Raw genomic sequence first — 144,179 nt, forward strand, 5'->3', positions numbered from 1 at the left:
TATCTTTTCTTAGCTCTCATTGGGAGATTAACTTCCTCTCACCATCTCTTAAATATTGGTCCTTTGAAAATTGAAGTATAATTGATTTATAATATATTAGTTTTAGATATACAACATAGTGATCCAATATTTTAATATATTGTATTGAACTCCATTTAAAGTTTTTAAAATTTTGGCTGCATTTCCTGGGCAGTATAATATATGCTTATACCTTATTTATTTTATACATAGTAGTTTGTACCTCTTAATCCCCCACCCCTATTTTATCTCTAAGCCCTTCTCCCTTCCTACTGGTAACCACTAGTTTTGTTCTTCATGTCTGTAAGTCATCTGAAGATTTGTTACAGTTATATCCATTTATATGCTTCACTTTTTAGATGCCAACATGTAAATTATAATATGTAGTATTTGCTTTTCTCTGACTTATTTCACAAAGCATAATGCCCCCCATATCCAACCATGTTAAAAATGGCAAAATTTCAATTTTTTTCTGGCTGGGTAATATTCCATTGTTCATATAGACCAGTCTTCTGTATCCATTCATCTGTCAATGGACACTGGGGTGATCCCATATCTTGGCTATTGTCAATATTCCTACAATGAACATTGGGGTGCCTGTGTCATTTAGAATCAGTGCATTACTTTTTTGGATATATATATATATATATATATAGGAATTGAATTGCTGGATTGTATGGTAATTCTATTTTTAGTTTTTTGAGGAACCTCCATGCCATTTTGTACAATGCTGTATGCTAAGTCATTTCAGTCGTGTCTGCGACACTATGGAGTGCAGCCTGCCAGGCTCCTCTGTCCCTGGGATTCTCCAGGCAGGAATACTAGAATGGGTTGCCATGCCTTCCTCCAGGGAATCTTCCTAACCCAGGGATTGAACCCAAGTCTCTTATATCTCCTGCACTGGGAGGCAGGTTCTTTGCCACCAGCTCCTGTACTAGTTTACCTTCCTATCAACAGTGTACTAGGATTGCCTTGTCTCTATGTCCTTACCAGCACTTCTCATTTGTGACCATTCTGATGATAGCCATTCTGACCGGTGTAAGGTGATACCTCTTTGTTTTCTGATTTACATTTCTCTGATGATCGAGCATCTTTTCATGTGCTCATTGGCCATATGTACATCTTGTTTAGACAAATGTCCATTCAGGTCCTCTCCCCATTTTTAAATTAGGTTGTTTTTTTTTTAACATTGAGTTGTATAAGCCATATAAGCCAGACTCCTGGGATGCATCCAGGCTCCGCTTTTCTCCTCACCACACATCAAAGAGTCACAATACTGATAACCTGTGTTTCTTTTACATGTTTCATATACATTGTCTCCTGTCTATGTCTATAGCTACCAGCTTAATTCAGGTACTCCTTACTCTCATGTGATAACACTTCAGGTAGCTTTGCTTCATAGTCCCCATCCTTATTGTTTTAAATAGTTCTCTACACTTAACTAAAAAGTGTAACCATATATTTAACCATGTATTTAGTTTATATCATTCTAATTATTTAAAATGAAGTCCAACATGTTAGGGAAACTTGTCTGTGAGTCCCCTTGCCAATATTACTCTTTTGCTGTGCCCTCCTCACACCCTCAGGTACAGTCTGGCATGCCATATTCATCTTGCATCTTATTGAAGAGGGTTTAAGCCCCTCATTTACCATGAAGCATGTCCCAGCCATCTTTCAGAATAATCTAGCACCACTGTATACTGAGCATACTCCTATCACAGTTCCTTAAATGTTTACTTGCCTGGCTAATTCTATAGGGAGACTACAAGATCCTTGAAGATCAAGGCAATGTCTCACTAATGTTTGAATCTTTAGTGTCAAGGACAGTGGCCGCGTACAGCAGATACTCAGTAAATATAAATTGAATGAGTGAATTATGAATGAATGGCATTTAAGTTACTGTGATTCGTATGAGTAATCATGGATATTAAGTATTCACATACAAATACGATGTGAAAATTAGAAACCATCTATTCAATCCTCCACTTTGGAGTAGTCAATTTCTTTTACCTTGTTAAGTTCTTCAGCTAGTTTCCTAGCCATGCAAACTTCTAAACTTTTCTAATCACTCCTCCAGAGGTTTTAGGACAATTATTCCTTGAGCTTCTTTATTCTACCCATGCAAATGTATGTGCTATGAATCCTTGATTAGGCAACCCAAAACTATAGGCATATTTCCTTCTGTGTCTTCTTAACAGAGAACCACATTGCTCATATGTTAATAATCTACTGGGCTGGCCCAAAAGTTCATTTTATGGAAAAACTTGAATGAACCTTTTAACCAATTAAATACTTCTCTTCTCTTCAGTAAAGAACTAGGTATGTTCTTAAAACAGAATTTTGGCTATTTCTCTCCAAAACTTTGCCCAATAAATAAATGTATATACAAATATACACACTCATACAGACACACATACAAACATACACATATATATATGTAGGCGTGACACACATAAGAGAGACAATAAGAAGAATTTTCAAGAAACCCTCTATTGTTTTATTATGTGACTATAAAGACAACACCTCAGTCCAAGGCATCATTATATCACAAGGTTCACTGAACTTTTGAGTGCATCCCTGCTTATTTAACATATGCATCATGAGAAACACTGGGCTGGGAGAAGCACAAGCTGAAATCAAGATTGCCAGGAGAAATAGCAATAACCTCACATATGCAAATAACACCACCCTTATGGCAGAAAGTGAAGAGGAACCAAAAAGCCTCTTGATGAAAGTGAAAGAGGAGAGTGAAAAAGTTGGCTTAAAGCTCAACATTCAGAAAACGAAGATCATGGCATCTGGTCCCATCACTTCATGGGAAATAGATGGGGAAACAGTGGAAACAGTGTCAGACTTTATTTTTCTGGGCTCCAAAATCACTGCAGATGGTGGTTGCAGCCATGAAATTAAAAGACGCTTACTCCTTGGAAGGAAAGTTATGACCAACCTAGATAGCATATTCAAAAGCAGAGACATTACTTTGCCAACAAAGGTCCATCTAGTCAAGGCTATGGTTTTTCCAGTGGTCATGTATGGATGTGAGAGTTGGACTGTGAAGAAAGCTGAGCACCGAAGAATTGATGCTTTTGAACTGTGGTGTTGGAGAAGACTCTTGAGAGTCCCTTGGACTGCAAGGAGATCCAACCAGTCCATTCTATAGGAGATCAGTCCTGGTTGTTCATTGGAAGGACTGATGCTAAAGCTGAAACTCCAGTACTTTGGCCACCTCATGCGAAGAGTTGACTCATTGGAAAAGACTCTGATGCTGGGAGGGAATAGGGGCAGGAGGAGAAGGGGACAGAGGATGAGATGGCTGGATGGCATCACTGACTCGATGGACATGAGTTTGGGTGAACTCCGGGAGTTGGTGATGGACAGGGAGGTCTGGCGTGCTGCGATTCATGGGGCCGCAAAGAGTCGGACACGACTGAGCGACTGAACTGAACTGAAGCATGTGAATTAGACATTTGTTGTCCTTCTACCAGATGCCTCTTCAAGGCCAGCTCTGCTCTGCTTTCTTTCCTTCCTTTCTCCTAACACCCTATATCACATTTCAGGTACAACCTGTAGAAGACTCAGCATCCTTCTCAGCACAGTGCAGGAAGGTTGCTAGAAGTATTCTTATCTATTAACACTAACTTAGAGTTAGGAGGAAAGGAGAAAGAAATTAATGCCAATTTCAAGTCAGTTTCTCATTAAGAATGATGTTCTGCTTCCTCCCAGCTCCACTAAATCCATCTGGGGCAAGCCTGAGGTCCAGGAACACACCACCATTGAAGTACTTGGGTAGCATGATTTACAACGTGACCCCGGGAGTTTGTTTGTTCTTACTACATGACTTTGATGTGCATGAATGCATCTGGGTATTAAGTCATCACCTGCCAGCTTCTTTTCTCCTGAACATCCATCCCCAGAGTCCAGAGAAATAGAGACAAAGAGTTAAGCAATTTTTGTTCCCCTGCTAGAGATGGCATCTGTATTTTGTATGTCCTAGTCCCCTCCCCCTCAGGGACGCTCAAGGGACAATCTGGGAGGACTTGGGCAGAGATGAGCATAAAGCCTCTACTGCTGGTGCTTATAGTGAGCAGTGATCCAGTCCCTGCATCCGCCTGTGTGAAAAAAGCAAGGATAGCTCCTGCAGCTGCAGACCCCCTCATTCAGAGGCAGCTGAGGGGAGCCAGAGCCTCAGCTTGGATCTTCAGACTCTCTCCTGGCCTCTGTGCTGTTTCCTGTACATATAAACCTATCTCTGGGTTAAGACCAGCCACAGTGAGTAAAGGGCTTTTGGCCAAGTGTGATCATTTAGAGAAGCTGGGATCTGGAGAAAGGAAAGACTCCAGAAATCGGCACACTGAATGGGAAGTTTGGGCCCAGCTTATGGGCAGGCAGATTTCTGGGCTTAAGACAGCCTTGGGATTTGCAAAGCTGGGTCGTAAGCTGCTCATTGAGAATGATCTCGTGTATCATGAACTGTCAGGTAATAGGTGTATACTTCTATGGAACATTTCAGGTTCTCCCTTTCTGTCACCTTGTCACCTTGTTAACCATGGGTGTCCATAAGGTTGATGGAGTGGTAGCCAAAAAATTAAAGGAGAGTCCAAAGACTTGATTAAATTCCAGAATATACTCTGGATGTTATTCCTAAAGTAATGTTTTTTATCCATCTTTTACCATCCATCCATTCATCCATTCAACAAATGCACTGTAAAAATGCAATGGGCCCAGAAATAACATCTCTCTAGAACCCGGGAAGCAGCCCTGCAAGAAGGTGGTAGAGGGCAGGAGTAGGAACAAAACAGAGATCCTTGCCCTGATCATAGGTCATAAACAACTTCTGTGAATGCTGACCAGATTAGTGATGGCACTCTGCTCATGCCTGGCATGGAAAAATCTAGATTTTCCTGCATAGTATCAGGAAGAAAAAACTTGGTGCCAATTTCATTTGCTAAAGCTTTAGACCTAGTGGACGCAGAAGGAAATAGACTCCTTGAAGTTGCATTTGTACATCTCACCCCCCGTTTAATTGGTGTATTTACTTCATGATCATTTATTGAGCAACTGCTGTGTGCAGTGTACTCTGCACAAGCTTTAAAATAAGAGCAAATCAAATGATAAAGTATGAGCAAAATTTGAGAACTGAAGAAATAAGAAAGCAAAATGAGAATGTAACTGTGGGCTTTTCTTAAAAATAAAACCATTCGTCATTATGGAGAACAATTTATTCTGTGGCTGCCATCTTGACAGTATGAGTATAAACTTTGCAATCAGAGTTAAATAAAATTCTGTAGAAACGGAAATAATACATGACACCCTGTGTTCACTGATCCTGTTTATGGGAGCCTTTCTGCTTTACTGTGGATTAAAAGACTTGACATGATGAATCTGAAAACGATTGTTAGCTGAGTCAGCACACAGCGCACACCACAAACTCCGTCTTTCTGTTAATGGCTAATCCAGACCCGCATTTGTTTCTCAGCCCACAGGCACTGCAGCAGCTGTGATCAGCACAGGCACTGTCACCAGGGCATGACAGAAAATCAGACATGGGTCACAGAGTTCATTCTCCTGGGATTTCCACTCAGCCCAAGCATGCAGATGCTCCTCTTTGGGCATTTCTGCCTGTTCTATGTCCTCACCCTGCTGGGGAACGGGGTCATCCTGGGGCTTATCTTACTGGACTCCAGACTGCACACCCCCATGTACTTCTTCCTCTCACACCTGGCCATCGTCGATATTTCGTATGCATCAAACAATGTCCCGAAGATGCTGGTGAACCTTCTAAACAAGAAAAATACTATCTCTTTTGTCCCATGCATAACGCAGACCTTTCTATACATGGCTTTTGCACACACTGAGTGTCTCATCTTGGTGGTGATGTCCCTTGATCGGTACGTGGCCATCTGCCACCCCCTATGTTACTCTGTCGTCATGAGCTGGAGAGCGTGCGCTGTGCAAGCTGTCACTTCCTGGGCATGTGGCTCCCTCCTGGCCCTGGTCCATGTGGGTCTCGTCCTGAGGCTGCCCTTCTGTGGGCCTCATGAAGTCAACCACTTCTTCTGTGAAATCCTGTCTGTCCTCAAGCTGGCTTGTGCTGACACTACGCTCAACCAAGCTGTCATCTTTGCTGCTTCCATGTTTGTCTTAGTCGGGCCCCTCTGCCTGGTGCTGGGCTCCTACGCGCGCATCCTGGCCGCCATCCTGAGGATCCAGTTTGCCGAGGGCCGCAGGAAGGCCTTCTCCACCTGCTCCTCCCACCTCTGCGTGGTCGGGCTCTTCTTTGGCACTGCCATCGTCTTGTACATGGCCCCCAAGTCCCGCCACCCTGAGGAGCAGCAGAAGATCCTTTCCCTGTTTTACAGTCTTTTCAACCCCATGCTGAACCCGCTCATCTACAGCCTGAGGAACAAAGAGGTCAAGGGTGCCTTTAGGAGAGTGCTGTGGAAGGAGAGGCTAATGTGAGGGAAGCCAGGGAGAGTCCTAAGGGTGGAAGGTTTGTTCTCTGTGAGATTTGGGAGAATGGTACTGTACCTGCCTTAAAATCTCATGTCTTCAATCTCTGGCATTAAGAATTTATATTGATCAGATGCTGTTCCTGACTCCTAAACATGGAGTTCTCTGCAGATCACAGACATGAGCAGAAGGTCATGGAGAAGACAGGCCGTGAGAGAAGGATCATGAGGCGGTGAATGCATGGCAGAGAGCCATCAATTCTCAGGGCCAGTTCCCAACACCAAGGTCTAGTTTCTTTTCTTTTGAGGTTTTGTTGTCTCAAATCTCTTCTTAAATTCCACGACAGTTTCCTTCTCCCTTATAAATATAAGCATTTGCTAGTAATGTCATAATAAATGCTGCTACCTCTAACAAGACAGGATAAACACTGACCTTGGTTAAGCAGGATCCTATTGGGAAATGCAGTAAGAACTATAGAAAGAGCCAACTACTTGGTCTGGAACTTAAAATCTAAGGAGGATGCCATGTGTTCTGAAAAATCACCTGAATCTGAGCCTAATGAATTTATTTGTGTGAAAACAAAAGCTAAATTTTGAGAATTTTTTTGATATGGGAGACAAAAAATATGAAGGTCTTCATTTTATTTCATTTAAGTTTGCACCATTTAATTAGAAAGAGTTTGTGTTTAGAATAACACACTCTCATATTTATATGAGAGTTACCTTTATAGGGAGAGTTACCTCTTTCAGAGTTCAGGTTACAAAACTGGGAGTAGGTGACAACAGACCCTTATGAAGAAATATTACAGGGTTTAGATAATATTATAAAAGGAAGTGTCAAGAGAGGCTAATAGCTTGACATAATGTTGTAGGCCCACATTTCTTGATAAAGCCTTGCAGGAACCTCAACACAACTCCAAAGAGCACCTGCTCCATGTGATATAAGTCACATGTTCTGGACCCAGGTGATCAGAATGATAGGGGAAGATTTGTTTCCTTTTAACACAAATTCAGGAACTAAGTGGCCAACACGGTAAGGCAATGGTGATTTGTTGAACACAGAAGGAACGCTACCTTTTGAATTTTCTTCTCTTCTCTTTTCTTGCGGCATCACATGACATTCGAGTGTGTGATATATGATGACGGTATGATTATCTTTCTGTAGATCTATGTTTTCACCCCAATTCTTTCTTGTGTCATTTCCATTGTATATCTTTCTTCTCCTATGAAATTAAAGAATCAAAGAGGAAACTTTTCCCTTCCACTGTTTTCCACTTGGTTCCCAGAAAGCTCACTTACCGACTCTTCTTTTTATTGACTATTCTGTTCATTAATTAATTTGGACAAATCATTTTGTCTCTGGCCATTATCTTGGTCTTCTTACCCCAGCAGTATCAGGAAATTGCCAGCCCCCAGAAATCCACATTTACTCCAGTTCCCTCCCCACCCAAAAAGAATGATGTGAATAAAGAGATAAATATTAGCTCTAAACGTAACTTTTAAAGCACTATGTAATTATTGTGTATCCTCTTTCAAAGGTAGGAAAAAGCAGGTAATGTTTTCATAAAAATGACTTTTTAAGTAAAACTAGAAAAATTATGTTCTCTGAAATGTGTGTGTGAGCGCTCCATCATGTCCTAGTCTTTGCAACCCCATGGACTGTAGCCCACCAGGCTCCTCTGTCCATGGAATTCTCTGGGCAAGAATACCAGCGTGGGTTGCCATGCCCTCCTCCAGGAGATGATCCCAACCCAGATATTGAACCCATGTCTCAAGTCTCCTGCATTGGCAGGTGGGTTCTTTACTACTGGTGCCACCTGGGAAGCCCCCAAATATGTATACCTTATATTAAAAGAAGAGGAAGAGGAAAATATGGGATAATTTGCCTCATACAAAACATAAACCATTGGTTTGAACTCAGAATTTTTCTACAAGGACTCATTAGAAAAATCAAGTGATTGTATTCACTCTTGTGTCAGTTCAAAAATACTTGAGAAAGAATTGACCCAAAAGACCAATGTTGTATGAAGGTAACTGGGGTAGATGAATTATGAAGAAATATCCTGTAACAGGTCTGAGGAGTGGCTCTGACTAAAAAACAAAAAAAAATACAACAAAACTATATTTTGTTAATAAATTGCATAAAACGCTTAAATAGATGAGAGATTACTATGAATTGTTTCAATATTTGTGTTAGAGATTTTAATAAAAAATTATATTTTGTTGTGATCCATCATATATATTTTATTTTAACACTTGCCATAGTTTTGAAAAGGCTGAGGGCAAGAGGAAAAAAGGATACATTTACTTGATGCTTGGGATTCTTCTGGATGTTTCCCAATGTTGTCCTACTCACCTTTCACCCTTAATACTATAAAGTAGATTTAAAAAATTTATTGGAGAATATTTGCTTTACAGTGTTGTCTTAGTTTCTGCTGTGCAGAAAAGTGAATCAGATATACATGTGTATATATATATATATACCCTCTCTTTTGGATGTCCTTCCCGTTTAGGTCACCACAGAAGGCTGAGTACAGTTCCCTGTGTGGCACACTAGGTTCTCATTAGTTCCCTATTTTACACACAGTATCATTAGTGTGTATATGTCAACCTCAGTCTCCCAGTTCATCCCCCCCTCTCATCCCCTTCTCAGCGTCCATGTATTTGTTCTCTAGAAAAATGGCACAGTGAACCTATTTGCAAAGTAGAAATAGAGACACAGACGTGTAAAGAAGTTATTATCTTCTAAAGTTTGGAGTGATTTAGTAACTTTCTCTACACCTCACAGCCAGTAATAGGGCAGAGTTGGGAGTTTAATATCACTGTACTGATTTCAACCCACACTGCTTGTTAGTTATCTTCCTGAAACATCACCGATTTTACCTGAACCTGTCTTAGGCTTGGCATCTGCATGACAGCAGTATGGCAAAGAAATATATTATAAAAAGAGTAGAATGGAAATCTAAGTGATCACACAGTAAGATTATATGCTGGTAAAACTCATGATTTAAAATCTACGTTGTTTTGGAGAAAGTCTCATTCAAATGAGATTGAAGAATAGTGCATAGGAGCCTGGATCTAAAATGGTTTTCATTGTTGTTGTTCAGTTGCCAAGTCATGTCTGACACTTCATGACCCCATAGACTGCAGTACACCAGGCTTCCCTGTCCCTCACCATCTCTCAGAGTTTGCCCAACTTCATGTCCATTGAGTTGATAATGCCATCCAAACATCTCATCCTCTGTGGTCTCCTTCTTCTCCCGCCTTCAATCTTTCCCAGCATCAGGGTCTTTTCAGACGAGTTAGCTCTTCGCATCAGGTGACCAAAGTATTGGAGCTTCAGCTACAGCATCAGTCCTTCCAATGTTAAGGACAGAGGAAGGGTATTCAGAGTTGATTTCCTTAAAGCTTTACTGGTTTGATCACCTTGCTGTCCAAGGGACTCTCAAGAGTCTTCTCCAGCACCACAATTCCAAAACATTAATTCTTCGGTTCTCTGGCTTCTTTATGGTCCAGCTGTCCCATCCGTACATGACTATTGGAAAGACCATAGCTTTGAGTATACAGATCGTTGTCGGCAAAGTGATGTCTTTGCTTTTTAACTGCTGGAAGAAGATGAAACTGTAAGAAGAATTCTACATAGACTGTACACTCTATATGTAGCAGCATTTGCAGAAGGATTCATGAGATAGCATCTAGGATAGGAAATACATACAAAAATCATCTCTCTGTAGTCCGAAGTTTTGTTACATTCACTTCCCTACCCACAACTAAGACTTCTCGCCAACTATATATCTAGAATAGCTCTACTAGGGAGTTTCAAGTTCTACATGTGGAAATATAAATTCATTGTTGTTGTAACTTGCACATTGGTTGAAATTTCAGCACTTTTAGAGGTTTGCTCATTGTATAGCTTTCTCTGTTCTTAAGATTGCCTGCCAAAAATTGTAGTGAGATTAGAAGAAAAATACATAGATGAGCAAATAAACAAATGAACAGATACATTAAAAAAAATACTATCAGTGTTTAGGCTGGAAAAAAGAAATAGAAGAGCTATTTTCAAATGTCCCACAGAATATCCTTTAAGATGTAAAAGTGGTAGTTTATTGCTTCCCTGGTAGCTCAGCTAGTAAAGAATCCACCTGCAATTCAGGAAACCCCAGTTTGATCCCTAATTGGGAAAATCCCCCTAGGAGGGCATGGAAACCCATTCTAGTATTCTTGCCCTGAGAATCCCCATGGACAGAGGTGCCTGGCGGGCTACAGTCCATGGGGTCACAAAGAGTTGGACATAGCTGAGCCACTAAGCACAGAGGGAAAAACTAGAATCAATAAGTAGGTATATAAGGAGATGGAATAAAAATCCATGTGAGAAAATGTTTTCTAGCATTGTAAGTTACCCAGCAATTATATCTTATTAACTGGTGTGCAGTCTTCCTATAAATATACAAGCAGAGGCTGAATGAATATACCTGGATTGAATGGATATTTGGAATATATTCTCTCCAATGCCTCATCTTAAAAAATTTTGTTATTTCATTTTTTTAATTTTAATTTTTAGTTTATTTTACTTTACAATACTGTATTGGTTTTGCCATACATTGACATTATTTCACAATAAGCTTTTTGTGTTATTTCACAATAAGCTTTTTAATTTTATTTTTAATTTTTACTTTTTAATTTAATTTTTTCAAAATTTTTATTTTTACTTTATTTTACTTTACAATACTGTATTGGTTTTGCCATACATTGACATTATTTCACAACAAGCTATTGTGTTATTTCACAATAAGCTTTTTAACTTTATTTTTCACTGTGGGAAAGCTCAAATTGATTTTAAACAACCACTAGAGATTTTTAAATGGTACCAGAATTTTTCCATGTCAAAGTCCAAACTACCTCATTCTTTCAATTATTGAGCCAATTCATCAAAAGAAAATATTGAAGTGGGAAAGAATGGTTGTATAAGCTCCATACTGGTGGTTCTCTTACTTTAAATTTTACACTGCCACCATACTTTATTTCTGAACATAGGTGGCTTCACATTTTAAAATACTAACTCACACTCCAATCATAGTAGCTCAAAGACTTTTACTTCAAACACAGAGCAGCAACAGATAAAGTATGAAAAGAGAAAATTAAAAAGACAAAATCAGCTTGCAAGGCAAGATAGACATCTGTGTGAACCAGAAAGAAAGCATAAATGACCTGTAAGTGATGCTGACACCATGGGTTTGCTGGCTGAGTCTGAAAGCTGTCAGGAGAGGCAATATCTTTTCTCTTAGAAACAAAAGATACTGAAGCACTCCGTGTGATAATGAGGAACTTGGGTCAGGCTCCTTCCTTGAAAAAAAGGTAGAGGAGGGCAGGAGGGACTCCCTTTGTTTGTTAATGGAGCTCAAAAATCTTTTCTTCCAAAAACAGCTTCACAATACAGCCTTAGGAGAATTGCAGGATAACAATGTCAGAACCTCCAGGCATAACACTGCAGCCTGACATGGAACCCAGCCATCCACTCTCTATGCTGGATCTCTGATATACAATCACCTAGGGAAATAATCCTAAACCATTAATAGAGGTTCTAAGTCTGTATATGATGGCTCATAAATTAAGCTAAGACAGTCTGTAATCTTCTATATGAGAGAGACAGAGAGAGGAAGGAAAGGAGGAAGAAAAGGAAGAGGGAAGAAGAGAGGAAGGAAAAAATAAAGGAAGAGAGGAAGAAAGAGAGGAAGAAACTGGTCTGATGAATCTGTTTTCATGACTTGAGGAAATCAGTGCCGAGAAAAACAGTTAAAAACATCAACTGTAACACAAACTCACTTTTGACGATATTTATTTTGTGACATAAGAAATGAGCAGTTTGACAAACACCTTATATTTGTATGTTTCAAATGCATAAACTGACTTTTTAAAGCCATGACAACTGTTTCAAATGACCAGGGAATTAAAAAGATTAGAAAATAACAAGTAGGTTTCAAAAAGAACCATTTAAAAATCTTAGAAATAAAACTATCATCCCTGAAATAGAACACACCAAAAAAAAAAAAAAATCAACAAACAGGATGAATTCTAGACTGAGCACACTAAAAGAAAGAGTTTGTGAAATAGCGGATGTGAAGGGAAAGTATTAGATACTCAGTAACATCCGACTCTTTGTAACCCTGTGGACTGTAGCCTACCAGGCTCTTCTGTCCACGGAATTCTCCAGGCAAAAATACTGTAGTTGGTAACCATTCCCTTCTCCAGGAGATCTTCGCAACCCAGGGACTGAACCTGGGTCTCCTGCATTGCAGGCAGATTCCTTACCATCTGAGCCACCAGGGAAGCCCAAAATAGAGGATACTAGTGAACAATTTACTAAAAATGTAACGTATTATTTTTTAAGAAAATTGAATAAAAATCACATACAAGCTAGACTGAAATGCAATATTCATTTATCTTACAGGAATTCCAGAAGCAAGGACAAAATGGGGCAGAACACTAGTTGAATATATCACTCTTGAGATTTTTTTTTCCTGATTGATGAATGTGTGAATTCTCAAATCAAGAGAGTACTCTGAGTATCAAACAATGGTGAAGAAAAATAAATCCATGTCTAGACATATTATGCACAATTGAAGCTCAGAACATTAAGGAGAAGGAGAAAACTTACAAAAGTTTCAGAGGAAATAATAGCTACAAACAATAACAATTAAATTAATAGCAGACTTCTCCTCAGCAAAACAGATGGCAGAAGAGATTTTTCAAAATTATGAGGGAAATGTCGAATTGTGTGTCAAATGAAACTTGAACAATTGAATAGTGATTTTGATGTCCTTTATTTAAGGGAAAACAACCCATGGATTGGAGGAATGCAGTCCCTCATAAGCAGTGGAGCACTGTTCCCAAAGGATTTTGGACAAGAGCAAATTTTATAAAGTGTTCAGTTCAGTTCAGTCGCTCAGTCGTGTCCGACTCTTTGCGACCCCATGAATTGCAGCATGCCAGGCCTCCCTGTCCATCACCATCTCCTGGAGTTCACTCAGACTCACATCCAAGAGGTCATACAGGAATAGGACTTTTTTTTTTTTTTTTTTTACTTTATTTTACCTTACAATACTGTATTGGTTTTGCCATACATCAACATGAATCCACCATAGGTGTACATCAGTTCCCAATCCTGAACCCCCCTCCCACTTCCCTCCCCATACCATCTCTCTGGGTCATCCCAGTGCACCAACCCCAAGCATCCTGTATCCTGCTTTGAACCTAGACTGGTGATTTGTTTCTTACATGATATTATACATGTTTCAATGCCATTCTCCCAAATCATCCCACCCTCTCCCTCTCCCACAGAGTCCAAAAGTCTGTTCTATACATCTGTGTCTCTTGATTGGCCAGGAGGCTGGGGATTTCTTTATAAAGCTGGCAGGTCCTATTTCCTAGGGTGAGGTATGCCAGCTAAAGCTGAGTTGTAGGACTGTGATTAATGTATGTCTCCTTGACAGGTGCTTCCCATAAGTACAGGCTGAATTAGGTTTATTTTGTGGTGTGTATCAGGCCACTGGGGTAGCCTACATTCTGTGGGTCTTGATACACAAATTAACTTTATCACAGAGTATGGTAGTGAGGGGGCTTCCATGGTGGTTCAGACAGTGAAGAATACACCTGCAATGCAGGAGACCTGGGTTTGATCTCTGGGTCAGGAAGATCCCCTGGAGAAGGGAATGGAAACCCACTCCAGAATTCTTGCTTGGGAAATCCCATAGACGGAGGAGCCTGGTGGGCTACAGTCCTTGGGGTTGCAAAAAGTCAGACATGACTGAGCAACTAACACTTCACTTTCATAGTAGTGAGGAGGTCCAATGGGATGAACCTTATCAAGAAGGCAGAATACAGTTTTGAGGAATTCTACTTTTCTTCTGAAGGCATTAATTCGTGATGGAGGCTTTTGCTTTTCATTAGGGGATTGATTTTGTTGACGATGAGAGCGATGATCATGACAGCATTCATCTCTTATTAACCTGTTAGATATGCAACAAAATCTGTCAGTGTAGCCTATGAACCTACAGAAAATATAGTTAGTGGAAACCAGGTGTTGAAATGAGGATTTCTGAAGAATATAAAAGAAGGCAAAAACTGAGGAAAAGAAAAAGGGAAGAGAATAAAAAATATGAAAGGAATTCTTGCCCTTGGCTGAACTTTGAATCACCTAGAAACTCTGGAAAACCTGTGGGTACCCACAGACTAAATAAATCAGTTTCTGGTGATGAGCCCTAAGTGTCAGTAATTTTAAGGCTCCCCAGGTACAAGATTTTATAACCCTGACTCTAATGAGAATATATATCACATTAAAATCAGTATAAACATTGCAAAAATCAAATGTATTAAAAAACCCTTTAGATTTTCAAAGAATCAACATCACTAGGACTCATTATTTTACCACAATACATTTAAAATTAACAAAGAGATAATACAAATATTTGGAAACCAAAAATATACTTCTGCATAATTTATGTTGTATTGACAATGTTAATGATAACATTTCTGGATAACAAGCAAGATGTATAACTAAAATGGTATTATAAAGTGCAAATTATTTTTAAAAAACACACTTAATAATCAGCTCAGGAATATACAATGACCAAGAATTAAAATAAAGAGAGAGTATAATTTATTTAAGACCAGACAGAAGAGGTGGCAAGAATACATGGAAGCACTTACAAAAAAGATCTTCACGACCCAGATAATCACGATGGTGTGATCACTCACCTAGAGCCAGACCTATTGGCATGTGAAGTCAAGTGGGCCTTAGAAAGCATCACTATGAGCAAAGCTAGTGGAGGTGATGGAATTCCAGTTGAGATGTTTCAAATCCTGAAAGATGATGCTGTGAAAGTGCTGCACTCAATATGCCAGCAAATTTGGAAAACTCAGCAGTGGCCACAGGACTGGAAAAGGTCAGTTTTCATTCCAATTCCAAAGAAAGGCAATGCCAAAGAATGCTCAAACTACCGCACAATTGCACTCATCTCACAGGCTACTAAAGCAGTGCTCAAAATTCTCCAAGCCAGGCTTCAGCAATATGTGAACCATGAACTCCCTGATGTTCAAGCTGATTTTAGAAAAGGCAGAGGGACCAGAGATTAAATTGCCAACATCCGCTGGATCATGGAAAAAGCAAGAGAGTTCCAGAAAAACATCTATTTCTGCTTTATTGACTATGCCAAAGCCTTTGACTGTGTGGATCACAATCAACTGTGGAAAATTCTGAAAGAGATGGGAATACCAGACCACCTGACCTGCCTCTTGAGAAATCTGTATGCAGGTCAGGAAGCAACAGTTAGAACTGGACATGGAACAACAGACTGGTTCCAAATAGGAAAAGGAGGACGTCAAGGCTGTATATTTTCACCCTGCTTATTTAACTTCTATGCAGAGTACATCATGAGAAACGATGGACTGGAAGAAACACAAGCTGGAATCAAGATTGCTGGGAGAAATATCAATAGCCTTGATATGCAGATGACACCACCCTTATGGCAGAAAGTGAAGAGGAGCTAAAAAGCCTCTTGATGAATGTGAAAGAGGAGAGCGAAAAAGTTGGCTTAAAGCTCAACATTCAGAAAACGAAGATCATGGCATCTGGTCCCATCACTTCATGGGAAATAGATGGGGAAACAGTGGAAACAGTGTCAGACTTTATATTTTTGGGCTCCAAAATCACTGCAGATGGTGATTGCAGCCATGAAATTAAAAGACGCTTAGTCCTTGGAAGGAAAGTTATGACCAACCTTGATAGCATGTTGAAAATCAGAGATATTACTTTGCCGACTAAGGTCCATCTAGTCAAGGCTATGGTTTTTCCTGTGGTCGTGTATGGATGTGAGAGTTGGACTGTGAAGAAGGCTGAGCGCTGAGGAATTGATGCTTTTGAACTGTGGTGTTGGAGAAGACTCTTGAGAGTCCCTTGGACTGCAAAGAGATCCAACCAGTCCATTCTGAAGGAGATCAACCCTGGGATTTCTTTGGAAGGAATGATGCTAAAGCTGAAACTCCAGTACTTTGGCCACCTCATGCGAAGAGTTGACTCATTGGAAAAGACTCTGATGCTGGGAGGGATTGGGGGCAGGAGGAGAAGGGGACGACCGAGGATGAGATGGCTAGATGGCATCATGGACTCAATCGACGTGAGTCTGAGTGAACTCCGGGAGATGGTGATGGACAGGGAGGCCTGGCGTGCTGCAATTCATGGGGTCGCAAAGAGTCAGACATGACTGAGCGACTGAACTGAACTGAACTTACTTGTAAAGTAAGGAATTATAAAGATCATTAGAATAAAAACCTAGTTCTTTTTACAAATGCCACTAAAATAGATAAGACTGATGACAAAAGAGGGAAAAGTTCTATATATACAATATTAGTAATAAAATGTAATATGACCTCAAATTAAAAATTTTTAAATGATAATATCAATATAGGGAGCAATTTCTTTCCAGTATGTGAGGGTATAATTTAGACACTTGCCACCAATAAGCCTTCAACCAAACAGATTTGATGAGGAAAATCCTATATTAGAACTATTGCAGGTCATCACTCTCAGAGTAAAAGGTAATTGCCCTATTATTTTCTTAATTTGTTGCTGTGTACACTAAAACAACTCTAATTTAGGACATTATATTCTACCTACTCTATTATTTGAATATAGGAATGGTATTTTTATTGTTCAGTTGCTAAGTCATGTCTGACTCTTTGCCACCCCATGGACTGTAGCTTGCCAGTCTCTTCTGTCCTTGGGATTTTCTAGGCATGAATACTGGAGTGGGTTGCTATTTCCTACTCCAGGGCATCTTTCCTACCCAGGGATCGAACCCAGGTCTCCATTGCAGGTGGATTTTTTTTTACCACTGTGCCACCTGGGTAGCCCATAGTGATGTGAGATTAGTTAATTTCCATTTCAGGAAGAAGATAAAATAATAGTAGTTACAGACCTAGGGGGAACCTTGGTCTTTCTTCCCACAACCCCCTGGGGTCAGAATCTCTGGAAGCTAAAGAACAGGATTTAACAAGTCCCTCTGGGATAGCTTATCCTCTTTCCTGACTCCTCGACATATTCTCTATAGCTTCTGTAGATCCTGCTACCTGGTCTCACTGTGTGAATTGCATTCCTCGTGGTGACGATGGAAAAAATACATGGGATACCTGTTCAGGTGAGGTGTAATATAAAACTCAAACAGTACTAGAGACGATGCGAATAATATATGGGTCTCATGTGCCCTAAATACTACTTAATGTATTTGGTGGGTTAAAGAAGGGGGAAATGTCAGAGTTCTTGAAACCAGAAACAAGTATAGCTTCTCGAGAGCCCCCTTTCCCTCGCAGAAACAGGCAATGTTGTCCAGTGAATCTTTATCCCTCCTGTACATCAAACTCTCAGAAGTTTATTTAAACGTAGTTGAGCTAGAAGAGAATCTTCTCTTTTGAGAGCTATCTTGTTGCCTCTATGGAGACAATTTCTTTTCTCAGATAATCCTTGGAGGAAAAGAATTTCAACACTGATTTACAGATGCTATTTATTATACTTTATGGGTATACTGTCACTTTACCCAATTCACGCTTGTCTTGTCTTCTCATATTTAACTGTGAATTTGAAGTAAGTTTGTTATATCATCTAGCCTTTTTTCATTATACAATTTCAGATAGATTGTAATGAAAAATCACAGTCTTAAATGTAGTTGTTATTATCTGCTAATAGCAAATTTATTCTATTTATGGATAGCTAATAGGAAAATTTTAAAAGTCATCATCTCTTTTAGAAACAACTAATATAGGTTATTACTTTGATGCATTTAGTATTGAATTTCTTATTTAAACCATAGGATAAATAGCTGTTTGAGAGATTTCCTTGCAAACCTTTCTATTACCTCATGCAGTTAAGTAGTGTCTTCATGAAATAATGGGCCAAATTGACTACAAAATAAGTTTGTTACAGAGGCGTGTCCTGAAGGTTTTATTTTTAACATGAACTTTCTTTTGTTGAGTCATTAAATATGAGAAATTTCATCTCTGTGAGTTCTTTTAACAGTCTTATCATTCCAAGCAGGTTGTATACATCAGCAGACAGGGACTGTCTTGTATATACTTAGGTGAAACATGTAGCAAGACACAGAATGTGTTCAGTAAATATCTGTAGATTTTATGTTTTGTATTTTAGCTACTTGCAGATAGGAGGAAGATGAGGTGCCCACTCGGTGATTCTTCTACTTGAGTTTCTTGTGTGCTTTAGTATGTGGCATTTTACAAATAGTATTGCTAACTTAAGTGGCCCCAAGTATTACAAGGAAGTTGAAGTGAAAATGGTTAACACTTTTCTATACATTGAAGGCTGATGAATCCTATAGTTGGAAAATACCTTAGCATAACACAAGGAATCCCATCTTGAATAGATGATTAATCAATCTTTGATTTAAAACATTGGCTGACATAAAGTTGAGTCCTAATACATCAACCAGTTTTCAAGGAGGTGATTATAATTGTTATAAAGTTATTTCTTAATAAGACAAAATCATCATCTCCTAGCAATTTCTACTATGAATTTGATTCTGCCTTTGAAGTAGGGTGAAAGTTTATCAACTTTTGTTTAGGAAGCCTTTCAAATATTAACTTATCAGAAAAATTTAATGGGGACTTACAGAAAAGAACTGAATTAGGAATTTTTTTAGATTGATGTTTTAGTGAAATTCAGATGGATTCTGGACTGATGAAGGCTATAAAGTCAGACAGGCAAGAAAACAGACAGTGGTTTAAAAGTTACAATGGTTCAAACCTACTCTATTATAGAATGATTTTTAAAAATGTGATAAGCCACAACAAACTAAAGATTCATGATAAATAGTAACTCTTACATTAGAGTTGAGAAGATATAAAATATATAAAAGATTCTGTGACAACGACTCAACAGTTAGGGCTTTAGCTCTAATCTTGGATATAAATCAATATTTTTTAAATCCCAGGTGATGACCCATCACGAAATCATTCAGCCAGCATTTTTACTAATGAAATAGAGTGAAATAATATAGAAAAGAAAATACCAAATACACGGCACAGAGTGGGGATTCAAAAAATATATATGTGTGTGTGTATATATATATATATAGAGAGAGAGACATATATATATATTCATGTATATATGTTCCCAGCAGATGTTTTACTGTATGATATAGTAAAACTATTGGGAAAACTCAAGCATAGATAAATATAGATATATGTATGTGTATATATATAAACACACACATATGTATAAACGTATGAATGTGGTAGATATCTCTGTGTATATAAGTGTATATGTGTAAACATACTTAAAGATATAGAGTATCAATATTCACTTAGAATATAAGAGGAGCAACAGGGGTAATGTAATGATCATGAGACAGTGTGATCAGAATACCCATTGTGGGTACAAAAATCAAAAGACAAAGGTCTCTACTTTAAACCTAACTGAAGTTGTAACAAACTGCTTGCCATGCTCTTGAATTAGTTGTGTTATGCTATCAGTAGAGATCACAAGCCCACAAGTAAGTCACTTATGAAAGGCACACATTTGTGAGACAGCCTGATAGATGAATCACTGACGTGTTCCTCATTCTTCTCCTTCCTTCATATATAGATGTAAAGACGGTAGTGGAAATTTACATACATGAATATATGTACACAGCAGCACAGGAGTACACGCGGGCAAACCTCTGATATAATCAGCACAGGCTGAGAAGAACTCCACTGCTATGAAGGCAATTTAAGTATTAATATATTTTGAGCTGTGAGAAAAGTTGGTTTGGGAATAAAGATTTATTGAATACTAGGCCTTCTGAATATTAGCATTTAGCATACCACAGTGAAAATGTTCCTTCTGTCTCATGTGGCATGCATAGTTTTCATTTATTAAATGACTAACAGGACAAAAATATCATTGAAGATGTTTTATTAGGGAATAAACAGTGACTGACAAAGATTCAGCATGTTAAAGCTCTTCTCTTGGACATTCCAATTTGGCAAGATTCATTGTCTCTTTCACAGGGAAATGGAGGGAAATCAGACCTCTGTCACAGAGTTCATCCTACTGGGATTCCCCCTTAACACAAGGACTCAGATGCTCCTCTTTGGGCTCTTCTCCCTGTTCTATGCCCTCACCCTGCTGGGGAACGGGGTCATCCTGGGGCTCATCTCACTGGACCCCAGACTGCACACCCCCATGTACTTCTTCCTCTCACACCTGGCCATCGCTGACATGGCCTACGCCTGCAGCACGGTGCCCCAGATGCTGGTCAACCTTCTGAGTCCAGCCAAGCCCATCCCCTTTGCTGGCTGCATCACACAGACCTTTCTCTTTCTGAGTTTCGCTCACACTGAGTGTCTGCTCCTGGTGGTGATGTCCTATGATCGGTATGTGGCCATCTGCCACCCCCTCCGTTATTCGATCATCATGAGCTGGAGAGTCTGCATCACGCTGACAGTGACATCTTGGGTTTTCGGAGTCCTCCTAGCCCTAGTCCACCTGGTGTTACTCCTACCATTACCCTTCTGTGGGCCGCATCAAATTAATCACTTTTTCTGTGAAATCATAGCTGTTCTCAAGCTGGCCTGTGCAGACACCCACCTTAATGAGACCATGGTTTTGGCTGGGGCGGTGTCTGTGCTGGTGGGACCTTTCTCCTTGATTGTGGTGTCTTATATTCATATTCTATGTGCCATCCTAAAGATCCGGTCAGGAGAAGGGCGCCAGAAAGCCTTCTCCACCTGCTCATCCCACCTCTGTGTTTTTGGGCTCTTTTATGGCACAGCCATTATCATGTATGTTGGGCCCCGATATGGGGACTCTAAGGAAGGGAAAAAATACCTTTTGCTGTTTCATAGCCTTTTCAATCCCATGCTCAACCCCCTGATCTATAGTCTGAGGAATAAAGAGGTCAAAGCTGCTCTGAAGAGAATGCTTGATAAAGAGAGAAGTTGACAAAAAACTTAAAGAATAATAAAGTGACTAAGTTTAAAGGGACCTAAGAGGTCATCTCGTCCAACAACTACACAGATATCAAAACATGATCTACACAGACATCAAACTACAGAGATATCAAAAAGTCCCGAGATTGGGGCCCAACATACATGATAATGGCTGTGCCATAATTTGGTCATCTGATGCAAAGAGCTGACTCATTTGAAAAGACCCTGATGCTGGGAAAGATTGAGGGCAGGAGGAGAAAGGGATGACAGAGGATGAGGTGGTTGGATGGCATCACCGACTCAATGGACATGAGTTTGGGTGGACTCCGGGAGTTGGTGATGGACAGGGAGGCCTGGCGTCTTGTGGTTCATGGGGTCGCAAAGAGCCGGCCGTGACTGAACTTATACTGATAAAAGAGCCCAAAGGATCTCTCCTGAGTAGGCATTTTCTTCATCTTCTTCAAAGTCTCCTAAGGCTGTCTTCCAAGAAAGCCCAGTCCACATTTCTGGCTCTGGTAGTGACGCTAGTGCTGCACAGGAAAATGCAAACAGCTTCCAAATAGCTGCACAGAGTGTATGCTTTTAATGTGGTTATGTGAAATATTCTGAATAAGAAGAAATAAGTGACTATATTTTTTGTTCTGTTATCAGAACGTATACGCAAAAATGTTATGGAATAAAGCAAGGTATTTGTAGAATATTTAAGGTAAAGGAGTTGGGAGAGATTAATAACATAGTAGTTCAATATTTTAAATTCAGCCACTATCGTCTCTTTCAAAAATTGGTTTACACTTGAAATATTTCTTTACATTCCCATGATAGTGATGTTTCCTAAGGCATAACCAGCTTAAATGAGGTAGAGCATGAGCCATGGCTTCAAGGGAAAGAGAATTAAGAATATAACTGTGATGCAATTAACAGCAACCGGAAAACACCAAACGATGTCATGCTAATAAATATGTAGACATGCCAGAGCTTTCTCAGTCAGTTTTTTCTCTACTTGTGGAGTGTGGGTGGCAATCCATGGATTGTGGAGGTGAGAGAAGACAGCAGAATGGAAGTAGCATAGTCCTTCAAAGAACTCTCTTTTTTTCCTCATTGGCTTGATCATGGGAAATGACCAAATGACCTTGTCTCTTATGGGAAATGATCAAAATTTGGAGAAAACACCCTAGCAAATAAGAACACACTGTAATTGTGAAGATTATTTGACCAGGGATACTAGAGCTACAACTTATCAGAAATCATTTGATTTTAAATTGATATTTGAGTAAGTTAAATACGGCAGAAAGTGAAGAGGAACTAAAGAGCCTCTTGATGAAAGTGAAAGTGGAGAGTGAAAAAGTTGGCTTAAAGCTCAACATTCAGAAAATGAAGATCATGGCATCTGGTCCCATCACTTCATGGCAAATAGATGGGGAAACAGTGGAAATAGTGTCAGACTTTAGTTTTCTGGGCTCCAAAATCACTGCAGATGGTGATTGCAGCCATGAAATTAAGACGCTTAGTCTTTGGAAGGAAAGTTATGACCAACCTAGATAGCATGTTGAAAATCAGAGACATTACTTTGCCAACAAAGGTCCGTCTAGTCAAGGCTATGGTTTTTCCAGTGGTCATGTATGGATGTGAGAGTTGGACTGTGAAGAAAGCTGAGCGCTGAAGAACTGATGCTTTCCCTTGGACTGCAAAGAGATTCAACCCGTCCATTCTAAAGGAGATCAGTCCTGGGTGTTCATTGGAAGGACTAGTGCTGAGGCTGAAACTCCAATACGCTGGCCACCTCATGGGAAGAGTTGACTCACTGGAACAGACCCTGATGCTGGGAGGGATTGGGGGCAGGAGGAGAAGGGGACGACAGAGAATGAGATGTCTGGATGGCATCACTGACTCGATGGACATGAGTTTGAGTAAGCTCTGGGAGTTGGTGATGGACAGGGAGGCCTGTGTGCTGTGATTCATGGGGTCACAAAGAGTCAGACACGACTGAGTGACTGAGCTGAACACAATCAAGCATGAAATGCTAACAATTATGAAGTGATAGAAAATAGTTAAGAAGTAATGGAAAAAGATATATACAGAGGCTTTTTTTGTTTTTTACCTCTTTTCTCAAATTACATAATTAAATCTTCTAAATATTTAAACTGTATATAAAGGAATTATTGAAATTTTAAAATGAGATCTGTTGTGAAAAAGTGTTTTTGAAGATGAAAACATATGAACTTCTGTCTTATAAAACAGCCCTTTCTAAGGATATCCATTATGAAGGCATTTTATCCATTGCCAAAAAAAAGGTTTAAAAATATGCATGTTTTGAGTTCAGCTAGAGCTTGGTTTTTACAAAGTTCTTTCAATAGCTATGTGTGCAACTTACCTAAATTCTTTAAAATTTAGTTTTAATATGTGTAAAAATTTCACTGATACTAAGCTCACAGGTTTGTTGTGAAGAGAAAATACCTATATGCAAAATGCTTGCCAGAATCCATGACTCATAGTAAGAGCTCAACAAATGGTATTAATATCACATACAACATAAACTTAGCATATCTTTAAACAACAAGACCTATAACCTATAAATAAGACAGTAGCAAATTAGATTTCCCACTGTACTAGAAATAACCAGGAATATTATAAAATTTAGCCTTTTACCTGATGCAAAATAATTTATGAAGTCCATGACTCATAATGTCTTTACTTTGCAATCTTAATTTTCTAAAGAGATAATGAATAGTTAAAAATACATGAATAAATACAAGTCAAAGTTGCTAAAATTCATTCACATGTATGTACACTCACACACTCATTTTGTGCTGTTAGGTCTGGAAATGAAAAAATGAAAAGGATACATTTTCTACTATGACTTTATTCACTCTCTAGCGGGAATAACAGCAGATGAATAAATGAAATTGACCTTGCCACACACCAAGTTAATTACTGAGCTCTGCAGAAGGTAGTGCTAATATAGCTCAGGAAAGTATAACTCACTTAGAGTGAGAGTGGCTAAGAAAGACTTTCAGGAGAAGATCATCTTAAAGGATGAGTGAGAGTTAACCAGAAGTATGAGGTGGCGTGGCAGAACTATGTATTCCGTCTAATCAGTGGAAGGAGCAAAAGCCCAAAGGGAGTAAGCGACATGTATGGGGTGGGGGGAAACTACAAAGCTCAGGGTTTTTTGACAGAAAAACACGAAGCAAGGATTAATGAGAAGCAAGGTTGGAGAGAAAGCAGCATGGAAACACTCATATTCCAAGCTACTGGTCCAGATAGATGTCCTGTGTGAAATGTGAAGCCATTTAAGGGTTGTAAGTATGAAAATATCAAGTAGACAGACCTTAATTTAGGCTGGTTCTAGGGCTGTGTGGAGCAAGGATTTGAAGTATCCAGGCCGGTATCAGAGAAATCAACTTAAAAGCTACTACCAGTCCAGGCAAGAATTGCTGGCTAGATGATGGCCTGGAGAAATACACATAGGTTAGAGCGGTAGTGATGGACCTGAGAGATAAGAAGGGAAAATGTTGTTCAGTTGCTCAGTCATGTCCAACTCTCTGCAACCACATGAACTGCAGCACACCAGGCTTCCCTGTCCTTCACTATCTCCTGGGGTTTGCTCACACTCATGTCCATTGAACTGATGATGCCATCCAGCCATCTCATGCTCTCTCACTGCCTTCTCCTCGTGCCTTCAATCTTTCCCAGCAGCAGGGTCTTTTCCATTAAGTCAGCTCTTCGCATCAGGTGGCCAAAAATATGGGAGCTTCAGTTCCAGCATCAGTCCTTCCAATCAATATTCATGGCTGATTTCCTTTGGATTGACTGGTTTGATCTCCTTGCTGTCCAAGGGACTCTTCAGAGTCTTCTCCAGCACCAGAATTCAAAAGCATTAATTCTTAGGTACTCAGCTTTCTTTATGGTCCAACTCTCACATCCAGACATGACTACTGGAAAAACCATAGCTTTGACTAGATGGACCTTTGTCAGCAAAGCAGACTTTTTCTGCTTTTTAATATGATGCCTAGGTTGGTCATAGCTTTTCTTCCAAAGAGCAAGCGTCTTTTAATTTCATGGCTGCAGTGATTTTGGAGCCATTTTGGTCTGCCACTGTTTCCATTGTTTCCCCATCTATTTGCCATGAAGTGATGGGACTAGATGCCATGATCTTTGTTTTTTGAATGTTGAGTTTTAAGCCAGCAGTTTTACTCTCCTCTTTCACTTTCATCAAGAGATTCTTCAGTTCCTCTTCGCGTTCTGCCCTAAGGTTGGTGTCATCTGCATATCTGAGGTTACTGATGTTTCTTCCAGCAATCTTCATCCAGTTTGTGCTCTAGCCAGTCCAGCATTTCACATGATGTACTCTGCATATAGGTTAAAAAAGCAGGGTGACAAAATGAAGTCTTGACGTACTCCTTTCCCAATCTGGAACCAGTCTGTTGTTCCATGTCTAGTTCTAACTTGCTTCTTGACCTGCATACAGATTTCTCAGGAAGCAGGTAGGATTATTTAAGTCCCTGCCAGAGGCAGCAAGGGTCCAGGAGAGCTGTCTCACTGCTCCTGGATCCAGACACAACAGTTCTTGAGTGCTTATCTCTCCTTGCTCAACCTTATGTGATGTTTTTATGCAGTTGCTTTGCACATTGTTCTCCAGCCAGAGGTACTAATGGGAAATGTTAGGGAAATTCATATATTTTGAGATTTATTCTCATTGTATCCAACAGTCCCCTGTCTGTGATTTCAAGCCAGAACAGGAAACTCAGTATATATATGCATCTGACCAACAATGTTTTCTTACTTGTCTTCCTTTTTCTATTTCAATGGGACCAGAAGAACAGAGTTTCTGCCTCTCTGAAAACAGAGAATACCCCTACATCTTAGGCTGGATTCTCTCTGCCACTAGATTTTTGCAACTTCAGTGGCTCCATTATCCTGAAAGTGAAAGTGAGGTTGCTCAGTCCTCTTTGTGACCCCATGGACTGTAACTTATCAGGCTCATCTGTCCATGGGATTTTCCAGGCAATAGTACTGGAGTGGATTGCTGTTTCCTTCTCCAGCAGATCTTCCCGACCCAGGGATCAAACCCAGGTCTCCCACATTTTAGACAGATGCTTTACCGTCACTCAGTCATTTCCCACTCTGTGACCCCATGGACTGTAGCCCACCAGGCTCCTCTGTCCGTGGAATTCTCCAGGCAAGAATACTTCAGTGAATAGCCATCCCCCCTTCTCCATGAGATCTTCCCGACCCAGGGATCAAACCCAGGTCTCCACATTGCAGACAGATTCCTTACAGCTGAGCCACCAGGCAAGCACCAACATTTAATGATAAATAAGGAAAAAGAGGAGTGAGACAAAAGAGTTGGGAGAGGAAGTTCAAGGGTGCTTTACTGATGCTGGCATTACTTCTTGGCTTATAAACAACTAAACGTCCTACTCCATGGGATTGTCTTATGAGAAGTCTTATGAAATATGTCTCCTGGAACAGTCCATCCAAGAATAGATAAGCGAATAATTTAATTGCTTGATTCTCTCACTGATAAATGAGTGAGAGAATACCCCACTCCATGGGGTATTACTTTACCTTATAGCCTACCTTATAGGTTATATGCACATCATGGCCGCCAGGGAGTCCAGTGTGACTTTCTCCAGGGGTAAAGGAAACCTTGGCCCAGGAAGCAAGAGGCATGCAGAGTTACATGAGATGAGGTGCTATTGTGTTTTACTCAGTGAAGCCAACCAGGTTAACCAGAGTTAGTCACATGGATGGCTGAGATGGGATAAGATCTTCATCTGGGATGAAGATTCCAGATAGCTCAGACTGAGAGATGTGAGGAAGTGAGAGAGTGGTATCTGCCACAAGGGTTAAGTCCCAGGGAACTAAGTCTTGATTTATCCATGAAACACAATGAATTTAGACAGAGTCTACTATGCTTTCTGACTTTTCTATTGGTATGGACTTTTTTTTGACTACTTTTTTGGCTATTTTTTTTTTATGATTGCTATATTGGTATGGATTCAAAACCTTTATTCTAGCTGTCAAAATAAGAATATGGAATGATTGAGAATGTGACTGAGACTTGTCCATTATAGTTTGTATAGAATGTACTTGTGTGTTTAAATATTAAGTTACAATAAGTTAATAAAAACTACATTGATGAATTTATCAATTTAGAGCTTTTTGGAGGAATTTGTGTTCATTTTTGTGAATCAGTAGTCCAAACACAGCATCACAATTATCTAGCAGCAAAGAAATTCAGTAAAACTACATGATAATGTATTTACAATGGTAAGAAAAAGAAAGAAAAAGAAGGAAGGTTAGAAAACTTTCTTATAAAGCAAACTGCCTTTCAGTTAAATTTCCGTATTCATTATCAAGCTTTCAGTTTTTAACTGTCTCTGTTATAAATAAATAAAGCTTTTTAGCAACTAAGTTAAAGCTGTTTAACAGCTAAGTCTTTGAAATGTTTCAAGAGTTTGAAGTAGAAAAACAAAAACTTGAATAGAACACAAAATTTAAGCTGTTCTTTAAGCATTTTCAGAACACTTTAAAATTAATTTCCCCAATTATCATCATTCATATGAAAATATAAATAATAAATAAATGTTGAAGTTAAAAAGAGATACAATTATTTGTAATTAATATTGATGACTTTTTCAATTTTATTCTCTCTTTATGGCAAGGCCTTAAGAAAATAAGTAATACTATTGTGTGTTCATAGGAGCCTAAAGCTCTGTATCTTTCTTCGGGGAAATTTGATACAAAGAGATGAATACTGTTAGTTTCAATCCAGTAATTCCAATTTAAAGAATTTATCTGAAGATATAATTATGCGAGCAAAGATGCCTCATTGTTGTGGTACTTATAGTAGCTAAAAGGTTGGAAACATCCAAGGTTTCTACTATTAGAAGATAGATAAAATATGTACTTGTATGGAACATGCATTCAAAAGAATATATTCTTAAAAATCAACCTTTATCATATATGTATTGACTTGTAATATTTTTATTAAATTCATATTAAATGAAAAAGATCACTAATGCCATTCATATAATATGCATTTTTGAGAGTAAATTCACATAAAGAAAATATTTTCTTACTCTGAATTTTTAAGTCTAAGAATTGCCTGGAGAATCCCAGGGATGGGGGAGCCTGGTGGGCTGCCATCTATGGGGTCACGCAGAGTCTGACACAACTGAAGTGACTTAGCAGCAGCATGATGAGCATATATTAACTATATAATGAAGAAATAGAAAGTTTTTGAAAGTGTAGTTTTAAAAATAGAAAACCTATAATATGAAACAGTTAAATTAAGGTTTATAAACAATCTGATCACGTAGAGGCAAGAAAAATTATGGGCTGGAAAAATTGGGGAATACAGGAATCTGATGGGTAAATGAAAGAAGCTGGGAAAAGGAAATGGTGAAAATACCATGAAATAATACTTAAGTGGAGAAATTGGAATATAGAATCAGCAATTCTCAGAAATAATATCTTCAAAATTTTTTTATTCCTATTTTATCTTTTTCAGTAGTATATATTCGAATTTTTACCATATTCCCATGTGTCTTTCAGACTCAGCTCCATTTTTCATTACTTTTAATGCTATTGCTTGTTAGTTTATTATTAATCTTCAGATAAGTTCATTGGTCCTGCTTGTTGTTGGGGGCAGTCATCTGTTAAATCTATCCAATGTTTTCTTAATTTAAGATGATACATGTTGCTGTTTCAGAATAGATATTTGATTCTTTTTGCAGACTCTAATACTTTGTGAAATATTGTATTTTTCATTTTTGCTATCTTTGTTTCCCATTTCTTCAATATAAATTTTAGTTATCTGGTAACTTTATTTGTAACCACTATCTGTATTATGTCTGGGACCTCTACTGTCGACTGATGTATCTCTTGAGCATTGATCATTTCTTCCTGATTTTCAATGGCTAAATGATACATTGTAGAAGCTATCAATTATATTATACTTCCATGAAAGTGAAAGTGAAGTCACTCAGTCATGTCCGACTCTTTGCGACCCATAAACTATAGCCCACCAGGCTCCTCCACCCATGGAATTTTCCAGGCAAGACTACTGGAATGGGTTGCCATTTCCTTCTCCATGGAATCTTCCCGACCCAGGGATGGAACCTATGTCTCCCACGTTGCAGGCAGACACTTTACCGTCTGAGCCACCAGGGAAGCCCTTATACTTCTATAGAGATTATTTATTTTTTGTGCTTTTCCCCTGAACAATTACATTTGTTGGAGATCACCTTGTTTCTCTTTGGCCTTGATTTTAGGTTTGTTAATATGGGTCTATTTTATTGTTACTCTTACTCCCCGGATGTCATTTTTGCAGCTAGATCAAAATCTTTATGAAGATCTCTCCAGGTTGGCTAGATTATAACTCCAACTTCTTCTAGACATTTTGCAACGTCTGAAATATCTGTTCAGTTATGCTCAGCTCTTCTCACCTCTCAGTCCCTCAACAACTGTTCCCTGTTAGGTTTTAACATTCATGTGCTTTAGGATTAAGAAATACCTCACAAAAACTCTTGCACAGATTTTGGGGGCTTCTTATCTACAGATCTTTCCTTTTCCAAATACCTCCACAACTCAACTCCTAACCCTCTTATACTCCGTATCTCCGTTTTCAAATACTTCCTTCCAACAAGACTGTAGCTTTCTGCTCAGATTCCATTTTTATGGTCATCGTTTAGAAAATGCCTCTAGGAACTAGGCCTCTGGGAAAGTGAACTCAACTGGCATGTCCTTTTTTCTCAAGGATCACAGGTTATACTATTGACTCATTTGAAGCCTAAGTTCACCAACAATTATCTTGATAACTTGTTCAAATAATCATTAAATATTATTAAAGAATTTTTCGAAGAATTAATCTTCAGCATGTAACAAATTTTCATTAAATTCATTAATGATTAAGGCGGCCTGAAACCCCTTGGAAAGGGTTTGGCAAGGGTATTTATACATAGTTTATGCAAATGCCAATCTGCTCCAGTTAATGTTTTTATTCTTATAATGAGGTCTTTATTAGTAGGAAGGTAAAAACTGGGGCAACACAATCCTGAGCCATATTCCAAAAGAGATGATAATTCCTAAATGTCAGGTCACATACCTAAAAGCCAATATTCAGCAAGCTGACTTGTAGCTGTTAATCATGCCCGCCATGTGGTAACATTTCATTGTCTGAAGAGTGAATAATTAGCTACTTTATACTGAGTTGTGTCCCTTCAAAGTTAACATATAGAAACCAGGGCCCTGGAGTACACATAAATGTGACTTTTCAGAGATAAGATTTATGGAGGTAGTTATATTAATGTGAGGTATTTATAGTGGCCCTAATTCGAAGTGACCAATGTCCTTGAAAGGAGAGAGAATATAGACATAAACAGAGGGAAGACCTTGTGAAGACATAGGGAGAAGACAGTCACCCAGAAATCAGGAAGAGTGGCCTCAGAAGAACCAAACCTGTCAACACCTTTGTCTTTGCCTACAAAACCCTAGGATTGTGAGAAAATAAACTTCTATTATTTATGTGGGGGTTAGGTTTTGGAAATCCTAGAAAACTAGGCCATTAGCTCAGAGTTACAAGACTCAAATGAATGTTAGCAGAGAACCTAAGGACATCCTACTGTTGGCTTTAAATCATCTCTAGATTACTTATAACATCTACTTGCAAGATTGTGTTTGACCTGGCTCACCCCTCTCATTGTGTATTCATAGAATAGAGTGTTTCTGGAAAATAGTGAGAGGCACTTATTAAGCATCACAGCTGTCGGAGGTACTGATAATAGGCATTACACATGAAGATATGGTACCAAACTGCCTGACCAAAAAACTTCAGAGGAAGAGCTGAGCAATGAGATGGATACAGGTGGCTCTGAAAGGGTGCAGCATCTTCCTGGGACTATAGAGGACCATGCACATGCGTAGGGATGCCTGCATGTCCAGGACTCGGATAACTACAAGGAAAAAGCGAGAAGGTTCTGAACTCACCCTCTACCTGACTTTAGGGGTCTGTACAAGTACAAGAAGTGAAGACTTGTGTGGAGAGATGAACTGCCTGCCTGAGCACTGATTTTGCTCTCCTGGTGGCCCTTCTACTTTCCTGGTTGCTCCTGCTCATTTCCCTTATCTAAAAACACTGGCATTTTTCAGGGTTGATTCTTCATATCTATTTTCTATCTACTTTCTGTGGACCTCATCTGTCTCAGTGATTACAATACATTATATACGCTTGTGCTGTTGCGCTTTGTCGCTCAGTTGTGTCCAATTCTTTGCGACCCCATGGACTGTATGTAGCCTGCCAGGCTCCTCTGTCCATGATTCTCCAGGCAAGAATATTGAAGTGGGTTGCCGTGCCCTCCCCCAGGGGATCTTCCCAAGTCAGGGATCAAACCTAGGTCTTCTGCATTGCAGGTGATTTCTTTACTGTCTGAGCCACCAGGGAAGCCCATTACATATGCTGCTAACCCATAAATTAATATCTCAATCCAGTTCTCTTCCCCAAATGTGGTGGTCCAGAACAGATGTTTGCCTGCTGCACGCTGGCCTGAAACAGTAGTGCCTGATGACTTTCTATCTCAAGAGAGTAAGTCCAGTATTCTTAAAGTCACAAACTTGGCTTAACTATAAGAGAATAGAGTTCAATCTTCATGAGTTTCTGAGTAAAAACAATTATTTGTAATGGAAGATTTTGGTAGTTCATTTCATAATAACACTTTTCAGCAGACAAAGATCGTACACTCTCCAGGGAGGATTTGGTCCTTTGAGGTGCTGTCTTAACAAGCTCCATGGGGTCCACAAATATCACATCATGACATTTAAATCATTCCAAAAGAGGGTATGGAAGAAGGCATGACTTGAAGATCAAGTACATAATAAGTGTAATTACTTGGAGATTGTTCTATGTGACATAATCCATAATATATGACTTAGACTTGTTAAATTTTCATACCAAGATCCCTCTGAGTAGGATTACCCCAGCCATTCTCCTGAGTTCTTATTTCTCTGCTTAAGTAGTTATACACACACACACACACACACACACACTCATGGATGGCAAACCTGGAGAGCAAAGCGGGGAGGGGTAGGTTTTGCTCTATTCTGTAGGGAAGACATAGAATAGTGAGAAGACGCTTAGTAATTTGTTCCCTGGGCTCGACAGGAATGTCTCTGGGGAATGGGCTGGTTTTAGGTGATCAGACTCTAAAACCCTCACACCTCAAAGCTCCTGAGCACCCTGAGTCCTATCCTTCCATCAGGACAGAAAAGGTGTCTGGGACTCCCCATCCACTGCACTCACTCCAGGGAGCAGATGACTCAGCTCCAGCCATTCCCATCTCTGTGAGTTTTCCTCTACATTCAAGCCCAAGTTGAGGAAAAGATCAGAGGTAGTACCAGTCCACAGTTGCACAAATCATTATTTATATACTAGTCAATGGTTTGATCCTGGGTCGGGAAGATTCCCCTGGAGAAGGCAATGGTAACCCACTCCAGTACTCTTGCCTGGAGAATCCCATGGACGGAGAAGCCTGGTAGGCTACAGTCCACGGGGTCGCAAAGAGTTGGACATGACTGAGCGACTTCACTTTCACTTTTCACTTTCAATGGCTTACAGATGAGGACAGAAGGCTGGCAGAAATCATCAGGTTTAGGAAGACAAAAATGGCGCTTTTGTGAAGACCCCTTTCTTGCTCTGTGCTGGGGTCTCAGAGTCACATCTGATACCCACACTGTCTAACCATAGGTTCCTCATTCCTCTGACTAGTCCCTCCCAGGTCATAGGGTTCCAGCCGTATTCTCCAGGGGTGGTGGTTCCGATCCCAGGGAAACCCTTAATCAGATCCTAGAGTGGGATTATGTGGCTCCACTGTCACTTATGTTTAGAGGAAAGTATTTGCTGCTGGAAATATGGTAGAACATTCTGCTATGAAAGCTGTTTCTCCATTTCACCTCTGTTCTGTATCTGGCGTCATGTTCAGTAAAAACATTTGCTTTATAAAAACTTTAAAAATTTAAATGCCTTCTTTCTCTCTTTTTCTTAATCACTTTTAAGAAATGGTTGTTAAAAGTATTAACCTAAGTGAAAATGTGTTCTTAAATTTAGAAATCCAAGAAGGAAAGGAAATCCAGTTAGAATGTATACTATTGATATGAGACAATCTTCTTTTGGATTCTGTTTAAGAAATATTGCTACTCTTAGATCCTCTAATTTTATTCTGGAAGATTTGCTTGTATCTTTTATGCTTAGTTCTAAAACCTACCTGGAATTTATTTTCTGTATTATATATGGTAAGGTTCATGTCTTAGTTTTCTTCCTCATGGGTAGCCACCCTACCCAGCACTGTTTATTGAAAATACCAGTGCCACCTTTCTCTTAGATCAAGCGTGTATGTGTGTGTGCTTATGTGCATGTATTTCTGAATTTCTGAGTTAACCAAGCTGTTTCATTGGCTTATTTGTTCACCCTTGCCTCAATACCACTTTGACTAATAGTTGTAGTTTTATAGTACATGATTATAATCAATAAATTCCTTTTATTTCATTTTTTATTCTCAGATATTTTGGCTATCCTTGATCTTTGACATTTTTGTATACAAAATTTAGAATAAGATTATTAATTTCCACAAATAAAGAAAATTTCCTAGAATTCTGATTTTGATTTCATTGAAAGTATGAAAATTTCATTGGAAAAGTTTAGAATCTGTACAAATTTTCCAATTTTTAAACATCTATGTATTTTCATTTTTTGCATTGACTTTTAATCCAATATTTATAACTACACTTAATTTCAACAGTTCATCTATAGTTTTTTTCTTCATATACAATTGGTATTTTGTATTTTCCATTTTAATGTGCCCTTTATTTTTCTTTTTGCCTGTTGCTGACTAGTTATGAGTCAATGTTAAATAGAAGTGTTTTCAGTGAAGCATATTAGATTTATTTTCTAACTCATAAGAAAAGCTTTTATAATTTTACCATTAAATATAATTTTTCTGTGAGTTTTGGAGATATTTTTCTCAGATTAAAGATGTTTCTTCCTATCTGATGTTTGCTAAGTCTTTGTAGGGAATAGATTCTGAATTTTATCCTTTTCATTATTATTCTGTAGTAGTTCCTGTGTGTCTTAAATGCTTTGAAGTTATCTCAGTATTGCAACTACCAGACTCTATCAGGCTCAAACATGTTTTTCCATTATTTGAGCTTTAACCTTGGTCTGTGTGTGAGAGAGACAGAGAGAGACGGAGACAAGGACAGTGACAGAGAGTTTGTATGTTTGTATTTACGTATAGGTAGTTTAGGTATGACTCTTGAAAGGATTTTGTGACTGGATTTTATTTTCTCCTTTTATTATGATTAACTATATCTTTTAATGGAGAAGGAAATGGCAACCTACTCCAGTATTCTTGCCTGTAAAATCTCATGGATGGAGGAGCCTGGCAGGCTACAGTCCATGAGGTCATAAGGAGTCAGACACGACTGGGTGACTTCACCTTCATCTATCTTTTAATGTCTTCCATTTATGCATAATGTTTTATTTACATACATAGATTTATTAATATCAGCTTAAACTGTGTTTTCTGTTCATTATAAATTTATTTGTTCCTTTATTTCTCCTTTTCTTCCTTCTGCCTGCTGTGGATTCATAATGCTTTTACTTTCTTTTCATTTGTCTTGTAATTTGGGGATCCATAGATTTTATGTAATACCTTTTAAAAATGATTTCCATTAATTGATAGTATCTAAATTTAGTCAAGTACTCTAACAAATTTCAAGTGATTCAAGATTCAATTCTTATCAAGAATAGTAATATTAACTTTCTCTATCTAATGTCCCTTTCTCTGTTTACTCATTTTCAAAAATGTAATGTCCCCTTTTAAAATGCCAAATAATCATTTTATAATCTATAGGTTACAAAACTAATCAATATCATTTTTTGAAATTATAAATGCTTTGAAAAAAATAGGTAGAGGGGATAGATGGTAACCTGGCATCTTTCATAGAATAAATGTGCAATTGAATTATAGTTATAAAATGTATAAAACATGATGATAAGAGTAAAAAGAAATCTAAGAGGATAATTAAGACTCTTGAGATAGGTTGATAGACTACAACATTGATTGAATAGGAATTCCAGAAGGTCAATACACAGTGAAACGTAGAGCATGAAGAAAGGACAACAGTCAAAGAGATGATTGTTAAGAATTTACATTTTTTGAGAATTTATTTTTTATTTATCCTATTCTGTTCTCTGAGGACATTTTTTCTAAAGATTATATCACCTTCAGTTATGAAAATGCTTGAGTGTACATTTATGTTTATGTATTGCAATCATTAAGTATAATAAATATTTGCAGTTTAAGGACTTAGGTCTATTTTTAATGCTGGAATGTTTATGGTGAAATCTCTTCACATACTATTTCTTCACCATTTTCTTCATTCTTTTCTGCTCTGGAAACTTTATCTTTTCTAAGTGCAGCCTGTCATCTATTATTCATGTCTCTAAACTCCACTTTCAAAGTATTACCCCTCTTTCTGTATTCAAGTCTGAGTGGATTCTTAATGTGACCTCGCAAGACTCTATTTTCCTCCTTAACATTAGGTTTGGAAATCATTTTCTTTATTGATTTTTAAAAATTATATGGCTATATTTCTTATTTCAGAGGTCCATAGTTGATCTGTTTTTACACACTGATTGTGTTTTCCTGCCTTCCTTATTTATTTTTAACTTATTAAACATTTGAATAAATAGCATAACCTTTATTAATGTACTGGAACATCTTAACCATCCTTAATTATATCAGAGTTTTATGAAGATTCTTCTATAAAGTTAGTTTCATCTTGAATAAATCAAATTTCAGTCATTTGCCTTGTTTTCCTCTTTAGCATGAAATTTTTTGGTATGCCTTTTAGGCACATATTTTGAGTGAAAGTCTTTTTGTTTTTGCCAGTATTTTTATTTTGATTTGGTCTTTCCACCTTTTCTTTCTTCCTCTCTTGTGGTTTTATGCTTTTTTTGCTCTTCAGATGACTTCATGGGCCCTTTACATAGAATCAGGTCCTATATAATAGTGTCTCAGGCGCTAATGATCTAGTGCCAGAGCCAGCAAGCATACTGGCTTCCTTGTAATCACTGTATCTAGCAGCCCAACAGCAGTGTGTTTTGTTTTGCTTTGTTTTTATCTCATTTTATGGGCCCAACCCAAGCCTGTAGTTTCAATCAACCATATTCATACCCCATATCCCAAAACCTGTCCTGACCACATACCAGCTGAGTTCCAGGTATGATTCTCTGATTTCATAGTTGGACCATATCGTGTTTCTGATTAATTTGTTTGAAGAATTGTCTCGCTTTACACTCTGGTTGTGTATTTGGGGGGTTTCATTTTATTTTTTATTTCTATGTGTTTGAAGTACAGGAGAACCTAAGAACTCATCTTGAGGATGAATATTTACTTTCTCCTTAATAAAATATAAATCAATAGTTTAAGTATACTGATAAAATTGTTCAGCATCATTAAACTTCATTTTCTGTGAGAAAATAGAGATTAGTGAAAATAGTGGTAAATGAAACAATTTGCCACTATCTTCTCATTAGCTTCAGCTAACGAATTTTAAGAAATGACAAATATTTTATTTTTTGAAAAGAAGACAGAGATCCCAATTTTTATGCAAAATCTACTAATTTTAAAAATTGATCAATAACTAAAATTTTTAAAATGTCAATAAAAAGCAAAGTATCTAATCAATATCACAGGACTTTGGGCTGATTGGATCCAGGAATTACTGATTTGTGACCTCTGGTATAAATTCTCACTTTGTATGAGCATATCAACTTTTTTCCTTCTCTGCCCCTCAGCTCTAAAATTTCTGTCCCAAGTGCAGCATTTTATTTATCTGCCAAAAGAGCATGGGAAGCAATCAGACATGGATCTCAGAAGTCATCCTGCTGGGATTCCAAGTTGACCCAGAACTTGAAGTTTTCCTCTTTGGCCTCTTCTTGTTATTCTACAGCCTCACGCTGCTGGGGAACGCGGTCATCCTGGGGCTCATCTGCCTGGACCCCAGACTGCACACCCCCATGTACTTCTTCCTGTCACACCTGGCCATCGCCGACATGGCCTATGCCTCAAGCACTGTCCCTAAGATGCTGGCGAATCTTATAATGCAGAAGAAGACCATCTCTTTTGCTCCATGCATACTTCAGACGTTTCTGTATCTGGCATTTGCCGTCACAGAGTGTCTGATTCTGGTGGCGATGTCCTGCGATCGGCACGTGGCCGTCTGCCACCCCCTGTGCTACTCGGTCATCACCAGCCGGAGAGTGTGCACAGCCCTGGCTGCCACGTGCTGGGTTTCCAGCTTCCTCTTGGCTCTGGTCCATATTTCCCTCATTCTGAGGCTACCCTTCTGTGGGCCACAAAAAAATAAACCACTTTTTCTGTCAGATCATATCAGTATTCAGATTGGCCTGTGCCGACACCAGGCTCAACCACATCGTCCTCTCTCTCGGCTCGGTGTTTGTCTTAGTCGGGCCCCTCTGCCTGGTGCTGGGCTCCCACGCGCGCATCCTGGCCGCCGTCCTGAGGATCCAGCCCGCTGAGGGCCGCAGGAAGGCCTTCTCCGCCTGCTCCTCCCGCCTCTGCGTGGTCGGGCTCTTCTTCGGCACTGCCATCCTCATGTACTTGGCGCCCAAGTCCAGCCATTCTCAGGAACAAAGGAAGATTCTGTCGCTGTTGTACAGCCTTTTCAACCCTATGCTGAATCCTTTAATCTACAGTTCGAGGAATGCAGAGGTGAAGGGTGCCCTGAGGAGATTTCTGGAGAAGAAGAGATCGTTGTGAGAGACGATTTGAAGTGTGGTGTGTGAGCCTGTCTTCATGACTCTGAAACCTTGAATGTCTTTTTGAGTCCTTTAATTTAACAAACCCTGTACTCTTTATCTTTGGAATTCTTATAAAATGAGAAAATAAATACCTTTACTGTTTAAGCTCTTGATAGTAGCTCTGAGTTAAACATTACAAAATAGAAAACACAGTCTAACCCTATTCATGAATACAAATGCAAATATCTTAAAATATTAGTAAAACAAGTCCATAAAAGTAAAAGTAAATTATGATAAAGTTTTTATCCTGAAACGTCAATAACTGTTTAACTTTCAAACAATGAAAAAAAAATTGTCATGTTAACAAAATATACAATGAAGAAATTGTTTGAAAAAATTTAACATCAATTAATGGTAAGACTCCTTTCAACCTAAAGAAGATTTACTTCCAAAATGTAAATAAAACAATAAGAATAATAAATTAACTTCTTAATATAATCCATAATTAAAATGAAATTTTATAAAACGTCACCATAAATAACAAATTTGAAATGCTTAGAAATAAATCTAACAAAGGATGTACAAAACTATAAAGAGACAATTAGAAAAATTACTGAGGCACTATGGTAACTAAATAAACATATATATGATATGAGATATATCAGGCTCTTGAATTGAGAGACATAATATTGCAAATATTTAGTATCTCCAAATTGATGAATATATTAAGTGTAATTCTAATAACTATCTTACAATATCTCAGAAATGTGTGGGTATCTGCAGAACTTGAAAAGCTGATTCTAAAATATGAAGAGCAACAGCTAGACCAAGCACCATTAAAAAGGATGAAGTACAAGGTGAGAGAATTTTACAAAATGTACTATAAAGTGCAAAGAAGTAAAACAGTGTAGTCTTTATCCAGGGATTCACCAATAAACAAACTGAAAAAAAAAAAAAAAGTAAGCAAGCTGACTCATGACTTTATAAACAGTTGCTATATGAGTCCATATATGGCATGGAAGATCACTGGGGAAAGGAAGGGCTTTGCAGGAAATACTTTTGGTACTATTGAGTAACCATGTAGATACTCAAGCATGCTAAAAAACCATTCCTAGCATTTTCAAGTCCTAAGTGTCAAAGGCAAAACTATAAAGCTTTTGAAAGTATGAAAGGGAAGGATTTTTAAACCAATGTGCAAATGAGCCACCAGAGAAAACACTGATAAATTTGACTAGGTGGGAATTAAAAATATCTATTAACCAACAAAGAGCTTAAAAAGACTGAGAAGACAAGACAGAGATTCCTATTTTACTGGATCTTCTAATTTATCAGGTCTCAAACATCATAGACTTCAAATTTCTTCCTCAAAGACCAGCATATTTCAGAGCCCCGCTTGTCAGAACTAAGTGAGTTTCTATCACATATCTCTGAAATGTCTCTTTGTCATGACATTTTAAACTATCTGAAGTTTTCCTCCTTTGTATTTGCTCATAGGTTTATTTACAGTTTACAATCTCTAACTAACAAAATCACTATCACCAGAAGTATCCACTTTGTCTTCCTCATAGCTGTGTCTGTAGTAACTAGAGCAGAACAAGACACAGAGAAAGCCCTCCTTAAATCTCTGTAGACAAACTGACCAAAAGGCATCCCCAAGTTTTCTTCTTGAAACCAAGGAGCACTCAAGTTAGGGTAGAGACAGATACATTTTTATTTTATACTTTTTTAAAAAATTAAATTTATTATTTATTATTATTCTTTTTTTTTACTTTACAATATTGTATTGGTTTTGCCATACATTGACATGAATCTGCCACGGGTGTACACGTGTTCCCTGTTCTGAACCCCCCTCCCACCTCCCTCCCCGTACCATCCCTCTGGGTCGTCCCAGTGCACCAGCCCCAAGCATCCTGTATCCTGCCTCAAACCTGGACTGGCGATTCGTTTCTTATATGATACTGTACATGTTTCAATGCCCTTCTCCCAAATCATCCCACCCTCTCCCTCTCCCACAGAGTCCACAAGACTGTTCTATACATCTGTGTCTCTTTTGCTGTCTCGCATACAGGGTTATCATTACCATCTTTCTAAATTCCATAAATATGTATTAGTATACTGTATTGGTGTTTTTCTTTCTGGCTTACTTCACTCTGTATAATCGGCTCCAGTTTCATCCACTTCATTAGAACTGATTCAAATGTATTCTTTTTAATGGCTGAGTAATACTCCATTGTGTATATGTACCACAGCTTTCTTATCCATTTGTCTGCTGATGGACATCTAGGTTGCTTCCATGTCCTGGCTATTATAAACAGTGCTGCGATGAACACTGGGGAACACGTGTCTCTTTCAATTCTGGTTTCCTTGGTGTGTATGCCCAACAGTGGGATTGCTGGGTCATAAGGCAGTTCTATTTGCAGTTTTTAAGGAATCTCCACACTGTTTTCCATAGTGGCTGTTATTTTATACTTTTAATTCTCAGTTTTTAAACATTAGAAGACCAAGCAATAGAGAGGCTGAGTAATTTGACTCAGAGAGTCAACAATTTGACCCAGAGTCATTGTTGAGGTAGCATATGAAAAAGTTGGTGCTAATGTTGTAGCCACGTGTTCTGGGAAATAAACTCACTCAGAAGGACAGAGCAGATAGTGGAGTGCAGTTTATTACACCGGCGGGCAAGGCAGAGTCTTCTCTTAGCCAAGGACCCTGACCAACTTTTGTGAAAACCTTAAGCGTACTGCTCAAGCCCACATTCCCAAATTCCTTGAACCTAGCCTGGAAAGTGTTAAAGGGAGATACAATCAGGTTACAGCCACGATTCATAATCAGAAGGGTCAGCTGGTTATACAGTGTAGCATACAGCAATGGGTGCCATAAAGATTACAAAGGTGACTGACTACATAGGGGATTATTAGATTCTTTTTGGTGACGGGAAATCTCGGTATGGAAGCTGGTGTTTATCTGTCTGGGAGTCCAGTTTGGCCGTAGGTATGTTATCCCCATGGCTACCAGGCACATGGTCCAAAGCTCACTGAAAGTGCAAGATGGAGTTTCCTTCTTTTTCAAGATGGAATCAGCTCAGCCTGTTTCTTTCCTCCCTCATTCCCCACCCTCTTGATGCTCTCAACTTCCAGTGTGAGCATCACTCATCAGGATGTACTGCATTTTAGGTTTCCTGGTATATATTTGGGTAAATGAATTTACCCTCTGTGATAGAGTTAACGACATGTTGGAGAATACAAGGTCCACATAACAGAATCAACAGAACAACTATAACAATGGTTAATATAGTTTTCACCAATCACCCTTTACCCATGATAGAATAGAAGTCCAAAAAGGGAGATTATCATCAGACATAGCTTTCACCTGACCTTTCATGTTATCTATTTACCATTGCCAGATAAATCAGGAATATATACACAACATTCAACTTTAATTATAGCACAGGTCCCTCCTTGTGCTGACGCTATCGTCAGTCTCAAGATGATACCAGCAAGTCCTTGTAGCAGCAGTTGCTTGTAGAGCTTCATCTCTGTTTCTTCTTTAAGATGATCTTGGTTTCTTGGGGATCAGTGGGGTCCTTTTGTGTAGTCCACTTGGTGTCCTCTGGGTCTGTGTGGTATGCTCTCTTCAGCCTTGTGTGGTGGATCCAGGGAGTGACACCTGCAACTTTAACTGCAGTAGAAGGGGTCAAAACAACAGAATATGGACCCTTCCAATGTGGGGCCAAGGAGTCGTGTTTCCAGCCCTTGACCCACACCAGATTCCTGGGCACAAATTCATGAATCTGTTCCCCAAGGGGAACAGCACCCTTTCTTGTACAAACTTTGTTACCTGACTTATTACCTTACCCAGTTGTTCCATCTGCTGTGAAATCTCATCTCCCCTTACCCGAGGCAAATTGGTGACACCTGTTTTACAATGGGAAAGTGAAAGAAAGTGAAAGTGAAGTCGCTCAGTCTGTGTCTGACTCTTTGTGACCCCATGGACTGCAGCCTACCAGGCTCCTTCGTCCGTGGGATTCTCCAGGCAAGAGTACTGGAGTGGGTTACTGTTTCCTTCTCCAGGAGATCTTCCCAACCCAGGGATCAAACCTGGGTCTCCCACATTGCAGGCAAACGCTTTACCATCTGAGTCACCAGGGAAGCTTTTACAATGGGAGGGGGCCTCCAATACACAATTTCGTATGGAGAATAGCCATGGGACCATAGAGTCATCCTGAGTCTGAGCAGAGCCTTTGGAAGGAAGTCCACCCAGGAGCAGTCAGTCTCTATGATCCACTTGGAGAGGGTCTCTTTTAAGTGTCCAGTTGGTTCATTCCACCATCTCAGAACTCTGGGGCCTATATGCTGTATATAATTTCCACTTGATATTTAGAGCTTTACATACCTGTTCAATTAAGTCGACTACAAAGACAGGGCCATTGTCTGATCCTATACTGGTTGGAAACCCAAGCTGGGGATTATTTCTCAAAGCAGACAGCGAGCCACTTCATTTGCTCTTTTCTTTTTTTTTTTTTAATTTTTATTTTTACTTTATTTTACTTTACAATACTGTATTGGCTTTGCCATACATTGACATGAATCCACCACGGGTGTACATGCGATCCCAAACATGAACCCCACCCTCCCACCTCCCTCCCCACAACATCCCTCTGGGTCATCCCCATGCACCAGCCCCAAGCATCCTGTATCCTGCATCGGACATAGACTGGCGATTCGATTCTTACATGATAGTATACAAGTTTCAATGCCATTCTCCCAAATCATCCCACCCTCTCCCTCTCCCTCTGAGTCCAAAAGTCTGCTATACACATCTGTGTCTTTTTTGCTGTCTTGCATACAGGGTCATCATTACCATCTTTCTAAATTCCATATATATGCGTTAGTATACTGTATTGGTGTTTTTCTTTCTGGCTTACTTCACTCTGTATAATCGGCTCCAGTTTCATCCATCTCATCAGAACTGATTCAAATGTATTCTTTTTAACAGCTGAGTAATACTCCATTGTGTATATGTACCACAGCTTTCTTATCCATTCATCTGCTGATGGACATCTAGGTTGTTTCCATGTCCTGGCTATTATAAACAGTGCTGCGATGAACATTGGGGTACATGTCTTTCAATTCTGGTTTCCTCAGTGTGTATGCCCAGCAGTGGGATTGCTGGGTCATATGGCAGTTCTATTTGCAATTTTTTAAGGAATCTCCACACTATTCTCCATAGTGGCTGTACTAGTTTGCATTCCTACCAACAGTGTAGGAGGGTTCCCTTTTCTCCACACCCTCTCCAGCATTTATTGCGTGCAGATTTTTGGATGGCAGCCATTCTAACTGGTGTGAAGTGGTACCTCATTGTGGTTTTGATTTGCATTTCTCTAATAATGAGTGATGTTGAGCATCTTTTCATGTGTTTGTTAGCCATCCGTATGTCTTCTTTGGAGAAATGTCTATTTAGTTCTTTGGCCCACTTTTTGATTGGGTCGTTAATTTTTCTGGAATTGAGCTGCATAAGTTGCTTGTATATTTTTGAGATTAGTTGTTTGTCAGTTGCTTCATTTGCTATTATTTTCTCCCATTCAGAAGGCTGTCTTTTCACCTTGCTTATATTTTCCTTTGTTGTGCAGAAGCTTTTAATTTTAATTAGATCCCATTTGTTTATTTTTGCTTTTATTTCCAGAATTCTGGGAGGTGGATCATAGAGGATCCTGCTGTGATTTATGTCGGAGAGTGTTTTGCCTATGTTCTCCTCTAGGGGTTTTATAGTTTCTGGTCTTACATTTAGATCTTTAATCCATTTTGAGTTTACTTTTGTGTGCGGTGTTAGAAAGTGATCTAGTTTCATTCTTTTACAAGTGGTTGACCAGTTTTCCCAGCACCACTTGTTAAAGAGATTGTCTTTAGTCCATTGTATATTCTTGCCTCCTTTGTCAAAGATAAGGTGTCCATATGTGTGTGGATTTATCTCTGGGCTTTCTATTTTGTTCCATTGATCTATATTTCTGTCTTTGTGCCAGTACCATACTGTCTTGATGACTGTGGCTTTGTAGTAGAGTCTGAAGTCAGGCAAGTTGATTCCTCCAGTTCCATTCTTCTTTCTCAAGATTGCTTTGGCTATTCGAGGTTTTTTGTATTTCAGTTGGGGTTGGGAAGGCCTCCACCCATCCTGAGAAGGTACATACCATGAGTGTCAGCAGGGTTTAAAGTCCACTTAGAGTGCCTTTTATCTGTATTCCTGGAGGTTTTTGTTTATGTCCAGGGGCAGCATTGCCCTTTTTCATTTTTGGTGGCCCTTTCTGCTTCAGCCAGCTGGTCTTGGGCCAGGGTATACTGTGGGAGAGTTAAAGTTAACTCAGGCATATTTGAGAGTACACAGGTTCTGATAGATCCCCCACCAGCTGGCCCACATTTCTCAGCCACATGTTTTGAGGCTTTATCTGCTAGTTGGTTTCCCCATGTTTGTGGGGTGTCTTCCTTTTGGTGACCCCAAAAATGCATCACTGCTACCTTTTCAGGTTCCCATATAGCAACTAATAGAGTGGAGATTTCTTGTTTTTAATATCCTTCTGTTGGCTGTCAGAAGACCTCGCTCTTTATATAAAGCCCAGTGTACATGTAAAGTAGCAAAAGCATACCTGGAGTCTGTGTAAATGTTTGTCTTCTTGCCTTTTGAGAGCTGGAGGGCCCGGATGAGAGCACATAGTTCGGCCCGTCGAGCAGACCAGTGTGAGGGCAGAGAGCTGGCCTCAGCGATGGCTTCTTCCGTGACGACTGCGCATCCCGACAGTCGTTGTCCTTGTTTCGCCAGGCTGGTGCCTTTGTGTACAGGCCCCACTCTGGGTCTGTGATTGGCTGGTCTCTCAAGTCAGGTCTGCTGGCATAAACTTCTTCTAGGATTTCCTTGCAATCGTGTGAGGGCCCACCTTCTCCCACAGGAAGGAGAGTGGCCGGATGCAGGGCCTGACAAGGCTCAATAGTAACCTGGGGATTCTCACATAACAGTCCCTGATATTGAGTAATCCGGGATGTCGACAGCCATTTATAGGGGTCCCCTCACAGGAGAGTGTTGACCTCATGCGGGACTTTTACTATCAAATCTTGGCCCAAAGTCAGCTTGGTTGCCTCCTGGACCAGTAAGGCAACCTCAGCAACTGTCCGTAAGCATCCCAGCCACCCAGGGGCAACATTGTCCAGCCGATTTGAGAGATAAGTCATGGGTCTGTCCCATGTCCCCGTATTCTGGGACAACACTCCCATATCCACCTTGTCCTTTTCAGTTACGTAAAGAGTCAACGGCTTAGCAAGGTCTGGCAGGCCCAAGGCGGGTGCGGATGTCATTGTACCGGGTTTGAGTTCTATTACCAGTGAGACTTGTTTTGCAAGCCTGGGGGGGTTCTGCCCAGACCTCAGGGAAGTGTTGAGTTACCTCTCTCTCTTGACTGTTTAGCCTGTTCGGTTTCCTTTCTGGGATATCGTGCAATCTCCATTCATCTTGAGGGGTTACTGAGAGGAAGAGTAAATAGGTGGTTGAGCCCACTTGAAGAGTGGGTCTTTCGTGGGAGGAAAGGTCACTCGTGTCCCCCATTTAGACAGTAAGTCTCTTCCAAACTAAGGTACTGGGCATTCAGGGATATATAAACATTCATGAATCCCTTGGTGCCCCCCATCTGACATTTTCAGGGTAGGCTAGAGACACAAAGGCTGCATTTATCACCATCTGAGACCCAGCAGCCTCAGGATCTATGAAGTCTATTGGTCTCGCACAGTCTTTTGTAGAACTCAGAGGGTGATTCACTTTCCCTTTGAATCACTTCAGAGGGTTTTGCCATACTCATAGGTTTTCAGGCCTCGCTCTTGAGACCTTGTAAAATAGCCACCCAATACCTCTCCAGGTGGCCCCTCCCTTCCTCCATGTTACAGTCCCCACCGGGCCTCTCATCGGGGTGGCTGATTCTGCCCACGGCTGTGGGTGTGCAGTACCCTCAAGTGCCATTTCTCTTAACCATTTTCTGGCCTCTGTTAGGAGCCTGTATCTTTCCTCAGTGCTGAAAAGGGAGACTAGTAGTTGGATTATGTCATCCCATGTAGGGCAGTGGGCTTGAAAAATAGTCTCCATTAGGCTAATCATGGCTTGTGGCTCCCCCGAGTACAGTGGAGTGTGTCTCTGCCAGTTTAATATATCTGTACAGGAAAATGGCTGGTAATAATAGGCTACAGGGGGCTGATGGTAGTGCCCCATGCGTCCTGAACCAGAGGCTGTTGTAGCTCTCTGAGGGGCACCTGTAGTGGGGTTCTTTCCCCCTGTTCCCTGGTGGAGCGCAGCCTCTAATTCCTGTGTTTTCTTCCCCCTTCCCATCAGTACTCTCCAGGAGGGGTGGATACAATCTAGGTGATCCGGCTGAGGTGAATCCTGGGGGCATTGACCAGAAGTGTCCATCGCTGAGATTGGAGCCTGCCGAAACTGTGGCTCTACGATCTCCGGGAGAGCTGGCGGAGGAGCAGCGGCTGTTGCAGGAACTTCACCTGGCCCTGGATCGGTCAGTAAGGCGGCCTCCAGTCCTGGTGGTGCACTGGGCTGTGGGCATGTAATCGTCCAGTATGGGGGAGATCATCCCCATCCAAATGCTCTAGAATTTCTTTTTTATCATCAGTCAGTTTTTATGCCATTAATATTTTTCCCTTTCCCTTCTGGATACAAAACCTTGTCCAAGTGGGAGGGTCTTGAGCTAACCCTAGGCATGAGTCAATATGTGGATATTGATCCAGGTGTCCCAGCTCTTCTCTGACTACTGTATAGACTGCTTCCACTATTTTTAAGTTCACAGTGTCTTCTGGCAGCCATCCTACAGCCATAGGGGGCCATTTGACCTCACAGAGTATGTGGAGGCAGTTAAGCATCATATTCACCCCATAGTCTCCTCCAAATTCCTTATTAAAATTTTTAATCATGCACTCCAGTACAGTTGCCTTAGATTGATTTCCTCCCATCTTGCTTACCTTCTCGGACCTTCTTCTACTTTTCCTTCTCTTTCTGTCTACGAAGTTCTCTGTACCCTATGCACTTCTGATATTTCCACTCAATGAAACACTTAAATTGCCATATCACCTCTTTCCTAATTGGGGTAAGAAGAGCCTTACCTGCCAGATCCCAGAGAGAGAAGGGGGATCAGCATGTCTTCATCTGCCTGTTGGCATGGTCAAACCAGAACACCACGTGATCCAAGACTGTTTCTCCCTTAACTTTTAAAGTCCGTTCTGACTTGGTGGTCTTGATCAGGTGCAGATGAAAACACAGATGGGTTAAATAGCCCACGTCCCAGGCTGTCTCCAGAAAAGCCAATTTATACCCACTTATATATTCCCCTCCCCTCCTTCTAGCCTGACAATTCTGAGGGGCTCAGGAATTTCATGGCAGATGGGACACTTCCTAGGGGATGGCAGAAGACCAAGTTTCTTCTAACAAACCCCTGGCGATTGCTTGGTAATAATTGTCCCCAAGATGGCATGGACACCACCTCCTAAATGACATTCACAAATTTCCTTCTTAAGCCCTAACACACTCGTCAACCTGTGTACCAAGCAATTGCTGCCACCTGCCTATTCCAGTCTCCTGCAGGTCCGTGCCCCTTTTAGTCCCTTCCATGGGGGTGATCAGGCCCCTTCTTCCACCCTGCTGGGTGGGTTCCTCCTCACCTGAGTGGTTAGTTCCCCTGCTGTCGTCCACTAACTGCTAACGTGAAAGGTCTGGGCGTTGAGAAGCAGAATCCTTCCAGAAGGGCTAGGTGCCTTCCCCCCTCCAGAAGATTCGAGTCGCAAGGCCTCAGAGTAGTCCCAAATGGGACTTGTCTCCTCAAAGTGAGGAGTTTTCTAGTCAATGCACCAAATGTTGTAGCCACGTGTTCCAGGCGACAAATTCACTCAGAGGGACAATGTAGATAGCGGAGTGCAGCTTATTACACTGGTGGGCCCAAGGCGGAGTCTCCTCTTAGCCAAGGACCCCGACCGACTTTTGTGAAAACCTTATGTACCTTAAGTGTACTGCTTATGCCCACATCCCCAAATTCCTTAAACCTAGGGAGATACAATCAGGTTACAGCCACGATTCATAATCAGAAGGGTCAGCTGGCTATACACTGTAGCATACACCAATGGGTGCCATAAAGATTACAAAGGTGACTGACTACATAGGGGATTATTGCATTCTTTTTGGTGACGGGAAATCTTGGTATGGCGTCTGGTTTTTATCAGTCTGGGAGGCCAGTTTGGCTGTAGGTATATTATCCCCATGGCTACCAGGCACATGGTCCAAAGCTCACTGAAAGTGCAAGATGGAGTTTCCTTCTTTTTCAAGATGGAGTCAGCTCAGCCTGTTCCTTTCCTCCCTCACTAAAACATGGGTAATCTAGATCCAGAGCCTGTATTCTTAATCGAATTATATATGCAGGTGTAGTTTATACCAAGAATCCAATGATTCCACACAATACCTAGATATTTCTCTCCTCTGTCCCAAGGAGAAAAAGTTAGCAAAAATTACCAAAGGAGAATAAAGATAAGACAAAAGTAGAAAGAAAAATGAGATATTTAATTCCCAAAACAATCTTCAAGAAAGAAAGCAGTATGAATATTTGTTTAGGGGAACAATATGGTTGATAAACTATTTTCAGATGTTTTGGTGGTAGAACTTTTCTGGCATAACGATATTTAAAATTTATAAAGAAGCAAAGAGAAACAAAGAAATAGAGGAAAACAGTAGAATGGGAAAGACTAGAGATCTCCTCAAGAAAGTTAGAGATATCAAGGGAATATTTCATGCAAAGATGGGCACAATAAAGGACATAAATGGCATGGAACTAGAAGAAGCAGAAAATATTAAGAAGAGGTGGCAAGAATACACAGAAGAACAATACAAAAAACATCTTCATGACTCAGATAACCATGATGATGTGATCACTCACCTAGAGCCAGACATACTGGAATGTAAAGTCAAGTGGGCCTTAGGAAGCATGACCATAAAGTTAGTGGAGCTGATGGAATTCCAGTTGAGGTATTTCAAATGCCCAAAGATGATGCTGTTAAAGTGCTGCACTCAATATGCCAGCAAATCTGGAAAACTCAGCAGTGGCCACAGGACTGGAAAAGGTCAGTTTTCATTCCAATCCCAAAGAAAAGCAATGCCAAAGAATGTTCAAACTACTATACAACTAAACTCATCTCACACACTAACAAAGTAATGCTCAAAATTCTCCAAGCCAGGCGTCTACAGTGCATGAACTGTTAACTTTCAGATGTTCAATCTGGATTTATAAACTGCAGAGGAAGCAGAGATCAAATTGCCAACATCTGCTGGATCATCAAAAAAGCAAGAGAGTTCCAAGAAAACATCTACGTTTGCTTTATTGACTACACCAAAATCTTTGACTGTGTGGATCACAACAAACTGTGGAAAATTCTGAAAGAGATGGGAATACCAGACCACCTGACCTGCCTCCTGAGAAAACTGCATGCAGGTCAAGAAGCAACAGTTAGAACCAGACATGGAACACGACTGGTTCCAAATTGGGAAAGGAGTATATCAAGGCTGTATATTGTCACCCTGCTTATTTAACTTCTATGCAGAGTACACCATGTGAAATGCTAGGCTGGATGAAGCACAAGCTGAAATCAAGATTGCCAGGGGAAATATTAATAACTTCAGATATGCAAATGACACTACCCTTGTGATAGAAAGTGCAGAGGGAATGAAGAGCCTCTTGATGAAAGTAAAAGAGGAGAGTGGAAAACCTAGCTTAAAACTCAGCATTCAGAAAACTATGATCATGGCATCTGGTCCCATCAGTTCATGGCAAATAGAGGGGGAAACAATGGAAACAGTGACAGACTATTTTGGGGGGCTCCAAAATCACTGCAAATGGTGACTGCAGCCATGAAATTAAAAGATACTTGCTCCTTGGAAGAAAACCTATGACCAACCTAGGCATTATATTTAAAAGAAGAGACATCACTTGGCCGACGAAGGTCTGTCTGGTCAAAGCAATGGTTTTTCCAGTAGTCATGTATGGATGTGAGAGTTGGACTATAAAGAAAGGTGAGCGCCAAAGAATTGATGCTTTTGAACTGTGGTATTGGAGAAGACTCTTGAGAGTCCCTTGGACTGCAAGGAGATCCAACCAGTCCATCCTAAAGGAAATCAGTCCTGAACATTCATTGGAAGAACTGATGTTGAAGCTGAAGCTCCAGTACTTTGGCCACCTGAGGTGAGAAACTGACTCCTTGGAAAAGACCCTGATGCTGGAAAAGATTGAATGTAGAAGGAAAAGGGAATGACAGAGGATGAGATGGTTGAATGGCATCAGCAACTCGATAGACATGAGTCTGAGCAAGCTCCGGGAGTTGGTGATGGATAGGGAAGCCTGGCATGCTGCAGTCCATGGGGTTGCAAAGAGTCAGACACAACTGAGTGACTGAACTGAATTGAAAGAGAAAGTCTTTTTGTATGCCTTTCTCTTCTCATCAGGAAAGAATTTGCCAGAACTATTTCTTCTCAGCAGATTTTTCATTGTATTCCACTGGCCAAGTTGGGTCAAATAGCTATCTCTAAACAAATCGCCGAAAAAGAGGATGAAATTGAGAGCTTAATTTAGATCAGTTCCCTGTGACTCAGGGGTTTCCTTGGCTCAGATGGTAAAAAATCCACCTGCAATGCAGGAGACCTGGCTTCAATCACTGGGTCGGGAAGCTCCCCTGGAGAAGGAAATGGCAACCCACTCCAGTATTCTTGCCTGGAGAATCCCATGGACAGAGGGAGCTTGGTGGGCTACACGCAGTGTCAGACAGGACTTAACGACTAAACACAGGCAGGCTTGTGACTCACTGAGGCCCCTTTCTCTGATAATTTCACCATCGAATACCTGAGGAAGATCATTGCTAGGACAGCAAAAGGGGATAATTGCCATAGGGCAGACAACTGGCAGTAGCTGCTAACCAGTTTCAGTTCTGAAGCAAACTTTCTTAAATCTTGAGTAGAAAATTGAAATGTGCTAATGATCTCATCTTTCAGTTTTAGAGATCCAGTTGATACTCTCAAAATAAGGCAGTGTGGTTAGAGACCTAACGGCTACAATCTGAGTACAATGAAGAATTATATTTATATCAAGAAGATTGAGTTAAGAATTTTTGTAGTTAAAGGATTCTTAAGTAAATTAAGCATTTTAGTTTCATAATAGATATTTTTCCTTCTGCTATATTAAAAATATATATACATACATATATATTAAAAAAGGATGAGGAACATGAACCAATTTTTATAAAAATATTTCTCATTATCTGTTTACCTTTTTCTGTTTATATTTTTCTAAGAGCAAAAGAAATGTAGCATTCTAGTAACCCAATGTGTGAGTGATACGGTTGTAATTCTCTGAATTGCTTATTTTCATATTGGGAAAATATTCCCTTTACACATAGAAATGTCAAATTACTGTTCTAAAATATCCTATGATTACATGGTGTTAAATTATTCATCCATCTGTCCTATTAGCCTGGATCTGTACATATTCATGAAGAAATCACTGAGATACCGAGCTGTTAATCATAATGGCTAGTTTAGGTGATCTGATATGGAACACTTTTAGATTTTTCCTTAGAATTTTTCAGAATTGCTTTATTTTGTATTATGGAGCTTATGTCCTTTTTACAATAAAAACACTACATTTTTTTCCCCTAAAAGTGGGTGGAGAGAGAGAAAGGTAAAGAATGGTGGCGAATTTAAAGAAAGAAGGCAACGTGAATGCAGCTTTCCTCTTTACTCCTAGGATGTGCTGCTGCTGCTGCTGCTGCTGCTGCGCCGCTTCAGTCGTGTCTGACTCTGTGCGACCCCATAGACGGCAGCCCACCAGGCTCCCCTGTCCCTGGGATTCTCCAGGCAAGAACACTGGAGTGGGTTGCCATTTCCTTCTCCAATGCATGAAAGTGAAAAGTGAAAGTGAAGTCGCTCAGTCCTGTCCGACTCCTCGCGACCCCATGGCCTGTAGCCTATGGGATTTTCCAGGCAAGAGTATGGAGTGGGGTGCCACCGCCTTCTCCCCTAGGATGTGAGTCAGAGGAATGCAGGTTTTGGCTCTCTGGATCAGTGATGTCCCTTAATGCCTTAACCTAAAGGGTGCCTGATGTTAATGGCACATGATAAACACTTGATAAGGGTTAGCACCAATTCTTCAGCTTCTGAGTAAAGTGCAACACAGTGTGTGTTCCCATTAATCAGCCCAATGAAGGAGGAGAAATCCCTGAAGACATCCATGGTTGTTAGAGTGGGAAGCAGCACCCCCACTTGAAGCCCATTTGCCCACAGCACATCAGCCATGACAGCAAGTTTGAATAGAAAACCTTTTATTAGCAATATTTTCTGTCACATGATTTTCTAAGCAAGAAGTACGGAGGGATTAAAGGCTTACAGCTGCAAGTAATAAAGGTGATGTTAACCAGTTCCCTACTTTTTGCCCCTCTGCTTGGATTGTTTGTGCCAATGGCTAAGACTTTCTACACTTTACAAACCTCCTCAGCCACCTCTGATGATATACCCATCTCTGCAGAGATTCCATTTCCCTTCTGTCTGGATTGGATGCTTTCTAGGCACTTCATCTGCCTTTACTATGTGTTGTACGCCTTAGTATTTTAATCTCATATATTTCTCTTTCCTGGTTTATTCCTTTGTTTTGGCGAAACACACCCTAGAATAGCTTCCTCTAGTTAAAAAGGTGTTGCATGATAGAAGTTATGGTAAAAAAGAGTTATCAACACTTATAATTTCTCATCATTTCTTATAACATTTATCTTTTTTCAAATACCCCATTGAAACAGTACATGCTAAAAGGACTTAAAAAAATAAGAAAGAACTCAATCCTGTGTAGGGAGAATTTCTGTCTCAGAGATAGCAAAACAATAAAATGATATTTAGGTGCAGCTGTAGATATGTATTTAACTGTAATCTGAAAACACTTATATCTCTGAATTGACTTTCATTTAATAGATGTCCATTAATGATTGAGCCAATTATGCCTTATAATATTTATTCTTACTAAAATATAAAATATTGATGAACATAAATACTAAATAAATACATGAAGTCTAAGACTTTTCAGAATAAATATTTTTGCCCTAGCCAATTCAAACATTAAAAGTCAAAAAAAAAAAAAAAAGGAGACAGATGGTTATACCTTTTGAATCCACAAAGCTACAATGCCTGTCACCATGCTATCTTCATGAAAATAAACAACATTATAATTGTGCTCAAAGTCCAACTTTTTGCAATCCAATGGACTGTAGCCCGCCAGGCTCCTCTTGTCCATGTTATTTTTCAGGCAAGAATACTGGAGCAGGTTGCCATTTCCCTCCTCCAGGGGATCTTCCCAACCTGTGGATCAAACTTATCATTGTCTCCTGTATTGGCAGGCAGATTCTAAACCACTAGTGCCACCTGGGAGGCCCTAAATTCAGAGGCTCTATCTGACTGTTTCTTCTGGCGAAGAAAATTGATTTTTCTGTAATAATCTGGCTTCACTTATAAAATATAGGAAAGATAGTAAAATTACTAAAATGTAAAAAGAAATTAAACACAACCTTAAAGGATGCAATCAGTGTTTTTAGTAGACCAGAAGAAGGGAGTCCAATTTGGTCTGAGATACTTGAAGAGGCTCCATGAGTGTTTTGAAGGATTAGTATTGTGTTTGGAGTCAAGTGGGTAATACAAAGATAAAATTGACTTGAAACAAGGAATAAGAATTCGAGAGAAGTACTGGGGAATTTCCTGGGGCTTCCTTGGTAGCTCAGATAGTAAAGAATCTGCCTGCAATGCAGAAGACTGGGGTTCAGTTCCTGGGTCAGGAAGATCCCCTGGAGTAGGAGATGGCAACCCATTTTTGTATTCTTGCTGGAGAATCCATGGACAGAGGAACCTGGAAGCCTACAGACCATGGGTTCACAAAGAGTCAGACACGACTGAGTGACTAACACTTTCACTTTCACTGGGGAGTAGTGCTTGAATGAATAGAGTGTGCATTAGAGAATAAGGAAGTAAGTAGACTGAGGCTCTACTGGACACACAAGAGTACCAGAAGAAAAAAAAAACCAATTTACCTCCTCTTAAATATTTTTTGTCTGCTCTGTATTACATTAAATACATATCTTCTATGTTAAAGTGCCTTCCAACTCAGTTTAAGAACTAAGACACTCTAGAAAACTAAATTAAGATCAAAACCTAGAAAGTCTGAACTATAAGGGCTTTGTAATCATCAAACAGTATCACTTAGTGCGTCAGAAGGAGGACAATTGAAAGAGACAGAGATTAAAAGAAAGGTGTAAATTTCAACTGTGTGGCCTTAATCTGCAATGAAGAAATAAAAATGTAGCTCTGAAATCTAGAGATGTTTGGAAAGGAGGGCCAACTAAAGAAGGTTAAGGAGAGGTATAGCTAAACTGCCAAGTCAGAAATATTTGAAAGTGATAAAGTGCAGTGATTACTTGGCAATATTTTCTACATTGGGGGTGCCTGTCTCCCTGAGATGATGTCTTAACAGGGTCCATAGCACTCCTCCCATGAGAGATCAAGAAATCACAGCTTCTCTTTTACGAACAAGAGGAGTTAGAAGTAGAAGAACTTTGAGTCTAATAACATAAGCATTGAGACAAATTAATTTATGACATGATCTTGATTTCTTTTTTTTTTTTTAGTTTTCTGAGCCGAGTCTAACATAGTAGAGTAACAGCCTCACTCAATCTCAGGAAAATACAAATACACACAAACAAATCCCAAACAAATGCCTATAGTAATTCCAATGGCATACTGAAAGAACTAAATGAATAAACATGGGAAATGCATTCACTGGCTCACTCACTAATGGGAAAGCAGCAGACACTTTAATTCTCTTTGGGGAGGACATGAGTAGAGCTGAAACACAGGCTTCTGTCCCCTGATCATTTTTCATGTCTTTAGGGAGGGGGTTGGGTCCAAATGATAGAAAAAGCCTTCACTCTATCATAGAATTCTGTGTCTGGGCTTCACCCCTCTATGAGGCCTCTGTGAGGAGAATCAATTGTAACCCGCCCTCCGTGTGAAGTTTCCTCTCAACCAGAGGCCACTTTGAAAAGGACAGTACAGATTCCACACGGTAAGAGGGTTCATTAGTCCTGAGAAAGCTTGGCAGGTGGAAACAGGAAAGGGGGAGTGAATAAAACCACTGCCTTCAGGTGTTAGAGACTCAAAGCCTTCCCTGCGTCCTAAGCCTAACTTTAGACTGTGGTCCTGAGGGTATTTCTAGGGACCCCTACCTAGCGCCATTGCGCTTCCTTTGTGCTTAGCTGGTAAAGAATCTGCCCACAATGCAGGGACCTGGGTTCAATCCCTGGGTTGGGAAGATGCCCTGGAGAAGGGAAAGGCTCCCCACTCCAGTATTCTGGCCTGGAGAATTCTATGGACTGTACAATCCACAGGGTCTCAAAGACTTGGACACGACTGAGCGACTTTCACTTTCGCTTCACTTTACCTAGCACCGTGCTGTGGCCTTGATGCCTCTGACCTCCCAGGACTCCTGTCCATGTCCCTTTCATCATCCTTCTGAGGCCGCTCTTGGGTTTGTCACGACTGTGTCAGACAAGAGGGGTAAGCTCCATGTAGGACAGGATCTGGCTAAAGGGCTACAGAGAACATCAGAGGACACATGGCCCATGCACCTCTTCTCCACAGAAAAATTCCTGAAGGCAGAGGCCCGTGGTCTGCTTACCCAGTGTCTCCTGGCATATAGATTCTGTTCTTATTTTAGCAGAGAAATGTTATGACCTCTAACCTGCCTCTTTATGAAATTAGATCCAGAATTTGCTCTCCAGTATTGACTTCCACTCCTTATAGTAAATATTTAAATTCTAAGGTGGCTTATGTGAGTTAACTCATTTAACTTTTCAAACATCCTATGAGTTAAGGTTTATCCACCTCAATTTGCAGCTGCAGAAATGAAAGGACAGAGAGGAACAAAGAGATCACCAGCCTAGCCTACAACAAAGCCAGGACTTGAACCCATGCAGTCAGGACTGGAGACCATGTCTGCTTTTTTTTTTTTTTTTTTTAATTAGCTACTCATGAAGATTAAGCTGTGTTGAAGCTACTAACAGAGAGAATAACTAAATCTGAGTAATTGTGAAAATTGGACAGATCTGTACTTCCTCAGTGCTTCGGCTTTGACAACCCCGTATTCCGAGAGTGATCTACAGAAACATTTAATTGGAGTCAGTGTGGTATTCTAAATTATGCCCCGTTTTCTTTCATAAGATTTACTTTTCTCACATTGGTATTTTGGCATAGCAGAATTGCAATATGACTATTAAAACCTGCATTTTCTTCTTTAATCCAGAAGTGAGGTTACTTTCCAGGATTCTTTTATTTTTTAAAATTCTATTCTAAGTTTAATTATAAAAATCATAATATAAAAAATTAATAGAAATGAGAATAAAGTGGTGTGTTTTCTATTTAAAATAAAAAATAACCAAAACAAAACAAGGTAAGTATGAAAGAATGTACATACCATAATTTTGTTGCCTCTTTATAATTGATTTATATTCCCAGTGATTTATATTCTCTTGGAACTGTGGTCCCTTTAATACAATTAGTAAAAGCTAACATTTATTTCTGGCTTCCCTGGTGACTCAGTGGGTAAGAATCCACCTGCAATGCAGGAGACACAGGTTTGATCCCTGGGTCGAAGGGAAGATCCCCTGGAGAAGGAAACAGTAACCCACTCCAGTATTCTTGCATGGCAAATCCCAAGGACAAGGGAGCCTGGTCAGCTACAGTCCTTGGGGTCACAAAAGAATCAGACATGACTTAACAACTAAACCAACATCACCCAACATTTATTTAACTCCTACTGTGTACCTGTTTAATGGTATTTTTTTTCTTATATTAGTCCCTTAGACCTTGCTGTCACCATCTTCCAGATGAAAACAATGATGCTGAGAATCAGTGGCTCAGGGTCACTGGTCCCCCTGCAGAGAGGGCAGTGGTGGGCTGCTGGCAGTGCTGCTGGCCCTGCTCTTTTCACCCCTTTGCAGGGATTTTGCTCTTTTCAGTTCCTGCTGATTTTCATGCTATGGAAGAACAGAGCAATGTATCCATGAGACATTTTGCATCATTCTGTGCATTGAAGACTTTTCCTTCAGGGCAGCAAGATGGACCCTTAGAGGCATCTTCATTTCAGGTATTTGTATCTCTATTGTATCTGTCACAGCCTTTCTCTCATAGGAAAAAAACTCTAGCTTCTTGAACTGTGAAATTCAAAATGCAAAACCATACCAATATTTAAAGGGAAAAAAATCAATTTCACCTTACGCTACATTTTTGTACTTTTCTTGTCCTGACAAATGAGTTGGTCCACAGCTATTGTGTATAGACAGCCACCATGGTAGAGCTGTCGCCTTAGGACTTTCCTATAAAACCGTGAGAAGTGCACTTGACATCAGTGGTTTGTCTGAATTTCACACCTGATGAGAAATGTTGTGTCATAATTCGTTCTGCTGCTGCTGCTGCTGCTAAGTCGCTTCAGTCGTGTCCGACTCTGTGCGACCCCAGAGACGGCAGCCCACTAGGCTCCCCCATCCCTGGGATTTGTCTCCTTATTTGTTGCTGCCTCTTGAATATACGTTTCTCCTAAGATAATAGTTTCTTTAAAATTTTTCTTGCCAAAAATATTGCATGTAAAACTATAATTTCAGATCGTTTGAATGACCAACTTGGATTTGCCCAACAGTTCTATCATTTGGGAAGCGGAGGCTAATGACTTGCCTACCCCTGTGCCTGCTCCCCTGGGTCCCTGGTCTGGGTACAGTAGGAGCACAGATGCTCACAACACGGCTGAGCCCACTGGGCTTTTCCCTTGTTGCTCTCCCAGGAGCCAGCTCAGGCCCACACAGGCTTCCTGGCCCAAATCCTGACTTAGCCTCTCTGTCCTTCAGGTTCTTACTCAACACTTCCCCTGCCGGAGGTCTCCTATGACTCATTCAAACACTCTCCTTGGAAAGAAATACACAGTTTCCTGTGTATATATTAGCCCTAATACCTGAATATGAGACTATTTCTGAAGTTATTTTAAAAATTTTGGTTATTACTTTTGTTCTTTCTTATTAAAAATGAACTTAAAAAAAAAATCACAAGAAGTTCATCCTGTAGGTGTCCCAGAGATTAAGAGCTCTGAAACCCTCCTATTAAGCTTGAATCAGTGAGAGCAATCCACACAGTACTTGGTGTCTCCCCAAAGTGCCATATTTCATCCTGTCATTAAATTTGTATTGTTCAGGGACTTCCCTGGCAGTCCAGTGGTTAAGACTCTGCATTTCTACTGCAGGGGCCCCAGGTTCAATCCCTAGTCAGGGAACTAAGATACCACATCCTGCAAGGCTGCACAGAGCAGTCCAAAGATTTTTAAAATTTGTATTGTCCTGGAAATTGGCAGTTTCCCATTTCATATTTTCTAATGGGACTAATTCAACTAGGATATATACCCTTTAATGATGCTCTGTATGTGTGAATTTTAAAATAAATCAGTTAAGAAGAAGCCAAACAATTTCTATCAGCTCAAATAAGATAACAGTTCAGTGACTGGGTAAGATATTTTATTGACCATAATTTGCTGCTATTTGGGAAACTCTAGTGAAGTGAATACTCATAACTTTGGAAATTAGTGAAAGAGAAACACCAAATCCGTGTAGGCGTAGACACAGAAGTTCACATGCAGGAGGGTAAATGTCTCTGAAATTTGCAGTTTCATGGCACTCTGATCAAATGTGTCTTCTAGTGAGCATATTGGTCAATCCCAGGAATATAAATAAGAGGCGTTCACAGAGGCAAACACTGGACTGTGTCATTCGAGTGCTATGCAGGGAAAGTGGAGGCTTTCATGAGTCCATCTTAGATACATGGTCCCTCTAGGAAGCAGTTTGATACTAAGTGACTTTTTCTAAGTAATTGATATAAAAATTCTTGGACTAGAGGACTGCTAAATTCCCTGTAACTTCTCATTCTGAATTTACATGTATTGGTTTTATTATTGTTTTCAGTGTTCTGGTTTTTAAATCTGAAATCCCCAGAAGCTACCTTACAGATAAAAAGAGCATTGAAATGTACTTTGCATGACAAAGGTCACTTTCTTTGATCTGTGCAACAGCAAAACTTAGCTTTGTCTGTGCTCCTCCTCACAATGTGGTTGATGTTGCAATCATTTTCAAGCTGATTTATAATCTATTTCTCCTTTTATTCAATAGAAGATCTTGATCTTTTTCTGTTTGGACAATTCAGGAAAAAAATGTCTCTAAAGAAAAATGAGACTGAGGTTTTCAATTTCCCCTCTCTTGCCAAAAGTTCACTATATCATAATGTCATGACTTATTCCTCCCATTTGAAGCTCTAAGAAAATCAACTCAAACTTGAGATTTTGGTTATACTTGGTATTAGTTGTTTTCAGCAGGAATATAATGCCTTATATTGTTATTGTTGTTGCTCAGTCGCTGTCATGTCTGACTCTTTGTGACCCCATGGACTACAGCACGCCGGCTCCTCTGTGTTCATTATCTTCCAGAGTTGGCTCAAATTCATGTCCGTTGCATCGGTGATGCTATCTATCTCATCCTCTTCTGCCTTCTCCTTTTCCTTCAAACTTTCTCAGCATCAGGATCTTTTCCAACGAGTAAGTTCTTCACATCAGGTGGCCAAAGTGTTAGAGCTTCAGCTTCAGCATCAGTTCTTCCAAAGACTATTCAGGGTTGATTTCCTTTAGGATGGACTGGTTTGATTCCCTTGCTGTCCAAGGGACTCTCAAGAGTCTTCTCCAGCACCACAGTTCAAAAGCATCCATTCTTCAGTACTCAGCCTTCTTTTTGATCCAAATCTCACATTCATACATGACTACTGGAAAAACCATAGCTTTGACTATACCAATCTATATTTGCAAAGTGATATATTTGTTTTTTAATACATTGTCTAAATTTGTCATAGCTTTCCTTCCAAGGAGCAATCAATCGTCCTTTAACTTCATGGCTGCAGTCACCATCTGCAGAGATTTTGGAACCCAAGAAGAGAAAATCTGTCACTGCTTCCACTTTTTTCCCTTCGACTTGCCATAAAGTGATGAGACCAGATGTCTTGATCTTAGTTTTTTGAGTGTTGAGCTTTAAGCCAGCTTTTTCACTCTCCTGATTTACCCTCATAAAGAGGCTTTTTAGTTTCTCTTCACTTTCTGTTTTTAGAGTGATATCATCTGCATATCTGAACTTGTTGATATTTCTCCCAGCAATCTTGATTCCAGCTTGTGAGTCATCCAGCCTGGCATTTCACCTGATGTATTCCTCATAGATGTTAAATAAGCAAGACAGCAATATATAGCCTTGATGTACTCCTTTCCCAATTTTGAACCAGTCAGTTGATTCATGTAAGGTTCTAACTGTTGCTTCTTGACCCGCATACAGGTTAATCAGGAGACAGGTAAGATCGTCTGGTATTCTCATTTCTTTAAGAACTTTCCACAGTTTGTTGTGATCCAGATAGTCAAAGGCATTATGTTAGTCAATGAAGCAGAAGTAGATGTTTTTGTGAAATTCCCTTGCTTTTTCTATGATCGGGCAAATGTTGGCAATTTGATATCTGGTTCTTCTGCCTTTTCTAAATCCAGCTTGTATATCTGGAATTTCTCAGTTCACATATTGCTGAAGCCTAGTTTGAAGGATTTTGAGCATAACCTTGCTAGCATGTGAAATGAGTGCAACTGTTTGGTAATGGGAACATTCTCTGGCATTGCCCTTTGGGATTGGAATGAAAACTGACGTGTTCTAGTCCTGTGGCCACTGCTGAATTTTCCAAATTTGCTGACCTATTAAGTGCATCATTTCAACAGTATCATCTTTTAGGATATGAAATAGTTCAACTGGAATTCCATTACTTTGTTCGTAGTGATGCTTCTTAAGGCCCACTTGACTTCACATTCTAGGATGTCTGGCTTTAGGTTAGTGACTACACCATCATGGTTTTCCAGGTCATTAAGACCTTTTTAGTATAGTTTGTGTATTCTTGCCACCTCTTCTTAATATCTTCTGCTTCTGTAAGTCTTTACGGCTTCTGTCCTTTATCTTGCCCATCCTTGCATGAACTGTTCCCTTGATATCTCCAATTTTCTTGAAGAGATCTCTAGCCATTCCTATTCTATTGTTTTCCTCTATTTTTTTTGCATTGTCCATTTAAGAAGGTCTTCACACCTCTCTCTGCTATGCTCTGGAACTGTGCATTCACTTAAGTAGATCTTTCTCTTTTTCCCTTGCTTTTCACTTCTTTTCTCAGCTATTTGTAAAGCTTCATCAGACAACCATGTATAAGCATAAGGGATTTGATTTAGGTCATACCTGAATGGTCTAGTGGTTTTCCCTACTTTCTTCAATTTAAACCTGAATTTTGCAATAAGGAGCTCATGGTCTGAGCCTCAATCAGCTCCAGTTATTATTTTTGCTGACTGTATAGAGCTTCTCCATGTTAGGCTGCAAATAATATAATCAATCTGATTTCAGTATTGACCTTTTGGTGATATCCATGTGTAGAGTCCTCTCTTGAGTTGTTGGAAAAGGGTGTTTACTATGATCAGAGTGTTCTGTTGACAAAACTCTGTTAGCCTTTGCCCTGCTTCATTTTGTACTCCAAGGCCAAACTTGCCTGTTACTCCAGGTTTCCCCTGACTTCCGACTTTTGTATTCTAACCCCCTATGATGAAAAGGATGTCTTTTTGGTGTTAGTTCTAGAAGATCTTGTAGGTCTTCTTAGAACCAGTCAACTGGTATTAAATACTAGATTTTTAAAAATGAATGTCTTATTTTATCCTGTGATAATGCACAGGTTTATTAAAAAACAAACAAAACTACAGTAAACAAACAATACATATAAAATGTAAGACCCTCCATAATGCTATTCTCTAGAGTTATCAATTGAGATTTCATGTATAACTTAAAGAATCTTCCTACATATATATAAATAGGCCCTAAAGACATATTCGGAGAAGGCAATGGCAACCCACTCCAGTACTCTTTCCTGGAAAATCCCATGGTCAGAGGAGCCCGGTAGGCTGCAGTCCATGGGGTCACGAAGAGTTGGACATGACTGAGTGACTTCACTTTCACTTTTCACTTTCATGCATTGGAGAAGGAAATGGCAACCCACTCCAGTGTTCTTGCCTGGAGAATCCCAGAGATGGGGGAGCCTGGTGGGCTGCCGTCTATGGGGCTGTGCAGAGTTGGACACGACTGAAGCAACTTAGCAACAAAGACATATTGTGTATAGATATGTTAGTATTTTAAAATATAATCATATTACGTATACATCCTTTGACTCTATGTGAAAAAATTTTTCTTCCACCCTATAAAGCTCTGTATTATCCTTTTTAATGACTGCACAGGAAGATGAAATTGTTGGATAGCATCACCAATTCAGTGGACTTGAACTTGGGCAAACTCTGGGAAATAGTAAGGGACAGAAAAGCCTGGCATGCTGCAGCCCATGAGGTAGCAAAGAGTCAGATATGCATGACTTAGTGACTGAAAAACAACAGTGGTATTATATATAATATATAACATATATTACAATATATCATAAATAATATATAATAAAAATATACAATGGTATTATATATTATAAAATGGTTTTATATATTATAAAATTAGCCAAAATTTCAGTTCATCTCCAGCTTTCAAATTTTAAGTCAATTCTAAATTTTCAAAACTGTAAACTGGATAACAGTGAATAATTCCAACCTCTTGGTCTCTATGTTTCGTGCACATTAGACTTTTTTCTGTTCCCGTTACTCACCAAGCCCTTCCTGCCCAAGACTCTGCCGTTACTCTTCCCTGTGCAGGAAGCAGTCCACTTGGGCTGTTGTCAGGTGGCACTCCCTTTATCACTTAGATGCCACCCATGTGTCTCCTCTATAAGACTTCTCCTGACAATCCCAGCTAAAGGAGCCTCTCCAAACCTAGCCACTTTCTATTATTTTTCCCTGTTCTTTTTCCGTCATAATGCTTTTCCATCAACACCTATTTTATGTTTTTTTGTGCTTTTGGTGTTTTATGGGTGGTAATTAACCACGACATCTCTTTGCTTCATGTTAGGTTGTCTCTGGAAAAAAATGTGAGGAAATTTAAAGAGACAGCACCTGGTTACAAGACTTCTCATTGTGATGTTGCCATCCATCCCTTTCATGACCACTCTCCTATGGATAGACCTAGGCACTGCCCAGGACAAGCTCCCTAGAGAGAACTAACCAATGGATGCTCCAGCTGACCCTACTCCCTGTGACTGACTCAGAATCCAACAGAACAGCAGTAGGTGGTCAGCATGGTAACAGATGATGAGGAAGGGATTCAGGAGATATGATGGCAATGATAGTTGCCATAACTGGGAAGATACTGCAACAACTAAAGATTCTTTTCACGACAGATTCTCAAATTTGCCTCTGTATTATGTTATAAAGGAAAAAGAGAAAAGAGGTGAATAAAATGTAATTGAAAGGCAAGGGTCATCTTTAAATACACCCACAGAGAATGTAAATTCATTTTCACGTTTTGAATTGCATACTTTAAAAGGGTGCAGAAATGTTGCCTTGTTTAACTGAATTTAAGACAATATGTGTGCCTGTGTTCATCTACTCTAATAATTTTTCACTTAGGCTTAAATTTCAGGATCAGGTGCTGACAAAAAAGTAAATAAGACAATAAAAATAAAATTGCGAACTCTGGAGATGGGAAAGAAATGGCAGAAGATGCTTCTGTAGAATATTAGTCCACTGTTGAGAGGAGTCTTATGCGAAGTTTGAAATACTACAAAATCGAGAGGTTATTTAATAAGGGAATTCAAATCTGAAATAAGTGGATAGAAAAGCATATGAGAAGGTAAGTGGAAAAATAAGCAACATGTAAATAACAAAGTATCATAAACATTTTATTTCTTGAACCAAGAAGATAAGCAAGATTAGGAAATGAAACTACCTCTTACTACATATGGCCTGTCAGGATTGTCTCTCTTCTAAGCACATTAATAATCAACACTCGCACCTTTGAAGGGAAGCCAGGATACTTGAATTTTACAAAACAGTGCATGTCTGTATTTGTATGTATGCTATTACACAGAGTATATAATAATGCATTTATCCTGTTATCATGTATTTTATTATCTATAATACATTTTACATACCTTATTATCCATTGATACAAGGGGAATTTGTTTCTGACTTGTATGATCACACCAAGTTTGTGTATACAGTATATCTAAAAATAAGTTATAGAAAACCCACTCAAAGTAATACATTTCCAAATGCTCACTTTGTTACACTTAGAAGGTATTTTGTGTCTTGATTTCCCTACAGCTCTGACCTTCTATTGAAGCTTGGGGCTTCTCTGTCTCTGCTCAGGAGCATGGGAGGCAACCAGACACGGATCAGAGAAGTCACCCTCCTGGGATTCCAGGTCGATTCAGCACTGGAGTTTCTCCTCTTTGGTCTTTTCTCTCTCTTCTACACCCTCACCCTTCTGGGGAATGCAGTCATCCTGGGGCTTATCTACTTAGACTCAAGACTGCACACCCCCATGTACTTCTTCCTCTCACACTTGGCCATCATCGACATGTCCTATGCCTCCAACAATGTCCCCAAGATGCTGGCAAATCTTGTGAGTCAGAAAAGAACCATCTCCTTTGTTCCTTGCATTATGCAGACATTTTTGTATCTGGCTTTTGCAGCTTCAGAGTGCCTGATTTTGGTGGTGATGTCCTATGACAGGTATGTGGCCATCTGCCACCCCCTCCATTACACTTTCACCATGAGCTGGAGTGTGCACTGTCCTGGCCAGCGCTTCCTGGGCATTTAGCTTTCTCTGCGATCTTGTCCACTTAGTTCTCATCCTGAAGCTGCCCTTCTGTGGGCCTCATGAAATCAACCACTTCTTCTGTGAAATCCTGTCTGTCCTCAAGTTGGCTTGTGCAGATACTTGGCTGAACCAAGTCATCATCGTTGCATCCTGTGTTTGCATTTTAGTCGGGCCCCTCTGCCTGGTGCTGGGCTCCTACGCGCGCACCCTGGCCGCCGTCCTGAGGATCCAGCCCGCTGAGGGCCGCAGGAAGGCCTTCTCCACCTGCTCCTCCCACCTCTGCGTGGTCTGGCTCTTCTTTGGCACTGCCATTGTCTTGTACATGGCCCCCAGATCCAGCCATTCTCAGGAACAAAGGAAGATTCTATCGCTGTTTTACAGCCTTTTCAACCCTATGCTGAATCCCTTAATCTATAGTTTGAGAAACACAGAGGTGAAGGGTGCCCTGAGGAAAATTCTAGGGAAGAAGAGGTCAGTGTGAGGGATGGTTTGGAGTGTCCTATGTAAGCCTGTCTTCATCACTCTGGACCTTTGAATGCTCTTTTGAAACCATTAATTTAACAAATTAGCACCCTTTATCTTCAAAATTTTAAAAAACTGAGAAAATAAATACTCTTATATTTAGTCATTGATAGCAAACCTGACAATAGCACCCCACTCCAGTACTCTTGCCTGGAAAATCCCATGGGTGGAGGAGCCTGGTAGGCTGCAGTCCATGGGGTCGCTAAGAGTTGGACACGACTGAGCGACTTCACTTTCACTTCAGTTTCATGCATTGGAGAAGGAAATGGCAACCCACTCCAGTGTTCTTGCCTGGAGAATCCCAGGGACGGGGGAGCCTGGTGGGCTACTGTCTATGGGGTCGCACAGAGTTGGACACGACTGAAGCGACTTAGCAGCAGCAGCAGCAGCAAACCTGAAATAAACATCATAAATAAGAAAATTATAATCTAATCCTATTCTTTAACACAGGTGCAAATATCTTAAAATATTAGTAAATCAAGTAATAAAAAATACTAAATTATGATAAAGTTTTTATCTCTAAAATACAAAAATTGTGTAACTTTCAAAGAATGAAAAAAATTGGCCCATTAACAAATTAAAGTATTAACTTTGCCTTCCTCATTGCTGTGTTCATCATATCTAGAGCAAAACTAAGTACAGACAAGGCCCTCAGGAAATCTTTGCTGACTAACTTTGTCTCCTATATTTTTTATTTTTTTAAAAAATATTTTATATTGAAGTGTAGTTTTTAAAAATTTATTTTTTTTTAATTGAAGGATAATTGCTTTACATATTGTGTTGGTTTCTACCAAACATCAACATGAATCAGCCATAGGTTTACCCATGGAGTATAGCTGATTAACAATGTTGGGTTAGCTTCAGGTGTGCAGCAAAGTGATTCAGTTACACATACACCTGTGTTGTTGTTGTTGCTGTTCACTAAATCCTGACCAACTCTTTGGCACACCAAGGCCTGAAGCTCCTTAGGCTACCCTGTCCTTCACTGTCTGCCAGCGTTTGTTCAAATTCATGTTCCTTAAGTCAGTGATGCTATGTAACTATCTCATCTTCTGCCACCCTTTTCTCCTTTTGCCTTCAGTCTTTCCCAGCATCAGGATCTTTTCCAGAGTCAGCTCTATGAATCAGGTGTCCAAAATATTGGAGCTTAAGCTTCAGCATCAGTCCTTCCAATCAGTATTGAGGGATGATTTCCTTTAGGATTGATTGCTTTGAACTCCTTGCTATCCAAGGGACTCTCAAGAGTCTTCTCTGGCACCACAATTCAAAAGCATCAATTCTTTGGAGCTCAGCCTGCTTTATGGTCCAACTCTCACATTCATCTATGACTACTGTAGAACCAGAGCTTTGACTATATGGACCTTTGCCAGCAAAGTGATGTCTCTGCTTTTTAACATGCTGTCTAGGTTTGGCATAGCTTTTCTTTCAAGGAGCAACTGTCTTTTAATTTTGTGGTTACAGCCATTGTCCACAGTTACTTTGGAGCCCAAGAAAATAAAATCTGTCAGTGTTTTCACTTTTTCCCCATCTATTTACCATGAAGTGATGGGACAGGATGCCATGATCTTAGTTTTTTGAATGTTGAGTTTTAAGCCAGCTTTTTCACTCTCTTCTTTCACCTTCATCAAGAACCTTTTTAGTTCCTCTTCACTTTTTGCCATTAGAGTGGTATTGAAAGAAATCAATTTATAACATGAAATTGAATCTTCTAGTTTCTTTGCCAGAGTGTTATACAGTTCAGAGAAATCGTGACTCACCCAGTCCCAAACACAAACATGCACAAATCCCAAGCAATTGGACACAACAATTCCCATGGTATCCTGAAAGAACTTAATGAGTAAACATGGGAAATGCATTCCTTGGTTCACCTGCAGATAGGAAAACCACGCTTCACCCTCTGAGCCACCAGGGAAGCGCCGATAGGAAAACAACAAACACTAAAATCTCCAGGGAGAGGATCGGTCCAGGTGATACACACAGTTCTGTACCCTGATCGTGATTTATGTCTGCAGGAGGAAGGTTGGATTCAAATGAAGGCAAAAGCCCTGACTTGCAAAAGCAAGTCTATCATAAACCTCTGCTGAGAGCTGTGTGTCTGGGCTTCACCTCCTGATGAGGTCCCTGTGGAAGAGAATCTATCCTAGTCCTCCAAGGCCATGCTGAAGAGAAGAACACAGATTCCACTTCTAAGTTCTAGAGAGTTCTAGACTAGAGAGTTCATTGGTCGTGAAAAGCATTTTCAGGTGGAAAAGACTGGTCCAGGTATAAGGGTCTGAATGCCTTATCTGTACCCAAAGCCCCTTTTTACAAGATCCCCTGGGCATTTCTAAGGACCCCTACCTGTCCCCATGGTGTGGCCTTGAGTCCTCTGACCTGCAAGACCCATGTCTGTGTCCCCTTCACCTCCCTGCTGTTGTGTCTCTTGGTTTTCCTCATGACTGTTTCAGAGAAGAGGGGTCAGCTAATCATCCATGCAGTGCATGATCCGGCTCAAGGGCTACAATGAACTTCACAGACCTGTGAGTCAAATACCTTTTCTACAAATAAAACAATCCTGAAGGGAGAGGTAAGTGGTTTGCTGGCCAGTAGCTTGATCTTCCTTTCCCATGTGTTGACTGCCTGCCCTTGTGGACTTTCAAAAATATTTTTTGACCAAACAGGTCTCATTTCTCATGTATTCAGGCAAGAGATGACATTTCTTACTGGAAAAATCCAGTATCTGTTGCTGGACACACTCTCTGTTCCTTATTTTAGTAGGATATTAATGTTTCATTATGATGACTGGATCCAAAAGTTATTCTCCAATAATGGCTTTCAAACCTCTCTTAATATATGTTTCAGTTCAGTTCAGTCGCTCAGTTGTGTCCGACTCTTTGCAACCCCATGAATCGCAGCACGCCAGGCCTCCCTGTCCATCACCATCTCCCAGAGTTCACTCAGACTCACGTCCATCGAGTCCGTGATGCCATCCAGCCATCTCATCCTGGGTTGTCCCCTTCTCCTCCTGCCCCCAATTCCTTCCAGCATCAGAGTCTTTTCCAATGAGTCAACTCTTCGCATGAGGTGGCCAAAGTACTGGAGCTTCAGCTTTAGCATCATTCCTTCCAAAGAAATCCCAGGGTATTAAGTGTCTTGTTTGAGTTAACTAATTGAAATTTTCAACTCTCCTATGAGATGGGGGAATTGAGGAACGGAGAGATACAGAGGGGTACAAGATTTGCCTGCCAAAGTTTTGAGTAGGTCCCAGATAGTCAGGCCAAGAATCCAAGTTTGTTTTTTACATTATGCTATTCATGAGGATCAAGCTGAGGGGTGAAGTAAATGGTAAGTAATTTCTGAGTAAGTCAGAAGATTGCATAATCTGTTCTGCCCCAGAACTTTGACTTCCTCAGCCCCAGGGCACTCACTCTGAGAGAGTGATCAATAAAAACTTTTACTACAGGTCAGTGCAAAATATCCTAAACATGGCCTCCTTTCACTTCATAAGGTTTACTCTCTTTCTCGCGTTGGTATATTTGGTATAGCTGAGCTGCATTTTGAGTTTTAAAACCTGTATTTTCTCCTTCATTCCAAGAGTGAGGCTACTTTAAAGATTCTTATATTTCTTTAAAATCCTTTTTAACTTAAAAATCAGCATATAAAACATCAATACAAATGGAATTAAAATCATATGTTTTCTTACTTAAACATAACCAAAAAGGAAACCAAGTGTGGAGGACTTTACAATATCATAATTGATATTATTAATTACCAATCCCAATAATTTAGATTCTCCTTGAGTTTTGTGCTGTCTTTAATACTGTTAGTATCTGCTGACATCTGGTAAACTCCTACTGTGTACCAGCTAATGCTGTTTATTCTTCACATCAGCCCTTTAGACCCTGCTCTCACCAGCTTCCAGATGAAAACAATGAGGCTGAGAATCAGTGACTCAGGGCCACCTGGTTCCCCTGCAGAGTGGAGATGGGCGCGATGGTCTGCCTTCATCCTTATTTAGGGACCCTGGTCTTCTCAGTCCCTGCTGATTTTCCTGCTATGGGAGAACAAAGTGATGTATCCATGAAATGTTTTCCCTCATTCTGTGCAGGACAGCGCACTTTCCTTAAGGTGCAGCAGGGTGGACACTTAAAGGCATCTTCATTTCAGGTGTCTCTTTTATCTGCCACAGGAGTTTTCTCGGAGGAAAGAAAAATCTGACTTCTTGAACTCTCATTTTAAAAATGCAAGAAATCATTGCATATTTAAAGGGGAGAAAATTGCTTTCTTTATTCTGTTTTTTCTATCTTGTTCTCACAAAGGTCCCGATCATTAGTAGTTTGAGCAGACAGCCACCACTGTAGAGCTGTCTCCTCATGACCTTTCTACAAAAGTGTAGAGTGCAGTTGACACCCAGTGTTGCATATGGTTTGTCTGGAGTTCATACATGATGAAAGAAGTATTTCCACTAAGAAATTTTTGCCTTCTTAATTATTGCTGACATTTGAAAATAATTCTTTTTCTAGGCTACTGGTTTCATTCAAAAATATTTTACCAAAATATTATATGTAAAACTCTATAATTGCAGACTATTTGAATTATGAACTCAAACAATTCTAATCACTTGGGAAAAGGAGGCTAGTGACTTGCATATCTGATACTGAAGCATCCCTATGCCTGCCTCTCGAGGCCCCTTTTAGGTGCAGCAGGAACCCAGACATCACACCACAGCTGAGCCCACTCATCTGCCTTGGTTGCTCCCCTAGGATCCATCTCAGGCCCTGACTCAGCCCGCTCTTCCTTCCTCTTCAAGCTCTTACCTACTTTCCCTTTCTGGAGATCTCCCATAACTCCTTTAAACATTCTTTTTGGAAAGAAATTTAGTTTTTCCAGCTTTCTGTGTTGTTATCAGCTCTCGTTGTTAAGTTGCGTAGGACTCTTTGCAACCCCTTGCACTGAAGCACACCAGGCTTCCCTGTCCTTCACCATCTCCTGGAGCTTGCTCAGACTCACGTCCGTTGAGTCCGTGATGCCATCCCACCATTTCATCCTCTATCACCCTGTTCTCTTCTCCTGCCATCAGTCTTTCACAGCATCTGGGTCTTTTCCAATGGACCAGTTCTTTGCATCAGGGGCCACAGTAAACACAAGCCCATGAGACTTTTTCTAAAGTTCGTTGTATCATTTTCTGTTACTGCTTTTGTTCCTTGCTTTCCGTGATGACAGACATTGCTTACTCAAAAAGAGTCTTAAAAATTTATAAAATATCCATAATTCTGGAATTCTCAGGTAGTAAGAGCTCCCTGAGCCTTCCTATTTAGCCTGAGTCATAGGCCTATTAATATAATATTGGATATGTCCCTAAAGTGCCAAATTCCATTCTGTCATTAAATTTGTATCATCCGGAAAATTAGACAGTTTCCCATTTTGTATCTGCTGATTAGAAGTTCGATATATATCCTTTAACTGTGCCCTTTTTGCGTGAATTTTAAAATAAATCAATTAATAAAAGCTAAAAATATATCAGCTAAAAATTAGTTAATAACATTTGAGTGACGTGGTGAGATACTTACTGACCATAATTTCCTACCATTTCTTTGGCGATCCAGTAAAGTGTTGACCCTAGACTTTGGAATTAGTGTAATAGACCACCTCCTTCTAAAAGAAACACCAGATCTATGCGGGATGAGACACAGAACTCACAGGCAGAGGGCAAATGTCTCTGGAATTTGCAATTTCATGGCAATGATCAATTATGTCAATATTTTTCTCCTGAGCAACTTCAAAGCAGTTCTTTTCTTGTGCTCCTCTTCACATTTAGGTGGATGTTGCAGTGATTTTCAACTTGATTTGAAATCTTTTTCTACTTTGACTCATTGGAAGACCATGCTATTGATCAGGACAATTCAGAAAAAATATCTCGGTAAACAAAAATGAGATTGAAATTTTCATTTCCTCTTTCCTGTCGTATGGTAACTATTTTTCAGTTAACGTAATATGGTGACTCATTTCCCCCATTTGAAACTCTAAGAATCGGCTCAGGTTTGACATTCCTGTTACAACTTCCTGAGTGCTACTCTCGAATAAACAAGAAAAATGTGCAACTTTGCTTTTATATTACACAATAGAATTTTTAAATGTCTTTTTTTTGGGGTAATGCACATTTATTAAAAAACAAACAGTAACCATATAATATATTCAAAAGGTAAGTTCCCATATAATCCTACTCTCCAGAGATAATCAATGTACAGAGTTTCATGTTTAAATTACAGAGTTTTCCTGCATATATAAAAATAGACCCCAAAGACATTTTTGTATAAATATGTTAAATTTTGAAATATAAATCAAATCGTGTACACATGCTTTGACTTTATGTGGAAAATTTTTCATCGCCATATAAAATTCTATATTATCCTTTTAAATGGCTATATAATATTCTATTATCGGAGAAGGAAATGGCAACCCACTCCAGTGTTCTTGCCTGGAGAATCCGAGGGACAGAGAAGCCCAGTGGGCTGCTGTCTATGGGGTCGCATAGAGTCGGACATGACTGCAGTGACTTAGCAGCAATATTCTATTATAGAAATAACAAAATATTTAAATCCATTCCAACTTACAAATTTTATGTCAGTTCCAAATTGTTTAAAATATCAGTAAGAAAACAATGAATATTTACAACCTCTTTGTCACTATGGTTCAGGAACATTGGACTTTTTTTTTTTCCTGTTCCTAGAACTCAACAAATCCTTTTTGCTCAGAATTTTGCCTTTACTTATTCCTCTGCAAGGAACAATTTGCTTTAAGAAGTTATCAAATATTTCTAAGAACTTCAAATCTGAAATCAGTGGATAGAAAAGCAAGTGAGAAGGTAAAGGGATATGTAACCAAAAGCAACATGTAAAGAACAGGGGATCCTAATAACTTCATAACTTGGACCAAGAAGACAAGCAAGCCTTGAAAATAAAACTATCTCTTTTTAGAGATGGTTTGTCAGGGTTCTCTTTCTTCTAACTGCATTAATAATCAAGACTCATAGAGACTCATAGCCTTGAAGGGAAGCCAGAAAACTTGAGTTCTCCCAAACTTTGTATGTGTGCATGCAAATGTGCATTAGGTAGAGTATATAATAATGTATCCTAATACATTTTATTGTCTATAATAAATGTTACATATATATGCTATTATTTCTTTGATAGAAGGATAACTTTTTCTGATAAATATGAGCACACAGAATTAGTTTTAACCATATATCTAACAATAAATTGTAGGAAATCCATCCAAAGTAATACATTTCCAAATGCTCACTTTGTTACACTTAGAAGGTATTTTGTGTCTTGATTTCCCTGCAGCTCTGACCTTCCTGTCCCAGAGGGTGGCTTCTCTGTCTCTACCCAGGAGCATGGGAGGCAACCAGACACGGATCAGAGAAGTCACCCTCCTGGGATTCCAGGTCGATTCGGCACTGGAGTTTTTCCTCTTTGGTCTTTTCTCTCTCTTCTACACCCTCACCCTTCTGGGGAATGCAGTCATCCTGGGGCTTATCTGCTTAGACTCAAGACTGCACACCCCCATGTACTTCTTCCTCTCACACTTGGCCATCATCGACATGTCCTATGCCTCCAACAGTGTCCCCAAGATGCTGGCAAATCTTGTGAGTCAGAAAAGAACCATCTCCTTTGTTCCCTGCATTATGCAGACATTCCTATATCTAGCTTTTGCTCACACAGAGTGCTTGATTTTGGTGGTGATGTCCTATGACAGGTATGTGGCCATCTGCCACCCCCTCCGTTACGTTACCACCATGAGCTGGAGAGTGTGCACTGTCCTGGCCAGCGCTTCCTGGGTGTTAAGCTTCCTCCTGGCCCTGGTCCACTTAGTTCTCTTTCTGAGGCTGCCCTTCTGTGGGCCTCATGAAATCAACCACTTCTTCTGTGAAATCCTGTCTGTCCTCAAGCTGGCCTGTGCTGACACCTGGCTCAACCAAGTTGTCATCTTTTTGGCCTGTGTTTTTATCTTACTGGGGCCCCTCTGCCTGGTGCTGGGCTCCTATGCGCGCATCCTGGCCTCCATCCTGAGGATCCAGTCCACTGAGGGCCACAGGAAGGCCTTCTCCACCTGCTCCTCCCACCTCTGCGTGGTCGGGCTCTTCTTTGGCACTGCCATCGTCTTGTACATGGCCCCCAAGTCCCGCCACCCTGAGGAGCAGCAGAAGATCCTTTCCCTGTTTTACAGTCTTTTCAACCCCATGCTGAACCCGCTCATCTACAGCCTGAGGAACAAAGAGGTCAAGGGTGCCTTTAGGAGAGTGCTGTGGAAGGACAGGCTAATGTGAAGAATATCAAAGGGAAACACGCAGGAGGAACTTTGTTCCTTCTGAAATATGGTGAATGCATGCTAAGTTGCTTCAGTTGTGTCTGACTCTAATCAACCCTATGGACAATAGCCCACCAGACTCCTCTGTCCATGAGATTCTCCAGGCAAGAATACTGGAATGGGTTGCAATGACTTCCTTCAGGGGATCTTCCCAATTCAGGGATCAAACCCAAGTCTCTTATGTCTCCTGCATTGGCAAGTGGGTTCTTTACCACTAGCACCACCTGTTAAGCCCCTGAAATATGGTAGGGGGCATTTTTTGCCTTTAGCTGTAATGCTACAATATTATAGCATATTATAGACCTAACTGGACTTTCCTTGTGGCTCAGCTGGTAAATATGCCTGCAGTGTGGAAGACCTGGGTTTGATCCCTGGGTTGGGAGGATCTCCTGGAGAAGGGATACCCTACCCACTCCAATATTCTGGCCTGGAGAAATCCATGAACTATACAGTCCATGGGGTTGCAAAGAGTCAGACATGACTTTCACTTACTTACTTACTCATAGACCTAATTGGTGCTTCTGAATTGTGGTGCTAGAGAAGACTCTTGAGAGTCCCCTGGACAGCAAGGAGATCAAATCAGTCAATTCTAAAGAAATCAACTGTGAATATTCATTGGGAGGACTGGTGCTGAAGCTGAAGCTCCAATACTCTGGCCACCTGATGTGAAGAGCTGACTCACTAGAAAAGACCCTGATGCTGGGAAAGATTGAAGGCAGGAGGAGGAGGGGTTACAGAGGATGAGATGGTTGGATGGCATGATCGACTCAATGGACATGACTTTGAGCAAGCTCTGGGAGTTGGTGATGGACAGGGAAGCCTGGTGTGCTGCAGTTCATGAGTTTACATAGAGTCAGACATGACTTAGCCACTGAAAAACAACAACAGACCTAAACATATAATCAGCAACTATATAGACCTTAGAAAATAAAATAGATAACTATTCATGACCCTGGACAGGCATAGGTTCTTAGAGATGATCCAAAAAGTACAAGACATAAAATTTGAAAAATTGGTAAATATTGGTATTTTTGAATATTAACTATTCTGCTTGTCAAAATTATGATTTAAAAAAAATAAATGCAAATCACAGACCATGTACTTTTTGAAAATGTTAGTCTGATCACAGGAGGGGACAAAGGAAAGGCTTAGAAAAAAGCAAGGTTTATTATACACGTAGGCCAGGGACAGGAGGCATGGCCCACCATGCAGGGTCACATGGGGGACACAGCTGGGTGGTCAGGAGGCAGAAGACAGCATAAGGAGGAAGGTTAAACTACTGCCTGTATTGGCATTTCTGCAGGAAACTCTGAATTAAGCAGTTTATATGAATAAGTTGGAGTTCTTATAATAGATAAATCTTTACCATGTAAAGATGGAAATCACAGGAGAATTCTCAAGGCAAGAATTCTCTAATATTTCGAACCCAAGCTACCTTACTTTTAGTAATCTCATTTTCAGTCTTTCTGGCCTCTCTTCTTTCTTGAAATAACAAGTGCTATATAATAGGATGCTGTATTGTTTTCTTGTTGCTTTCTTGGTTTTCCTCATTTTGAAAATCAACATCCCCATTTCTGAACTGCATACAACTAAGTGCAGTTTTTCTCTCAGTTGTTAACAATTCCCTGGTATTAAAATATTCCACTGACAAATTGATCTGCAGTTTGATTTGAAATATCTTTTTGCTATCTTCTCAGAAAAAGAATTGGACATTTCTGACTTGCATTTTTCTTACTTAAAAACATGTATTAAAGAAGAAATATATGAAGTAATCTGAAAAAAGAAAGAATAGTTTTCAGTTATAAACTTCATGCTCATGAAATGATGAATCTATGATCTATAAGGCAAAATTTAAAAAAATAAATTTTACCCCAAAGAAAACATTTTACGTTAATGACTTTAGTGCTTTTCTTTACCTAAGAAGATGCAAGAGTCTGGGCTCATTGTAATCATTCCTTGGTTTTGCATCTTAACTGTCTAGAGCCAGTATCTTGTTTTTCTCCACCCTGAGTTCCCCTCAGGGTGCACCACCAGCTGCAGAGCTTGTGGCTAGTTGATGACAACATTTTTGGAGTTGCCTGACAGGCTGCCTTCCTGAGGCTATAGTCCTCAGAAATGTCCCCACATAAAACAGAACGTGCACCTTTTATGTTGTATGTTTTTTAAAAGAGAGGCTCACACTGGACGGTGATGTTGTCTCTTAACACAATTATGCCAGATGCACAAAAATGGGAAGTCATATGTTTGCCAACACCAACCCTGCATTTGGAATTTAGCAAGGTCAAATGGAAGCACGCAATCCTGAGTGCCATTGTACTGGCTGGTCTTATGACTTGAGATAAAATGTTGGTCTTGTGGTATGATGATAAACTGGATCCATTGTTGGTGGCTGAATGGAACTCTAGTTGTGTGGCAGTAACTTTTTATTCTCATTCTTCAGGTTGCTTCTACTAGAAAAGATTTCACTGGGAAGAAAGTTTCTGAGAACCACTCTCCATGTGGCCGTTAGACCATGTAATACAATTTTCAGCTGATTGATCACTGTGTTAACTATAAACCTTGATGATCAAATGCTTAGAAAGGTCCTTGGTTATAGTGGGCAAAGTATATCTTTTTCATTCCTAGCAGACCACAGTATACTATGCACAGATACTCATCACCTCCATTTTTGTGGATGGAAAACTGTTAAAACAGAAGAGGAGGGACAATGGGTTTCTCACAGGAATAAATTATAGACTTCACATGGCAGGTGTGAATTTCTTGAGAAATAGCCCCACCCTGAAAGGAGGAAAATTTTAGAAGGCCTTGCAGCATATTCAGACTAAATTACATTTAGGTAGGCTAGCAAGCCCTATATGGAGGACCCAATATTTTGGGGTAGCAAGACATACTCGTAACTGCACTCAAGTTATTAGAACACAGTGATAACCACAGCATGGTGGATTGTCCCACAAAACCAAAGAATGGCTTTGAAAGAGAAAGGTGGCCATCTAGGCATCACTGAACACGCTGAATTCACTTTTAATGAGGTGTGGCAGCCAGTTGAAAAAAAAATATTTTCTTAACTAGAATGAGAAGATTAGAGGGAATTCTCTTCTAGGAAAAAAGTAAGGGATAAGAGTCAGCCTGGAAGTAGAATGAGACCTTAGTGAAATGGATCAGACAGACTTAGCAAATAAAGCTGGATACTGCTAGCACTCAGCCTTTACTCAAGTCCTCTTGACTGTTTTGATCCAGATGAAGACTAAAGTAACCATGAGACAGAGCCCTTCCATTCTAGCTGCTGGAGCCCAAGGAACACAGTCATGGGGATCTTACAGACCTCGGAACTTAGTTTCTCTGGCAGTGTTTGTAATTTTCACTGAAGCATAATGAGTGCATGCTCAACTGTGAACAGCAGATCAGAAGAAGACATACCTGTAGTACAGTTAGTCTGGATATCACTGCGTCCTCCCCCTCATGGTGGGGCAGGCAGAGAAGCAGGCCCCACTATGTAACAGCCCACAAAAGAAGCTAGCTTTAGTACAAGCCTCTAAACTGAGACAGGGTAGCTGGCTTTGTCCCCTACTGACTTGGAACCCAGAAATAAGTGAGTCATGGCTAACTGTAATGACACTTGTCCATAATGCTAATCTGGTATATGGACAAGCACCAGATCTGTTGGAGAGGCAAAGACCTCTGATTCTTACTGATGGGTTCTGAAATGAAAACTGAATTGTACCGTGACAGTAATATGGTTTAACATTGGGTGGTAACTAAGATTCAAATATATATATGCTCAGATACTCAACGGAGAAGGCAATGGCACCCCACTCCAGTACTCTTGCCTGGAAAATCCCATGGATGGAGGAGCCTGGTAGGCTGCAGTCCATGGGGTCGCTAAGGGCTGGACACGACTGAGCGACTTCACTTTCACTTTTCACTTTCATGCATTGGAGAAGGAAACGGCAAGAACCCCAGGGACAGGGGAGCCTGGTGAGCTGCCGTCTATGGGGTCACACAGAGTCAGACACAACCGAAGCAACTTAGCAGCAACAGCAGCAGATACTCAGACGTGTCTGGCTGTTTGTGTCCCCATGGACTGTAGCCCACCAGGCTCCTCTGTCCATGGGATTTTTCAAGCAAGAATACTGGAGTGGGTTGCTATTTCCTTCTCCAGGGGATATTCCCCACCCAGGGATCAAACCTGGGTCTTATGCATTGCAGGGAGATTCTTTACCAGCTGAGCCACCAGGGAAATTGTAAAGATTTGACTACCTTATATAAATAAGGTAGGCATTGATATTGATACTGATGATCAAATGTATTGGGAGGTTAGGTTAAAGCCACCTCAGAATCTAATACCAATGGAAAATGGCTGGCCTGAAGAAGAACTTTATTTAGCTGACCATCAGCTCAATTCTATGCCAAATAATTTTGCATAAAGTTATAAGCTCAAAGGGGGAAAAATAGTCAAAATAGTACAAAAATGTGAAAATGTGCATCATGACTTTATAGGATATGCATGTTCCTTTGAGGTTACTCTTATCCTACATTCATTCCTCCAAATGTTTGGCATTGTGAAATGAAGTATTTCCTGCCATATTGGTAAACAAGAACGTCACAGCCATCAGCGATTTTGGGCCTCCAAATGTGAGTTTCTGAGCCCAGAGAGGAAACCCAAAAGGAAGAACAACACCTGCTTTATAACAGCCATCAGACTGTAGCCACTCCCTACAGTGACCCTGACGAAAGGAAGCTCAGGATGTGAAAACAGAATAGTGGCCCCAGATAGATTAGGTGCATATGAAAGAAATGATTTCAGTAAGCCCAGCTTCCATCTTCCCATACGCAGAAAAGCACTAAATTCCTTGAGATATCTGGTTTTCCTTGATTAACAATCAAGCACTAATCTGGGTACTGCTGTGAAGGGATTTTACAAATCGATTGATGTGAAGCATGGAGGCTATCTTTTAGCACTGATAGTCAGATGCAACTTAGTGACTAAACAACAAAAAATGGAAGTTATCCTGGGGACTACCCCAATCAGGCAAAAAGTGAAGAAGAACTTATGGCAGAAAGCAAAGAACTAAAGAGCCTCTTGATGAAAGTGAAAGAGGAGAGTGAAAAATTGGCTTAAAATTCAACATTCAGAAAACTAAGATCATGGCATCTGGTCCCATCACTTCATAGTGAATAGATGGGGAAACAATGGAAACAGTGGCATTTTATTTTAGGGGGCTCCAAAATCACTGCAGATGGTGAGTGCAGCCATAAAATTAAAACATGCTTGCTCCTTGAAAGAGAAGTTATGACCAACCTAGACAGCATGTTAAAAAGCAGAGACATTACTTTGCCAACAAAGGTCCGTCTAGTCAAGGCTATGGTTTTTCTAGTGGTCATGTATGGATGTGAGAGTTGGACCATAAAGAAAGCTGAGTGCCAAAGAATTGATGCTTTTGAACTGTAGTGTTAGAGAAGACTCTTGAGAGTCCCTTGGACTGCAAGGAGATCAAACCAGTCAATCCTAAAGGAAATCAGTCTTGAATATTCATTGGAAGGACTGATGTTGAAGCTGTAACTCCAATACTTTGGCCACCTGGTGTGAAGAACTGACTCATTGGAAAAGACCCTCATGCTAGGAAAGATTGAAGGCAGAAGGAGAAGGGGATGACTGAAGATGAGATGGTTGGATGGCATCACCAACTCAATGGGCATGAGTTTGAGTAGGCTCCAGGAGTTGGTGATGGACAGGGAAGCCTGGTGTGCTACAGGCCATGGGGTCACAAAGAGTCGGACATGACTGGGTGACTGAACTGAACTGAACTGACCCAATCAGGTGAGCCTTCTAACCCTCATAGCTTAGTTGGTAAAGAATCCGCCTGCAATGCAGGAGACCTGGATTCAATCCCTGGGTTGGGAAGATCCTCTGGAGAAGAAAAGGCTACCCACTCCAGTATTCTGGCCTGGAGAATTCCATGGACTATATAATCCATGGGGTCACAAAGAGATGGACAAGACTGAGCGACTTTCACTTCATTTCCAACAGCAGAGAGTTTTCTACAACTTGCAGCAGTGGAGGAAGTCAGGGAGCTCTGGTGTGAAGGTGAATCTCACCTCATGCAAGGACCTCACATGAGGATTCCAGATCCAGCCACACCCTCGATTTCAGCCTGTGCAGAGAATCCACCTGAGCAGGACCAGGATGGCTGACCAATGGAAACAGTGAGACGATAGGTATATTATTTTAAGCCATTAAACCTGTGTTAATTTGTTGCAGTAGGAATAGAAAACAAAAACATTTTGGTATCAGATAAAATTCTTTATTTTCCAACTCTGGCCATTGCTGGATTGGTAGTCTATCATTTAGTTCAATCTTTTTGACTGGGCATCAGAAAAGTTTGGGCATAAAACTTCTTGGTTGGGACCCCTTTGAACTCTTAAAAATTACTGATACAAACATTTAAGTGGCTATCTTTGTTGATATATGTCATAATAGAAACTGAGAATTTGTTAAATATTTACTTTTAATTCATTAGAACTATTCCCATTATATGTTAATATACTGTATTTTTATGAAAAATATCTCTTACAAGACAAAAAAAGAGAACAGTAGCTATGTTTTACATTTTTGAAACATGTCTAAATGTTTGGCTTAACAGAGAAGACAGCTAGATGTTATATCATCTTCTACATTCTGTGTATTGCACTATTTTATGTCATGATGCTTCTGGGAAACTCTACTAACTGAGAGTGAAAAAGGCAAGTGTCTAAATATTATTATTAAAATATTTTTGATCCCACAGACCCTTGGAAAAGTTCTCAGAGATTCCCACTTAAAGAATCAAAAACTTTATCTTTTAAATAATTTATTTATCCATCAGTAACCTCAGATATGCAGATGACACCACCCTTATGTCAGAAAGTGGAGAGGAGAGTGAAAAGTTGGCTTAAATCTCAACATTCAGAAAACGAAGATCATGGCATCTGGTCCCATCACTTCATGGGAAATAGATGGGGGAACAGTGGAAACAGTGTCAGACTTTATTTTTTGGGGCTCCAAAATCACTGCAGATGGTGACTGCAGCCATGAAATTAAAAGATGCTTATTCCTTGGAAGAAAAGTTATGACCAACCTAGATAGTATATTCAAAAGCAGAGACATTACTTTGCCGACTAAGGTCCGTCTAGTCAAGGCTATGATTTTTCCTGTGGTCATGTATGGATGTGAGAGTTGGACTGTGAAGAAGGCTGAGTGCTGAAGAACTGATGCGTTTGAACTGTGGTGTTGGAGAAGACTCATGAGGGTCCCTTGGACTGCAAGGAGATCCAACCAGTCCATTCTGAAGGAGATCAACCGTGGGATTTCTTTGGAAGGAATGATGCTAAAGCTGAAGCTCCAGTACTTTGGCCACCTCAGGCGAAGGGTTGACTCATTGGAAAAGACTCATGCTGGGAGGGATTGGGGGCAGGAGGAGAAGGGGACAGCCGAGGATGAGATGGCTGGATGGCATCACGGACTCGATGGACGTGAGTCTGAGTGAACTCTGGCAGATGGTGATGGACAGGGAGGCCTGGCGTGCTGCGATTCATGGGTTCGCAAAGAGTCAGACACGACTGAGTGACTGAACTGAACTGAACTGATATAGTATATATTTATTATATATTAATATATGCAATTATATTGATAATTTATATGTCTATATATTACAATTGAACTTACATTTATATTTAAACTTCAGTCTCCGCATCAGTAAAAAGATAATGATGATATTAAACTATGTAGTCCCAGGTGGCACTAGAGGTCAAGAATCTGTCTGCCAACGCAGGAGATGCAAGAGATGCAGGTTCAATCCCTGGGTCAAGAAGATCGCCTGGAGTAGGGAATGGTAACCCACTCCAGTAGTCTAGCCTGGAAAATCACATGGACAGAAGAGCCTGCCAGACTATACTCCATGAGGTTGCAAAGAATACACAGTCTGATATAAAGCATGGCACATTTTCTTAAAACATAAGAAGGTTTTCATAATTATTGCTTTTGGCTGTTTCCTTCATTAATATCTACTCACCATTATTGCAGGCAGAGACACACCTTGGCATGGAGGATCTGTTCTGTCTCAGGGCTGTCTATAACAGACTCCATGGGAAGTCATCTCTCAACCATCTAAATGTATACCTTTATGGGGATTGTAGAGAAGCATACGTTCTTAAAACCATCACTTGAAGGGAGGGGGCAATGTAATTTATGATATCTGTCTCAGGTTTATAATCCTAGACATATTGAAAATGTGTGTAGAGACAGTATGCTGCTAGTGTCTGCTCCGACTGTTTTCTAGAAGTTTTCCTCCATGGGCAATTCAACACAATCTTGGCTCTTCTGCAGATGGAAATTTTAGGGATTCCCCCTCCCACTCCCCCATAGAGGGGAGATAAAAATATGTTGTATCTTATGATCCTTCTGGGAATTTGAATTCTCAATAGAAACTCCAGAATGTTTTTAATTCATCTGATTCTAAAATAAAACCTATGCCTCTTGGGGTTCTTTGAAGAACCTTAACAAGTCCAACGAGCAATCCATCCTGTGTCTGAAATTCAATCCTCTGACAGCTGCTGAGGAAGCAGGACTCTGAACCATTTCAGAGGTACTGTGCTCACCCTTGTGGGGATTTATTCTAGGTCAAAGAAGATTCTTCTGAGAAATCCAGAGATAGCATCTCCTGGAGTAGAAGAGATTGATTTATGCTGGGAGGTGATTTCCAGGACAGGTAGGTGAGATAGGACAGGTCAGCAGCAGACACCACCATGGCTCTGGGCACAAGAACGACATCCCTGGGTGATCTTTCCTCCCACTCATATGTGCATTGTAGGTCTAGGAAAATAGACACTCATGTCTCCCTCCCTGACCTTAGGGAATTTCTGCCTACTGAGCTGTGTGTGTATGTTGTGGGGGTGGTGTTCAGCATCCCTCTCAAATCACCTCCCAGTGTAACTGAGTGGTGGAGGTCCAAGCTGGCCCCACTCTCAATGAGAAGGGGTTCAGACAATGAGAGGCTCTATATCCAGGCATTGTCTCTGAAACAGCCAAATTAATAAAATGACTTTATGTATCAGCTGGGCTTCCCTGGTGGCTCAGATGGTAAAGACTGTAATGCAGGAGACCTAGGTTCAATCTCTGGGTAGGGAAGATCCCCTGGAGAAGGGAATGGCTACCCACTCCAGTATTCTTGCCTGGAGAACTCCATGGACAGAGGAGCCTGGAGGACTACAGTCCATCATGTCACAAACAGTCAAACATGACTGAGCAACTAACAAAGATATTGATGTCCAGGGAAGCCTCCCTTAGAAAATAAAATTCTAATAACAATTACTGCAAATCTTTTCTTTGCTGAAATAATGTAAGAGATAAGTTTGCCATATGTCTAATCTTTTTGGAACCATCCTTAGGGTATCACCCTGTTGTGATGATTATCAGATTTGAAATCCTAGTATTTTATATAAATATCTTTCCTGTCATAAATAGGATAGAATGAGTTCCAACACTCCCAACAAGAGGTGGAGAAATAAATAAAATCCATAGATGCACGAAACTTTCTGAGTTATAGGACTGGCCCAGTAGACAGAATTACTCATACTGACCATGCAAACCTTTTCTTATCTGAGCTGTTATTGTTTTATTTACTGTACTGGAAAGGTGAAGATTTTGGCATCACTTTTCTGACATTTTCTTCCTTCTTTCAGTACAGTATCTGCTTAAAGAGTTTTAATCTTTATTCAACTTTATTTTTAGGCTGTTTAATTTTAACAGAAAAATGATAATAATGGTAATGAAAAGGAAAATTTTAAAAATTATTAATTCAGGCACAAAATTAGCTAGACCAAAAGGTGATAAACATACATTCCTACTGAATAGACTGAGTTACCTTCAACAAATATTATTGTTATTCATGTTCAGAGAGTAAATGTGTGCTGCTGCTGTTGTTTAGTTGCTAAGTCATGTCCAACTCTTTGGGACCCCATGAATGCAGCACACCAGGCTTCTCTGTCCTTCACTATCTCCCAGTTTGAGCTTGCTCAAACTCGTGTCCATTGAATCAGTGATACAATCCAACCATCGCATCCCCTGTTTCCCCCTTCTCCTTTTGCCCTCAATTTTCCCCAGCATCAAAGTCTATTTCAATGAGTCAGATCTTCACATTTGGCAGCCAAAGTATAGGAATTTCAGCTGTGTCTAAGTAAAATTTTGCATAGAGATATTGCTATCTCCATTTTATGTAATATAGGAATGGTCTTTCACTGTAGCAAAAATCAATGTCACAAACCTAATACCATTTACACAGAACCCCCCAAAAGCAATCACATTTACGGAAATGAAGAAACTGTAATTTTGTCTCTGTTTCATTTCCCAGTAATCAGATCCTAAATATGAACTTTTCTAACAAAATAGAAGCCATATGTTGGTCAATTGAAGGAGGGACATAGAAGATATTGGAAACATGCAGTTTTTGAATTAAAATGAAAACCATCCACTTAACAAACATTTCCTGAGCTTGTTTCATCTAGAATCATATTAGTTATTATGAGACATAAAGATGTACAAGACATACTCAATTCAGTTCAATTGCTCAGTTGTGTCTGACTCTCTACAACCCCATGGACTGCAGCACACCAGGCTTCCCTGTCCATCACCAACTCCCAGAGCTTGCTCAAACTCATGTCCATTGAGTCGGTGATGCCATCCAACCATCTCATCCTCTGTCGTCCCCTTCTTCTCCTGCCTTCAATATTTCCCAGCATCAAGGTCTTTTCCAATGAGTCAGTTCTTTGCCCCAGGTGGCCAAAGTATTGAAGCTTCAGCTTCAACATCAGTTCTTCTAATGAATATTCAGGACTGATTTCCTTTAGGATTGACTGGTTTGATCTCCTTGCAGTCCAAGGGACTCTCAAGAGTCTTCTCTAACACTACAGTTTCAAAAGCATCAATTCTTTGGCACTCAGCTTTCTTTATGGTCCAACTCTCACATCCATACTTGACTACTGAAAAGGCCATAGCTTTGGCTAGACAGACCTTTGTTGGCAAAGTAATGTCTTTGCTTTTAAATATGATGTCTAGGTTGGTCATAGCTTTTCTTCCAAGGAGCAAGTGTCTTTTAATTTCACGGCTGCAGTCACCATCTGCAGTGATTTTGGAGCCAAAGAAAGTAAAATGTTTCCACTGTTTCCCCATCTATTTGCCATGATGTGATGGGACAGATGCCATGATCTGTTTTTTGAATGTTGAGTTTTAAGCCAAATTTTCACTCTCCTCATTCACTTTCATCAAGAGGCTCTTTAGTTCTTCTTTGCTTTCTGACTTAAGGGTGGTGTCATCTGCATACCTGAGGTTATTGATATTTCTCCCAGCAATCTTGTTTCCAGCTTTTTCCTCATTCAGCCTAGCATTTCATATGAAATACTCTGCATATGCATTAAATAAGCAGGGTAACAATATACAGCCTTGATGTACTCCTTTCCCGATTTGCAACCAATCTGTTGTTCCATGTCCAGTTCTAATTGTTGCTTCCTGAGCTGCATACAGATTTCTCAGGAGGCAGGTAAGGTGGTCTGGTATTCCCATCTCTTTCAGAATTTTCCAGTTTATTGTGATCCACACAGTCAAAGGCTTTGGTGTAGTCAATAAAGCAGAAGTAGATGTTTTTCTGGAACTCTCTTGCTTTTTCAATGATCCAGCAGATGTTGGCAATTTGATCTCTGGTTCCTCTGCCTTTTCTAAATCCAGCTTGAACATCTGGAAGTTCATGGTTCACGTACTGTTGAAGCCTAGCTTGGAGAATTATCAGCATTACTTTGTTAGTGTGTGAGATGACTGCAATTGTGTGCTAATTGTTTGAATTCTTTGGCATTGCCTTTCATTAGGACTGGAATAAAAACTAATCTTTTCAAGTCCTGTGGCCCCTGCTGAATTTTCCAAATTTGCTGGCATATTGATTGCAGCACTTTCACAGCATCATCTTTTAGGATTTGAAATAGCTCCACTGGAATTCCATCACCTCCACTAGCTTTGTGCATACTGATGTTTCCTAAGGTACACTAGACTTCACATTCCAGGATGTCTGGCTCTAGGTGAGTGATCACACCATTGTGGTTATCAGGGTCATGAAGATGTTTTTTGAATAGTTCTTCTGTGTATTCTTGCCACTTCTTCTTAATATCTTCTGTTTGGTCCATACCATTTCTGTCCTTTATTGTGCCCATCTTTGCATGAAATATTCCCTTGGTATCTCTAATTTTCTTGAGATATCTCTGTACAAAATGTACAAGACATATTACTTATCCATAAAGCATTATTTGATGAATGTGAATCTCAGCTCAAATAAACGACATTTTGTACAAACCCCTTTTGATCTTTGATTTTATCTTGGGGATTACCATATCTTCATTCAGTTCAGTTCAGTTACTCAGTCATGTCCAATTCTTTGCAACCCCGTGAACCACAGCACGCCAGGCCTCCCTGTCCATCACCAACTCCTGGAGTCTACCCAAACCCAGATCCATTGAGTTGGTGATGCCATCCAACTATCTTTTCTTCTGTCGTCCCCTTGTCCTCTTGCCCTCAGTCTTTCCCAGCATCAAGGTATTTTCCAATGAGTCAGCTCTTCACATCAAGTGGCCAAAGTATTGGAGTTTCAGCTTCAACATTAGTCCTTCCAATGAACATCCAGGACTAATCTCCTTTAGGATAGACTGGTTGGATCTTCTTGCAGTCCAAAGGACTCTCAAGAGTCTTCTCCAACACTACAGTTCAAAAGCATCAATTCTTCAGCGCTCAGCTTTCTTTATAGTCCAGCTCTCACATCCATACATGACCACAGGAAAAACCATAGCCTTGACTAGATGGACCTTCGTTGGCAAAGTAATGTTTCTGTTTTTTAATATGCTGTCTAGGTTGGTCATAACTTTTCTTTCAAGGAGTAAGTGTCTTTTAATTTCATGGCTGCAATCACCATCTGCAGTGACTTTGGAGCCCCCCAAAATAAAGTCAGCCACTGTTTTCACTGTTTCCCCATCCCCATGAAGTGATGGTACCATATCTTCATAGTGAGGATATAACTCCGTTAACTTTTATTGTTGACAAAGCCTACACATTTAACAGGTCCCTGAGGAGTCTCCTTATATGAATCTACTCTAATCTCAACAGTTGAAAATAACCCTTTTATATGTTGTCTGAATACTAGCCTTACAATGGGGTTAGAGACTGAATGACTAAATTCATCCTGTACTTATAAGCATTAAAAAAAATGTGTGAGCTAAAATAATATCCACCATTTTAAGAGACAACTCATAATTACTTGGAGGGAATATATTGTCTTCTCTATTGCACTTTTACTGTAAGCCATGTGTGATAAAATGGCATTATATTTTTGCAACATTTTAATAAGGTATGGTATTAGTTATATTAAAGTAATGTTAACTTCACAAAATAACATTAACTCCAAAATCACTGCGAATGGTGACTGCAACCATGAAATCAGAAGATGATTACTTCTTGGCAGGAAAGCAATGACAAACCTAGACAGTGTGTTGAAAAACAGAGACATTACTCTGCTAAGAAAGCTGTATAGTTAGGCTGTGCTATTACCAGTGGCCACCTACCACTGTGAGAGCTGCACTGCAAAGAAGGCAGACCACCAAAGAATTGATGCCTTCGAACTGTGGTGCTGGAGAAGACTCCTGAAAGTCCCTTAAGGCACCAAGGATATCAAACCAGTCAAACTTAAGGGAGATCAACCCTAAATATTCACTGGAAGGGCTGATGCTGAATCTGATGCAGACAACTCTTTGGAAAAGTCCCTGATGCTGGGAAAGATTGAGGGCAGAAGGGAAGAGGGCATCAGAGAATGAGATGGCTGGACGGCATCACTGATAAAATGAACATGAACTTGGGAGATGGTGAGGGGCAGGGAGGCCTGGCGTTTTGCAGTCCATGGGGTTGCAAAGAGTCAGACATGACTGAGTGACTGAACAACAGCAACTTGTGATTACTTAACTTGTATAACCAAAACCCTTTCTTTTACTGTAATGAATCAAATAATTACAGGTGCCATCACATAGGAGAAAAAGGAATCTCTCTCAGTCAGAAACTGGAATTGAGAAGAAAACACTAGGTGAGACACAGCATGAGAAATCTGTGTTTCTTGTTCTTAATAATATAGATGTAAAGCTATCCAGGAGAGAAATATGAAGAGTGGTATCAGGGTGATTTCTTTTATGTGGAACCTGGAGAGTAAAAACACAAATGAAAGTATTATAATGTATGAACTTAATTAGAAGATAAAATATTAAAATATTTTTATTCAAGGAAACAGTATACAGCCATTCAAAGTATGTTACAGAGAAATATTTAGACATGGAAAATCATTCCTGATGTTTATAAATGAAAGAAATAGGTAAACTAACAACACTGACACACACACATATATATGTATACATATAAATGGATGTACAGTAAAATGGCATAACTATGTATACAGAACATTAACAATGGTCATCTATGGTTGTATGTTTTAGAGTACTACCTCCTCAGTCTTTTAAATACAGTTTCACAATGTTTTCCTAAGAAGCTTTTGAAACAATGTAAAAAACTCATGCAAGGTAGGTACGACATTATTCACACAATGAACCACACTCTTAATATGTTCAAAAATCTGTGGTTTTTTTGAATAGAAATAAAAGCATAAAAATAGTATAAGCATTGTCATTAACAGGCTACTAGTTACAAACACAGGGCTTACCAGGTGGTGCTAGTGGTAAAGAACTAGCTTGCCAATGAAGGAAATAAAAGAGGCTCAGGTTCAATACCTGGGTGGGGAAGATCCCCTGGAGGAGGGCATGGCAACCCACTCCAGTATTCTTGCCTGGAGAGTCACATGGACAGGGAAACCTGGCGGGCTACAGTCCATAGGATCACAAAGAGTTGAACATGACTAAAGTGACTTAGCACGCATGCAGTTACTAATATATATATTAACTAAAAAAAGTACTGAATAATATCAAGACCATTTTCTTCAAAACTACTATTCAATTTAGTGAAATTGATTTGAGACCATAAGGGAAGACAGGTAAGATATATTTTCAAAATAATTAAAAGAATCAGTTATTCCCTATAACAATTTGTGCACATTCCCAAATTAAATGCTGATTCTTTTCAATGAGGACATCAAAAATCTGGCAAATATTATGATAAAAGTACAAATTATTAAAATTCAGATACTGCTTTATACGATTTTTTAATATAAATTTATTTATTTTAATTGGAGGTTAATTACTTTACAATATTGTATTGTTTTTGCCATACATCGACATGAATCTGCCACAGGTATACATGTGTTCCCCATCCTGAACCCCCCTCCCTCCTTCCTCCCGTACCATCCCTCTGGGTCGTCTCAGTGCACCAGCCCCGAGCATCCAGTATCATGCACTGAACCTGGACTGGCTATTCGTTTCATATATGATATTATGCATGTTTCAATGCCATTCTCTCAAATCATCCCACCCTCGCCCTCTCCCACAGAGTCCAAAAGACTGTTTTACTAAAAGTAACCGAATCTTTTTGGAGAAATGGCTGTGTCCATGGCTGAAGTGGAAAATATAACAAAAGAGCTTGAAACATCTTATCAGAAGTAAGAAAGTACTCAGAAATTATGGAAACACATTAAAATGCCAAAGGAGTGAGTTTTGAGGTTCATATCTAGAACAGTTAAGGATGTAACAGTAAATAAATAATTGTAATCCATTGGTAAAAAAAATCATGAGTCCATATTGACAGATAGATAAAACAGATAGAGAGAAGAGATAGATACGGATGCATTTGTTTTTGCTCAGTTGCTCAGTCATGTCAGACTCATTGTGACCCCAGGGATTGCAGCACACCAGGCTTCCCTGTCCTTCACCATCTCCTGGAGCTTACTCACACTCATGTCCATTGAGTCGGTGATGCCATCCAACCATCTCTTCCTCTGTCGTCCCCTTCTCCTCCTGCCTTCAATCTTTCCCAGCATCAGGGTCTCTCTGATGAGTTAGCTCTTTGCACCAGGTGGCCAAAGTATTGGAGGTTCAGCTTCAACATCAATCCTTCCAATGATTATTCAGGACTGATTTCCTTTAGGAGTGACTGGTTTGATCTCCTTGCTGTCCAAGGGACTCTCAAGAGTCTTCTCCAACACCACAGTTCAAAGGCATCAGTTCTTCAGTGCTCAGCCTTCTTTATGGTTCTACTCTCACATCCATACATGACTACTGGAAAAACCATAGCTTTGACAATGTGAACCTTTGTTGGCAAAGAAATGCCTCTGCTTTTTACTATGCTGTCTAGGTTTGTCATAGCTTTTCTTCCAAGGAGCAAGGGACTCATAGAGACAGAGAGATAGATATGGGATTTTCCATATAGTAAAATTGACAACCCATTCATATAAAAGCAATGAATGAGTTGGAATGCCACATTTTGTAAACATCATTACTAATAATTGAATCAGGCAAGTAATTGATAGATGCTCAAATTAGTTGCTGAAAGCTTTATGAGGAACAGTATATTTACATATTAATTTTAATGGATGCTCCATTAAATTACATTAGGGGAAAAAAAGAATGATTTTATAATGGAGATGGTTGTGATGAATCATCTTTACCAAGTGATCCAAGTTAGTGTCACCAACAATGGGACAAATTAATATCATGCACCTACTCATGGATGTTTTTCCTGAAGAGGGTGAATAATCTGAATCAAAAATGAGGAATTTTGTATTATTCCATCTGAGGAACACTCTAGTAAAGAAGTACTCTTATTCCCTTCAAAAATATCAGTTTCATGATACTCAAGGAAAGGTTGAGTATTCCAAATGAAGGAAAACTAAAGAGTGGGAGGGCTAGTGAGAGAAAACTATAAAATAAAAGATCGGGTTAATATGAAATTGCCTGATTTTAATAATTGTGTTGTGGTGAGGTTAAACAAATATCTTTTCCCTTGGAGAAATAAATGAGAAATTTAAGGTAAATATGCATCATGTCTCCAATGTAAACTCAAGGGGTTCAGAAAGAAAGAATATTTTATATATGGAGAGAAAAAGAGAATAAAAAGGCAAATATAAAAGAAATATTAAAATTCATTGAATCTGGGTTTTTGTATATGGGAGTTATTTGTACAATTCTTAATGCTTTTCTATCTTTAAATATGTTTCATATTAAAAGTTAAAGAGGTCATCGATTTTGAGGAGTAAGTAGGACAATGACACAACCTTTGTCTGAGCTCATTTTGAGATGAGTAACTCCAATTTCCCTTGATTCTCCACCTCTGACTCCTCTTATCACATTTCATTCCTTGACAAGCTGTCATTAAGGAATGGGAAGTAACCAGTCATGGGTCACAGAATTCATCCTGGTAGGCTTCCATCTCAGTGCAAAGATGGAAAAGCTTCTCTTCTGGATCTTCTCCCTGTTTTATATCTTCAGTCTGCTGGCAAATGGCACGATCTTGGGACTCATCTGTCTGGACCTGAGACTGCACACCCCCATGTACTTCTTCCTCTCACATCTGGCCATCATCGACATGTCCTATGCTTCCAACAACGTCCCCAAGATGATGGCAAACTTAGTGAACAAGCATAGAACCATCTCTTTTGTCCCGTGCATACTGCAGACTTTTCTGTATTTGGGGTTTGCTGCTACCGAGTGCCTGATTTTGATGGTGATGTCCTACGATAGGTTTGTGGCGATCTGTCATCCCCTCCAGTACACTGTCATCATGAGCTGGAGAGTGTGCAGGGCCCTGGCTGCCACTTCCTGGGCATGTGGATTTATTCTGGCTCTGGTCCACGCAGTTCTCCTCCTAAGACTGCCCTTCTGTGGGCCCTGGGAAGTGAACCACCTCTTTTGTGAAATTCTGTCTGTCCTCCAGCTGGCCTGTGTTGACACATGGATCAACCAAGTGGTCCTCCTTGCCGCTTCTGTATTTGTCTTAGTCGGGCCCCTGTGCTTAATGCTAGTCTCTTACGTACACATCCTCTGTGCCATCCTGAAGATCCAGTCAAAGGAGGGCCGCAGAAAGGCCTTCTCCACCTGCTCCTCCCACCTCTGTGTGGTTGGACTCTTCTTTGGCATAGCCATGTTGGTTTATATGGTGCCAGACTCCAATCAACGAGAAGAGGAGGAGAAAATACTGTCCCTGTTTCACAGTCTCTTTAATCCATTCATTGCTGAACCCTCTCATTTACAGCCTGAGGAATGCTCAGGTGAAGGGTGCCTTGTACAGAGCTCTGCAGAAGAGGTCCGTGTGAGAGGTACATACAGTGTTGTTTGGGGATTTTCTTTTAAAATGTGTGGTTTGCTAAAAGAAAAACTCAGAAGAATTTCCCAATGAGAAATTTGATATAAATACGGTAATTGTCCAAATTCTAGCTCAGGATATAAGGCAAAGACTTGGAAATTAGCACCTTTTGTCCCTTTGTCTTTCAGATCATTTCAGTCGTTCAGTCATGTCTGACTCTTTGCAACCCCATGAATCACAGCACACCAGACCTGGCTGTCCATCACCAAATCCTGGAATTTACCCAAACTCCTGTCCATTGAGTTGGTGATGCCATCCAGCCATGTCATCCTCTGTCATCCCCTTCTCCTCCTGCCCCCAATCCCTCCCAGCATCAGAGTCTTTTCCAATGAGTCAACTCTTTGCATGAGGTGGCCAAAGTATTGGAGTTTCAGCTTCAGCATCAATCCTTCCAATGGACACCCAGGGCTGATCTCCTTTAGGATGGCCTGGTTGAACTACCCCTTTGTCTTTAGGGACAGCTAAATTATCAGATTATTTAGTCTTTCTTAAGAAATACTGAACTCTATCTTTTAAAACTAGGAATATTAATGAATGAAGAGAAAATGTAAGAAAATTACATTCTTATATTTTTCTGGCTTATGTACTTAGATATACATAACTTCTTATCACCTTCTAGTAGCTGGACACAATACAGTAAAATTAATGTCATAAGAGAAATCCTCCAAAGTAGAGTTGAAATTTCAATACAGAAAATACTGTAGTTAAATTATTCTCACCTCACCAATTTTAAGGCCAGTGGATAAAGTAAGAGTTTAGAAGCTCTAAATTCCTTGTGGAATAATTTAGAAGTAAAGAGAAAAAGTTAGAGAAAGTATTAGGTTCAACGAGAATCTATGTAAACAAATATATAAAAGTTTAGGATTTGATCAAATGAAGAGAATTCATTAGTAATGGTTAAATTATACTGGAAGTATGGGTTTTGAGTACTGCTCAAACTTTACGTTTTCTCTTAGATTATGATGATTTCTAATAAGACAAGATTTAATCAGTTGAAGTTCCTGAAATTTTCATCACCAATATTTTTGTAGTTTTAACCAACCTGTCTGAAGATGGTTTAGGGTAGCACCAAGCAGAATGAGACAACTAAGATATAGCTGACATTATTTCTCACTGATGGTGGCAAAAGTTTCATGGATTTATGAAAACACATTAAACAACTGTCTCCATGATGCTGATGGAAATTATTATGATTGGATGTTTGCATATATTGCAAAATGATCACCTGAATAAGTCTAGTTACATTCATCACCATAGGTAGTTACAAAAATGTTTTTCTTGTGATGAAAACTTCTACAATTTACTATCTTAGCAACTTTCAAGTATATAATATAGTATTATTAATCATAGTCACTACTCTGTAACATGCCCCCTTGACTTATTTATGTTATAACTGAAAGTTTATCACTCTTGACCCCCTTAGCCCATTTTGCCCACCCTCCACCCCCTTCCCCTGCTTCTGGGAACCACCAATCTATTCTCTGTATCAACGAGCTCAGTTTTTGTTCTAATATTTGTTTTAGGTTACACATATAAGTGAGATTATATGGTATTTGTCTTTCTCCCAGACTTATTTTACTTATTATATGCCCTCAAGGCCCTTGCATGTTGTTGCCAATGGCAAAATTTCCTTCCCCCATTATATATACAATTTATTCATTGAGGGACGCTTAGATTGTTTCACATCTTGGCTCTTGTAAATAATGCTGCAATGAACATGGGGGTACATATGTCTTTTTGAGTTAGGGTTTTTGTTCTTTTGGATAAATACTCAAAAGTGGAATTACTAGAGCATTTGGTAATACTATTTTTTTTTAGGGAGAACCCTCCATACTGTTTTCATAGTGGCTATACCAATTTGGCACCCCACTCCAGTACTCTAGCTTGGAAAATCCCATGGACGGAGGAGCCTGGTAGGCTGCAGTCCATGGGGTCGCTAAGAGTCGGACAGGATTGAGTGACTTCACTTTTACTTTTCACTTTCATGCACTGGAGAAGGAAATGGCAACCCACTCCAGTGTTCTTTCCTGGAGAATCCCAGGGATGGGGGAGCCTGGTGGGCTGCCGTCTATGGGGTCACACAGAGTCAGACATGACTGAAGTGAATTAGCAGTAGCAGCAGTATACCAATTTGCATTACCACCAACAGTGCACAAAGGTTCTCTTTTCTCCCCATCCTTGTCAACACTTGTTATTTCTTTGTTGTTGTTGTTGTTGTTGTTTAATAGATATTCTAATAGGTGTAAGATGGTATCTTATTGTGGTTTGTTTGTATTTCCCTAATGATTAGTGATATTAAACACCTTTCATTGTACCTATTGTCCATCTGTATGTCTTCTTTGGAAAAAATATTCCCATCCTCTGCCCACTTAAAAATTGGTTTCTCTCTCTCTCTCTTTTTTTTGCTATTGAGTTGTATGAGTTCTTTATATACTTTGGATACTAACCTCTTGTAAGATTTCCAAATATCTTCTCCCATTTGGTAGGTTGCCTTTTCATTTTGTTGATGGTTTCCTTTGCTGTGCAGACTCTTTTCAGTTTTATATTAAATGCATCATAATGACATTGATTATTCACTATTTTCTGACAGGGCATGAAAATTTTATTTACCTCAAGAGTTAAATTCTAGATTAAGTACAAAATTGATCATAATTAACTTACATTTTAAAAATATATAGTGCCCAAAGCATGAAATATACTATTTAACACTGTAAGTAGATATAATAGGTGTTAGAAAAGACAACCAGTCATAAAGGTGAAGTCCAGATTACTGCTCTAGACATTACACATAAATAAACACATAGAGTCACTTAGCCTGGCAGAATATAATTATTTTTACAGACTTCTTTGTTGCAGGTTTTTTCCATAATTATTTTATGCTTAAATTGTTCACATGCTGCCAATGTATAATTATAATTATAATTTTAAAATAAAGGGAATCCTTAAAATATAAACTACCATTTTTAGAGTTAGAAGTTCTTCAAATAAAATAGTTCTGGAGAAGATCTAAGTGTTTCAATTCAGTGCTCCCAGTGAGAATTTAAAATTTGGTTAACTGTTGCCCAAAGTCAATACCTCAGATTCTAAAATGTCAGTCTATATATTTTGAATATGTTTAAGTATATTCAACAATATAAGCAATCCTTGTCAACTATAAAGTTATTCCAGTGAACTAAATGTTTATTTTTTCTGTATAATTGAAAATAGGAAAAATCATCATATGGTTGTAATATTAAACATAATGCATTTTTAGGTAAAAGTATAAACCATTTCTTCATTTTATCATTTCTTTTAAAGAAAGAATGAATGAAAAATAAAACAGAAAGTGAAATTTAATGCTCTTAAAATAAGGTAATAAAAAGTAGCATCTCTAAACTATTATCTAGTTCAAAATTATTTTTAGAGTATAATTTTTTAGCATAATTTTATTATCACACTTGTTCTTAGCTATACATTTTCCCTTCCATTCCTGTAATACTGTCAAGATGTTAGAGCTATATTTTTGTTGTTCTGATGTAGCTGTGAATACCATATTGTACGTTGCATTACTGGAAAGCTTACAGAAACTTTCATTATAGGAGAGGGCCAGTATAGGAGCCTTCTGGTAATTGAAAGTTATGAAGTTTCTGCTGAGTCATAGTGGAGACAAATTCTACCCTGTATCCTGACTGAAAGCTCTCATTCTCACAGAAAATGTCCTGGAAGAGGGCACACACACACACACACACACACACACACACACACACACACACATTTGGACACAACACTGGCATTATACAAAACAATACAATGACCCAAATGTCAAGGATTCAGAGATGCATCAGGTTAAAAGAGCAGACACTGCTAGGTGGGAGTCAGAGACAAGTGAATGAACCCCATTTTTCCCTACTTATTTTGTGGCTGGAGTCTGTACTTAAACTATAGGACCCCTCATGGTGAAATAGGAACAATCTTATGTCATAGAAAATTAAGACCTGCCAATAAGATACTGCATCAGCACAGTGCTCAACACATAACATGCACTGAGAAAATGCTGTTCTCAAGTACATAATGTCTAGAGGCCAGTGGTCAAGCCTGAAGCCTGAGGGTTGTCCCCAGTTGTGGACACGATATGAAGAGTCATGTGTCCAGCTGCCCAGAAGTAAGGCTCTCTCCACTTGAGCTCTGCCTCCAAAATCAGGGGCCCTGCTCTGGGGCCTCTCACAGCTGAAGAAGTAGTTGTGTTGGCAGCAGTTGTACACTTACTAGTTATCACTATTATGCCAGATTAGTATTGTTCACTCGCCTTCAGAGTCTTCAGAGATCTCCAGTTTCTTATCCCCAGCAAGGATCCTTTCATTCTTCTACTATCTGAGAAAGCAATATCTTTTATGGCCACAAGACAATGTCAGGGGCTCTGAAAAATCAAGGGAGGAATATCTTCTATCCAGGTATGGTACCTTTTTTTCCCTTAAGAATAATGTAAAGAACCTGCTAGGTGACCAGCAACATTGACAGTTGATCCTTAAACAACATGGGCTTTTGAAAATCCACGGATAACTTATAGCTGGCCCTCCATACAGGTGGATCTTCTGTATGTGTGGATTCAATCAACCACAGATTGTGTAGCAGCATACTATTTACTTTTGAACAAATTTGCATATAAGTGGGTCCATGCAGTTCAATCCCCATGCTGTTCGAGTGCTAACTGTACATGGGTAGGGGGCTCTCATTTCTCAAAAGAGGTGCTTCTCGGTCACTTTCTCTACCATTTTCACAAATAAAGACTAATCTCAGTGCTTATGGTGTAGAACAGCAGTCCCCAACCTATTTGGCACCAGGAATCGGTTTCATGGAAGATGATTTTTCCACAGACAGGGTGGGGGGGATAGTTTGGGGATGATTCAAGCATGTTACATTTATTTTGTTTTCATTTATTTTACTTTATTTCAAGGGCTTCCCTTGTGGCTCAGCTGGTAAAGAATCTGGCTGCAATGCAGGAGACCTGGGTTCGATCCCTGGGTTGGGAAGATCTCCTGAAGGAGGAAAAGGCTACCTACTCTGGTATTCTGGCCTGGAGAATTCCATGGACTGAATAGTCCATGGGATTGCAAAGAGTTGGACATGACTGAGCAACTTTCACTTTCTTATTTCTATTATTACTATGTTAGCTCAACCTCAGATCGCCAAGCATTAGACCTTGGAGGTTGGGGACCCCTGGTGATAGAAATTTCAATCCATGGACATATGACAAATATAAGTACACAGAATCAGAGCAGGTAGTGGGCAATACAATTCAATAGAAGAAAATGACCTAGGCTTTAATTCGAAGCCCCAGTGGCTCTAGAGGTAAAGAACCTGTCTGCCAATGCAGGAGACACAGGAGACATGGGTTTGATCCCTGGGTAGGGAAGATCCCCTAGAGAAAGAAATTGCAATCCACTCCAGTGTTCTTGCCTGGGAAATTCCACAGACAGAAAAGCCTGGCTGGCCACAGTCCATGGGATTGAAGCCCCATGGAGTCTAGAGCCTGCCAGGCTACAGTCCAAAGCTGGCTACAGTCCAGCTTTAATTACCTGGCCCAGGTGGTTCATTCCCTTCTACTGGGATTCTCTAAAGTATAACTTATTTATGATTATCTGTCATTGTTTCATCCCTGACAAAGCACAACCTGATTAGTGGTGAATCAAGCAGTGGACAGGGTATCAATTAGTAACCATTTATTGAGCACAGTCATTGAATGCAGATTCCTGAGTTCAAATCCAAGCTCTGGTACTTACCAGACACTGTGTCTGGGCTGGTTACTTAAACAGTGACTCAGTCTCAATCTCTGACTCAGTTCTATCATCTGTAAAATGGGAAGAATTGCACTTGCCTCATCGGGTAATCGTGCAGATTGGGTTAACTTTTGTAACTGCATAGGGCATGCAGAAACACAGCAGGAACTGTGTGTTTCACTGGTAAATCACATAGAATAAATAAATCTACCATAGCTTGGCACTGTGGTAGGATCAGAATCCAAGAATAGAAAACTTTCCCCTTTAATGTATCTTCCCAACCCAGGGATCGAACCCAGATCTCCCACACTGTGGGCATACGCTTTACCCTCTGAGCGACCAGGGAAGCCCAGAGTTTTGATTAGTCAGTCATAGACTTTGGAAGACTCTAAAGAGATAGTTGTGTTTTTCCAGCCTTATTCTTTCATTTGGGGAAGAAATTATTTCCCCCACTTTATAGATGAAGCAATCAGGAATATTCAGGAAGTTTAAATTACTGATCAAAAGTGAAAAAAGTAAAAAAGAACTCAATGAGAAGAGAGGAACTAGAAACTGAGGAAGGAGTTGTCTTAAACCTGTAGTGAGACAGGCCTTTTTGGAAGAGGCAATTCACAGCCCCTGCTGCAAGTGATTAGAATTCTGATAAAATCTCAACAGTTTTCTAAGACACTTTGATAATCTTTCAAGATCCTTTCTGGGAATGTAGGGTTGCCCACTCAGCTGACTATCAGTTTTGGAACTTACTTGCATTTTAGTCCATTTTGAGACTAATCTAATCACCTTTAACCAGACATTTCTTTATGGTTATTGCCTCCCTTTTTTCCTACAAAATGCTTTTACCAGCAGGGGGCATCTTTGAGTGAGGCTTATACAGTGTCAGTCACTCGGTGCTGTCCAAATCTGCGTCACTATGGGCTATAGCCCACCAGGCTCTGTCCATGGGATTCTCCAGGCAAGAACACTGGAGAAGGTTGCCATTTCCTTCTCCAGGGGATCTTCTTGACCAGGAATCAAACTTAGGCCCCCTGTATTGACAAGAAGATTCTTTACCATCTAAACCATCAAAGAAGCCCAGCAACTTCTCATTTACCAGCGTATCTGAAATGAAACTGTGATGTGGGCATGAAATTATTTTATTGGAGAAGTTGTCTTTAAATATATATGTATTTCCCGACTTAACACAGCATTCCTTTCTATATTCTTTATGATTCTTACTCCTTGCTGCTTCTTATTTATCCTAAAACTCATGGATCCATTGAATTGGAAGAAATATTAAGGATCAGCTTGGCCAAATTTCTTCATTGAAAGCATAAGCATCTTCTCAACTGCAGCCATGGAGACTCAAAGAGATCTTTAACCAAATGTAAGTATCTTGAATAAGTCATTATTTATCTTTTATATGGGCAAACTTTCTTTTTCTATTTTCAGTGGATTTATTTATTATTTATTCATTGTCTTTCCCTTTCCCATACAGGTTCCAGACAAGAGCAAAAGTAAGTTCTCTTCTTTCTCTCTCTCTCTTTCAAAGGATAAGTCAAGAGAAGACATGAAACAGCAGTGGTTCTCAAACCTTAGTTTGTACCAGAACCACTTGGAGAATTTTTAAAACTCTGATTGCTGGGCTCCACTCTGCGGTCTCTGATTCTGTAAATTTAGAGTGAGGTCCAAGATTTTGCATTTTATACAAGTTTCCAGGTGATGAAGATGGTGCCAGTCAAGAAATAGCCTATAAGATAAGCTACCTCAAAGGAAAATCCCTCTTTGATCATCCCTGAGACAGGGGGTGGACTGAGAGAGATGTATAATCCAAAGGCATGATGTTGGGAAACTCTTGGACTGGAGGGGAAGGTGCTGAGTAGACAGAGGGTTAAAGGATGTGGTGGGAGAGGGTGTCAGGAAGATTCCTGGAGGGCCTCGATGGGAAGCTCCATGTGGCCAGTCAGGTTCTCACCCTAAGAAGCCACTTTCGATTCTCTACCATCTGGCACTCTTTGTAAGGACTGGAGTGTATCAATGTAAACTGAGAAAAGAACTGGTTGAAGGTATTTTGAAACTGCCTTAGGGAAAGGTCAAGACTCTCCTCTCCTGAGCTTCACGGGTGAAGTGGTGGGGAGACAGATCCACTCTTCAGTTCAGTTCCGTCCAGTTGCTCAGTTGTGTCCGACTGTTTGCGACCCCAAGGACTGCAGCACGCCAGGCTTGCCTGTCCATCACCAACTCCTAGAGCTTACTCAAACTCATGTCCATTGAATCGGTGATGCCATCCAACTGTCTCATCCCCTGTTGTCCCCTTCTCCTCCTGCCCTCAATCCCTCCCAGCATCAGGGTCTTTTCAAATGAGTCAGCTCTTCGCATCAGGCAGCCAAAGTATTGGAGTGTCAGCTTCAGCATCAGTCCTTCCAATGAATATTCAGGAGTGATTTCCTTTAGGACAGACTGGTTGAATCTCCTTGCAGGGGAAAGTATCTTTGTTGGTTCCTCTTATCCAGAGTCCCCTCCCTGAGCCCCAAAGGCCTTGTTCAACAAGACAATGGGGTGGGGAAAATGAATGCAACTTGATTGTAACCTGGATTCCTTCTCCCCCTTCTAATTTCCTGCAGGTGGGATAGATCTAAGAAAGACCAGCTTGTCTTAATCAAAACAATCCTCCCTAATGTTCTCCTATTTAAAGGTTATTCGGGGAACAGAATAAAATTTGGTTTATTTAACAAAAACATTGCTCCCCACCCCCACCCCCGCCCCCAACATCTAGTAACATCTTCAGAGTTATTTTAACCAGTGTTCCCAGCATCAACCATTGTCACCACATCACACGGGGAGCCTAACAAAACTAGCCGGCCAGGACTCTACTCCAGGCCCTCGTCCTCAGAATGAGGATGTTGTAGTCTGGCATCTGAATTGTTAAAAGTTCCCAGGTGATTTTGATGTGCCCTTTAAGGGTCCCCCCAAAAAAAAAAATTCCCCCCGCCTCCAAAACCCAGTAGCTAGTCACTGCTTTCTGAAGCCTTTAATCCGGTAGGGAAGAAACGCTTTAACCACTGGCCGGTTTAGACAGGAAAAGCTGCAGGAGGTGCTGAGCTTAGGGAAAACGAAAAAAGACTGTAAGTGGGAAAGCTCTTCTGAAAAGGAGCTGCCATTACTGACCAAGAAACTTTGGCAGAAACATCCAGAACTGTAGTAAAATTTGCTGCTGAAAGTCACCAGAGTCTTCAATCAGCTGTGGTCTTTGAGAAACACAACAAAGAAAACTTCAGTTTTCCCAAGTCCACGGAGTTTCTGTTCCAGCTCTGAACCTGCATTGAGTGAGGGAGAGACTGAAGGTAAGGGCATGAAACTTTTACCTCCAGTCTTTCTTTACTTAAGGGCATAGTTTGCCGTTATTCAAAGGGCTACCCTAATTATGGCTTCTTTATAACTGGCAGACCGCTCTTGGGGCGCTTAAAGGCATCAGCGCTTGGAGGATGCCCAAAAAAGAGAACAGTGGTTATTTCATGTGACATGAGGTGTTTGTTTGTTTGTTTGTTTGTTTAAACTTTGCTAAGAGTTGTGGTTTGAATTTGTCTTGGAGGGAAATGGGATGCATTGATAATAACTTTGGTAACTTGTGTCTCTTACCTGGTGAATAGAACACAAATCTGAAATATTTGGTTAAAGTCTCTGCTTATTCAAGAATTTAAAGAAATAAATTTCACTGATTCACATTGTAAATAAACTCCACATCCTTAACCGTAGAAGAAGCTATTTCTTTTCTAATGCTTTTCTCTTGTGTAGCTATTTTTGACTAGTTGACTCAAAGAGTCTGGATAAAATGTCTCGAAAAATGGGCTTCTATGGATAACATGAAATGCTTAAGTATTTTTCTTAATCTGTACTCTTCATTCCTGGAAGTAGCTTTGTATTTTTCACTAATTATGATGGGCAGAATTTTCCCTCCATATCTGGTACTCAGAAATTTTGTGTGTGTGTGTGTGTACATGTGTTTTCCTCAAAGGCTTAAATGCTTGGAAGTTTTTTCTCCCCTTTCCTATAAAGAATATGTGGGCTTCCCTGATAGTTCAGTTGGTAAAGAATCTGCCTGCAATGCAGGAGACCCCAGTTCGATTCCTGGGTCAGGAAGATCCGCTGGAAGAGGGATCGGCTACACACTTCGGTATTCTTGGGTTCCTTTGTGGCTCAGCTGGTAAACAATCCACTACAGTGTGGGAGACCTAGGTTCAGTCCCTGGGTTGGGAAGATCCCCTGGAGAAGGGAAATGCTACCCACTACAGTATTCTGGCCTGGAGAATTCCCTGGACTGTATAGTCCATGAGGTCACAGAGTCAGACACAGCTGAGTGACTTTCACAAAGAACATGTGGATTCTCAAGATCAGAATTATTTTCAAAGTAACATCTCTATGCCTAGTAGTGACTCACTTATAAGCCAGCTGGTCTCTATTAATAAGTCTCTCATATAACCATCTTTAAATTTGGGTTTTTTTAAATCCACGTTTCTTTTCAAAACCCTGTAAATGATAGATAGCCAAAGCTCTGGTCCATCAAATCCAAATTCTAATTATAGGCATTCACGTTCCATCTTCTGGTGGCACAAGTTTCATTTCTCATGCTTTTTCACCAGGGTGGTCTCCTCAGTGTTTAAACAGCAAGACTCCTTGTTTATTTATTATCCCCTCATTCCTGTGGCTTTCCATGCCAGGTGGCCGCCACATCTTTCCTAATGACAGCTGCCCGCCATAGCTGCCACCAGCCCCATGAGGACCACTGTATCAGTGTAAATGCTCCCCCCACCCAAACCACCCACTTTTTTGAAGAAATGGAACACAGAAAAATACTTCACTGTAAAACTGGCAACCCTTCTGCCTTTGAGTGTCTTTAAAATGCCCCCTTGCCCCCTTGTAGCCAACCAAGGACCGCCAACTGTCCTTAAAGTTCAATTAGAAAGACCTCTCCACTTCAAAAAAGAAAATCCCTCCCATGGTAGAGTGTTTGCTGCTCAGAGACTTGTCTCAGTGTTTCCTCTTTTTACTGTAGAAACTGACTCTCCTTGCTACTGTACCTCTACTGACATAAAGGTAACAGCAGATGGATTTGCCCCAAAAGTCTACGATTAAAACCCCAGGTCTCTTGCACTGCAGGCAGATTCTTTACTGTCTGAGCCACCAGGGAAGCTTACACTTTCAAAAATTGTATCTCAGACTTAGTTTTGTCTTTGACAGCAATCATCTAAATTCTATCAACTTTTCAGAAGTCCTTTTGGTTCCAACCTCTCCATAGCCATCCAGCACTCAGCTTCCCCTTTCCTGTGTTGTATACGTCACCCCACCACCCCACCCCTAGACTCATCCCTACACACCCCTACTCCCTCTGCAGGAACTGTGAAGTCACAGTGAGGAACTGATGGGAGGGCTGCTGTATCTTCTCTTTTTTTCTCCCTGTGTTTCCTCTCTACCATTTCTCTCTTTCTCCCTCCCTTATTTTCTCTCCACTTCCTTTTTGTTTTAAAATATCCATAAACTGAACCTAAGCATAGATACACAATGTCCTGTCAATAAATGTTTGAGTATGATCGTATTCATCTTCAAGGGCAGTGAGAACAAAGCTAGCCACGTTACCATGTTGTTTTGCATATGCAATATTTAGTCACAATATAGAATGTTTAATATCTCTTCTACATTATTAGGAACAACATCAATAGTTCAAATATTCATGTAAATAATATTACGTTTTTTAAAACTTAAAAAATTTGTAAATATTCTTAGAAAACAATACTTCTGTCTGTTATCCTAATCAGTTCGTCTATATCTTTAGTGTTTGAATAGTAATCACAAGTGCTTGACCTATAGTGAAGTCTTACTAAATATTTTTGAAGGAACACAAGTATGAAAAAATGGCTGAATGAATGAAGTAGTAATCATAATATATGTTATAAATAAGGAAAAGGACTTACCGATAGGAAAGTGTTAGGAGTTTGGGAGGAGAAATAAACACAGAATTTGAACAGCTGTCAAGGCCAATATGCTGTTGTATATGTACAATTCTAATTCCCTGTTTTGATGGACATTATAGTTAATGCTTATCAGTTGTGAAAGAAGCAGCTGGATGTATATTACTTATCAACAGTCCTTTAAACAATAAAACATATCTACTGTCCTGTAGAAAGCAACTTTTCTCATTGAAATTACTAAGCATCCTGAGGAGAGAAAAGAGAAAATGCAAATATCAAGAATTTATTTTTAATGTAAAATGTTATTATAATAATATCTGGAAAATATTCCCTAGCTTGATTATTAATTTCAAAAATAGAAACACTGTTTCTAAAGGTTTATAACCCATGATATTACTTTGCATAATATTATACCTGCAATAGGGACTGAAACAGAAGCTTTTTAAATAAAGGGTGGAGTAAATGAGATTAAAAGCTCTTCCAACTCTGATTAAGGATTTATTTTCATAAGCTTCTTTGTTTGAGGTTGTATTACTTACTATTATTTTCTAAAATAATTTGCCTTTCATTGTATTTATTTAATTGGAGGATAATTGCTTTACAGTGTGTTGGTTTCTGCCAAACAACAATCATTATATTTTAAACTGAAATACACTTGACATAGAACATTTTGTAAATTTAAGGTGTACAGTGTTCATTTGTTACATTTATATGTTGTAATGTGATTGTCATTGTAACAATAATTAGCACCTCTTTCACAATACATAATTATCCTTTTTTATAGTGGTTAAAGTATTAAAGTCTAGTAGCTCACCAAGTTCGATTATAATATAATGTTGTTGTCTGTATTAACTATACTGTCCATCAGGTCTCTAGGGCTGATTTACTACTCACTGTTAAATTTGTACCCTAAGCAACATTGATCCTATCCTCTTTTCCAAATCCCCTGGTAATCCCCATTTTACTCTCTTTTTATGAAGTCTGTCTTGTTGAGATTCTTCATATCAGTGATACCATACTTGTCTTTCTTGGCCTGGTTTATCTTAGCATAGTATTCTCGCGGTCCACCCATGTTTCTCCAAATGGCAGAATGTCCTCCTTTCTCATGGCTGAATATGTATATATACGACATCTTTATCCATTTATCCAATGATGAGCACTTATGTTGTCTCCCCGTCTTGGCTATGGAGAACAATGCTGCAGTAAACATGGTGGGGCGGGGCATGTGTCTTTTTGAAGTCCTGTTTTCATCTCCTTTGGGATTATAACCAGAAAAGGAATTGCTGCATCATATCATGGTTCTATTTTTAATTCCTTAAAGAACCTCCATATGATTTTTCATAATGGTTGAACCAACTTTCATTCCCACCAAGAGCATATAAAGTTTCCTTCCCACCCGCCCCCCCCACCCACATCCTCTCTAGCACTTGTTGTCTCTTATCTTCTTGAAGATAACCAATTGCATGGGATTCCTCACATAAGTGAAAGGCTGGCCTTTGCTAAGCACAAACTAGTGACTCAATAATAACAGCAGAGAAGTTGGGATAAATGCATAGATTTAGTAACTGTGAAAGCTCCAGTACTTTGGCCACCTGATGAGAAGAGTCAGCTAATTGGAAAAGACCCTGATGCTGGGAAAAATTGAAGGCAAAAGGAGAAGTGGGTGGCAGAGGATGAGATGATTGAGTAGTATCACTGACTCAATGGACATGAGTTTGAACAAACTCTGAGAAATAGTGAAGGACAGGGAAGTAGGCATGCTTCAGTCCATGGTGTCACAGAGAGTTGGACGTGACTTAGCGACTGAACAGCAACAAAGTGTGAATGTGACGGTAGAGACTGTGAACATTGTCATGTGATTGCTCTTATGTTCTCAGCTACTATCATTCAGCTGCTGAAAGTGTGAGTGAGAGAATAGGTGGGAGATTTAAAGAGTGAGAAAACAGGGCATTTTCATCTGTGAGAGAAGACTAGAGAATTTTAGTATGATTTATAGTAGTAAGTAAACTCTTGATGAAAGTGAAAGAGGAGAGTGAAAAAGCTGGCTTAGAGCTCAACATTCAGAAAACGAAGATCATGGCATCCAGTCCCATCACTTCATGGGAAATAGATGGGGAAAGAGTGGAAACAGTGTCAGACTTTACTTTTTTGGGCTCCAAAATCACTGCAGATGGTGACTGCAGCCATGAAATTAAAAGATGCTTACTCCTTGGAAGGAAAGTTATGACAAACCTAGATAGCATATTCAAAAGCAGAGACATTACTTTGCCGACTAAGGTCCGTCTAGTCAAGGCTATGGTTTTTCCTGTGGTCATGTATGGATGTGAGAGTTGGACTGTGAAGAAAGCTGAGCGCTAAAGAATTGATGCTTTTGAACTGTGTTGTTGGAGAAAACTCTTGAGAGTCCCTTGGACTGCAAGGAGATCCAACCAGTCCATTCTGAAAGAGATCAGCCCTGGGATTTCTTTGGAAGGAATGATATTAAAGCTGAAACTCCAGTACTTTGGCCACCTCATGCGAAGAGTTGACTCATTGGAAAAGACTCTGATACTGGGAGGGACTGGGGGCAGAAGGAGAAGGGGACGACCGAGGATGAGATGGCTGGATGGCATCACTGACTTAATGGATGTGAATCTGAGTGAACTCTGGGAGTTGGTGATGGACAGGGAGGCCTGGCGTGCTGCAATTCATGGGGTCGCAAAGAGTCGGACACGACTGCACGACTGACCTGAACTGATAGCAGTAAGAGCCAAATTAATGTGAATACTCATGAATTTGAAGGGATCTCAGGTATTATGATTGCATGCTTTCTCTAGATCTGACAAAGCCATCCATCATCCAAGTTTAACATTTAAATGTTTAAAACAGAGAGATTACAATGGATTCTCTAAATATAGGATATGTATTTAGGGGAAATGTTTTAGAAAGTGGACAAATACTTGGGGAGTAGCTTGAAACCCAAAGAAGTCAGGAAAGCACTGAGGGACTGGGTTCAATCTCCATTTTTTCCAACTAAAAAGTAGTATTTGCAATGGGAATTAATAGAAACTTTTATATTAACACTTTTCAGCAAAACTGTACTCCCGAAGGAAAATACAGTCCTTGGATGGGTTGGCTTAACAAGCTCCATGGGGGTAACATTTATTACATCATGAAACTTTCCAAAAGTAGGATATGGGGAAGAGCAATTTCAAGAAAATTACACAACACATACATATCCTTGGGGATTGTACTGTGGGACATGGTTCATAATGTATGGCTGAGATCTATTAAATTCCTATATCAACATCCCCTTGATGAAGGACAACCTGCAATTCTAACATAGTTCTTACTTCTCAGCATAAGCAGGCATGCGCGCACACTCACACACTCATCACTCATACATGCACACACATGCACACTGACAGCAAGCTGAAGACCCAAGAGGAGAGGGGTAGGTTTTGCTCTAGTCTGTAGGGAAGACAGAATGGTGAGAAGACGCTTAGTAATTTGTTCCCTGGACTCGACAGGAATGCCTCTGGGGATGGGCTGGTTTTAAGTGATCAGACTCTAAACCCTCACTTTTAGATGATCCTGAGCACCCTGAGTTCTTCTCTGTCAGGACAGAAAAGGTGTCTGGGACTCAACCATCCACTGCACTCACTCCAGGGAACAGGTGACTCAGCTCCAGCCATTCCCCATCTCTGTGAATTTTCCTCTACATTCCAGCCCAAATTGAGAAAAATAACCAGAAATAGTAGCAGCTCCCAGTTATATAAATCCTTGCTTACACATTGATTAATGGTTTAAGAAGAGCAGGAGAGAAGGCTGGCAGAATCATCAGGTTCAGGAAAAAGAAAAAAAAAAACACTCTTTTGAAGACCTCTTTCTTGCTCTGGATATCTGATGTCCACATCTGATATCATATCTGATATCCACATGTGATATCTGTGGATATCAGATGTGACTGATATAAGTTTCTTACTCCTCCTAGTCAGAGCCCCTCCCTGGTGCCCCACGTGTGGGCAGAAGCTGGTGAAACTCAGTGTCCCTGAATCGTAGCATCAAACTAAAAGGGACATAAGATCATCTAGAGCGTTTGCCTCCCTTACATGTGATGAAGCCAGAGGTGTTACGTGACTTGTCCTTCGCTGTCTTTCATTTCTTCCGTGGCTGAGAACCACCTGTTCCTTCTACATCCTAGATATGTCCTCCTGCCAGGGAAGTGAGAACACTGGAGCGCCTTTCCTTTCTGCTCAGCAGAGAGGTGTTAGTAAGTGGCTGGGAGAAACCCTCGAGCCATTTGATAAAGATCCTGTTATTTTTCCTTTTGTAGCAAGCAAGCTGGTACCTGTACCAATTTAGCTTACCATGATTTGCTTCCAGAATTTCTCTTCAGGGATGGTTGTCCTCATCTGAGGATAACTAAACCTGATATTCTTCACAAGGATATATAATAATTTTCAGAATATCTTAATTACTAATTCCTTCCATGATATAAAGTCCAGGCATAGGAATTAAGACCATATATATCATCAATCTTTAGATATTTTTCTCATATTATTGAGGAATATGTTAGTGTTTTAGAAACCAGGCTTTGGCCATGAGTGATAAAAGTCACATCATAGTTTGCAACATTTTGTAACTGAAAATTATGATGTTAATTATATAATAATATTGTTTAACCTGTAATAACTATGTTGGTAAAGACATCTCTGTATAATTGATGGTGTAGTTCTTTAAATAACAAGTCATTCCTTCTTGTCATTCATCTAGGAAACAGAAGTACCTCTTTGAGCCCCAAAGTGAGAAGAAACTATAGATTAGAAGCAAAGTGAGAAATTCATATCTTAGACTTAATTAAAACCATATATGTGAAAAGATGTCTTAAGGAGAAAATGCCTGTAGAATGAACCTCAGGAAATGTATTTTATATCAGGTTTGTCTAAATTGTATTAAAATGTGAGAATCAACGTGATAAAAGTAGAAAAGTTGAAGTGGAACAACTTCACAGGAAAGGTGAACTTGAGGTTACAGTTCTGATTGTTAAATTAGGATCTTTTCCCACTGAATGGTTTCTTCTAGGGCTGATATGTTTTGATTTTTTTTTTTATTTGTTTGCTTTTTATAAATGATGATGATGGTGATGGATATAGGTAGAAAGATGATAGAAATCTGAGAACTTCCATGTCTAGAAATATGCAATAAGAAAATAATAAAATATATATGCAAAAAATATGTATAAAATTGAATCTATGCCATTACATTACATATAACCTGGTTAGACGGTAATGTATTAATTAAAATAAAATAAAATAGCATGCAAATGTTTAAAGTATATTGCATTGAAACATTTTGATATGGAAAATGTACCTGGCATGATTTAAATGAGAGAAATAAAACTGTTTATATAATTTAATTATATTTTTAAAAACATACATACAGTGAATAATGGAAAACTATATGTACAAGTTATTAGCAATGATCACTTTTGGCCATAGGTTTCACACATGTATTATTTTATGGAATGTCATGTTTTACTAAGACTTAGGAAAACTTGATGTCAAAATTTCCTATGAGATAAATGCTACTTTGTTCACAGAATGAATCAGACCATTGAAATTTTAATTTGTAATTCTAAAATTTCTAAGAGCCTAGCATTATCTAAATACAAAGAAAACCAAAAAGTGTAAATAATTTTAATTCTAAATATACTTTTGCCTAAAAGGAAAACTTTCATATAATATTTATATCATTTTCTTCAATAGTAGTGTTAAATTAGTGATGTTCTCCAAAAGAAGTCGGTAAACATGTGTTAGGATTAGACAAGTGAAGCTGAGAATTCATTATTCAGTTAACAACTTGTACTCTTCCAAATTGTATATGGTTTCTGTTGAATGAGAATATTAGAAATTTGGCAACAATCCTGATAAATATATTAATAACTTAATATCCAATAAATCCAGATACTGATTTAAAAACATGATTCTTCAATAAGAAACCAAATTTCTTTTTTACTCATATAGATGAACTTTATTTTTTTCCCCCTGTTTAAAAAAGTTTTAGTTGGAGGATAATTAGCTTACAATATTGTCTTGGTTTCTGCCATATATCAACATGAATCAGCCATAGGTATACATATGTCCCTTCCCTCTTGAACTTTCATCTCACCCATCTAAGTTGTCACAGAGAACTGGATTTGAGCTCCCTGCATCATACAGCAAATTTTATATACGGTAATGTATATGTCTCAATGCTACTCTCTCAAACTGTCCTGCCCTCTCCTTCCCCCCACTGTGTCCACAAATCTGTTCTTTATGTCTGCATCTCTTTTGCTGTCCTGCAAATAAGTTCATGAGTACCATTTTTCTAGATTCTGCATATATGCATTAATATACAATATTTGTTTTCTCTTTCTGAATTGCTTCACTCTGTATAATAGACTCTTAAGTTCATGCACCTCATTAGAACTGATTTCAATGTATTCCTTTTTATGACTGAATAGCGTTCCATTGTGTATATATGCATCACAGCCTCTTTATCCATTCATCTGTTAAAGGGCCTCTAGGTTGTTTTCATGTCCTAGCTATTGTAAATAGTGCTGTGGGGAACATTGGGGTACATGTGTCTTTTTCAATTATGGAGAAACTAAATGTTTTTAGTGAAATAACTTGATTCAAAGCTGAAGTAAAAAAAATCTACAAGATAAGTACAGAATAATTTAAGCCAGAAGGAACAAAGTACTTAAAATTATGAATTCAGTTCAGTTCAGTCGCTGTCGTGTCCGACTCTTTGCTACCCCATGGACTGCATGCAGCACGCCAGGCCTCCCTGTCTATAACCAACTCCAAGAGTTTACTCAGACTCATGTGCATTGAGTTCATGATGCCATCTAACCATTGCATCCTCTGGCGTCCTCTTCTCCTCCCACCTTCAATCTTTCCCAGCATCAGGGTCTTTTCCAATGAGTTAGTTCTTCGCATCAGGTAGCCGAAGTATTGGAGTTTCAGCTTCAGCATCAGTCCTTCCAATGAATGTTCAGGACTGATTTCCTTTAGGACAGACTGGCTGGACCTCCTTGCAGTCCAAGGGACTCTCAAGAGTCTTCTCCAACACCATAGTTCAAAAGCATCAATTCTTTAGCGCTCAACTTTTTTTATAGTTCAACTCTCACATCCATACATGACTACTGGTAAAACCATAGCTTTGACTAGACAGACCTTTGTTGGCAAAGTAATGTCTCTGCTTTTTAATATGCTGTCTAGGTTAGTCATAACTTTTCCTCCAAGGAGCAAGCATCTTTTAATTTCATGGCTGCAGTCATCATCTGCAGTGATTTTGGAGCCCCGCAAAGTAAAGTCTGTCACTGTTTCCATTGTTTTCCCATCTATTTCCCATGAAGTGATGGGACCAGATGCTATGATCTTAGTTTTCTGAATGTTGAGCTTTAAGCCAGCTTTTTCACTCTCCTCTTTCACTTTCATGAAGAGGTTCTTAAGTTCTTTGCTTTCTGCCATAAGGGTGGTGTCATCTGCATGTTTGAGGTTATTGATATTTCTCCCAACAATCTTGATTGCAGTTTGTGCTTCATCCAGTCCAGCATTTCTCATGATGTACTCTGCATATAAGTTTAAGCAGGGTGATAATATACAGCCTTGACATACTCCTTTTCCTATTTGGAACCAGTCTGTTGTTCCATGTCCAGTTCTAACTATTGCTTCCTGACCTGCATAAAGATTTCTCAGGAGGCAGATAAGGTGGTCTGGTATTCTCATCTCTTTAAAAATATAATGGAATTAACTTGGAGATACCACCTTAACCAAGTAATACACAGTAGCATCACCTATATTGGGCTCACCTATATTGGGATTACTTAACATTATTTGTGTATTCATAAAAAGTTTTAAGATTAACGAGTTACATTTTTTCCTACCAAAAATTTATAATGTTAAATAAAACATGGGAAATCCATGGAAAACCACAACTGAGAGATATTATACAAACTAAGAACTCATAGTCTTCAAAAATATCAATGTCAAGGAAAGAAAACTGATTAACTTTCAGATTAGAGGTGGTAAAATATATGTGACATTGGACTTCAGTCTTGGACCAGAGGGGCTGAAATGCTATACCTAAAATAGTGAATCATGTTATCATCTCATGATTCTTGCTCTTAAAAAGATCAAACAATTTGGAGATAAGCGAGCCTTAAGATGCACTTAAAGGTTTTATGGTTCAGAGAATATTAACGAGAGAGAGAGAAATGATAAAGCAAACATGAAAAAATTGGTAAAGGGTATATACTAATATTGTTTATATTTCTGATATTTATCCTACATTTTGATAACGTCACAATAAAGTAAGAAAAACAAACATGCTGAGAAACATTTTAGAGAACTCTCATTGAAGTAGGGACAAGCACACAAACTTCTTTTGAATTTACTTCCCATAAGTAACTGATTTTCCTTGCTGTCCAGCTCTGACCTTCCCATCACACTTCAGTCCCTTAGAGACTGCCTTTGGGAATGGAGGGCAACCAATCATGGATCGCAGAATTCATTCTGGTGGGATTTCAGCTCAGTGAAGACATGGAATTGCTCCTCTTTGTTATCTTCATCCTGTTATATACCTTCAACCTGCTGGCAAATGGCATGATCTTGGGACTCATCTCGCTTGACCCCAGACTGCACACCCCCATGTACTACTTCCTGTCTCATCTGGCCATCACTGACGTAGCCTATGCTTCCAGCAATTTACCAAATATGCTGGAAAACCTAGTGAAACACAAGAAAACCATCTCCTATTTCTCATGCACCATGCAGATGGTTTCCTATTTGGCCTTTGCTTCTGTAGAGTGCCTGACTTTGGTGGCGATGTCCTCTGACAGGTTTGTACTGCAGTACACGGTCATCATGAACTGGAGGGTGTGCACATTCCTGGCCATCGCTTGCTGGGTGTGTGGATTTTCCCTGGCCATAGTCCAAGTAAGTCTGTTTCTACGGCTGCCCTTCTGTGGGCCCCAGAAGGTAAACCACTTTTTCTGCGAAATTAGCTCTGTCCTCAAAGTGACCTGTGGTGACATCTGGATCAATGAAATGTTCCTCTTTGCTGATGGCGTGTTTATTCTAGTTGGGCCCCTTTCCCTGATGCTGGTCTCTTACGTGCGCATCCTCTGGGCCATCCTGAAGATCCAGTCAAAGGAGGGCTGCAAGAAAGCCTTCTCCACCTGCTCCTCCCACCTTTGTATGGTTGGGTTCTACTTTGGCATAGCCATGATGGTGTACTTGGCCCCTGAGAGTAGTCACCAAGAGGAACAGCAGAAAATCCTTTTCCTGTTTTACCTTCTTCAACCCATTACTGAACCCCCTTGTCTACAGTGTACGGAATGCTCAAGTGAAGGCTGCCTTCCACAAAGTATTGCAGAAAAATAGATCAGTGTGACACAGAACAGAATTATGGTGTAGTGAATTTTTCTTCTAACAGTCAAGAAAATTTCCCATCAAAATACATGACTTAAGGATGAAGATTCTACAAAGTAACATCAGCAAGAAGGCACAAGAGAAACCCCCAACTCCCTTCCTCCATGGAGATGACATAATAAAGATCTAATTGCCTTCATTGAACACCAGACATCACACAGGAGTTTGCAGCGCCCCAAACTATCCCAAAGTCAAGAAGATATGAAGTGAAGATTTTAGGCAAACTTGTGGCATTTGACCTTCCATAACTGCTTTTCTTCTCTGTCCCAGGGTAGCAGGATCAGGAGTGCCAGGGTCCAGCCCCGGTGGATCCAGGGTGATTCGAAGGGGAGACAGATAGGCGAGGAAAACTTATGTATTTAGAAAATATAAGATTAGATTAGGAAGAAATAGTATAGTAGGAAATTTAGGTGGAGAAAAAGAGGCTGAATAACTTGGTTTACGGGGAAAACCAATAAAACCTCGAGACAAGAGGTTTGCACCATCTACGTTAGGCCACCGGCATCCACTTGAATATCGAAAGGTGCCCCGCCTTAGGCTCCCTTTTGCGTGGATCTTAGCAGCCAGGGCAAGTAAGTAGACGTGGTGAGCCTCCCCGCTCCAGATGGGAATTCAGCCGAAAAAGGGGAGAAAAGAATGACATGGGGAAGCCCAGCATCGGTGCAAGACTCCAAAGACTCCACTTTTAAAATCAGCTTATATACCCCAAGTTGTACGTAAAGAAATAATGGAATATGCAGAGTTATGTAGGGGCAGCAGTCCTGACCCTCATTGAGACCAGGCTTTCTTTTGCATACCTTCCCATATACAAAAGGTCTCAGGTGGTTTACATTATCTTCTGGCCAAGAGGCCTGTTAACATTTTTATGGCTCTCTTCTTGGATAATTGTCTATCAACCAGAAAACTCTTTTTTCCTAGAAGTGTTTTTTCTTTACTCTGTATCACTGTCAAAGTACTAAATAATGTTACATTCCTGTAGAACAAAGGTCCAGTGGGTTATAACAAAGAAAGTACTTAACTCAAAGATCTAATGCTGCTAATACCAGGTCTACTACCTGTTTTTCCATATACCAACTATATCTACAAATAAAAGATATGAAAATTTGGCAGCAAGTATTGGCTCAACAAATGAAACTTTTAATCAGTCCTATTCTAATGATTTTGACTCCTCAGAAGCCCCTACATTCCTAGGATGTTTTAAGCTTCCTGTGCCTTGCAATCAGGAGGCCTCAAACAATCACATGCACAGCTGTACGAGTCCTGCAGGCAGGCTAGAAAGCCATCAGAGGGGTTTTGGGATTGAAACACCCTTTCAAATGCAGAAGACCAAAGCCCTGAGCTGACTTTTTCCAGAGAGTGTCAGAAGAGTGGAAAAGCAGAGTACAAAGGCCAGCAGACTTTGGTTTTTTGGCAATATGCTCAGGAAATCCCAGGGGCAAGCCCTGAGATCTGACTCGCCTTGCCCATCAGATCTCTGCTGCATGACCTTGTCACGGGTGGGATTCCTCACGCTGGCTCCCGGCACAGGAGAAAATTCCCACTTCCTTAAGAGGAATAGAGAAGAATGGACCATGAGACCACTTTAGCTTTTCAGGGAATAGTGTGAGGGTTTGTTAGTTATCTTGCCTATGGCTCAGAGCCCTGATGCGACCGGCAGTTGGGATTCCTTGTTGGGACCACCGAGAAACATAGCAAGCACCCAGCTTTTTATGGATATACTGAGATATTTTGGGGTTTTCACAGTTCTGACCTATCTGCCCTGGTATTTCATTCTTGTGTTAACATGAAATTTCCTGTTGACATTCGACGTTGAGTTTCTTTACAAGTGCTTCTTACCGTCTGCAATATCTTCTTTGATGAGGCGTTTCTTTACATCTTTTACTCATTTTTAAGCAATAAACTTTATTTTAAAGTAATTTTAGAATCAAAGAGAAATTGACTGAAAGGTACAGAAAGTGAAAGTGAAGTCGTTCAGTAGTGTCCGACTCTTTGCAACCCCATGGACTATAGCCTACCAGGTTCCTCCAGCCCTGGGATTCTTCTAGGCAAGAGTACTGGAGTGGGTTGCCATTTCCTTCTCCAGGGGATCTTCCCAACCTTGGGATTGAACCTGGGTCCCCACATTGTAGGCAGATGCTTTACCGTCTGAGCCACCAGGGAAGTGTGAAATGTACAGAGATACCCCCAATACCCCCTTGTCTCCATACATACATAACCTCCCCCATTATAAACATCCCCCTGCAGAGTGGTGCATTTGTTATCATTCATAAAGCTGTCCTGACACATCATCACCCAATTTTCACAGCTTCCGTGAGGATTCATTTGTGCTGTTGTATATTCTGTGTACTGGATGAGTGTATAATTATGTGCATCCACAATTATATTTTCATACAGAGTAGTTTCACTATCCTGAGAGTCCCCTCTTCCTCTCTCACTACTAGTCCCTGGTAGCCACGATATCTTGATTGCCTCCATAGTTTTGGCTTTTCAGAATGGTGGGATCGTAGAGTCTATAGTATTTTCACATTGACTTCTGTCACTCAGTGGTGTGCATTTAAGTTTTCTTTTTTTTACATGCTGGTTCATTTCTTTTTAGTGAAGAATATTGTTCTATTGTCTGCATGCACCACAGTTTATCCTTTACCAACCGAAGGACATCTGGATTGCTTCAAAGTTTAGACAATTATAAATAAAGCTGCTGTAAATATTACTGTTCATGTTTTTATCTGGATGTAAGTTTTCAAATCTTTTGGGTAAATACCTCAGTTCAGTTCAGTTCAGTCGCTCAGTCGTGTCCGACTCTTTGCAACCCCATGAATTGCAGCACGCCAGGCCTCTCTGTCCATCACCATCTCCCGGAGTTCACTCAGACTCATGTCCATCGAGTCCGTGATGCCATCCAGCCATCTCATCTTCTGTCATCCCCTTCTCCTCCTGCCCCCAATCCCTCCCAGCATCAGTCTTTTCCAATGAGTCAACTCTTCGCATGAGGTGTCCAAAGTACTGGAGTTTCAGCTTTAGCATCATTCCTTCCAAAGAAATCCCAGGGTTGATCTCCTTCAGAATGGACTGGTTGGATCTCCTTGCAGTCCAAGGGACCCTCAAGAGTCTTCTCCAACACCACAGTTCAAAAGCATCAATTCTTCAGTGCTCAGCCTTCTTCACAGTCCAACTCTCACATCCATACATGACCACAGGGAAAACCATAGCCTTGACTAGATGGACCTTTGTCGGCAAATTAATGTCTTTGCTTTTGAATATGCTATCTAGGTTGGTCATAACTTTCCTTCCAAGGAGTAAGTGTCTTTTAATTTCATGGCTGCAGTCACCATCTGCGGTGATTTTGGAGCCTAAAAATATAAAGTCTGACACTGTTTTCACTGTTTCCCCATCTATTTCCCATGAAGTGATGGGACCAGATGCCATGATCTTCTTTTTCTGAATGTTGAGCTTTAAGCCAACTTTTTCACTCTCCTCTTTCACTTTCATCAAGAGGCTTTTTAGCTCCTCTTCACTTTCTGCCATAACGGTGGTGTCATCTGCATATCTGAGGTTATTGATATTTCTCCCAGCAATCTTCATTCCAGCTTGTGTTTCTTCCAGCCCAGCGTTTCTCATGATGTACTCTGCATAGAAGTTAAATAAGCAGGATGACAATATACAGCCTTGACGTCCTCCTTTTCCTATTTGGAACCAGTCTGTTATTCCACGTCCAGTTCTAAGTGTTGCTTCCTGACCTGAATACAGATTTCTCAAGAGGCAGATTAGGTGGTCTGGGATTCCCATCTCTTTCAGAATTTTCCACAGTTTATTGTAATCCACACAGTCAAAGGCTTTGGCATAGTCAATAAAGCAGAAATAGATGTTTTTCTGGAACCCTCTTGCTTTTTCCATGACCCAGCAGGTGTTGGCAATTTGATCTCTGGTTCCTCTGCTTTTTCTAAAACCAGCTTGAACATCAGGGAGTTCACGGTTCACATATTGCTGAAGCCTGGCTTGGAGAATTTTGAGCATTACTTTACCAGCATGTGAAATGAGTGCAATTGTGCAGTAGTTTGAGCATTCATTGGCATTGCCTTTCTTTGGAACTGGAATGAAAACTGACCTTTTCCAGTCCTGTGGCCACTGCTGAGTTTTCCAAATTTCCTGGCATATTGAATGCAGCACTTTCATAGCATCATCTTTAAGGATTTGAAACAGCTCAACTGGAATTCCATCACCTCCACTAGCTTTGTTCGTAGTGATGCTTTCTAAGGCCCACTTGACTTCACATTCCAAGAAGTCTGGCTCTAGATTAGTGATCACATCATCGTGATTAGCCGGGTCGTGAAGATCTTTTTTGTACAGTTCTTCCATTTATTCTTGCCACCTCTTCTTAATATCTTCTGCTTCTGTTAGGTCCATACCATTTCTGTCCTTTATCGAGCCCATCTTTGCATGAAATGTTCCCTTGGTATCTCTAATTTTCTTGAAGAGATCTCTAGTCTTTCCCATTCTGTTGTTTTCCTCTATTTCTTTGCATTGATCACTGAAGAAGGCTTTCTTATCTCTTCTTGCTATTCTTTGGAACTCTGCATTCAGATGGGAATATCTTTCCTTTTCTCCTTTGCTTTTTGCCTCTCTTCACAGTTATTTGTAAGGTCTCTCCAGACAGCCATTTTGCTTTTTTGCATTTCTTTTCCATGGGGATGGTCTTGATCCCTGTCTCCTGTACAACTTCATGAACCTCATTCTATAGTTCATCAGGCACTCTATCTATCAGATCTAGGCCCTTAAATCTATTTCTCACTTCCACTATATAATCATAAGGGATTTGATTTAGTCATACCTGAATGGTCTAGCGGTTTTCCCTACTTTCTTCAATTTGAGTCTGAATTTGGTAATAAGGAGTTCATGATCTGAGCCACAGTCAGCTCCTGGTCTTGTTTTTGTTGACTGTATAGAGCTTCTCCATCTTCGGCTGCAAAGAATATAATCGGTCTGATTTCGGTGTTGACCATCTGGTGATGTCCATGTGTAGAGTCTTCTCTTGTGTTGTTGGAAGAGGGTGTTTGCTATGACCAGTGCGTTTTCTTGGCAAAACTCTATTAGTCTTTGCTCTGATTCATTCTGTATTCCAAGGCCAAATTTGCCTGTTACTCCAGGTGTTTCTTGACTTCCTACTTTTGCATTCCAGTCCCCTATAATGAAAAGGACATCTTTTTTGGGTGTGTGTTCTAAAAGGTCTTGTAGGTCTTCATAAAACCATTCAACTTCAGTTTCTTAGCATTACTGGTTGGGGCATAGACTTGGATAACTGTGATATTGAATGGTTTGCCTTGGAGACGAACAGGCATCATTCTGTCGTTTTTGAGATTGCATCCATGTACTGCGTTTCGGACTCTTTTGTTGACCATGATGGCTACTCCATTTCTTCTGAGGGAAGCGCGGGCGGCGGCGGTGAGCTGGCGCACTAAGCACAGCGGAGAAGAGCCGCCCACGCCCTAGGCCAGGGCAGGCGGCCGGGAGGAGTAACCCGAGGAGCTGTGGCTGCGCAGGCACAGGAGGGCCTAGAGGAGCTATCCCACGTTGAAGGTCAGGAACGGGGGCGGTAAGGAGATACCCCTCGTCCAAGGTAAGGAGCGGCGGCTGTGCTCTGCTGGAGCAGCCATGCAGAGATACCCCACGCCCAAGGTAAGAGAATCCCAAGAAAGATGGTAAGTGTTGCAAGAGGGCATCAGAGGGCAGACACACTGAAACCATACTCACAGAAAACTAGTCAATCTAATCACACGAGGACCACTGCCTTGTCTAACTCAATGAAACCAAGCCATGCCTGCAGGGCAACCCAAGACAGGCGGGTAATGGTGGAGAGGTCTGACAGCATGTGGTCCACTGGAGAAGGGAATGGCAAACCACTTCAGTATTCTTGCCTTGAGAACCCCATGAATAGTATGAAAAGGCAAAATGATAGGATACCAAAAGAGGAACTCCCCAGGTCATTAGGTGCCCAATATGCTACTGGAGATCAGTAGAGAAATAACTCTGGAAAGAATGTAGGGATGGAGCCAAAGCAAAAACAATACCCAGTTGTGGATGTGACTGGTGATAGAAGCAAGATCCGATGCTGTAAAGAGCAATATTGCATAGGAACCTGGAATGTCAGGTCCATGAATCAAGGCAAATTGGAAGTGGTCAAACAAGAGATGGCAAGGATGAACATCGACATTGTAGGAATTAGTGAACTAAAATGGACTGGAATGGGTAAATACCTAGTAGTGCAATTTGTAGCTCATATAGTAAAGTATTTTTTTTTAGACGTTTTCAAGCCATCTTTTCAAGGTGGCTGTACCATTTTACAATGAATGAGAATGAATTCCCCTCAGCAGTATATGAAACTTTCTGTTGATCCACATCTGAATCAGTGTTTGGTGTTGTCAATGGTCAGGATTTCAGCCATTCCACTAGGTGTACACTGATGTTTCATTGTTGTTTTTATGTTCGTTTCTCTGATCACATAGACATGGACCATCTTTTCATATGCTTCTTTGCTATTTGTGAATCTTCTTTGAATAGGTGTCTGTCAGAGTTTTTTGCCCATTTTTTAACCGACTTGTTTGTTTTCCTCGTGTGTGTGTGCTTAGTCGCTAAGTTGTATCTGACTCTTTGCGACCCCCATGGACTGTAGCCCACCAGGCTCCTTTGTTCATGGGATTTTCCAGGCAAGACTACGGAGTGGGTTGCCAGTTCTTCCTCCAGGGGTTCTTCCAGACCCAGGGATCAAAATGTATCTCCTGTGTCTCCTGCTTTGCAGGTAGATTCTTTACCCACTGAGCCACCTTCTTATTGTGTTGTAAAAGTCCTTTTTAAAAATTTTTTAGAATCAAGTCCTTTTTCCCTACATATGCAAAGATTTTCTCCCCAGCCTGTGTGTTGCTTATCTTTTCATATTCTTACCAGTGTGTGTGTGTGTTTTTTTTTTAAGCAGAGCAGAAGTCTTTCCATTCAGTTCAGTTCAGTCACTCAGTCATGTCCGACTCTTTGCGACCCATGGACTGCAGCATGGCAGGCCCCGTGTCCATCGCCAACTCCCAGAGTTTACTCAAACTCATGTCCGTTGAGTTGGTGATGTCATCCAACCATCTCATCCTCTGTTGTCCCCTTCTTCTCCAGCCTTCAATCTTTCCCAGCATCAGGGTCTTTTCAAATGAGTCCGCTCTTCACATCAAGTGGCCAAAGTGTTGGAGTTTCAGCTTCAGCATCAGTCTTTCCAATGAACACTCAGGACTGATCTCCTTTAGGATGGACTGGTTGGATCTCCTTGCAGTCCAAGGGACTTGCAAGAGTTTTCTCCAATACCACAGAAGTCTTTTATTCTAATTAAATGCCATTCATCAATTTCTTTTTTAATGCAGAAAATTTTTTTATTTTCAGTTCAGAGTTTTCATTTGTATTTTGAAGGGAGGATGAGTGGAGTTGTTCTAAATCTCTTGTGGTTCACCCTGAGGCAAGACTTAACAGTGAATATTGAAAGCAGTAATCAGAGGTCCATACCATTTCTGTCCTTTATTGTGCCCATCTTTGCATGAAACGTTCCCTTGGTATCTTTAATTTTCTTGAAGACATCTCTAGTCTTTACCATTCTATTGTTTTCCTCTATTTCTTTGCATTGATCACTTAAGAAGGCTTTCTTATCTCTCCTTGCTATTCTTTGGAGCTCTGCATTCAAATGGGTACATCTTTCCTTTTCTCCTTTGCCCTCAGCTTCTCTTCTTTTCTCAGCTATTTGTAAGTCCTCCTCAGACAACCATTTTGCCTTTTTGCATTTCTTTTTCTTGGGGATGGTCTTGATCACTGCTTCCTGTACAATGTCATAAACCTTCGTCCATAGCTTTTCAAGAACAACAGACTGGTTCCAAATCAGGAAAGGAGTATGTCAAGGCTGTATATTGTCACCCTGCTTATTTAACTTATATGCAGAGAACATCATGAGAAATCCTGGGTTGGATGAAGTACAACCTGGAATCAAGTTTGCCAGGAGAAATATCAATAATGTCATATATGCAGATGATACCACCTTTATGGCAGAAAGTGAAGATGAACTAAAGAGCCTCTTGATGAAAGTGAAAGAGGAGCGTGAAAAAGTTGGCTTAAAACTCAACATTCAGGAAACGAAGATCATGGCATCTGGTCCCATCACTTCATGGCAAATAGATGAGGAAATAGTGGAAACAGTGTCAGACTTTATTTTGGGGGGCTCCAAAATCACTGCAGATGGTGGCTGCAGCCATGAAATTAAAAGATACTTGCTCCTTGGAAGAAATGTTATGACCAACCTAGACAGCATATTCAAAAGCAGAGACATTACTTTGCCAACACAGTTCCAACACAGTCAAGGCTATGGTTTTACCAGTAGTCATGTATGGATGAGAGAGCTGGACTATAAAGAAAGCTGAGCACTGAAAAATTGATGCTTTTGAATTGTGGTGTTGGAGAAGACTCTTGAGAGTCCCTTGGCCTGCAAGGAGATCCAGCCAGTCCATCCTAAAGGAAATCAGTCCTGAATATTCATTGGAAAGACTCATGCTGAAGCTGACACTCCGATACTTTGGCCACCTGATGCAAAGAACTAACTCATTTTGAAAAGACCCTGATATTGGGAAAGATAAAAGGCAGGAGAAGAAAGGGACGACAGAGGATGAGATGGTTGGATGGCATCACCAACACTATGGACATGAGTTTGAGTAAGCTCCAGGAGCTGGCGTCCTGCAGTCCATGGGGTCGCAAAGAGTCGGACACGACTGCACGACTGAACTGAACTGAATCCGAGGAGCACGGCTTACAAGTTACTCTCCTACTCTAAAGCAGTGCAACTTGGTAGACTGATGCTTTTCCATAACTTGCTATTAACTTAGACAAAATGAATAGTTGGATCTATATCTGGAACAGAAAAAGGGTGGATGAATGGTTAATGAAAGGAAATCTTTGAGAGTCTGAACTTGCCTATATTTACTGAGAAATATATCCAAGTAAGAAATAATAGATAGGACTAAATCTGGTGGATCCAGTGTAGAAGGAAAAAAATTAAGTGTTTATTGCCAGTTTATTGCAAGAAACACTAAACAAAAAAAATTTTTTTTCCATCTGAAAGAAATGCTTTCTGATGATAATAGTTATAAATATTTTCCCTGATTTGAAAATAGTTTCTGTTTGGTTTTCAGAAGACTGTATGTTTTAGCTCACTTTAATTCCACCTTTCTTGCCTCCAATTTGCTGAGCTTTCTGTGCTCATGGAAACATAACTTTTTATCATGTTGGGAAATACTCCAAAGTAATTCCCTCAAAACTTGCTTTTCTCCCATTTTTGTTTTTAATTTTAATTTTTGTTCATTTTATTGAGATATAATTGACATAGAGCACTGTATAAGTGATAGAGCATAATGATTTGACTTACAGAAAAAGTAATTTTATCACAGTAAGTTTAGTAAACATCATCTCATATAGATAAAAAATTAAAGAAGTTGAAAAAAATCCCTTGTGATGAGAACTCTTAGAATTTTCTCTCCTAACAAATTTCCTATATAATACATAATAGTGTTAATTATGGGGTTCCCTGGTGGCTCAGCAGTAAAGAATCTTCCTGCAAATGTAGGAGATGCGGGTTTAATCCCTGGGTTGGGAAGATCCCCTGGAGAAGGAAATAACTAACCCACTCCAGTATTCTTGCCTGGAAAATTCCATGGATAGAGGAGCCTGGTGGGCTACAGTTCTTGGGGTCTCAGAGAGCCAGATGTGACTGAGCACAAATGAGCACAAGTGTTAATTATATTTATTATATTGTACATTATATTGCTAGTTCTAATTATCTTATAGTAAGGATTTTGTAATTCTGACTGCCTTTATCCAATTCTCCCAGTTCCCACTGCCCGCTTATCTGATGACAACAAACCTGATTTCTTCTTCTATGAGCCTGATTGTTTTTGAAGTATAATTGACCTGTAACTGTTAACTTTTGCTACTCAACACAGCAATTTGATATTTCTGTACATCTCCAAATGATCACCATGATAAGTCTGCTGCTAAGTCACTTCAGTCGTGTCTGACTCTGTGCGACCCCATAGATGGCAGCCCACCAGGCTCGCCCGTCCCTGGGATTCTCCAGGCAGGAACACTGGAGTGGGTTGCCATTTCCTTCTCCAGTGATAAGTCTAGCTAGTATTTATCTCTATTCAAAGATATTACATAGTAATTGTCTATATTTCCCATACTGTATATTTCATACCGTGACTCACTTATTTTGCAACTGGAAGTTTGTGTGTCTTTATCTCCCTCCCTCTCCCGTTTCTTCCCTCCTCCCTACCTCTCTTCCCTCTGGCCACGACGTATTTGTTCTCTGTATCTATGTCCCTGTTTCTGTTTGGTTGTGTTAGTTCATTTATTTTGTTATTTAGTGAAAACATACAATATTTATCTGTCTCTTTATGACTTCTTTCACTTAGCATAATAGCTCTAGGTTCATCAGTGTTGTTGGAAATGGCAAGCTTTATGGCTGAGTAGGATTCTATCATGTATATACACTGCATACTGTTTATCCATCCATCTATTGTTGGGCACTTAAGTACTTGGATGTCTTGGCTATTATAAATAATACTGCAATGAACACAGGGGTACATATATCTTTTCTAACAAGTGTTGCTGTTTTCTTTGGATTTGCTGGATTGTATGGTAATTCTGTTTTCAATTTTTTGAGAAGTTCCTCCATTGTTTTCCACAGCGGATATACCAATTTACATTCCTACCAACAGTGAACAAGTATTCCCTTTTCTCCACATCCTCACCAACACTTGTTATTTCTTGTATTTTTGATAATAGTCGTTTAATGGTTGTGAAGCAATATCTCATCGTGGTTTTGATTTGCATTTCTCTGTCGAGTGATATTAAGCACCTTTTCAAGTGCCTGTTGACCATCTGTATGCCTTCTATGGAAAAAAAGTCTATTCAGACTCTGCATTTTTTAATGAGGTTGTAGTTTTTTTTAAGGTTGAGATGTATGAGTTTTTTGTATATTTTGAATATTAATTCATTATTAGATCATTTGAAAATATTTTGTCTGTTCAGTATGTAGCCTTTTCATTTTGTTGGTAGTTTCCTTTGTTGTGCAAATGATTTTTCACTTGATGTATTCCCGTTTGCTTATTTTTGCTTTTTCTTCCTTTGCCAGAAGCAACATTCAAAAAATCAGTAAGATCAACATCAGAGTACTTCATATATTTTCTTCTAGTTCTTTCTTCTTTTTACTGAAGTATAATAGGTTTATAATATTAATTAGTTTCAGATGTATAGCATAATGATTCAGTATTTTCACAGATTATATTTCATTAAAAATCCTTATGATAATGGCTGCTATAGCAGAACACTCTGCTGTACAATATATCCCTGTTGCTTATCTATTTTGTATATAGTAATTTGTCATCTCTTAATCCCTTACTGATAATTTTCCCCGCCTCTCTTTGCTTTCCACTTGGTAACCACTAGTTTGTTTTCTATATCAGTGAGTTTTTGTTCTGCATAAACATTTGTTTGTATTATTTTTTATATTCCACATGTAGTTGATAACATACAATATGTGTCTTTTTCTTTCTAACCTGTTTCACTAAGTGTAATAGTCTCTAGTTCTATCCATAATGCTGAAAATGACAGAATTTTATTCTTTTTTATGACTGAGTAATATTCCATTACATGTACTTACCATATCTTCATATTCACTTGTTTGGTGACTTGGGTTGCTTTTCTATTTTGGCTATTGTAAATAGCGCTGCTATGAATATTGGGGTGAATGTTTCTTTTCAAATTAGTGTTTTCATTTTTTCCAGATACACAGTCAGGAGGAGAATTGCTGGATCGCGTGGTAGTTCTATTTTCAGTTTTTTGAGGGAACTCCATACTGCTCTCCATAGTGGCTGCAAGCAATTTACGTTCTCACCAACAGTGTAGGAGGGTTCCTTTTCCCCATGCTCTCTCCATCATTTATTATTTGTATATTTTTGATGACCATTCTGATTGGTATGAGGTAATACCTCAGTGGTTTTGATTTGCATTTCTCTAATAATTAGCAGTGTTGAGCATCCTTACACTTGCCTCTTGGTCATTCATACATCTTTAGAAAATGTCTATTCAGTTTCCCTGGGTAGCTGTGGAACCAGGGATCCCAAGTCTAGTGTCACCCTGACGCTGGGTGAAGCCAGTTACTGACATAGCTGGCCGTAGCGTCATATGTGTTACAGAGCTTCCATTGGCCTGGTGGTGTATAAGACTGTGGCCCAGGGGATCCTGGGTGTGATGCCTGCACACTGGTGGATGAGGTGGTTCCCAGGGCTGGTGGCAGCTTTCTGGGATGTGGGATCAGGTCCTGAGTCCTCTGGCAGGTAAGGCTAGGTTCCAGGGTGGCTGTGTGTTCAGAGGGTCTTGAGGCAATCAGCTTGATCATGAGTGGCCCAGTGTTGCTGCCTGGCTTGCTGCTTGGCCCTGAGCATCTAAGGACTGGTGCTACTGGTAGGCAGTGGAGCCAGTTCCCTGGACTAAAAGCTAGAGGGATGATTCCAAAATGGTGCTTGCAAGCACCAGCATCCTCATATAAGAATGAGCTCCCCACAGTGGCAGTTTATAGTGTCCATGTCCCCAAAGTCAGTTCTATTTGCCTTGTACCTCTCCAGAAGGCTTCACAAGATTGGAGGTGTGTCTCACCCAGGTTCCATTTAAATGATTGCTTTTGCTCTGAGCCATAGAGCTTCGGTGAGATTTCATGTTTGCTTTTTAAGAGTGGAGTCTTTTTTTTCTTTTTTTAATCCCACAGCCCTATTGCTCTCCCAAAATTCAGCACTGCTGGCCTTCAAAGCCAGATGTTCTGGAGCTCTTCTCCCTAGTACAGGAATCCCAGGCTGAGGAGCAGCTTGAGGTCTGGCTTAGACCCCTTGCTTTTCAAGGAGAAACTCTGAAATTGTAATTACCCTCCTATTTGTGGGTCATCCCACCTGAGGATCTAAGTCTTGACTATATCATATCACTATCCCTTCTGCCTATCTCACTGTGGTTCCTTCTTTACATCTTTACTTATAGAAGATCTCTGTTAGTCTTCTGATCTTTTATATTAATAGTTGTTCTATAAATACTTAATGATTTTTGTTACTGTGGAAGGAGGTGAGCTCAAGGTCTTCCTTCTCCACCATTTTTGCCCCTCCTGTCCCATTTTATTTGGCAATTTTCTTCAGGATGGTTAGCTCCTAAAAATCACACTCCCATAGGTCTTCCATATGCTACTCCATTTTCTCTCTTTTTTTTTCTTTTAATGTTTTTATTTGAGTTTTTCCTGTTGATCTTCATTTGAATTCATTGATCTTACACTAGACTGGATCAAGTCTACTATTAAATCCACATGCTGTTTTCTTAATTTCACATATTATTATTTGTTCCTTAAGATGGAATATCTGCAGTCCCTCCCATCAGGAAGCTTGCACAAGCCTCTTAGACGTAGCCTCATTCACCAGAGGGCAGACAGAAGGAATATCTGATTACTTTTGTAGATTCTAATTTTTCATTGAAACATTGGTTTTTGTATTTTGTGTATCTTTTCCCCCATTTTCTTTGATCTAAGTTATTTTGAAGTCTTGAGGCTTCAGTTTCTGTGGTATATCTGAGATCTCTTCTATTGGCTCTTTGATCCCTTAGTTATTGATCAAGTCTTCCTGCTTTTTAATATTTGGAATAATAAATCATAAAGACTATAGATTATTTTATCATATATTAAGATTAATGAAGCAAATCTTAGTTTTTTCTCCCTAATGACAATTAAATTTGTTGAAGTCCACCTTGCTCCTTTTAGGGCTTGTTCCTTTTAGAGTTAAGACAAATTTCAGTTATGTTTTTTCATGTTAGGACTTAGGCAATGCCTACGAAAACCTCCACAGATATCTTTAGAATATTTTTCTACACATACTTTCTCTCTATAATCTCATCCCCTAAAATTCTAGCTTTCTTATTTGCCCATAACTCCAATCTCTATTGGAGATTTCAGCTTCTTACTCTTGGGAGAAAGCCTGTGTGAATGTGAAACTTACTTGCACTCCCTTTAAACAAACTTGTCCTAGATCGTTCAGTCGTGTCCAACTCTTTGTGACCCCATGGACTACACATTTCATGGAATTCTCCTGGCCAGAATATGGGAGTAGGTAGCCATTCCCTTCTCCAGGGGATCTTCCCAACTCAGTGATCAAACCCAGGTCTCCTGCATTGCAGGTGGATTCTTTACCAGCTGAGCCACAAGGGAAGCTCAAGAATACCGGAGTGGGTAGCCTATCCCTTCTCCAGCAGATCTTCCTGACCCAGGAATTGAACTGGGGTCTCCTGCATTGCAGGTAGATTCTTTACCAACTGAGCTACCAGGGAATCCCCAACTTAAAAAGCACACTCATTCAATTCACTTCTGACTGCATTAACAATTTTGTATTTCTGAACAAAGTGTTTTGGGGAAAAAATATTTTGGAAAATTGATGTTTTGCACTTAACAAGTATTTTTAAAACTCACTAATAACTAAATCAGGAAAATAGTAGATTGCATCAGTTTGAGGAGGGTTTGGCAAGGGCACATGTACATAGTTATACACCCAACAACCATATTAGATAACAGTTTTCTTTATGTTCAATGCCTGTTTGAGTGGGTAAGTTACAAGGACAATATAATGCTGAGTTTTATCTTCAAAGATATAATTAATCTGAAAGATCAAATCAAGGACTTTCTTGGTTGTCCAGTCAAGACAAGTCTCCACACTGCAGGGGGGTGGGTTTGATCCCTGTTAGGAGGAACTAGGATCCTGCATGTCATGTGCCACAACCAAAAAGCAAAAGAAATATCAAGTCATAAGCCTGAGAAGTAAATATTAAGCAAGTTGATTTGTGGCTGTTAAAAAAAAGTAGGGTAAAATAAGGGTAGTTATTATGTGCTAAGTTGTGTCTCCCCCCCGCCCCATAATGTAAGTGTTGAGGTTTTAACTGTCAGAATGTGTCCATAACTAAGCTTGCATATTTGAAATGTAATTAAGCTAAACTGAGATCATTAGGTTGGGCACTAATATGGTACAACTGGTGTCCTTTTAGAGGAGATGATTAGGCTGCAGGCATACATGAAAGGAAAAGTGAGTAAATTCATAGAGAAAAGATCGCCATTACAAGCCGAAGGAGAGGCTTCAGAAGAAACTAAACCTGTTGATTCCTTGCTCTTGGACATCTAGACACTGGGGCAATAAGAAAATATATTTTTGTTGTTGAGTCCATGTAGTTTGTGGTGCTTTGTTATGGCACTCCTAGAAAACTAACACTTTAGCTCAGAGGTATAAGAAATAATCACATAAATGTCAAGTAACAGTGTGCCAAAAAATATGTATGGAGTCAGTTATCAAAGGTATTGTTAAAGAAGTAATTGAAGAAAAAATAACAAATAGTACATTGTTTTCAAGTTTGGGAAAAATTTCTTTCTTACTTAAAGGTCCTAAAAATGAAGTCTTCAAGAAAACAATATCTTTCTTTGAATACTAACACAAATCTCTCTTAGGTATTTCCAGTTGAACTCTCACTTTAAGAAGTCACAGTAATCATATCAGAATTTCTTATTAAGTTGCCCTTATTAAGCCTGCTCTTCTCTGAAGTCCTCTAAAAGGAGCATATAATCAAAATTTACCTTAAAAACTAAAACTATGGGGAAATAGAAACCATTCTGTAGACAAAAAGTACATGTAGATGTGTGTGTGTGTATTCTTCAGTCAGCAAATCAAGATGAAGATGAGCAAATTGAATTTAAAAGCACCAAAATAAATCTCCTCTGTGTTAAATCTTTCCCAACTTTGTGACATAAATATGACACTGAGATATTGCTATACAATTTGACCTGAAATGCAAAGAGTCATCAGGACCACATACCTACTTCTCAGGCACCTAGACAGGCAGGAGTTTGTCATATGAAAAGTTCCTCAAATTTATCTAAGCTTATATTGTATAAAGAATAGCTTATGGTATCTCTACACAGAAAATATTTGCATAGACAGAAAATATTTTTACTTTTAAAAAAGCACTGGTCACTAGGAATAAACTGAGTAAAGACCTCCAGAAACTCTGCTCCAGAAAATCAAAAATCACACCGACAGAATCTGTCAAAATCATCTTTTTCAAAACCTAGAAGTTAAAGACTTGCACAAATGTCAGTGTTCATCAGGAAAAACTGCTGACCTTGTTAAGAACAGCGAGGTCTGCAGGGTTTTAACTTATTCCGTAGCCATCATCATCACTCCAGCTCCACGGTACCCTGGAAAACAAACAGCCCGACAGCCGTGGTGAGACCCAGCATCCTTACAGCCTCTGGAAGGTGTAGCCAAGAGCAAAGGAACAAACTAACTTATGATATGTGGAAAAGAATTTACCATTAGTTTATAAAACTTGGGATTAGGATTAGAACCTAAGCATACCAGAGATTCTGAACTCTTAAACTTTAATACGAATTGTGGAATCATGACTGAATTTTATAACCAATGTTGGAAAATGCAAATAATATTTTTATTTATAACTGCAATATAAAATATATATGTGCATATATACTGCATATATGTATTTTATTTATGTGTATATGTATACATACTTCTGTCACCAAAGGCAGCTAGAGGAAAGTAAGAAATAAAGAGAAGCATTAAGCATACACAAGTTAATCCTTAATATATATATATATAATAGAATAGTATTTACTATTATAAACCAGGCACTCTCTTGACAACAAGAAAGAGTAATGCATGAGAAAGAAGCTTATAATCAGCTCCTTGTAGCTGGCTTTTGGGCACTGGAATTACCCTGCAAAATAGAAGTCAGAAGACTTGCTGATTCACTCTGATGTGCAGTAGATAAGTATTTATTCTGGACCACTGCATTTTGGGAAGAGGCTTGGCTTGTGATATTTACTTATGTTTTATCAGCATATTAAATGTGTTGAAATCCCTGGGATTTATGAAGTCCTATAGAAAGTGAACAGAAAATAGATGATTTCTACGATCTGATCACCGGACCTAGCAAATAGATCATTGGTATCATTGAAATGAAGTTTCATATTCTGACCAGATGTTTTCAAGACAAAATAGGAGCAGAAATTTTCCAGATAGCAATTGCTGGAGAAAAATTCATGAGTAGGCAAGAGTGGTAGAATTTATAGCATAAGTTTTAGACTAGTCTTCTCTGGGAAAAAAAAAATTAGCTCCAAATTCAGATAAATGCACAAATGCAGTAACCCATTCAGCATGGCAGTGCTGTCTGTCATCTTGTTGCTTTCACAGTTCCTTTCACAGTTGCTTTCTCACTAGCGGAGACTATGGGTGGAAGGAATTATGGGAGATGTAAAGAAAGAAAATTCAAGAAACCATCTGGAAGAAGACTAAGGAAACAGAATGGTTTCTGGGAGCATCAAGGACCAATTGATGTGAATACCCATGAGTTTAAGGGGTCCGAGTCATCATGTTTGTGTGTTGTCTGTGAATCTGTGTGTGCAGGCAAACCCATCCATCATCTAAATTTAATGTTCAAGACACTAAACAGAGAGGAGACAATGATATCTCCCAATGTAGGACATGTATTTAGGGAAAAAGTGTCATCAAATACTTAAGAGACAAATACTTAAGGAATAGCCTAAAGCGGGGAAGGGAAGTGAAAGTGAAAGTCACTCAGTCGTGTCTGACTCTTTGTGACCCCATGGACCATACAGTCCATGGAATTCTCCAGGCCAGAACTGGAGTGGGTAGCCTTCCCCGTTTCCAGGGGATCTTCCCAACCCAGGGATCGAATCCAGGTTTCCCACAGTGCAGGTGGATTTTTTTTTTTTACCAGCTGAACCACCAGGAGAGCCCAAGAATACTGGAGTGGGTTGCCCATCCCTTCTCCAGTGTATCTTCCTGACCTAGGAATCAAACCAGAGTCTCCTGCATTACAGGAGGATTCTTTGCCAGCTGAGCTTTCAGGGAAGCCCTGGGGAAATAGAGTTGCATCTCAAAGAGTTTCCAAGTAATTGCTAATATTTGCAGTGGAAAATTTTGATAATTATTGCACATTAACACTTCCCAGCAGACAAAGATTGTTCACTCCCTGAGAAAGATCCACTCCTTTGAGGGGCTGCAGTAACAAGCTCCTTGGGGATTGCACTTATTACTTCATGAATCTTTCCAACTGTAGCATACAGATGCAGGAACAAGTGCCTAATATCGAGATCAAGTGCATAATACATATCCTTGGGGATTTTACTTATGGGACAAGCACTGAAGTGTGACTTATCTGTAGAAGTTTCATACCAAGATTCTCCTGAGTGCAGACCTCTTTGTCTTTCTTCTTGAGTTCTTATCTCTCTGCATAAACAGGTTCACAAATGGGCACATGCACACCCACACTCCCATAGATGGCACAGCAGGAGACCCAAGAGAGGAGGGGCAGGCTTTGCGCTCCTTTGTAGGAAAGACATAGAACAGTGAGAGTATGCTTTGCCATTTGTTCCCTGGGCTCTCCAGGAATGTCGCTGGGGAATGGGCTGGCTTTAGGTGATCAGACTCTAAAGCCGTCACACCTAGAGGCTCCTGAGCACCCTGAATCCTGTCCTTCGGTCAGGACAGAAAAGGTGTCTGGGACTCCCCATCTACTGCACTCACTCCAGGGAGCAGGAGACTCAGGTCCAGCCATTCCCATCTCAGTGAGTTTTCCTCTACATTCAAGTCCAAGTTGAGGAAAAGATCAGAAATAGTAGCAGCTCCCAGTTATATAAATCCTTATTTACACATTGATTAATGGTTTCAGAAGAGCAGGGGAGAAGGCTGGCAGAATCATCAGGTTTAGGAAAAAGAAAAAAGCTACCCTTCTGAAGACCCCTTTCTTGCTCTGTGCTGGGGTCTCAGAGTCACATCTGATACCCACGCCGTCTAAACATAGGTTTCTTACTCCTCCTAGTCAGAGCCCCTCCCTGGTGCCCCACTTTATTGGAAGGGGCTGGTAAACTCAGTGTCCCGAAGTCGCGGTGCCAAACTGAAAGGGGCATAAGAACATCTAGAGCTGATGTCTCTCCTTACAAACGATGAATCCAGAAGTCTTGTATAACTTGTCCTTCATTGTCTTTCATTTCTCCCTCTGCTGAGGACCATCTGCTCCTACTGAATCCTGGAAATGTCCTGCCAGGAAGTGAGAACAACGGGGCTCCTTTCTTTGCTGCCCAGTAGGAAGGTGTTTAATAAAGAGCAGGGAGAAATCCCTCTAGCTACCTGATAAAGGTCCCGTTAGTGTTTCTTTTGCAGCAGGGAAGCTGGTAAAGGTTCCATCTAGTTTAACCTGATTTTGCTGTCTAGAGTTATTCTCCAGTGATGCATGACCTCATCTGAGGGAAATCCTGTGTCATCTTCTAAAGTGTGATAACCTGAGTACCACTGTCACTTATCAGCTTTAGGGGAAAGTTCTAGCTGGTGAAAATATGGTGAAATGTCCCTACTACAATAACAGTTTCTCTATTTACATGTCTGTGCACCTGGCAAGCTTTCAGTGAATATTTTCGTCTTACCCCTTCACATTTAAGTCAATTTTTTAAAATGGAATAAATAAAAATTTCTAAATTTTGCCATTGAAAAAGAGAAGATAATCCATAGTATTTCTATTGTTGTAATGAGGCATAGGATTTCTAATACTTTCCTCTAAACTGCAAAAGCTTGGTTATTTTCATAAATATTTCAGCATTCTAACTTTTAATATTCAAATTACTATTTATGAAGCTAACAGTTTTCATGTTCATATAATCTGACTTCTGGTTTATAAAAGATGAGAGCTGATGATCTGTTAACAGGAAATTACTGGAAAGGCATTCTAGGAAGCCCTGACCTGAGCTTATAAGCCATCAGGGTCCGCTGAGGTATGAGGAGTAGGAGCAAAAGATTTCATTTTAGCAACAGGTCAGAGAAAGCAGTGATCACTCTGTAGACACGAAGCAGGATAGGAGATGTCCTAGGACTAATAAAGCCTTCTGATAATCATCCTGCAGGATACTGTTTATTAATGCATTTCATTATTTTTTAACTAGAAAAAAAATCTCTAAGTACATGTTAAAATTAAGCAGAAATTAAAATATATTAAGTGAATGTCCTTTAAGGTATATTCTTATTTTATATACAATGTGACACATGTATTCTTTTAACTTGTAGTGGAAACATGCCTGAAATATAGATTACATTTTCTAGATATTCAGGCTTTTACAGCTGGACTTAGAAGCTAATATCAGATAAACAGGAGCTCCATGGAACGATGAGGAAGAAAGACAGGCATTAGAGAGCATACGTCTGGGAGCCAGAGAATCAGGCAGTGTTATTAGGATACTGACGGTGAAAGGCAAAAAGCTGCTGGAGATTTGATTTATGTGTAACTTTTCAATTTGTGTAGAAGACTAATTCTACATTAAACTGCGTTACTAGGTCCCTCAGCAGACAGGTCATGTCAGGAAGGCAGATCAGAACTAACGGGAAAACCAGGAGCCAGCATGGAGGCTTTGAATGCTTGTGCTGACATTAGTAACATTTGATGTTTCTGCTAGCATTCATTGTAACATTAGTACCTAAAACTAATATTTTAGAGACATGCACCAAAATAGAATACGAGCCTTAGAATCATTTTACTAGCTGCCTCACTCCACCTGCTTTAGAACCTGATGCTATCCTACACTGTCAGTAGAGAGAAACACCTCTGGTCTACTCTCCCTGGCACGAAACACAAATATGTGTCGCTCGAAGAAGTCAATAATTCAATTCTTCCAATACGCTGTATTTACTCATTTGATTTCTTATTTAGGGCTCTTATTTGAAATCAGGGTCTGATGATCTATTTGTTTGACCCCAATGACAGTGACTAAACATTAGACTTTTCTTCAGTTTCAAGCTTTGAATGGTGACTCTGTTCCTTGGTAAGTACTCCTGAAAGTGGACTCTCTCTTCAGTATATAATCGTATTCCATCCTAAACGTGCCTTCCTATTTTTGAAAATCTCCTGAACACATTTCATGTGATAAACAGACAAGAGACTTTAATTCATTTACATAAATTTGTCACTTCATTCGTAACACATACTGATGCACTTAACTATTTTTCTCATATTATTTATGGCGAATAATAGAGCTAATATTGGATAGTATTGCTTAGATTCTGTTGTATCTAAAGAGAACTGTTTTATAAAATGTTCTCAGGTACAAGATACATAATATAAAGGAGGCTAGTAGACTGAGTATAAGTAAAGGCAGTTTTTGACATTAGAAATTAAACTTTCTTACTTAGCTGTGGATTAATATCTATACGACTATAACTACAAAATCATTAGAAAGTATTCACTGAATTTTGTAATAATCAATTATCCTCTTCAATTTAACACCAGAAAACCACACTCTTCCCTCTGCCCAATTATGTTCAACCCAATTTTGTATTTCATAGGTGATATACAAACAAGGGACTTTGAAGCTAATGCTACGAATGTCCCATACGTAACACCTTGCCCTCCCACTTCAGAGCACACTGGCCTAATTTCCAAATGCCAGCAGCTGCGTTTCCTTGCTTGCAGGTTCCCCAGAAACCAGAGCCACTTTACTATCCCATCACCCAGTGAAGAGGAGCCCTAATTCTTGGTCCACCCACCTCAGGGCTCTCACCCAATAATAGATACTGGTTGGTATATAGATACTCTAGGTCCCTTCTACTCCAAGCGGGTTCACACTGAGATGCATATCCTACACGGGCTCTGAGATTTTTCCATTAGGATCTAATTTCACTTACTCCTGTTTTGTCCTACTGCAGCATCCAAACTTAAGCAGCTGCCTTGATGTGGTCGTGTCACTTTTCCATTCCTTTGTTAATTGATGTTCATAGATTCGAAATCATAGAACTTACTATGGAATTCATTGTTGATCACACTATTTTGAAATGTGACTTTGGCTCTCATTTTTTTTTTCCCCCTAAAAAATGACTTTATAAAGAGATACCGGCCAGATTATTCTCATCAAGTGAGGTTCCCCAGACTTAATTTTTCTTGGAATAAGTAAATTAAAACATACATTTCTAAAACTAATTATAAGAACCCTGGAACACATATCTCTTTGCTCACATGAATTATAAGCTCAAGCAAAGAGACAACTCTATGTTTCAACCTTTTTAAATAAGCTAAGATAGATATTTTACTTGGAAGGTAGAAAAAAATTAGTATATATAATCATATAAATCTATGTGAAAGTGAAAGTCACTCAGTCGTGTCCGACTCTTTGTGACCCAGTGGACTATACAGTCCTTGGACTTCTCCAGGCCAAAATACTAGAGTGGGTAGCCTTTCTCTTCTCCAGGGGATCTTCCCAACCCAAGGATCAAACCCAAGTCTCCCGCATTGCAGGTGGATTCTTTACCAGCTGAGCCACAAGGGAATTAATTTTTAATTAATTTTTAATTTTCTGTCATCTCTGGTGACAGAAAATTTACAAACCCCTTTATGTTTTAATGGGCTTGTGGATCGTTTAGATCATTTTTCATGTGAAGTAAGTTCAAGTAAATATTTGCACAATTGCCATTTGATTATTTTTCATTAGTGATTTGCAGAAAATGTTTTATATTCCAAATATGAGCCCTGAATTTATTGTACCTGTTATGAATAATTCATACCTTCTTGATGATGCCTCTAGATAAATAGCAGTTGATTTCTTAGTTTTATCACTCTTTTATGTTGTTTAATATTCCACTCAATTCAAGGTTGTAACTATGCCACAAAGCTTATTTCTTTTATATTTAGATCATTACCTACCTGTGTTTCTATTTTGGCTTGATTTTATTTCTCCATGTAAATAGACAACTGATCCAGCATTATTATTGAAAACACCTGTGCCTTTGTCTTGGTTCAGATGTGCTTGTGGGGTGATGGGAATGTGCATTTTTGAACTTCTGGTTTAATCATGCTATTTCATGAGTCTACTTAATTATCTCTGCCTCAGCAGAACATTGCCTGACTGTAACTTTATAGGTCTCAATATTTCATAGAGTAAATCCTTTTACTTCATTCTTCTTTATCATTTCCTTCTCTTTTCTTGATCTTTTGTATTTTCTCATAAAACTTATAAGAAAGATTATCAATTTCTGCACATTAAAACCTCCCTTAAATTCTGATTTGGATTTCATTGAACCTACAGATCAATATGAAGAGATGTGAAATCTTTACAAAATGTTCATTTATTCCATAAAATATTATGCATGTTCCAGAGTTTGGATATTTGCTTATTATAATAGGTCATCTACAGAGATTTTAATGTTTTCAGCATTCATTAGTGTGTTGTCAATAAAAACTGAAATTTATTTTCCGAATTATTTTATTGACATATAGTTTGTTTACAATTATATTAGGTTCAGATGTGCAACCTGGTGATTCAATATTTTGTATTAATAGATTATCCTTCATTTAAACATATTGACTATATTCTTGTGCTCTACAGTGCATTTTCTTTATCCTATGTGTTGTAGTTTTGACCTCTAATTTCCTATCCCTATATTGCCCTCTATCCATCTTTTATTTAGAATAATCTTAATAAAGTTTGCATATGGCTGCTGCTGCTGCTAAGTCGCGTCAGTTGTGTCCAACTCTGTGCGACCCCATAGACAGCAGCCCAACAGGCTCCTCTGTCCCTGGGATTCTCCAGGCAAGAATACTGGAGTGGGTTGCCATTTCCTTCTCCAATACATGAAAGTGAAAAGTGAAAGTGAAGTAGCTCAGCCGTGTCCGACTCTTTGCGACCCAATGGACTGTAGCCTAGCAGGGTCCTCCATCCATGGCATTCTCCAGGCAAGAGTACTGGAGTGGGTTGCCATTGCCTTCTCCTTTGTATATGGCTAGAAAGTACTTATTGGTTACACCTTAAATTTTTAAACTGAAATTTCAGTCTTCATGTCTATAAGCCATCTATTTCAAATTTCAACCCTTTAACTCCCCACTTCAAAAATGTGGGGAATAGTTTTCTTATTATTCCTTCTCCTAATTCTTCTTTTGTATTAGTTGATTTTGTAAACTCATTTTTACATTGTCAAGACTGCATTATAGTTATTTCTTACTCAGTCTCCCCTAAGCTATCATTTAATCTGGCTAATCTTTAGAATTAGAAATTACTGTATTGGATAGAAATATTTGTTTTAACACAAAATATGTTAGAATGAATACCAATTCCACTGATTAGTGTCGAGGAACTAGCAGAAATCTCTCCAGCTCAGCTACAGGATGGCCCGGGTAGAAAAGTGCACATGCTGACCCATGACACCTCCATATTTTGAGGTGCTGTTATTTTATTAGCTCTATTAGGAAGGAGAAATTCTATTTTTGGTATCAAAATTTTCTTCCATTTCAGTGCTGTTTAAGAAATTTAATCTACCTTCACTATTATTTTTTTTAACTTTTAGTTGAATTGAAAATGATGGTATTAGAGATGAAGATATAATAAATATAATAAATAGTTTATTCAGACAAAAAATCACCCTAAATAGTAAAGATGTTTCCATATTCATTTTTCACCATTCAATGTGACTCAGTGGTAAAGTCTGCCTGCCAATGCAGGAGACTCAGAAAAGGTGTGTTTGATCCCTGGTTTGGGAAGATTCCCTGGAGCGGGCAATGGCAACCCACTCTTCCCTGGAAAATCCCATGGATAGAGGACCCTGGGGGGCTGTGGTCCATAGGGTCGCAAAATGTCAGACATGACTAAATGACTGAGCACGCATAGCAAAATTTCACAGTATTGGCAACATTATTTATTTAAACCCTTCCAAATGAAATCACATCATAGATACAGGGATCTAGGACTGTTCTTCAACTTTGTTCAAGCCATTGTTCCTAAAGGGCAACAGCCCTCTGAATTGTTGCCTTTCTTTCATTGATATTTTGCAAAGTTGAAAATGCTACCAAATATTTCTTCAGAGTGCCTTCTTAGTTTATTTACTTTCTGGTAAATTTAACTTTTCCATAGGAAATTTCCCTGAAACTTTCAACTTTCAGGTAAGCATCGCTTCAAAGCAGGTGTAAGATATTCGTTTATTTAGGTGTTGCCATTTTCTCCACATATATGTTATGGTCCCTGTCCTTATGCATATTCAAGAACACCCAGATGAAACACTTTGCTTAAATTACATGGATTATTCATAGTACTTTTTGTAAGAGAGCAATTTTTAAGTTATTAAATTTTCTAATTGTGAACTTTTTCTGGTAATGTTGAACTCACGTCCAGATAAACAGACAGAAAGTAGTGATAGAAGATGCCCACAGAGACTACACAGATGAGTATAGGATAATTTTTAAGCCAGAAGGAAGAAAGAACTTAAAAATTATGGACTAATAACCTTATAATAAAGATAATTTGGAAACACCACCTCAGCCAATTAATCCACATTAGTATTACCTATATTGAGATTAATTAGCACCATCTGTGTGTGTATTCAAATTAAAGGTTTTAATACATTTCTTTTCTAAAAAAAATTCGAACTTAAATTATGGGCAATCAATGGAAAAATCATAATTGAGAGACATATAAAACAAGAGCTCATACTCCAAAAATATCACTGGCAAGGCCAGAAAGAGTAACTATTTCGGACTGGAGGAGATAAAATATTTTATGTGATACTGGATTTGAATCTTAGACCAGAGATGCTGAAATCTGTACCTAGAATAGGGAATCATTGGTGTCATATCTCCTGACTTTGGTAAAGATAATGAAAATAAATTAGTGAATATCCTTGTTCTGAGATAATAAACAGCTTAGGGATGTGTTGACATTATGGTTTCCCTTATGTGATCCACAGAAAATCAACAAAATACATACAGAGAAAAAAAAATGATAAAAACATTAAAAATGATAAAATATATATACTAGGTTTGTTTATATGTCCTGATATTTTCTGAAAATTTGAATTACTTCATAATAATAAAAAAGGAAAAGAAGCACTGAAATAAAAAAAAAAAAAACACTCAGAGATATAGTGTCAAACACACAGGCATCCTCCAAATTATCTTCCTGTAAGTAACTCTGATTTTCCTTGCTGTCCAGCTCTGACCTTCCCATCACACTTCAGTCCCTTAGAGACTGCCTTTGGGAATGGAGGGCAACCAATCATGGGTTGCAGAATTCATCCTACTGGGCTTTCAGCTCAGTGAAGACATGGAATTGCTCCTCTTTGTTATCTTCATCCTGTTCTATGCCTTCAACCTGCTGGCAAATGGCATGATCTTGGGACTCATCTCACTTGACCCCAGATTACACACCCCCATGTACTACTTCCTGTCTCATCTGGCCATCACTGACGTAGCCTATGCTTCCAGCCATTTGTCCAATATGTTGGAAAACCTAGTGAAACACAAGAAAACCATCTCCTATTTCTCATGCACCATGCAGATGGTTTCCTATTTGGCCTTTGCTTCTGTAGAGTGCCTGACTTTGGTGGTGATGTCCTATGACAGGTTTGTGGCGATCTGCCACCCACTGCAGTACACGGTCATCATGAACTGGAGGGTGTGCACATTCCTGGCCATCGCTTGCTGGGTGTGTGGATTTTTCCTAGCCATAGTCCAAGTAAGTCTGTTTCTACGGCTGCCCTTCTGTGGGCCCCAGAAGGTAAACCACTTCTTCTGTGAAATCCGATCTGTCCTCAAAGTGACCTGTGGAGAAACCTGGATCAATGACATTTTCCTCCTTGCAGATGGTGTGTTTATCTTAATTGCTCCCATTTCCCTGGTGCTGGTCTCCTACCTGCGAATTCTCTGGGCCATCCTGAAGATCCAGTCAAAGGAGGGCCGCAAGAAAGCCTTCTCCACCTGCTCCTCCCACCTCTGTGTGGTTGGGTTCTACTTTGGCATAGTCCTGATGGTGTACATGATCCCTGATGACGGTAATCGAGAGGAGCCACAGAAAATCCTTTTCCTGTTTTACACCTTCTTCAACCCATTACTGAACCCCCTCATCTACAGTCTAAGGAATGCTCAAGTGAAGGCTGCCTTCCACAGAGTACTGCAGAAAAGGATGACAGTGTGACGCAGGGCAGATTTATGGTTTAGAAAATTTCCAACACAATGCATGACTTAAGGATGAGAATTCTCAATAACATCAGCAAGATGCCAGAACAGGAACCCCAAGCCCCCCTTCCTCCATGGAAATGACAACATAGATCTAATTGCTGTCGTGGGGACACTAGAAAACACAGAGTTTGCAGCACCCCAGACTAGGACAAAGCCAACAAGATATACAGTGAAGCTTTTAGGCGAATGTATGGCATTTGACTCACCAGACCTCCTTCTCCTCCCTGTTCCAGTGATAGGATCTGGAAAAAATTTCCAACTCCCAGCTCTCCTGCAGGAGAGAGAGAAAAAGATAGGCCCGTGCTTATCCTTTCTAGCTTTTCAGGTAGGGCAGGAAGCCTGTAGGCTTGTTTTCTGTCATGCCTGACTTAGAGCACTCGTGGGAAAGGCAATTTGGACTCCTTGTTGGGACCACAAAGAAACATAGCAAGTGCCAACTTTTTACACTTACACAGAGATTTTTAAATATTCACAATTAAGGTAGATGTGTAGTGTTATCTCGCTGTTGTAATGGGAGAGTCCCTGATGACATATGATATTGAATGTGTTTGCACCTGCTTCCTTACCATCTGTATATCTTTTCTGGCAAGATATCTCTTTGTATCTTTTGCCCATTATTATGTACTGTAATAAACTTTACTTTTTAGAGCAGTTTTAGAGTCACAGAAGGGTTGTGGAAGATACAGATATATCCAATTTACCCCCTGCCTCTGCACACACAAAACGTCCCCCATATCACTCTCTCTCCACAGAATGGTACCTTTATTATCATTCATCAACTTGCACTGACACAATATTATCACGCAAAGTCCATCACTTATGTAAGATTTCAATCATGGTGTTGTATACTCTCTGTGTTTGCACAAGTGTATAATTGTGTGTATCAAATATGTGAACTGTGAACTTCCAGATGTTCAAGCTGGTTTTAGAAAAGGCAGAGGAACCAGAGATTAAATTGCCAACATCCACTGGATCATCGAAAAAACAAGAGAGTTCCAGAAAAACATCTATTTCTGCTTTATTGACTATGCCAAAGCCTTTGACTATGTGGATCACAATAAACTGTGGAAAATTCTTCAAGAGATGGGAATACCAGACCACCTGACCTGCCTCTTGAGAAACCTACATGCAGGTCAGGAAGCAACAGTTAGAACTGGACATGAAACAACAGACTGGTTCCGAATAGGAAAAGGAGGACATCAAGGCTGTATATGGTCACCATGCTTATATAACATACATGCAGAGTACATCATGAGAAACGCTGGGCTGGAAGAAGCACAAGCTGGAATCAAGATTGCTGGGAGAAATATCAGTAACCTCAGATATGTAGATGACACCACCCTTATGGCAGAAAGTGAAGAGGAACTAAAGAGCCTCTTGATGAAAGTCAAAGAGGAGAGTGAAAAAAGTTGGCTTAAAGCTCAACATTCAGAAAACTGAGATCATGGCATTTGGTCCTATCACTTCATGGGAAATAGATGGGGAAACAGTGTCAGACTTTATTTTGGGGGGCTCCAGAATCACTGCAGATGGTGATTGCAGTCATGAAATTAAAAGACGCTTACTCCTTGGAAGGAAAGTTATGACCAACCTAGATAGCATATTAAAAAGCAGAGACATTACTTTGCCAAAAAACGTCCGTCTAGTCAAGGCTATGGTTTTTCCAGTGGTCATGTATGGATGTGAATGTTGGACTGTAAAGAAAGCTGAGCACTGAAGAATTGGTGTTTTGAACTGTGGTGTTGGAGAAGACTCTTGAGAGTCCCTTGGACTGTAAGGAGATCCAACCAGTCCATCCTAAAGAAGATCAGTCCTAGGTGTTCATTGGAAGGACTGATGCTAAAGCTGAAACTCCAGAACTTTGGCCACCTCATGCGAAGAGTTGACTCACTGGAAAAGACCCTGATGCTGGGAGGGATTGGGGGCAGGAGGAGAAGGGGACAACAGAGGATGAGATGTCTGGATGGCATCACCATTTCAATGGATATGAGTTTGAGTGAACTCTGGGAGTTGGTGATGGACAGGGAGGCCTGGCGTGCTGCAATTCATGGGGTTGCAAAGAGTCGGACATGACTGAGTAACTGAACTGCACTGCACTGAACTATTGTGTTATCATATAGAGTAGTTTTACCCTTCTAAAAATCACCTCTTTCTTCCTCCCTCCTTGTTAATCCCTGCCAACCACTCATCTCTTAGTTGCTTCCATAGTTTTGGCTTTTCAGAATGTCATATGGTTGGAAATACAACGTATGTAATTTTTTCTCACATTGGTTCCCTTCACTCAGTTGTATGGATTTAAGTTTCCTCTGTCTTTTTTTTTTTTTTTCTTTTGCTTGATCATTCATTTTAGCACAAAATATAATTCTGTTGCCTGGATGTGCCACAGTTTATCTATTTACCAACTGAAAGACATCTTAATTGCTTCCACATTTAGGGAATTATGAATTTAACTGTTTTAAACATCTCCATGCAGGTTTTTGTGTGGACATAACTTTTCACATCCTTTGGGTAAAAACCAAGCAGTGTGTTTAAGAAGCTGTCAGACTGCCTTTCAAAGTGATTGTACCATTTTGCAATGAATGAAAATGAATTCTCCTCAGCAGTATATGAAAGTTCCTGTTGATTCACATCCTAGTCAGTGTTTGGTGTTATTTCTATTCTGGACTTTAGCCATTCTACTGAGCACAGTGATATTTCATTTTTTTAAAAAATTTGCATTTCACCAATGACAGATACATGTTTTTCATATGCTTATTTTCAACCTGTATCTTTTTTGCATAGGTGCCTATTATGGTTTTCACCTGTTTTTAAATTAGGTTGCTTTATTACTATTATGTTTTGAGAGTTCTTTGTAAATATATATATTGGAATCCAGTCATTTATCTTGTGTGAGCAAAGATCTCTGGTCTGTGGCTCCACTTTTTAAATTTTCACTAGTGTCTTTCACAGAGCAACAGCTTTTAAATTTAATTAAACATAATTTATCAACCTCTCTCTTTAACGATGAAGATGTTTGATTTTCAGTTCAGGGAGGAAGGAAGGAGGGAGGAAGAGTGGATAGTTCTTCTAAATCTCTTGTGGTTTACCCTGAGGCAAGACTTAACAGTGATTATTGAAAGCAGTAATCATAAGGGCAAGGCTTACAAATGAGTCTCCTACTCTGGAACAGTGCATCTTGGCACACTGACCTATCCTTTTACATCACTTATTAGCTTACGTGAAATTAGTACTCGAATCCATATCTGGGAACAAAGGAAAAATGAATACGCAGTCAATTAAAGGAAATTTCTAAGAGCCTAGATTTGCCTATATTTACTGGGAAATACATCTAAGTGAGAAATAATAGATAGGACTAAATCCCGAGGATCCCGTATGGACAAAAATAAAGAAAACAAAACACCAAACAAGTGTTCATTGCCAGTAGGTGCACGGCAAGAAACCACACAAAATATTTT

At 39.7% G+C, this 144,179-nt stretch overlaps 7 protein-coding genes, 1 non-coding gene and 1 pseudogene across 8 annotated transcripts; all 9 read left to right on the forward strand.

Annotated features, from left to right (window-relative positions):
• The first annotated feature begins 5,544 nt into the window (after positions 1-5,544).
• LOC128046518 (olfactory receptor 2A5-like) lies at positions 5,545-6,477 on the forward strand. The gene has a single exon (XM_052638638.1). The coding sequence runs from the start codon at positions 5,545-5,547 to the stop codon at positions 6,475-6,477; it is 933 nt and encodes a 310-aa protein (XP_052494598.1).
• Positions 6,478-20,526: 14,049 nt separating this feature from the next.
• On the forward strand, positions 20,527-21,456 carry LOC128046511 (olfactory receptor 2A25). Its single transcript, XM_052638629.1, has one exon. It carries the CDS (start codon positions 20,527-20,529, stop codon positions 21,454-21,456), a length of 930 nt encoding a protein of 309 aa, XP_052494589.1.
• A 15,897-nt stretch (positions 21,457-37,353) lies between these two features.
• Positions 37,354-38,287, forward strand: LOC128046507 (olfactory receptor 2A12-like). The gene is given in 2 exon segments (XM_052638624.1): positions 37,354-37,866; positions 37,868-38,287. Coding segments are annotated over 2 exon segments (933 nt in total).
• A 20,318-nt stretch (positions 38,288-58,605) lies between these two features.
• On the forward strand, positions 58,606-58,678 carry TRNAR-UCU (transfer RNA arginine (anticodon UCU)). Its single transcript has one exon. It is a non-coding gene; the product is annotated as a tRNA-Arg (tRNA).
• Positions 58,679-64,742: 6,064 nt separating this feature from the next.
• On the forward strand, positions 64,743-65,673 carry LOC128046438 (olfactory receptor 2A12-like; annotated as a pseudogene).
• A 7,416-nt stretch (positions 65,674-73,089) lies between these two features.
• LOC128046421 (olfactory receptor 2A14-like) lies at positions 73,090-74,022 on the forward strand. Its single transcript, XM_052638502.1, has one exon. The coding sequence runs from the start codon at positions 73,090-73,092 to the stop codon at positions 74,020-74,022; it is 933 nt and encodes a 310-aa protein (XP_052494462.1).
• Positions 74,023-91,434: 17,412 nt separating this feature from the next.
• Positions 91,435-92,368, forward strand: LOC128046435 (olfactory receptor 2A2-like). Its single transcript, XM_052638530.1, is given in 2 exon segments — positions 91,435-92,280; positions 92,282-92,368. Coding segments are annotated over 2 exon segments (933 nt in total).
• A 20,252-nt stretch (positions 92,369-112,620) lies between these two features.
• On the forward strand, positions 112,621-113,526 carry LOC128046461 (olfactory receptor 2A5-like). Its single transcript, XM_052638567.1, has 2 exons — positions 112,621-112,872; positions 112,918-113,526. The coding sequence occupies exons 1-2, from the start codon at positions 112,621-112,623 to the stop codon at positions 113,524-113,526; spliced, it is 861 nt and encodes a 286-aa protein (XP_052494527.1).
• A 26,221-nt stretch (positions 113,527-139,747) lies between these two features.
• On the forward strand, positions 139,748-140,680 carry LOC128046512 (olfactory receptor 2A2-like). The gene is made up of 2 exons (XM_052638630.1): positions 139,748-139,999; positions 140,045-140,680. Exons 1-2 carry the CDS (start codon positions 139,748-139,750, stop codon positions 140,678-140,680), a joined length of 888 nt encoding a protein of 295 aa, XP_052494590.1.
• Positions 140,681-144,179: the final 3,499 nt, after the last annotated feature.

Source organism: Budorcas taxicolor, chromosome 4, assembly GCF_023091745.1.
Source record: "Budorcas taxicolor isolate Tak-1 chromosome 4, Takin1.1, whole genome shotgun sequence".
Lineage (NCBI taxonomy): Eukaryota > Metazoa > Chordata > Mammalia > Artiodactyla > Bovidae > Budorcas > Budorcas taxicolor.

Bases quoted from the DNA above. Each gene is read 5' to 3' on its own strand.
- LOC128046518 (XM_052638638.1), top strand. From the start codon at position 5,545: ATGACAGAAAATCAGACATGGGTCACAGAGTTCATTCTCCTGGGATTT.
- LOC128046511 (XM_052638629.1), top strand. From the start codon at position 20,527: ATGGAGGGAAATCAGACCTCTGTCACAGAGTTCATCCTACTGGGATTC.
- LOC128046421 (XM_052638502.1), top strand. From the start codon at position 73,090: ATGGGAGGCAACCAGACACGGATCAGAGAAGTCACCCTCCTGGGATTC.
- LOC128046461 (XM_052638567.1), top strand. From the start codon at position 112,621: ATGGAGGGCAACCAATCATGGATCGCAGAATTCATTCTGGTGGGATTT. The intron at 112,873-112,917 runs GTGAAACACAAG...TGCACCATGCAG, and splicing joins CAAATATGCTGGAAAACCTA to ATGGTTTCCTATTTGGCCTT.
- LOC128046512 (XM_052638630.1), top strand. From the start codon at position 139,748: ATGGAGGGCAACCAATCATGGGTTGCAGAATTCATCCTACTGGGCTTT. The intron at 140,000-140,044 runs GTGAAACACAAG...TGCACCATGCAG, and splicing joins CCAATATGTTGGAAAACCTA to ATGGTTTCCTATTTGGCCTT.